The 129909-nt window shown below is 37.9% G+C and overlaps 3 protein-coding genes across 6 annotated transcripts; 1 reads left to right on the top strand and 2 right to left on the bottom strand.

Annotated features, from left to right (window-relative positions):
- Positions 1-10137: 10137 nt before the first annotated feature.
- YIPF7 (Yip1 domain family member 7) lies at positions 10138-25449 on the bottom strand. The gene is made up of 6 exons (XM_054633709.2): positions 25367-25449; positions 23793-23909; positions 22440-22606; positions 19949-20094; positions 15349-15530; positions 10138-11350 (listed from the first exon to the last, which is right to left on the bottom strand). Exons 2-6 carry the CDS (start codon positions 23906-23908, stop codon positions 11188-11190), a joined length of 774 nt encoding a protein of 257 aa, XP_054489684.1. The 5' UTR covers position 23909; positions 25367-25449; the 3' UTR covers positions 10138-11187.
- An 18594-nt stretch (positions 25450-44043) lies between these two features.
- On the top strand, positions 44044-67545 carry GUF1 (GTP binding elongation factor GUF1). Of its 2 annotated transcripts, XM_054632562.2 has the most exons (17): positions 44044-44295; positions 45475-45586; positions 46519-46667; positions 46873-46953; positions 47284-47361; positions 48188-48271; positions 48696-48760; positions 50535-50738; positions 52240-52379; positions 53520-53643; positions 54010-54142; positions 55470-55613; positions 56506-56639; positions 58507-58608; positions 60638-60757; positions 61643-61679; positions 62671-67545. In XM_054632562.2, exons 1-17 carry the CDS (start codon positions 44164-44166, stop codon positions 62806-62808), a joined length of 1977 nt encoding a protein of 658 aa, XP_054488537.2. In that variant the 5' UTR covers positions 44044-44163; the 3' UTR covers positions 62809-67545. The 2 variants fall into 2 exon arrangements, with proteins under 2 accessions (XP_054488537.2, XP_054488539.2); XM_054632564.2 differs by lacking the exons at positions 44044-44295; positions 45475-45586; positions 46519-46667; ... (2 more) ...; positions 48188-48271; positions 48696-48760 and adding an exon at positions 51083-51228 and having other exon boundaries at positions 50601-50738.
- Positions 66054-73745, bottom strand: GNPDA2 (glucosamine-6-phosphate deaminase 2). Of its 3 annotated transcripts, none has more exons than XM_077177572.1 (7): positions 73589-73744; positions 72013-72180; positions 71614-71711; positions 70958-71140; positions 70472-70656; positions 70204-70378; positions 66054-67068 (listed from the first exon to the last, which is right to left on the bottom strand). In XM_077177572.1, the coding sequence occupies exons 2-7, from the start codon at positions 72138-72140 to the stop codon at positions 67010-67012; spliced, it is 828 nt and encodes a 275-aa protein (XP_077033687.1). In that variant the 5' UTR covers positions 72141-72180; positions 73589-73744; the 3' UTR covers positions 66054-67009. The 3 variants fall into 3 exon arrangements, with proteins under 3 accessions (XP_077033687.1, XP_077033688.1, XP_054488541.1); XM_077177573.1 differs by adding an exon at positions 72599-72670 and having other exon boundaries at positions 70204-70656; positions 73589-73714; XM_054632566.2 differs by having other exon boundaries at positions 70204-70656; positions 73589-73745.
- Between the last annotated feature and the right edge of the window lie 56164 nt (positions 73746-129909).

Below are 129909 nucleotides of genomic sequence, written 5' to 3'. Positions count from 1 at the left end.
CCAGAAACAATGTCAAGGTGAAGCCAGCTTCAGTTTGATGATTGTAGAAATTCAGCATTGTGAGAAAGCTGTGAGGAAGCCTACAGCAGAGTCATAAGGAAAAGCATAGAAACATATAAAATCCTAAAGGAAACACTAGAAGTTGGAGGCCAGCATCTGGAGACTGGGAAAGAATGCCCAGCAGAAACTCATTGTGTGTCTCCTTGACATAGCCCAGGAGCTCACTGAAGCCCTTGGATATCTCTTACATCTGTTAGACAATGAAGGATTGCTTTATACCTTGAAACCAGATATATTTTGATCACAGCATCTCTTAGTGCATGTCTAATTGTGCCTGAACAGTATGACAGAGTTTCAAGAGCATCCTGAACCATCACCAGGATAAAAATCCTAAGGACTTGTCCCAGCCTATCTGCCAACCAGAATGATGAGCAAGTGAGAGACAAAAAGAGAGACAGATTTCTCTTTGTTCCTTGTGCATTTTTCCTAAAGTTTTAATAATATCAGGATATGTGCTGATATTGATTATACTTTATTTGGTGTACAATTTATCAACAGCTGAAATGCTATCCACCATCATTACCAGGACCTTACATATTCTCAGTTTTCATTGAGAACAACAAAAGCTCTACCATAATGCCAGTGAATCTACAGAAAGAGTTTCTATTGACTTGGATGGGGGATGGAGTAGTATCCAAATGAGGTAGAAAATTATTTTCTCTGTTTCCTGTTTATCAGAAATTAATCTGAAGAACAGCTGACTTTTAAAGAATAAATAATCTAAAATAATGAAAATAGTTTATTCGGCCTAATTGCTCTGATGATATAGAAGTATTCCAGCCCAGGATCTGACTAATTAGTGTGAAAAAATATTTCGGACTGGCTGAAAAATCTTCTTTCATTTTTCTTGCTATTAAATTTCAGTTCACATTCCTTAATAATGGAATGTAACTTTAGAAAACGCCCACTGCACGAGAAAAGGGATAAGCAAAATGATACAAACACCTCTGAGATTAAGGCATTGACCAAGTTCTCTGTGTTTGTATTTAAAAGTATAAAGAATGATGCAATTTCCTCTTCTCCATACTTGTAATTAACACTAAGCCATGCAATGTTCTTTCAGTGATACAAGTTAACCGAAATTTGAGACATAGCAGCTTAAGTCAGCTTTGTATTCCTAAAATTGAAAACAGCCCACCCTTGTCATTTGATTCTTTCTGGACATCTTACCTACTTGTGCCTATGCCTGCACCTAATTTGCATTCCACCAGTTATTTGTTTTTAAATGTCATGCAGTTAAGCATATCCTGGACATACTAAGGTAAAACAGCAAAACAATTTCTACTTCCTCAAAAATTTTATGTGTTGAGATCTAATTCTCCCTCAAACTTCCAGGACTAAGGTTGTATTGCTGTTCATTCAGATGGAATTGAAATTTGTATTTCTATTTTGAACAAATATGAAGACTTTTTAAAAAATAAGCTATCTGTGACAAAAACTTTACACCAGATCTATTAAAAAAAAAAACCAAAACATTCGTGCATCTATTTGCTAAAATGCAGTATGCCCTATCAAGGACAAAGAAGTTACCATAAATAGTCAGTAATAAACAGAATATCAAGAGCATATGATGGGTTGTGAAGAGTTACTGCTGACATGCACATTGGCTTGTCACACTGGACTGCAGAATATATAGTACTTGGTGGAGTTTACTGCAAAAATATTTCTGGAATGCATTGGACTAATTACACAGTAACAGACTGACCAAGAGAGTTAAAGGTATTTGACTGTTTAAAACATCACAGGCAATTTATAAAATGAAGCCTTTTACTGAGTTAGCTCACAACTAATGAACTAATATCTTCTTGAGGTCAAAGAAGCAATTTACTGAGCTCTATCTAATGGAGAACTGTGTGTTTAATCTAGTTCTGCCAGCCAGGCTGATTCTGCATAGCTGTCACCCATTCGTGTGGACAGTGATTGTGAGCTGAAAACTCAGGTAACATGCAGAACATAGTGAATTTTTTACAAGAAACTAGGACCCATCAGATATTGAGGATACTGAATGTCTGGGTAAGAGTCACTCAGTAGCCCAGACTCTGGATTTCAGCAGTACTGATTTTTGGTAGAGTCCTTTCTCTAGCAGTTGTTGTGAGATAGAGAAGCTAAATCTTCCTGAAATTAATCCTACCTGACAGTACAGTGGCCAAGGTACACAGGTGTGAGTGCTGGGTGTAGATCTGGCTCACAGACCTCTACTGCTCTGAGCTGCCTCACACAGGATGCATCCCTCATGCCAATAAACAGTGTAAATATCTCCCAGTCCTGCTGTAGTTTATGTCTCTCATATTTTAAAGGGACTCCTGAGACTCCTAAGCAAGGAATTGGAGCTGTCACATTTTCCCTACCCATCTTGGTCTTAAAACAGCTGTGTTTTCCACTCCTCTGGTTGCTCCTTGCAGGTTTTAATGAGGATCATCAAAGGAAAACACACACTCTCACTGAGGTCTTTTTTTTGCCCTCCCCACACAAGGGAGATGTGCTCATTGGGAAGGTGTGAGGTGTTTTACAGCAACAGGGAAAAGGCAGAGGAGAATATGGCAAGCAGGAGAGCATCTTGCTGGCTGGAGGCTGCCCATAAAGCTCCACTAGATTTTGTTATATTCCATCTTTTGTCATTAGGGCCACCCTATCTGATACTAAGTCCACTGTGTTTAAAGACTGGGGAATGTGCATATTGGGGACCATGTGTATGAGTGAAAAGAAAACTTGCTATTTTGGGAAAGGAGATTTCACCTGACTATTTTTGTGACTAATTCACTATAGGCTCACCATCTGAGGGCCTGATTTTTGTAAGAAAATTTTTAAGAAACTAAACTCTTCTCACAGCATGTTTATGAAATGTGAAAGTATCATTATTCTTGCTGAGAAGTCTCCGGGCCAGATGCTGACAGATGCCTGTACCTAAAGGAAATCAGCAGGATATGTCACTAAGCACCTTTAGGATTCAAAGCCCAAATGTCTGCCCAGGATGGAAAATCCAGTAAAGTGCCTGAGTTGAACCCATGTAGACTAAGTTTCAGCCCAGTGTATTAGACACAATTCCTTTTTTTTACATAAAAAGACCCAAATTTATCCCCTTAATTCCTTGAACTGCTTGAAAAATTTTGGTAAACATATGTAAACAATTTATGTAACAACTGATGCTGCAGCATCACATTGCCCAGTTCATTCAAATCTGAACACATGACATTGTATACATAGGGATTTGTAGGCACAAAGGATATTATTACTGTTGCCATGCATTGTATTTGCATTGTGATTTTCCTTAAATGTGCAGCATTGTTTTGTTAAGCAATCAGAATGCAAATACCACTGGCACAGCTAGAATACATTCAAGTGCCCAAGTACACAAAGAATGCAAACTGTGCAGTAAAGCACACAAAGCCCAACAAGCTCATTAGTACCATACTGCAGTGATTACAGAGCAAAGTGCCTTCTGAGGTGCAGTTGTCAGGCTATACTGAGGGAAGGCTTTGCAGTGTTTTAATGCAATGATATTTTTAATGCAATTGTGTGCTGCCACAGTAGTCATATTTCACCAGCATAAGCTGCTCTGGGAAAGAGGCACTATTCTCTGCTTGTACCTTGCCTAGGTATCATTCTTGATTAGCCATTAGGCACTGCATAATAGTCATGAGGATGAGGATAATTATTCTAAGGATAAGAATTATGATTGGCCAGACTAAAGCCCCAGCTACCTCTGTATCCCTTTTCTGATAAAAGTCAGGAGTATATTTTTAAGCAAAAAACATGAGAAAGCAGACATGCATAGAATGGTATGGCTTTGAGATTCCAGCAATCTGGAATAAGGATGTGAAAACTGGAACTAGACTCTGTGGGGATCCTCTAGTGGTTTGATTTGCTTCATGGTCTCTGTTGTAACTTAATGACTCAAAACCAGATAACCACAGCACACCTGCCTTCAACACCCCTGCCAGTATATCCAGTATATTCACATATATGAATACACACACACGCACACACAAAAAAACCACCACACACTGTCCTGTATATGCCACCTACCACTGAAAGATGGTGCAGGTCTTCAGTATAGTGATTTGAAAGGTCTACTGAGGTAAAGGTTAAAGTTTTAAAGGAAAGTCACCATGTGACTGTCATGGTGTCAGAAACCATGTCAACCCTTCTTTGAGAGAGAGGATGGACTAAATGTCCTCTTGGTGCTCTCTCCTGTGCTGATTTTTTTCATGAATCTATGATTGTTCAGCTGCTATAACAGCTAGAAAGTTCAGTTTTAATTAGTCTGAAATAGGAAAATGTCTTTCATTGTGCTTGAAAAAGTAACATACATAATGTTCCATCTGGTGGAACCAGATGAAGACCTGTAAAAGTTGTGATCATGTAAGGACCATAGCTCTTCAAGAAGCCCTAGCCATAGCCTAGGAATTGAACAGCCATACATACATCTTCTGGCCATGAGCAGCACAGAGAGAGGTGTAATTTATCTTAGCAAAAGCATCTCTACATTATTCACCAAACAAATGTTGTGGGTCTGGTGAATATTTCTGTGGAGCTTCTTTCTGCACTTTAGGGTATTCTTAGCAACTGACCTTAGCAACTGATCTGAGCTTCCTCCTTTGCAGCAGGACCCATGCAATTAATCAGACTGGTGTGCTGGAAAGAGAGAATTTAAGTATATAAGCAGGGATGGTGGTGAAGCTAACTGCAAAGTGCTCCATTAAACATATCACCTCAGTGTCTGCCCTCAGAAATTCATGTCTTCAGGGTGATCTTCTCTTTTGAGAAGTGGTCCTTTTTATAAGGCAGGAAGCATTAGGTATGCTCATATCTCAGTCAAAGAGTTTCCTACGCAGTGCCAACAGTTATTCAGCAGTACTCATTATGCAGGTGAGCTACATCACAGCGCTGCTACTCTGCAACACTCTGCAGATCTCTATGCACCATGTGCACAATGTCTGAAATATAAGCAAATTTATGCTGCACTCATCCTTTTTGTGGTTATTAGTGTCACTTAGTATCATCTTCCTCCAGCAAATTGACTCACCAAGCAAAATGCACAAGTGCACTTTAAAGCAGATCACATTATCACGCCTACTTCTTCTGGAAAGCCAAGTGTCATTACTACTTTTCACAAGGAATAACTGCCTAAACTGTTTCACATTCTGCAGTGCATCAACAGTGCTCTTCCTCCACTCAGTCTGCAGTTCAGAACAGTGATGGAACAGTAATGCATGTCTATCTCATTGTTCTACATGGAGAGATAAAATCTAGTGCTCACTTTATGCCTCTTTAAAAGTTAGGGTATTTGCTTCTGGAGTCTTTTCATCAAGATATGCAGTTGTATATCACCTCTAAGCCCCTGATCATATTTCAGGTGTCAACAAGGTATTTGCATTAAAATTACTCTGTTTACTCAAAAAGCGTATTAGAGGTTTCTCTCTCGACACTACTGACTAGATGACATATCGCAACTGCACAGTTAATTCCAAAGTATACACAATAAGGACTAACAGTGGCCAACTGCTGATAGGATTTTACTTCCAAAATATTTTCTAATTATTCACTAGCACTCTTCCTCTGTGTGTATTTTCTAGAAGGTAGATGGAGTATCAAAGAAATACAAGGGTGCAGACTGTTAAATGGTAAGATTATGACTAAAACCATGAACTTGGAACCACAAACCAGGAAATAAAATATCAGAAAGAAGAATTTTGGCTAAGAAACGGAATGAGAAGAGGTGCTAGGGGTCAAAATTGAGAACAACCAGCAATTTACTAAGCTGAAGAGCAAAGCCAGAGCCCAGTAAAACTCCCTGTTATACAATTAGAGCTGAGACGAGAAGCTGCCAGTGCTTGAGCTAGACAAACTATGGCCACTCAATTTCCAGAGATGAGGATAAAAAAAAATAGAAAATAACCAAAGGAATAAAGTTGTAGCCAGGGATTACGTTATGCAACCACACATTGAGAAAGCTTCTTAAGCTTGGTTGCTACAGCTGTGTCTACCCAGAATTTTATGTGGTTCACCAGCCTTCTGAGACCCTGCCTGTGGTAGCCTGGTGGTTTTTTGCACTTTGCTCAGCAGTGCTTGTCAAGAGCCATCAGGAAAACCATCAAAGTAGACACCTGAGCTCAGATCTCAGTGACTTTTGATGGGACTGACCGAACTCAGTGCTTTTAAAAACCCAGCCCTAGTTCTCTGCAAAGTGATGGCTTCCCACATGGTCTGTTATGCTTACAACTGCGAGTGTTTGGTGTTTTGTGACCTCCTCTCACTCATTATCACTCCACTTAATGTCATGGCAAAAGAAGGGTAATGATTCTTTTTTTTTTTTGCAATTGTAAATAAAATGCTGCCAGAGCAGAGGGTACGTGTTGGCCAAGGTCTTTATTATGCAACTATATGCAGATCACTGTGAATTGCATCGTCCATCTAGTTCAGTGATGCAGCACCAAGGTCACTGGGCAGTTTTAAGCTAATGATGCAACCAGAAGTCTAATAAATGTGCTCAGTAACCACAGCAAACGTAATGTCATTGTCGCAGATGTTATTCTTTCAAAAGCACTTGGCAAACAACTAAAACACAGCTCTTGTGTTTGCTTTGACCGCCTCTAAGAATGCACCATCAGGATTACTGAGAAGATGAGATTCTTTAAGAAGACAAGTCATGGCCTACAGCTACAGTATTGGTATTGCTCATAGCACTCTTGCAGTTTGCTTAAAATAAACAGGCAAGAGGATAACTGAACATGAATCAGTGAAATTTTGACAGAGAGGAGATTTTGGAAAAAAACATATCCATGAGTGATACCAACACAGGTAGAGATCAATTTCTTATTACAATGATCTAGGCAAGTCAACTTTAATTATGCAGTTGATTTTTGTAGCCATCATTATACGGTAACCAATTACATGCTGATCCAGTAGCCTTTTCTTATCTTTCAGGAAATACATTAACCAGTAACTGCATTGTGTCACCATGAGCTTTGTCATTATGTGCAGTGATTCCCCCAGGGCTTATCAAATGCTGCAATTGCTGTTTCTTTGGAAGGATATACATCATCTCCCAGGCTGGGTTCAACAGATGGTTGATATTATGCCCTGAAAAGTGGCAATCTACTGTTCAGGACTTGTTGCAGCTCCAGTGTCTTGCACCCTATCATATATATGTATATCTTTATTTTTACAAATGCCTATGGATATATATTCTTATGTACATCATGTATTCTTATCTGACAGGCACGAAGAAGCCCACAATGGTCTGATCACTAAATATGGTCTTGACAATAAGGGAGAAAAAGGAAATTTAAAAACAAGCACAATCTCTTGAATTCTTGCTTCATTTATAATAATAATTGATAGGAATAAAGATGAGTAATTCAGTGAATTTACTGTAAAATTCACTTAAGACCATTCAGTGAACAGAGAATGCCAATGTGTGAAGATGGCTGTTTAGCAAGGCACTGAAATAAAGTGGTGGCAAGAGAGGTCTAAGTCAAGACACAGAGCTGTCCTTTCTCAAATGACATAAACAACACAGTCATGAAATGAGGTCACAGTTTTGTATATAAGCCCTCTGTGGCTTTTGAGCTAAAAAACCTAGAAAAATATTACCCTTTGCTAATGGAGCTTTTTCACCAAGAAGAACAGCATGTGCCCAACTCAATGTGTCAGCAGCTTTCTGCCCTCAATTCAGCTTACCAACAGTTAAACCATTCAAGGTCATACTATAACCTATTAGAGATGACATGTGACAAGATGATTTTTGATAAAGAGTAGAACTTTGGTACTACAGAAGTGGCCAGGGACAGGAGGTCTCCGTATGCAACCTGACATTTTGTCAGCAGCTGCTAGTCAGATATAAAAACATTTTATTGCCCTTGCATATTCAGCCACATGCTATAGTTTCCTCTCACTCAGAATATGTTCACTTTCATACTCCCCTGCATTTAGCTGCAATAGAACAGCAGAATGTTTACATTACAGCAGAATGCTGTGTGCTTTTATCTAAGGGTGACCTTGAGTATGCCTGGCACACAAGAAGTGCAGTGGAAGGCAGGCAAACACTTTTCTCCTACACCTCTGCCATACTGTCTGTGTCCCTCACTTATATCACTCTTTGAATTTAAAGAAAGCACCTTCATAATGCCCATTTTTGTGAGCAAATGCACATTAAGAACATTTCATGTGCATGCTATGAAGAACATGAAACCTAAGACAGATGAGAAAACTTCAGTCTCCAAAACCAAAATTAGTTTTCCCTTTATGTTCTGAAGCTTATTTGTAAGTCTCATGAATGTTTTTAACTCTTTGGAGTGGGAAGTCTAAATTAAATCATCAGTATGTGACCCATTACTATTTTATAATCCTCTCTTTTGCAAATTGAAAGCAACAGTTTGCCAATCTTGTATTTAAACTTTCATGGAAAGATATGAGTAAGTTAATTATGAGGGCCCAAGCAAGAGAAAATACAAGAAAGCTACATGGTGTTAGGAAAGCCTGTCCAGACAGTCAGAACAAGAGCTTATTACTAAATATACATGTTTTAAACTGATCTTAGATCAAAATAACATTTTTTTTTTATGAACTAATAGTTTGTGCTAATGACCATAATATTTTTAGATTTAGGAAGTACACACAAGAATAACATGGTCAAAAGCACCACCATGGCTATGCTGACCTTCAGAAAGGAGAGCTGGATAATAATGAGGAATCTTGTTTCAAAGAAGTAGAAGGATATCTAAGACAGTTAAACCCTCTCAGTCAGCACAGAGACTCCTGAAGGACACCATACTGGGAGCACAGCACCAGCATGTACCACTTACTGGAAATCCCTTGGGAAAAAGGTAAAAGGGAATCGGCACAGAAAAACAGAAAAGCAAAGGAAGTTACTGGAATTAAGATTTTAACATTCAAAATTATGAAGATGTCTCTCAGAGAAGAAAAGGAAGAAGTTACAAATTCTAAGAAAATAAACATAAAACTATAATTGGACTACCATTTGCTTTGTAAATGTTGTGGCAAAATGTCAAGGTGTTCATTTTCCCCATAAGCAATTTGACTTGCCTATGGCATCAAAAGATGAATTGATGGCTCCATCCACTGCTTCCCCTGCCATTCATATCATGCAGATCAGTATGAGAATGAACATAAAGTGCTGCAGAATAGAGCCATTTTATACTTGTTTTAGACAGTAAGAATGATAATACGAAGTCTAGGAAAAAAAGGGATCTAAATGTTTCTAAACCATCTTTTCTGAACTCTACAACTCGTGCAGCCATATGAATCTGTCCCTATTCAGATAGGAGAATGCCATTAATGCATTGTAAGTCAAAGTGCCTGATTTTTATATCCATACCCTGCAGTCACTTGACACGTTTATCTGTGCCTTATTACTGTCAGATTTACTCCCTGATACAGCAGGGCCAAATTTATCATGTTTACAATTGCTGATGTTCCAAATTCACACAATTCCCACTCATATGCAACTAGATCCTGCCTAGTTATAGCCACAATTTGCTCCAGGGTCATGCCTCCAATTTGGCCACTCTGTTCCCATTTTCATTGCCTTGCAGTAAAGAAATGCATAAATGCAGCATTTTTTTCCATAAATGAGTTGTGATTTTTTTAAGGAATTAGCTAAGTATACATTATCTTTTGTTTACTTCTCATGACCTCTAGTCTGAACTAGTTCTGCTGGAATTCAGTAAAATGAATTCCAAAATGGCTAGCATAAGAGTTTTTAAAAAAATCCAAACCCAAACATGACAGCAATGAGAAATATTTTTACCAAAGGCTCTTGCAATTCAGAAAGAGAATCCCTAATTTGAGGACAAACTGATCATCTAATTTACCTCTGAACTGAAAAGGATTAGGAATACAATTACTTTTGTGTATTCTTGAACAGGTTTGCCATACTAAGCTTCTGCCTAAGTGCTTGCAGAATCAGGACCCTTTGTCCCAGAATCACTGGCCTGATGTCTAGGAAGAAAATATTTTTTAAACAATTCAACAAAGAATTCAAAACAATCAAATGAGGATAATCAAGATCATAAGAATATACATCAAGAAGAAAGGCACCATAAGACGCTGAAGAAATAATCTGGTACCATTTATTTCCCTCACATTTCCATTTATTTCATCCATTTACTTTTTCTAGCTCCTTCTACCTTCATTTTCTCTTCTACTTCGTACTTAGATTTTTTTATGTTGTGACTGCACTCATCTCCAATTCCTCTTGATGGCTTGATATTTCTAATACTATATTTTAAAATACCATCTTGTGCATTCTGTACTTTATTGCCATTATAGAAATGTTTGGTTCCCCTAAAACTAAAAACAGGAAATAAATTTTTGAGGGGCAGATGAAATGATGGAGATTTGTATTTTGCCTGTTCAAATACAGTTCTTTCAGGAGACATTTTTAGGGTTGCCTTTATTTTGTTTGGTGCTTTCCTGCAGTTACAGCAGGCAGTGGTTTAGTGAAAATTTTCAAATAAAACATTACTGTGCATTAAACACAGTATAATAATGTTTTGGACACCAGCACCTCTTAAAAATAAAAAAGAAAAAACAAGACAACATTCCTAGGTTCCCTCTGTTGTATCAGCCTGCTCCTGGCCAATTCTTCAATGTCACAAAACTGGGTCACTCAATCTTTTGTCACAGAAAAAACCTCAAATCCAAACATATAAATTCTGGACATTAATTAGTAATTATATAAGATGACAAGGTGGTTTTTTAAAACAAACAAATATGGATTTTCACCTGATTTACAATGTCCATTAAATATTTACATAATTGCATTCTAGTTACTCTCTAGCATATGTATTATATTATAAATACTCAGAACAGGATTTTTAATTTTAATTATAATTGATTTCTTTTTTTGCACTTTTACTACCTTCTCAATATAATTTCTTTTCTTTAAGCTGTAAGACTGTCAAAACACCATTATTTTAAGACTATCTACCTGTTAGCTTCATTTTTTATTTCATTATCAGCCATTGAGAAAAAAAACAGTAAATCAGAGAATCTAATTTTGTTAATGGAACTTAACTCTAGGCAATCTGAAAATAAGTAAATAAACCCTTGTCCCTCCAACAACCATAAACAGATTGTGAGAAGACTACCAGAAAATACCTCTCAGAAAACTGTCAGAAGTGCAAAAAGTCCATAAAGTAAAGCACATGGGTATGCAATCAGGAGCTGCTGTCCTTCCATAGCCAATGCAGACGTAAAAATTTTGGAGGCTGACAAACTGCACCATCCAATAATAAACAGAGCTAACACAGTTCCTGGGGTCCCCCTAGGAGAAAACAAAACAAAACAAAACAACACAAAAGAAACATGACAGAGTCCACACTAAATTGGACAGAGTCCATTACTAAATGTAGCATCAAATCTTACCAAACTTAAGTTCATGTCATTGATAGGTAACACCCAATGGAAGAACCAAGAACTAACTGACATAATCAAAGTCAAGCATGAGAGCAAATGAAAATTGTAACCACAAACAGAAAAAAATATGTTCAGCCTGGATAAAAGCGTCATCAGAAGTACTGCTAAGAGCACTGCACATTTAAAAATAAATCTGGGCCTCCAGCAGATGCAGCTGCTTAAGTTTAATATTAAATTTAGCCAAGTTTATAACACAGAGAACAGAATTTAAGGGTGCCTTAGACACTCAGGAGAGGCTCTGAAAGACTCACACCAGCTGGATGGGCAGAAAGGTCTCCCAGGAAAAAGCCTGACTGGCCTTTTAAAAAAGTGCGCACACTAAACATAAAGTAAGGAGTGGGAAAAGAACCACCAAGGAAAAAAATTTTGCTTATCTCGGCATCCTTCTCTGCACATTGAAAGGACTGTAAGTTTCCACCCTACCTCTTGGTGACAGCTGAGCCCATTTGAAGTTACACTCTGCTCCCTTCCAGGAGAAGGGAGACCTGGAGAACTGATGATTATGGGACTATGGTTAAAAGCCCGCTGAAATACTCCTGCAGATTACAGAGGGCTCACTATTAAACCCTGTGGGAACAAAATCTTGCCAATAAATAATGTTCCACATATGCTTTATTTGAACTCTATTTGCAGCCTGCTTCTGTAAAATGCATGAGATCATGTGCATAATACACTGCTGAAGCACATAATGAGATAGCTACTTTATACACTTTAGCTGTGTCAGTCTCAAGGACTTGGAGAAAGAATAAACCTCTGCCTCTTTCTAAAGGCCTTCCTGGCTCCTCACTCTTCCAAATCATCAGCATAACAGAAGCACAAGGGAAAAACTGACTGTGTATACATACTCAGGTAGGTCCTTTTACCAGAAATTATCTCCTCTAATATAATTATTGCAACTAAACCATGATGAATAAAGCTGTCCTTATGTAATTGACTTAGTTTACTTAATGCATTCACATCACATAAAATAGTTGATTTCTTAGCAATCCAGTCACCAGGCCAATAATGTACTTGGTGTTGCCAGCTCTTGGGCCTTTGAGGCAGGAAGGAAAGAATTGATTACATGGTGACTCAGCAACTCATTGCAACTTCAACAAGTTAAAAATAAAACATTAAAAACCATGTGATTTAATATCCTCAGTTTAAGTGTTTTTAAACCAATATAGTGGCATTTAGAGAAATTCCACTGGGCTTTGCAAAGTAAGTTGCTGGTCTCTCCTCCAAGAAGATGCTAAGTTGCTCACCTAAACAGTGAGCCAGAAATACAGAGTTGGCAGGGATGGCTCTTTGAGCAGGTAGGCTGGCAGAGGGATGGGCTGCAATAGGAACATACTGTGCAATGACAATTTTCAGCTAACATAATGACTCTTAGGGGGCTGTCACAATGCGGCACAATTTAGAGTTGTGGCTGCTCTGCCTTGCACTGAAGTCCAATGGCTTCTCATGGTTTGTTCCAGGACTGGCAGAGAGCAGGATGGAAAGGTGGCATAAAAATCATATGGGAATCAAGAGTACCTCTGTGCACTTACAAATTCAGTCCTCAGTCTAACAATGTGATACTGCTAAAATGAATGGTTTGGCAGAGAGCTTTCTGTCTGGCATGTCCATGAGGGTCAAATACTCTAGATGGGAGAAGGGCAAAAAGCACAAGTCATGCTTACAGTGGCCAAGACGACTGGGCCTGTACTGGTGTAAGATTGAGACAGAGGGACAAATGTGAGTGGACCCTTTCCACTTCTCTTTCTCTCACATCCTCACATCCTGCAGATGCTGTCACCAAATGGGTTCTCTGTATCAGCTGGGTGTAAGAATTGCTTTCTTCATGCTTACATTAACTTCCTTCCCTGTTTAGTTAAGGAAGAAGTTTTATCATCCTGTTTGGGTATTTGATATTAAAGAATTGTTGCTTTCTGCAGGAAAAAAGTCTATTGATATTTCTCCCAGAAAAACAACCTAATAGACTTGGGCTCACACATGAAAACAGTATAGATGGACACAAACAAATCTAGTTCCATGCAAATTTGAGTAAGAGAACTGGTATTCTCCTTGGTACTATTCAGCACTCCAAACGTTCCATATTTTACTTTATTTATTTACAGGGAAATAGCTAATCATGAAAATTGAAAATTATTAGATTACTATGTATCTTTGCCATAGATGAGTGCATTATCTTATGTATACTTTTGGTGAAAAAAAATCCAGATTGTTTCTTTGAACTTTGAAATAGAAGTAATGTTTTTATAAATATTTTTAAAAATCATAAATGTATTGCTCTTTCTTTTACCATTTAAAATATTTTTTAAAATTAAAAAAAATGAAATGTATGTTGGATTTTAAAGTTGCCACTTAATTTTAATAGCATGTTTGCAATAATTAACCTTGGTACTTGATATGCTCAAGCAGTTTCATAAACCAAATGAGAAAGGACTGCAGAACCCTGTCAATAGGTACTTAATGTTAGCAATTCATTTCAGAAATACCAGTTCGTTTTTGTCAAGGCTATCACATTTTAGTATTTATAGATCTTCAAAAGATGGGCTTTCTGTAAATTCACAGCATTTTACAAACGTGCAGTATCTGCCTGGGGATTCCATGTACAGAAAACAGTACCCTGCACAGTTGTAACAGCTGGTTTGGAATTCACCCCATCTGTCTTATGATTATGTATCTGCACATTTTATTAGGCTGGATTATTAAACAGGTTAATCAAGAAAATATGGGAAGTGCAGGAGAACAAAGAATAAACAGCTTCTTTAGTGTCATCATCCATCTTAGCAAAGACAGCTCAGAAACACTTTAATACATGGGATATAGTCAGGTTAAGCCATCATAGCTTCTCAGAAATATGCAACAAGAATTTTTTCCAAAAATTCATTCCACCATATAATTTCCTTAAAATATAAATAAATAAATAAATAAATAAATATGCACATATGTTAAATAAATATGCACATATGTAAGAACAATGCTTTTCCAAAGAAAACAAACATGGGCATTTTCTCGTTCATCAGCTGTTAGGTTCCATATGTTACAGACTAGAGAGTTAAAAATATGAGAGAACAAAAAAGACTAAGGAGGGAAACCATCATTAATAACATGTTAACAATAGACAAAAGCACTGCTCAAGGCCTTCAGGCAAGATCTGGAACTTGCTTGTACTTTGTGGTGTGCGAACAGGGAGTTCGCACATAAACACTGTGTTTCAAAGGGTTTCCTGAATGAGGAGAAATGAGAGGCTTGCCAAAAAGAATATGACTGAACAACCCCCCACATGTGCACAGATACATATATCACTACACATTTGGTTTTTCAAAGTATTCTGTTTTTTTCAGGCTTGCACTAGGCACAACTATACCTCAGAATATACAAGTCTACTTATATCTTGTCCGAATTCTCCACATCATTAAGGGTAACTTGGCTATTTCATTCTGTCCCACAGAAGTCAGTAGGAAAGGAGACAAAAAGATGGGAGGCCTGATGCTATGAACAAAAAAGAAGCAAAAGAACCAGCTATATAAACCCAAAGTTCAGCAATTGCTTTTAAAATTGATACCTGAATTTGGCTCTGCAAAACAAAAATCACATCTGAGGCTGCTGCAAAAATCAAAAGCATTCTCAGTCCAAATAGAAAGAAGTGGAATTGAAGACTCATCAAAATGAATGCATACAGCCCTCTCAAATACAGTCCAGTTTTGTCTGCTTCTACCTATATGTACAACCGAACTGGTGTTACAGTTTCAGAAACCAAAATTTACTATGCGACCACTTATAAAATGTTTTGCACAACAGCAGCCACCTGACTTCCTGTCCTTCCCAGGATTCCCATTGCCATAGGCCGGTACTTACTGCAGTGAGAAGAGAACTGCAGCAGAGGACAGGATGACCATGGGCAGCAGGCAGTAGCCCAGCACACTTGCAACACAGCCATGAGAGACTCCTGAGACGCTCATCAGGTTCAGCAGGGCATGCATGGCAAGGCACCCGATGGCACTCATCCCGTACACGTAGCCAAAATGAACTTTCCCTGCCTGGAATAAATAAGAGGAAGCATGAGCTGGCAGAAGTGAGCAGTGATCACTAAGTGCTAGCAGAAGACAGATTTAGGTTTAGGTTTGTTACTTCTTGTTGTTGACACTCTCTCTCTGCTTCACCTGCATCAGTTCAGTTGCAAACCACAGACGATACTTTTGAGTGATTTTTGCATAAAAATAATTCCAAGGTGCAATTGACAAAATGTGCTTGTTGCTAACTTAAAGTCACAAGGCTGATTGTGAGTCTTACTGTCATTGTGCTCTGAACACAACTGGAATTGGTTGGGAGATTTGGGAAAGTTTAACTGGCAACAAACTAAGAAGAAATTATGGAAAGCACATTTTAGTCATTAAAAATCAGTTTAGGCTCAGGAAATATCTTTTCAAGAAGTGTATATGGGGCTGTGAAAAAGTGTCCTAAGTAACATGATGACCCAGCTTACCTGATGTGCTTCACATTTTATAACAAACCTTCAGCTATAAACAGGTCTGCAAAAAATTGGGAATATTTTACTTAAATTATGGTGGTTTTCAGGGCAAAAGCGACTGCTTTTTCCCTTGACTACCATGAGAAGGATACATTTCTGTGCCTAGACCAACACAACATGTTCATTTCAACATAAAACTCAGTGGTAACTGTCAGCTTATGTTCTTTTTTTGTTCTAACAAATGAAAAAAAACCCCAGATTTTTTTCCCTTCTAGGTTTTATTCCTTTGCTTGAATTTATTGCCTGTGAAAGGTACCAGCCTGGCAGCCTGGAGCTTGATGTTTTCTAATTTATACACAAAGCTAGTAAAACAGGCAACTGTGGCCACAGCACCACCAATTCCTTCATCTCCTGCCATCATTTTGAAGGATCCCTCCAGGCATAAGGGCATTGTTCACTCCCCAAAATAAACCATCACAAAAGACTGTTAAATATGTTTTTGTCTCTCTTCAAGCTTCTAACAAATGAAATGTTGAAAGTTAGCTATGCAATACTGTCATTTTCACATCTGTACATGAGAAAAACATTCATAAATCAGAAATCCATTTTTTTTCTTGGAACTTTGAATCCTAATGATAGAATGCACCCGTGAAGGAGAAAGTTCAGACGTGGAACTTAACCATTAACTCAGAACCATGGGGGGCCACTATGCATCACCTTCCTGACACATAATAAGGTGTATGTACATACATAAAACACAAATGTGTTTGTTCATACACACACACACAAAATCTATATGTTGCACACACACCATATTATATATATATAGATATATATATATATATTGCATATGATAAACCACATAAGACTCAAAACTAATAGAAGGTCTCAGTTTCCTAATAATGCTGTGGCTTATGGTTGGATTCTCTTGTGATGGATTAGGTGGAAACATTGTTGAAGCTTTTATCATGTTTTGTGATACTTGCTAGTTTATCTCCCATGATGGCAAAGGAGGATTGAGAAGACCTCTGACTTTAATTATCCCTACATTTTAATGAAATATGGGGGAAATCAACTTTGATGACCCTTTTCTGACCTCTCTTTCTGTATCCATGCATGTGGAAACTGATCACTGGATGCCAGCAGTATTTGAGCTGGACAGACATAAAGCAGCACTATGGAGAAGGCCTGGTGATGACACAGCTTGGAAGTCCTGATGCTGCAGGTTGATGGCAGCTCACCAGCTCTCGTTGGAGAGCAGTTCATGAACATGAAAGGCAACCTGAGTTAATAAGACTTGACTTTACATCAGCACCATTATCCTGTCTGCACTCTGACCTGGCTCACTGCTGAGCTCTCCTCTGCTCCCAGTCCTCAAGGTTAAGTCAGGTACAGCCAGGTTGCCTCTATCCTTCCAGCATCCTGGCCTTTTCCCCATTTCTGTCTTCCACCATAAAGATTCATCTATTTCTGAAATCACATCATAAGAAATCTTCCTACTTAGGTACAGACTTCTTCTGCTGGCATGTGCATACTAGTGGTATAAAATAATCAGGGAAAATTGCTTGAACAAATAAAACTAATGATAACTAAATAAAACAGTACTAGATCAGATGATTATCAGCTAGAATTTCAGTCATTAAAGATATACAGTAAGTTTAACACTCACAATGGTTTGGGGCAGCCTTTGCTATACACCAATTCTGTCTCAAAACAAATGCATCAACTATAAGATATATTTTAGACTGTTTCAGTATATATGACTGTTCTACACAGCACTATTTATTTATTAGCTTAGTTTAAGATTTAAAAAATTCTTGAGCCAGAGATGAAGGAGAAACTAGCACCAGCAGCTAGCTGAGATCTCCAGTTGGTGAAATGTTGGATTTGTGGTGCAAAAGGAAAGGACAGAAGGAAAAAAAAACCAAAAAAACAGCTGAACATGTTGGTTCCGATTTTATTCTTACTTAACATATGTGAATATATTGACTCGCACACACGGGAATACTCCCTGTTCACAGTGATGTAAGCAAAACCAGAATCAGGCTTGATTAGTCTGACAGGCTTTGATGAATGGAAACAGCTAAATTTGTCCTGTGGAAGAAGCAAGGTTAGCAGAAAGTCAGACTTTGTGTTCTTGCTTGCATCTGCCTGGAGTGGGTACTACCACTGTTGGCTGGAGAGGATGGGGAAATCTGATTTCATTCAAATGACAGAGTAGAATGCAAAGCAGCTGAGACTTGGGCTTCTGCTAAATTTGGGGCTGCCATTGTTTCTCTATCTACAATGGAGCTGCCCTGTTTTACACTAACGTGAGGAGGAACAAGTCCTGCTGCCAGGCTAGCAGCCCTTTCCTCTTTTTCTCTGGAAGGACTGCTACCCTTTGAAGAATATCTTTGCATAATTTTCCATAGTTAAAAAGCTGAAACTAAAGAAAATGTATACATTGTTTTTAGAAACAAGCTCTCAACCAAATTACGTTTCTGGTGCTATCAGAAGATACTTATTTAAGTACAGAAGGATATCATAGTTTACACAGCTGAAGAGACACGTTAGTATTCAAATACATCTGAGATAAAATGGTAGCCTGAATTTCTAAGATAAACTTGAAGGCTTACTGCTGGGAAGTTATGGAACAAAAACACTAGATTGTGTCAGAGGTGTTCTGCTGCCCTAAAACTGGAGCATTGAAAATACTTGGTTTTCTAATGACACCTAAAATGCATAATATCTCAGCAAAAGTATGATAATTAAAGTAATTTATTTTAATAATAATAGTTTAATATTCATTATAGCTGTTGGCTATTCAGGGAGAAAAGTCAACAGGAAACATTTTTTCCATTCTTTCTTTTAGCTTTCCTTTCATTTTCTTGATTATAATTAATTCAACTTTCTCTTTTTACTACCCTCATACATTTAATTCTCCAGGTGGAAAATAGCCTGTCTTCTCTAGCTTCCCACCTTCTTTTCCTTTTATTCCCTTTCCTCCTGCCCTTCCACCCTTTTAAAAGATTTTTATTTTTATAGGAACATAAATAATAATACTACTTGCCATTTATATAGCAGTTTGCACATTCAAGGTACCGCACTGACATTACAAATTGAGTAAGAACTTTCAAGAATCTTCTGATTCAGCACTATTTGTCACAGAGGAAATGGAGAATTAGAGCCCTTTCCTCTCACCTCAGTTGCAGGGCAGTAAAGCCCTTCCCAGAATGGTCCCACCTTACTGCTGTCTGATGAATTGCTGTTGGCAGTCAGAGCTGTACTTCAGCAACACTGGAGAGCCCCTGTTGCCAGGGATATATAGATGAATTTGGAGTTCTGGACAGCCCTGTTAACTTTCCTCCTGTAGGAAAGCTACATTCATACAGAAGAAGGAGGTCAAATACAGGCTACTATATTTTGTTAAGCAGACAATACAGAACAAAGAATATAAAATAAGAACTAGCAAAATTTATAGGAAGGCATTGCAAGTTTAGGGGTTGGTGGAAAAAGACTGTTTCAATTTATTTTTTCTCTAATTATTCTAGTTGTATAAAGATTTTTTTTTAGTCTATCTGTCTCTGTACTCTCTAAAATAACATTGAAAGAATATAATTCCAAAAAGTAGCAAGAGTGTTAGAAAAACTGGGCTGGCCTGCTATTCCTTTTTATTCCCTCCTTTAAAACCTGTTCAGAGCCTTTCCAGATTATATATGGCACAGATCTGTCCTTTTGTTCATATTAAATCCCACCCTAAAAATGGTGTGGTCTCCTCTTTCCACTGGAAGTAATACATCACTTTACCTGTGTCACCTTTACATTACATTTAAATTTTAAGCAGGTGCTTTGAAAGTAGGAAGAATTTTTGACACATAATCCCAGAATAACTGGCAGCAAATGACTCTTTTTATGCTACTACATCTTCTGCAGTTTCACACTCATTATCACCTAGGCATGAGCTTGTTAGAAAAGAAATCCCTGAAGATTTATACGACATCCTACCATCAGCAACGTTGCTCCAAGGGCCAAACAGAAAACCATAGGTCCAGTGAGGTCTGTCTCATTCATAATGCTGCCATCTGCAGGCTTCATTGGGTTTAGAACTGTTAATGTTTTCTGCCATATATGCTCAAAATTGATCCCAAGTTCTGCAACAAGAAATTTCAGGATTTTGTTAATTGCTCACAAGAAAAGAACACTTTTACAAAACTCCATTAGACACCACAAAACTACAAACAAATGCTTCAGTGAAGATAATATTGTAGGATGACATTTTCTGTATTAGGAACATAATGTCCCTGCTATGTACTCAGTATATTTGAGAGTCAGCTTTCATTCTAAATTGGAATATTAATGTATTAAATCCGATTTTAGTCAGTGAAGCAAAAAATGGTCTCAGCATTTTTGAGTTAATATTTGTTTTTCCTATATATAAACCACACATATCTAATGCCACACTAACATAAATGTTGAAAAACACATTAACAATAACTGCAGAATTTAAGATACTCTGCAACACTGAGGACAGAGATATATGCTTTAATTCTGGAAAATCTGACAAGAAATGTGTCTTAAGTCTGAACTGCCAAAAGCACTTAAAAATGACATTTGTTCCTTCAAGGCAAGTTTATACTACTTTATACAGTGCTTTATAAGCTTGGGGGTTTGTAATGTGGTTGTTTTTTGTGGGTTTTTTGGGGTGGAGGGTATTTGCATTTAAAAAGTAATTAGTGAGACCCCAAGAAACAAAAGAATATTTTGTCCCATTAAAGGTGATGGGACTCCTGCCCTTAACTTTGCTGGGGCAAATCTTTATCTTATAACTTCTGGAGAAACACTTTAGCTTGCACAAGTAAGCATCTTCCCTGAGATTCTCCAGTAAGGGGAAAATTAGGTTCAGATCTGCTGCCAGAATGGCTGAGACTGACAATGAGTTAGATCTGTTAGGAAAACCAAGTCTTTACCTTGTTCCACCTCTCCATCATCTTGAGCTCAGTCAAAACATTGCATATATAAAGCTATTCTGCATTAAAATGTGTGGTTTTGTTCAGATTTATATGGTACACAGACAGGAATATCTCTAAAGCCTTGCAGATCACAAGCAGTTGGATTACAACATCCTTTTCCCAGGGTGAACCACATGGTGAGTTAAATGGTTGGGGGTTTTAGAGGTAGAGATCTAGCAGTTATCTATATCAAACAGAATGATCTTGCTGGCTTTAAGGCAGTCGTAGTCCCTTCTGAGTAGTAAAAATTCCAGCTGCCTTCCAGTATGCAAACTAGCAGGCTGAATATGCTCATTTTATATTATGCTGAAATAATTACAGACAAATTCTCCTTTTTTTTTTTTTCCTAATACAGCACAAGTATTTTAGTAGCAACAAAATCAGCCACTAGCATTAGAATGGTCAATCATCATAAAGAACGGCATTGCTCATATAGTTAAACGATCAACTAATTGAAACTGAAAGCAGCTTTCTCAATTCCTTCCCCACTGAAACAAGCGACTTAGCATCTGCAAACTGCTAAATCTATAACTAGATATGCAAAAGAGGATGATTATCCATCTTCATTAGTTATAGATTTTCCAATATGTATGGAGGAATAACACAAGAGTGGAAACAATTTTTGGAAATGTGAATGAATTCAAAACTATTGTTCTGCTGTCATCTAGCGGTGGCACAGTATATCTGCTCCAGGCCACAAGGTTGCAGGAAATCCAGGGCGAATTCGAAGGAGAAAATGCAGATTTGGCTGCCAGGAGTTTTGGCTGAAGCTCACAGGGTGAGGCTTGCCAGCTCTGCTGCAATTTCTCTAGTGAGTTCCATCCTCTAGCTGGCAGAGAAAAGTTAGAGGCACCCCCAGAAATCCTGCCTGTTATCTGTGGGATTTGTTTTGTTATAAATACATATTATAATATTGGCTTTTCACATATATTAAAATGGATTTTATATGTGCAATGTCAAAGTAACTTTGTTATAATGATATAGTTTTATTTATAGTTGTTAATTAAGCTAAGACATAGTAGTGAAATAGCTGATATACTTGTGTTAAAATACCTGCTTAGATGAGATAACATCCAACGAACATATGAAGAAAACACCTGCTACAGATATGCCATCTATCAGCACTCACCATCTGAAGACAGTGTGAGGCAGAGCCAAAACTGAAGATAATGATAAAAAAAGACTAAAAGCACAACCAAAGAATACACATGCTCTAAAAAGGCAAATCTGAAGAGGAGATATGCTAAACATGTAAACTAGTTTGAAGGAAAAGTTTACTATGAGTAAGAGTCCATGAATATGCAAGAGGCTGATGTAAGGGATAAGGTATTTAAAGGGGGTCCCCGAGGATAACAGTGTGCTCCTGGCTGAGTGCCCTGCTCCACCCGGCCCCAATAACCTTTGCTCTGTAGTCCTTGTCTCCTATTGTCCTTTATTAAACTTTTAAAATTTTCACAAGAGAGTGAAGGTGTTTTTCACAGTTTTACCTTCTAGCAAAGGGGGTTCCTCGTCAAATCCATCCACGTAACCAAGCTGAGAAGGAGCGCCGGGACTGCAGGCTGGCTGCAGAATGCTGCCCGAGTAGCTCTGCGGGGACAGCAGCATGTCCGATGGCACAAACGCCCCGCCTGCAGGCTGCTCTTCTGCCTGCCTCCTAGGACAAGGAGCAAAGCACAAACTCATCACTACACTGAGAAACGCCTGTTATAGATGGATAAATGGATAATGAGATGACTGGCTCTCGCAATTAAGGGATAATTATTGTGTGACTATTAAGAAAAGCTTTAGTGATGTATGGTTATGCTATTGCAGTTTAGATGTCCTCTGTTTTCTCCTTAGTTCCCTTTTCCCCCTGTATTGTTGCCATCAGACAGCTGGGGCTGTCTAGGACAGGTAAAAAAGAAGATGTGCACATGTGCCCCTTCCCCGGGGCAGTTGGGAATGGAAAAGCTTAGGGGCTTGCTTAGGGGGTGCGGCATGGCAACACCTGATCTCCAATCCAGTTACAAGAAAGCAGCAATCCCCCGATAAATGGCCAAGAAGAGCTGACTGACAGACTTTGGGAGGGGCCAGGGCTGGCTGATGCAACCCCCAGGGGTATCAAAGACTGAGCATCCATCTTGAAGATGAACCAGTGATGTGATATGCACAAGGGCAGTTCCCAGCACTGCAGCTTTTTCCTTATGTAGTCCTTTTGTTGTATTTTTGTTAAGGTTTAATAACCTTTTTAAATTTTCAAAGTGAGCAGTTGTTTCTCACATGTCTTAGAGCTATTCACCACGTTCCACCTACTTTTCAGCTATTTTCAGTGTGAGGAAGCTGGAATTTTTCTGGGTCCTGTGCTCGCTGTGGGTAATAGGAGCTGAGCTGTTGCCCGTGCCTTTGCAGCTCCCTCTCAAGCGGGCAGAGCTCCTTGCCAGGCCCCTGCACCCTCCACACCTATCCCACTCCCACACCCAGGCACTTGGGGCTTTTTTGCCCAGCAGCCTGGCCACATTCCTCAGACCCATACTGCTAATGAAAGAGCCATACATTTAAATTTTGTCCTTGAATCTCAGAAGAATCCTAAAGAATTTCCTGCAATATGCGGCCTAAATTTCACATTAATAACATGAAGCTCAGTTACTCCTGTCAGGTAAACAAGCTGTAACACCTCTACTAATAAAAGTAGCACAAAATCAAAGCCTTTAAAAAGAAAAATTCACTTATAAACATTCTGTTCTGCCTTTCTGAAAGTTTAGATGATGTCTTGAACTTCTTTCCTGCTGCTGCAAGCCCCAAAGCTGGCCCCAGAACCACCATCTGTTGGAGAGGGAAGCTGAAGCAACACCCACACTTACTTTCTGCTTTCACAGAGGTTTTTGTCTGAGCCATAGCTGTTGCAACCTTCTTCCTGGTCCTCTATGGTATAATTAGACTGGTAAAAGTCGATGTGAAACTGCTCAAAACTTGACATTCTGGGTAGAAAAAATGATTGCAAATATCATAAATAGCCTTTACAACAAGCCAAAATCTATGTTTTGAACTGCCCTAAACTTATATTAAAATAGCAAACTGTAAAGCCCCAAACTCAAGAGAATCTTTCTGTAGAAGCTCATGATAATTTGGAAGTGACAAAAAAAAGACCATTTAATTCCTTTAGCTGTAACAAGAGGAATTAATCTGCTTTTACTGGAAATTACAGTATATTAATTTAAAAGTGGTATATCAGACTTCCTATCTCAATATTGTTGCCAAAAATAATGCAATTTTGAAGGAAGATATATATCTACAAAATATTTTTTAAACAGTTCATTTTCCTACTTTTAATAAAAAAAAAAATTGACCATATCTCAATGTTTAAAAATTAAGGTTTTAGGAAGTACTTTGGATTTCAAAAACAATTACTATTTACAGTGTTTTGCGATATTATATATGACTGTCATAAAACAATAGGAAAAAACCCAGATTTGTTTACAAAATCTGTGATTTTTGTTCAAGGACACAGCTGGCACATCAGTGGTAGCAGAGGAACAGTCTCACAGGCCAGCAACATGACTGGTAAAAGACAGCATACTGGATGATTGAATTGGATCAATGATTGGATGATTCCTCAGTGAAAAGACATGCTAGAGCATATATTTCCTTCCTACTGCATGTGTTTCACCACTTGGCTAGCACTTAGGTAGTTAAGCCCTTAAAACCCACAGAGAAGTTACATAACCTGACTGGAATCCATAGCCATATCCAACTTACTTAGATTTTCATGTGAGATATTCATCTCTCCTAACATTTCACTTTTTTTTTCACTTTCGTCCTCATTTCCAACTTTCCAAATGCCATTGGCAAAATATGCTTTGGACCTCAGAGTTATTCTTAGAGTTATCTCAATATTTATCAAACACACTCTGCTTATGGGAAAGATCTTTGCAAATGTCTTTGTAAGATAAAAGTGATAAAGATTACTATTTCATCAGGGACCTTAAAATGCTGCATATTAGAATTTCTGATTTTTTTCCCATTATCAGTCTAATCTTTGGGGACCTATTTCCTTATTTTACCTAGAGTTCAAAGTAGAAATTGCTCTAATGTTATTTTCTTAACTCTTGATCAATTGTGCAGGTTTTCAAAATAATTTTTACATTTTAAATGTGAATTAATAGAAATTAATTTACCAAGCTATTTCCTGTGGCTTTATTTGGAATTGCACACCACTTAGGCATTCTTTTGATGAAGATTTCACACAGGGCATGTTTTAAGAAACTTTAGTTGGTAGCTCTACCTCAATAGTTCAATTCCAGTAAGTATTTAACGTCCTTTGCTGTCACTATACAGAATGAAATAATTGCTTAACCAGGCATGGTTAACTCTATGTAACCTAGATCAGAAAAGATACATTTATTTTCCAAAAGAATTTGGAGTTAAGGTTACTTACATTTTAAGATATTTGGTGAAAACTCCAGTCTGTTGAATTTACATGTTGAAGAAGACCTAAAATATCCTCTTGCTTCAACAGGGATGAGCTTAGTGCTATTTATAAGATTCTAAATTTGATATTTGAACAGATGCACATGAAGGAAAAAAACCTCACAACCTGTCAATATCAGGGCCAGCATTTAACAAGAGCTAACAACAATGGGCAGAGAAGGGTAGGAACCTTTGAAGAAAAATGAACAAAATCAACAAATATTGCTTCATATATTTCAACTCAATAATCTAGATTCCTTCTTAAGTAAGTATTTATGACGATCTTGGTGAAGCCCTCATTAGCTAAGCTGTTGGACATTAAAAAGGGTAATACTACCTGTTAAAGCAGAGGGCTGAATACACTTATTTGAGGGTGTGTTTCCAGCAGCCAGAGCCCTGGAATGGCTGTGGGATGCTCGCTGTGGGATGCTCCCTGTGGGATGCTCCCTGGGAACACTGTGGCAGAGGGAAGGAGGGAAGGAGGCTGAACGCCCTGCTGGGCCAAGTGCCTCTGCTGGTCCAGTGCCAGGGCCCTGTTCTCCAGGCACATCCCCCTGCCCCACTGCTCCTCCAGGGGCTCTCTCTGTTTGCAAAGCTGTCTCTTGAAGTGCAGTACCCACCACACCAGGATCAGTGCAAGGAACCTCTGTTCCATAGTCCTGGCTACTAGGAAACAGCAGCACAGGCTGGATTTTTAAATAGATTTTAAACTTCAAAGATGACTTTTCAATTTACACCTGCTTTTGTTTGACATACTTGACTAGCCACAAAAAAGGCTGCTTTTTTCACTTCTTTATTTATTGGGTAGTTTCCAAAAAAGCACTTGGGCTGTTAAATTTAAGGAATGCAACACTAAATTATATGTATTATCTGATAATAAATCTATGCCTCAGGTGCATATTCAATCCTGTGATGTTGAAGGCCAAATAATTCCATTTCATTAGCAGAACAATGATTAACTGGTAGTACGACTTACAATGTTATAGAAGAGTTATACCATAGCTGCATTTTAAAATAACTTAAAATGAAGTTTACCAAGTTTTTACTCAGTAAGTATGTCCTAGAAAGAATTCAGAAGTAAAGAATGAAAAGAAGAAAAATGTAACATTTGATTCTGAAAATTAAGGGTAATCTAACTACAGCAGTTATCACAGCTATTGTTAAGTCTCCCTCATGTTTTGCTATTTCTAGAGTACCAGTTCATGCAGCTACGTCCACCAAGGTGAAGTTTCATTTTCAACTCTTAGCAAACTGCTAACCTCTATAATGTCTGATCATCTCAGTTTAGATAAAATGGCTTCATCTTGTTTATACCGAATCCATGGGGTGATATGATACAGGATTATCTTCTGTCCCTCAGGAACGTAATTCAAAAATTTCTTTTTAGGAATGGAAAAATCCTGATTTGCCTGAGTTTTGCCTGTTTATTTAAACTATAAAAGTGATTTGATTACTTTTGCTACTTTCTGTTAGAAATACAAATATACATACATCTATACAAAAACTGGGAATAATTATCAGACAAAAAACTTCCCAGGAGGAAGTTTAAATAGGAAAAAATACAATGAATTGTATTGGAACATGGTCAAATAATACTTTAATAGGCATTTAATATACCACAGTTAGACAAGAAAGTTACCTGTAAATCAAAAAGAGAAAAAAATTGGAACTTAAAATTGAGCCATATATATTTCTCTCCTTATATAAAATTATTATATAACATATCATTATGATACATATTATACACAAACTATACACATATATTACATTAATATCCCTGTGGATATACATGTATAAATGGACACATACAATACAAAAATAGAAAATAATATTAGTTGGAAATGAGAAGTAGATGATCAAAAAAAAAAAAAAGAAGGTAAGTTTAAGTAGTTGACAGGAAAGTGACATGACTGATAGAAATAAGGACTGCCCAAGTGCACTAAAAGCAGACAAAATCATACTGCTACTGCCATGCTCCTATCAGATGTAAAAATAAAAGTATCAATAAAACAAAAAGACAGATGCATTTATTAGAAATGCTAAAATCACCATTTTAAAATTCTGTACCTAAAAGTTTTAGAAGAAATTGTTAAAACCTTTCTATTTTGTTGAGTAACAAAACAACAGGAAAGTTTGGGAAGATCAAAAATAAGTAAACATGCTATCTCGTAAAAGGCTAAATAAGATGCCTTGAGTAATTATAGGCCTATTCCCATGAGATTGATCCTAGCAAATTATGGGCTCAAATAATAACTAACTGCATTGATGAATCCAATCAACATGGGCTTTTGGAAATGAGCTCATTTCAAAGTGATTTATTTCCTAACAAGATTTGTAGTTGGGAAGGGTAACCACCGATGACCCGTATTTATACAAAGCCTTTTACTTTATTTTGGTTCAATAGATATGTAACCATCCCTGCTTAGTGTGACACCCATTACACTGATTAAATAAATGCTATCTGATGTGTCTCAAATGTAATTGGGAAAGAGGGGAGGATTTGCATTGATGCCTTATAGCACAGAAGCTTTCCAAAGATCACCTAGCAGACACTCAGGTATGTCACAGGTACCTGATGTTCAGTCCATCACTCAGAGACCACACTAGTCAAGGCTGTCACAGATGCATTAACATAAAGGAAAAATAAAGTATTGCACTTAAAGCCTTTAGAACAGAGTTTGAAGGTAACTTTACTTTCTTTGAATGGCAGGTACAGAGGATGCTAATAATCTACGGGGAAGATAGTTAGGATGAGGTCTAATCCTCAAAGATGAAAATGAGAATTTAAGCTGGGGGATACAAAAAAGATGAAGAAAATTAATGAAAAGTGTGAGAATTTCAAGAAGAAATTCAAAACTTTTCTTAAAGGTTAACTCCTAGGTCTTCATTTACCTACTTTTTTCCCGCTTTCCTGAAAAGGAAAATAGATGCAGTAAAAAGTGAAATGTCATCCCTTTTCATAAGTTTACATTTTCATTTTCAGGTTTTGTTTTTTATGAAATGGGATGATACTTCAACTTTTTAAAACTTTCAGGTGAGCATTTTTTGAAAAAAATAATAGAATGAATTGAGATTAAATGGGAAAAGATAGAAAAGACTATAGAACTCTGGCTTTAGACTCAGCTATGTAACCCTACATTTATTATTCAAAGTAAGCTGATGAGTATGGCAAATCCATTATAATAATTAGTCAAAATTTTATAGTTTTTTGAAATGTAAAAATTGATCTTATTAAGGATTAATTCAGCAAGCCTTAAGCTTAATTACTTACATTTACAGGCCCCATTAATAATTTCGTTAAATGGACATTATTAAAATGTGCTCCTAAAGAAGAGAGGAAAATTTAATTGCCAAGAAATATACCATTTACTATAAAATAGGGTGTTTTTTACCAAATTAATTACTTACATTATATAAAGTGGCTGCATAGTGAATTTTATGACTCTAACATAGCTATTGCAAGAGATAAATTCTTTCCTGTAACCGGTCTTCAGAGGGTGGATAAGATGCAAATAAAAAGAAAAGAGAAATCTGAAGCTATTAGTGTTTTCTTTTTTATGCATAACAAGTTTGCTAGACTTGAACAAACAAGTGAGAAGTTACAGGTTCCTGCATGAGTAATTGTACCTATCAATACCCATTACAAATCAAACACACGATTCTCCTGCTAGTCATTATTAGGAAAAGACAGTAAAACAGAGGGCATCATTATATCACTGCATGTATCTGTGATTCACTGACAAGCTGAATATTATAAGCAGTTCTAGCTGTGCTCCCTCAGAAAGTATGTGGAAGGGTGGTGACATGCTGAGAGAAGAGCAGGGGAGGTGTGTGTGGAACAGGCTCCATCTAACAACAACCAGGTCAGGTCCTTGGGCTGGAGAAGCAATCCTTAATAGGGGCTCATGAAACTGTGTGACAGGGACTGCTGGGTAGGGAAAAGCTGGGGCCTCTTTCTTCTGTAAAACAAACAAAATTCAAAAGGTGTTCAAAACTAGGAAAAAAAAGGTTCATGAGTGACAGACGGCTGGAAAGCCATGTCAAAGAAAGTTATGCATGTTAAATATCTCTATGGATCTGGAACAGGTCCATGAAAGTTAAAACAACCAAGAATTACTGAATGCATAAAAACACTATGCAGCTCAAGAACCAATAAACAAGAATTCATGATCATCCTTGTGTATTCAATCATTGTCATTGTTAAACAGGGAGTTCCTTTTTTGACTTACATGACCATTCAAATGCTTTATGTTTGTGAAGGAGGAAAGCAACACATAAGATTACAGATTAAAATCCAACAGGGAAGAAACTCACTGCAGAAGACCATAACATTTTTAATTCTCCATGGGCTGAATTTGCTCACTTCCAACAATTACCAAAACACTGCTTTGTATGACTTCTGTGATACCTTTCCTTCAAACTCTGCTTCTACTTCTGATTGGAGTCCTTGTTCTCCTACCTCTGTTGTGAGTTAGCTGACTTCCAGTTTCCGATTCATAATATATATCTTCTCCATCCAGACTTTTTTCTATCAGAAGCACAAAAAAAACCAAAACCAAAACCAAACCAACAAACCAATGAACAAAACCACCAAAAAAAAATCCCCTTCAGATGAAGCTTTTTTTTTCATGTATGAATCACACACAGGAGCTGGTTCCCAGCTTAATTCTCTAGTGTCTAATAAGCATGAGTGATGTTTTTATCTTTTGCTTAGTGTAGGTACCAACAAAATTTCTTACCTCCTAGTAGCTGCCCATTGTCATGATATTTGTAGAAACCTTATAAGCATTAAGAGCTCTCTCTCTCTGTTCAACATATTCAAAAGTACCCAACAAATTCAAAATTGTTGTGGAGAATGCCAAAACAGGTAGATAAGAAGCATGGTGCAGCAATACTTTGTCCTTAAGAAATAAAGGTTTGTATGAATTTGAAAGATAGCAATAAATAAATAAATCTCACTTCATTAATTTTTCCTTTTTTATTTTCTTGTATCCTTTCTGTTGTTTCACTCTAGCACAGTTTCTTTCAAATCTTCCTTTTCTTGGGGACAATCAATACATAGAGGCATATAAATTACAATATATATTTACAAGTACAATAGGTATGTACATGAACTCAATTTGAAAAAAATTACAATTAAGGATATAGAATAGAAAACTTATTTCTTGAGGTAAACTTGTTTGAAGTGCAAGTATCTAATTATATTGGCTTGCATTAAATAAATTTTCAGGAATACTGAACCAATAGTCAATGTACAAAAAAATGCAATTTTTAAAATATTTTGTTGTTGTGGTAGGGCTTTTGCTCAATAGAACGTGAATGGTCTTATGCAGGAAGGAGGTATCATCACTGGTAAACTGAAAATGGAGTTTGGCAGCCTTACTAACTATTTATTTAAACAATCACAATAAAGATATTCAGCATTTCAAAAATGTGTTGCACATCTGCTTTTCATGGGCCTCTTGAAGTAACAAAACTGCAATACTGAATCCTGCATAGGCATAGTTATTATTCCCAAATTGAGCTAGGAACAGCAGATATGGCAATATTTAAGAAAAAAAGTTTCTTCTCTGTGGAGGTCATGAAGCTCCTAAGGGCAACTGTAATTATTTCTTTAGAATAAGCAGATACAGACTGTGTAAGCTATAAAGGTTTCAAAAGTGCAGTTACAGCACTTTGTGTCAATAATCTATGGATCACAAATTGCCTAAGGGGAATGTTAACTCCATAAAGTGAGTTTTACTTTTTTGGAAAAGCATATAAATGAATTTGGCATCCTTAAAGGGCTTCTCAGGCAAAATTTCAGCTTCTTGTCTGTGCCCAGAGTAATTATGTATATAGCAATACAGCCGTGCTTGGAACCAGATGAAGAGCAGAAAAAAGATGCTGGCGATTTGTAAAATTTGCAGTAGACCTGTCAATATATTTGCTATTTTGTATGATTTTACATATGTAGTGGTCTCATAGGACAGAAATGTTAAACTAAGAGAAGGCCATAGATTAAAAGCCTTTGTTGCCTGTTTCTATTTTGCTCTGACAGAAGGGGAGGAAAGGGAAGAGGAAATAAATCCAAATCTTGGAAATAAAACTAAATCACCAGCTAAGCATTTACTTTTAATTAAACTGGGCATCCTGATGAATTTCTATTTGGCTGAATATATTTTGACCTTGCCCAGACATCAGACAGATCCCACACAGATCCCACACAGATCCCACCTGCTACTAATAGAAAGGAAGGGGCTGGAGGCACAGGGTCTGTTCCCTTGAGTGGCCAAATCTGTTGTGGCAGGCAGAATCTTCCTGGGCCCAGCCTAGTTTGAACAGGAAAAAGATACATGAGCCACATTTGTTTAGAAGCAAATTCCACACACTCAATGCCAAAATGGAGAGGCAGGGATCCCTGAGCCCAGGATTCATCCTAGCCAAGGTCATCCAGGGTGCAGGCTTGTTATGACACAGAGTATACACTCAGTTGTAATCCAAGCAAGGGATTAGTGCCACAGTCCACACTGTGATTAAAGACCTTATATAAAGACCTTGCTGCTTATAAATTTGCAAAGTCTTAAGTATCTGGGATGAGACTCCCCATATGTTTTATTTTCAAGGTGAACTAAATTCAGTGAAAAAAATGCTCACTGTTTTCTGAGAATCATTTTAGAAGTAACTAAAAAAATATGGTTATGAAATTAAAAGCATTTGATCAGGAATGAAAATGAATGAGCAGTATAATTCAAATTACATTTGTACATAGGATTTCACTCCTAATGTTTTCAGACTTCATTTCCTTAGCCTAGGTTTTATGTGTTGTTACTCTATATCACAGTAGCCATTGTAAGACAGATAGAGAAGACATAGTAAGACAGATAGAGAAAGAAGAAGAAATTTACTGGCTAAAAGCCAACCTCAGACATTCCACCAACAGGGAGCCAAGGTAATTGTCTTCTTCTCAACATAAAAAGATTGTCAGTGGAATAAATAAAAGAAAATAAATACAACTATAGTTGTAGAAACTTGAGAGTCAAAATTCAGAAAGGAAAATTGTTTTCAAAAATGCTTATTAATTTTTTTAATTGCTCTCTACTGTTATCTTTATTTTAACATGAAGATAAGTAAAGAGAAAAAAATTAAAAAACAGTTCTGCTGAGATAACTAAGAAAGGAAAAAATGTAAATGTTGATAAGATTTACTAAAGTGCTTGCTGCATTCCACTTTACTCCTTTTAAAACTCCTTTCTGAAAGATAAAAAGGAAAAGACACTCATATATTTTACTATTAAACAATTCTTATTTATTGATACAGAATGAAGAAGTATCCAGAAATATATAATGTAATTTTCAAACAGGGACATTAATTTATTGCGCTGGACAAGTCATAGAATATAGATACTGCTAGCTCACAGGAAACTTATATAGACCAAAAAGTTAAGTACATGATTCAGAAGGTGTGTATTCTTCTATTGTCATTGAAAATAAAAAGCAAGAATACAATTATCATTCACAAGATAGTGTGTTTTGAAAATCAAATCCTCAAAGCTGTGCTTTTGGAATACCTTTAATACATATGTCCAATATGAACAGTCCCTTCTCTTCTGCTCAAAAATATTTTCTTCACTTGCAACTCTTTTCAGGCAATAACCATCAAAAAGATTTTAATTGTCTCTTCTCTACAGCTGGATGGATCTAGTTTTCTAATACAGCCAACTTAATGAGAGAGAAAAGCAATTAAAATTGGGATTAATGACCTTGGCCTGATCTATGTCTGGAGGGAACTGAATCACAGCAAGGTACATGGATTGTGTTCCTCTAGACATGGTTCACATGGCTAAATAAATTCTGTTGTCATCCTCAGGACTGTCCTGGTCATTGGGACCTCATTTTTAAACAACAAAGTGCTAAACTATCTTTTCTGTTTCCAAAACTAAGCTCTTAAGAAGAGATGGCATACCAATGGAATTAAAGAGGATATAACAAATGTCAAAAAAAAAGATGAAAAGTATGGAGGCTGGAATTCTTCATGCTGGAAAAAAGGACAGGAGAGACATGATGGAGAGCAAGAGGAATGCACTGGAGGCCTTGGCCAGGCCTGTGTGTTTCCAGCACCTCCTGCTTCGGCTGCTGAAGGAAAAATACTGTTCTGGGCAAAGCATTCATCTCACCCAGAAGGGCATTTCTTATGTTCTTACTGATTTCTAGAGTTGTAAGTTATCCTAAAGTATACATTTAATCAATGGAAAGATGGAGGTGAGTCGAGTCTAAAGAGTTTTGGAAAGTCTTTTTCTATTATACATATGCAGAAATTCCAGTGAGGCCATTTTTTTATGGATAATGAAATTAGCCATATTAAGCTCTATATACTGTCTTTGATTTTTTTCAAATTTAAGGAAGGCTGGTGTTCCAATCAACCTCCATCCTTCTGCTACCCCTGTACAGTGTATTGCAAAGTATGCATTGGGCTGCCAGGGGTGACCAGTGCTTCCTTGAGAGAAAAACCTAGCAGCTCCCAGTCCACTAAAGTGCTGAGAAGTGTGATATGGCTGTAAGGGCAGCTGGGATGGTGGGAGGTTGATGAGGAAACATGGCTTTTGCCCTAGGCAAGCCCATCAGATATGGGTTCTGCAGGGGGCAACTACATTGCTGAGTACACAGGCCATGCAGTCACAGGCCGGCTAGCTTTCCTTTTTCTAGAAAACCGGAAAAATTTAACATTTTTTAATGTGCTTTGTCTATTTTGTAAATGTCTTTTATCTTTTTGGAAAATTTATTTTCTAAATATCTTAATTTTCTTGTTCCTACACTCTCGAGTTCCTACATTTAGTCAGAAACTTCTTGAAGCTGGCTGCACTAAACCAAAGACTAGTTTTAAGAAAATGTTATTTCTTTGCTAGGCTGTCATGGGGAAGTACTGAGTCCCTGAGACACCCATACTAGGGAAGCAGAAGGACTGCAGTATTGTATTTCCACAAATATTCCCAGTTAATGCAATTGTTTTATAATTACTAAATGCAAAAAAAGGTTAAACCTCAGGCAGAAGATGGGCAGGAGAATTGAATGGATCCAACCATCGAAGAGGAAAGACCTGTGGGTGGGAGAAAAAGGGAGACACAGACATACATTATGCCATAGCATGCCACACTTCCTGTGGCACACAAGACATTCTGTTACAGCATTTGTGCTGACTTTGGTCAGGGAACTCATAAAATGAGGACAGATAGCAGACATCTGCCTTGGAAGGAAGCCAAATGGACAACATACTGCAGCAGACAGAGACTGACTTATTTACAGCAACAACAAAGGAAATACCTATTTCCTTGAAGAGCTTGGAAGCAGGATTTGCTCAGACTTCAAACAAATCAGGCCAAAAGGCCTAGGTCTCAAAGAAAACGAAAAGATGCCAACTGCTCAACAGGCTGGAGTCGTTCAGAAACTGTCTTTTGAAGGTGGAGCTGGACCAGGGCCACTTCACAGGATTGCTGTCAATATAAACTCTAAATACACAAGTTCATGGAAACAGGGGGAGTAAGGTCCCCTTTTTTTTTTTTTTTTTTTTCTTTTTAATGGGCATTCCAAATTAAATAGTTAGAACTAATGTTTTTCTGACTATCAAAGTGAGTGGTTACTAGGTTTTCCTCTTCTTGATGTTAGGTTTGTCCTTCTGCAAGGAGACCTGCCTGTCTTGCATGACATCTCAAGGACAAGTAATAATGCAAATGAACTATTTTCTCTGTAGACTCTCACCCTTCATAACCTTATTCTTTTAGTGCCATGGGAAAGGAGCGATAGGAATAGGTAAAATGGATTGATCAACACATCACTGAGCAGACCTCTGGCATCCTGAAAATGTGTCTCCAGGCCTTGTATATAATAGGCAAGGCATACAGCATATTACAGTTTAGCAGCAATCTTTATTCTCACTGAAGCAGAGGTAATTAAAATCACCACATGTACAGAGGCACTTGCAATTTAATATCAAAGGCAAACTTGGGACACATATACCCCACACCCCTCCTTGCTCCAGATTTAGTATGAAATAAGACAAAAATGTGGAAATAATTATCACTTTGATGCTGCAGGTGCTGCACTGCTCAAAACATCTATAACTAGTAGGTACTCATTTTCATGTACTGCTGGTAGCTGAAAGATATTGCTGCTTCACTAATTTAACCTCTCTGTCTGAATGAAGCTGTATTTTTTAACAAAAGTCTTTATTTTCATACATACAGCATTGTTTCAATTGTTTGCTTAAATAATTTTTTTTGCTGATTTCTAATTATCATTGAATCACTTGATTTTAGGCATCTATTGTGATGATATAGATGTAAAATAGGTTTCATACAAAGAACTGAATATTTTTCAGGTTAGCTCACAGTTAAGTGACATGAGTGACTTAAGTTTGTTAAAAATCCCCATGAGAAAGCAGAATCAGAGCCACTAATCTGGGAAAATTCAGGTCCATTGAAAGTAATCTAGAAAAGTAATGCACTTCCTCCACCTTGGTAGATGATAAATAAAATAAATGAACTATGAAAAAGATAAAGAGCATTTTTTTAATGTTTATGAGCCCCATTCTTAAAAATGTTGCTATTATTTTTTAAAAGTTTAAGCAGCATATTTATTAAATTGTTAAAAAACCACTTGTGATAGACCAAGGCACATTTTTACACTGTACAAACCAGTTATCCGTGCACAGAAAATCAATCTTTTATAGTTACAAGCCAATCTTTTGCCTTTCCTATCTCTGTTTACTCATGCCTAATTACAGAATGTCTCTTGCTGTATTCCTATTAAATATTAACACATAAATAATGGCTGTACTATAGAAATAGCACAACATTAACTGAAACAGAACATATTTAACAAAGGGAAAGAGCAGAAATGGTTCAATACTAAATAAGCTACAAAACTTTGGTCCGTATCATATAGAAGGAAGAAAATACAAGGTAAATATAATATTCAGTTAACTCTTTTGTCATTTACCTAGTCAAGACCTCCTAAAGCATAACAATCTCACAATTACTCATGCACCTGCTAGGATTTTTAACTCGTTTTCTTTCACTATACCTTACAACTATTAATGGCTTTTTAAAAACAAAAAAAGGTGTAAAGACAATGTTTTCATGAGGCATTTTAAGATGTTCTAGAAAAGTACTTTGCTGACCTTCATCTACTTACACTAACAGAAGGCAGAACTACGATGTTAATCAAACTATCTTCTTCACCATGAATCAATTATTAGTGGCCCACATGGCAAATCTGGGTTCATTAATTCTGTCAATACCACTTATGTTTTACAGGGGGGGAAAGGAAATGGCTTTGGGGGAAACAAAAACTATTTTCATACCTTTCTGGAAATGACTGGGAAATGAACAAATGCAGAGTAGCATTCTACAGCTGGGATTCCTTGGAGAATGGCTAAGGCTTGGCTGCCTTGACATGACAACTCCAAAACTCTGATTTTTTGTTTTGAGAGAATAAGACAACTGTTAACATTTTAAAACAAAGCAACTTGCTTTGTTTTAAAAAAGGAAAGGACGAAAGTATGGGCCTAGGAGACAGAGCTCCAGCTACAGTCTAGAACAGCAGCAATAGCAGTGCCCAAAGAGCCCCAGAGCACTCAGCAAAGACAGAGGCCACACTGGTTCAACAAACCATTAATCTTAGAAGGGAGGAAGAGGTATAAGAAAAAAATAAACAAGAAATGAAAGAAGGTGTAAGGTGGCAATAATTACTGTAAATAAGGAGATGAGAACTACAGATTTTTGGTAAGAGAGTTCTTTAGGAAATTTAAAGATGATTCATTGCCAACTCTAATATTTTCAGAGAACAAAATCCATTCCTCAGGAGAAAAAAACCTCCAATCATATTTATGCATTGGGGGTGATTCACCTTTTAGAAGAAAAATAATGCTTATATTATTAATAGAGAACACTTTTTTTTGGTCAAAATCCTATCCAGCAACCTTTATATATGTAGTCACACAGTAAGGAGGGTTTAATTTGTTATTCTAATAGCAATACTAGAAAACATTGTGTGGTTCAATTTTAAAATAGCTGTATCCAGATAATTTGCATACAAAACTTTTAATACTGCCTGACAAGCTCTGTGAACCATTAACATGGCTTTCCAGCAACTCTTGAAATGCTGTCAGTTCAAGAACAGTGACAGAGAGGAAATGTGTTTAAGTTTTTAAAGAGGGCAATTACAGACCTGTCAGCTAGATGCCAATCATATGCAAAATAATGGAACGGATGCTACAGGACTATAATCAAGAATTAAAGAAGGATATCATAATTAATGCCAGTCAACTTGGATTTGTGAAAAATATACTGCATCAAAATAATTTTTTTTCTTGTTTAAAATAAGGTTACAAGTTAAGTTGACAGTGGTGGTAAATAACACTCTCAATACAAAATATGTAGGTTTCTAGTTGGCATGTAACTTTAATAACATGCTAATTTTTATTATAAAATTGCAATAAAGCTTTTAAACTGAACATCAAATGGATTGGTGTATTTGCTAGGTCTCAAAGGTTTGGTTTGAGGAAATGGTCATCATGTACGTGTGTGTCTAGTGGAAGTCTAGGAGAGCTTTTCCTTGCTTATAAACATTTTAACAATTCTGTTTATTATTTCTAGGAAAGTAAATTCTAATTCAATTTAAAATAACACAAAGATTGAGGATTATTTAGATAATGAGAAGCATAAATCACTGATACAAAGCAATCTGAATTGTACTGTAGGGTAGGCATTATCAGACCTGGTATGTGATGGGCCCAAACGTAGTTACCCCTCTAGGTACAAAGTGGTTTCTGCTTCTATGGCAGCAGCATCAGCTTCAGAAATTTTGTGGCAGCACAATTACCCTTTAACACATAAATAGTTTAATAATGAGGAAGGGAAAGCTATGCTACTAGCCTTTTCTCATTAAAAAATCATTAATAGAGAACAATGCAAATGTGATAGGGAAATTGATTAACCGGGAAATAAAGGAAAATAATAAAAGAAATGTAATTCCTTCAATCAAATCCTTAGGGAACTTAGTCTGGCTTACAAATACCTTAAGGGGGGGGCTACTAATCAGGTAAAAACTTGTAGAAAAGAGAATCTTTCCAGCTGGTCTTTTCAGTCCTGGCAACAGGACATTGAGTAATTCAGAATAGATATAATTCCACTTTTAAAGATCTAAAACTAGGCAGCTGTTAGAGTAATCATCCAATAAAAAATATTCTGCATCACTTACAGCCTTCTGTATCAAGACTCTTTAGTTTTATTAGTAATTGTATTATAGTGGAAGAATTAAATCCAGAAAGTGCTAGAAACTCTTATTAAGTGCATGAAAGACCTTTTTTCCCTTCTGTCTAGATACATATGATGCTTTTTTGAATATTTTGAAATGCCTAGAATGAACTTTGGATGAGTTCAATTTACTTCATTAACTTTATGCTTTTTCTGTTCAGAATGATCTAATATATTCCTTATGAAGTATCCTCTAAGATTTAGAACATTCTCAATAAAACAAACTGGATAATAGAAGGGTGAAAATACATTTTAAAATGCTACATTTCCATGAAAAAGCTACTTCACTAGAAATAAAAAAAAAACCAACATTTTTCTCAACATATAGTTTGTTAAAGCAATGAAATCATAGAATAGTTTGGTTTGGAAGGGACCTTTAAAAATCATCTACTCCAAGCCTCCTACAATGAGCAGTGACATCTTCAACTAGATCTGGTTGCTCAGAGCCTTGTTGAACCTGATGTTGAATGTTTCCAAGGATGGGGCATTTACCATCTCTCCAACTGGCCTGTTCCAGTGTTTCACCACCCTCACTGTTAAAAACTTCTAATCTGTGTTAGCCCTCTTTGAATTTAACATCATTACCCTGATAAAAAGAAGTTTGTTTCCCCATCTTTCAGTCTCTGTCAGAGACTGAAATATTATAGCTTATGACCTAAGCATTTTCATGAAAGACTTTTGCCTATTATAGCAGAACTGTGTTAGAAAAGCTGCAGAGATGACCACCACACCCTGAATGGGGCTCTGAGAGGCCCTACACTGTTCACTAAGGATGATAAGATAAAGTAATAACTCAGGATGGGGACATTCTCAACCTTGTATCAACAGGGATGAACCTATTAAATACGTTCAAACTGTTTTGTAAACACAAATCAAGCTAATATGAACCCATCTAGTATTCATTAAGCCTTCCAAGAAAATCTTAAAATAGGCAATTTTCCATTAGACTGGTAAACATATGCAAAGATCTGTATACCAAGAATATAATATAGGGGATAATAAGGGAAAGAAACTTTCTTAATCACTTCTTATTAAAAATACATATAAATCATGAGCCCAAGGAAGTTAACAGAATATAATTCTAAAATATTGTCTTTCTGGTAAGTGGACTATAGAAAATACATGTCTTAAATGAAAGAAGTTTCCAATATAAAGAAAAAGTAGCGATTTTTCTCTTATGTATTTAATTATATAGGCTATGGCCTAGAAACATGCAGTTTGTAATTATTTATAGAAACAAGGAAAAATGCATTCTTTTTATTAGACAGACACAATAATCTCAGATACTTTTTTTCACAGACTAAAATACTGCCATTTTCCTCAGTTTCTGCTGTGACTTCTGAAGATTAGAGTGGAAGATACTAACTACTTTTTCTGCTTTATTTTAAGGCAAGAAGTATACACGCATCTGCTACTTTTGTCAGCTTGGCTACAACAGAAATATTTGGCCATCAGCATCATGAAGTGCCAAGAAATAAAAGATTAAACTGCATTTCCAAGCACAATTGGAGAGAAGAACTTGATATATTGCAGCAATGTGACAAGTCAGTGTCAAGGAACAGCTCCAAAATGGAAATTTGTCCTAAGAGGCAAAATATTAACTCCAGTCACTGCTGGCCCTTTGTCCATCATTGCTTTGGTTAAGAAAGGTGTAGAGCAGATACAACAGCAAGTATGGATATTGCACAGGGCACTTTTTGATGACAAAAAAAGAGGAAGAAAAGGATAAGGGAAGAAAGATAAAGGATTTGCTAGATTTTGTCCTCCCAAGAACAAGGGCCTGTCAGACTCAAATACTGTGGAGAGCTTTGTGGACAGTTGGCTAGCTGAGAAAGGTCACGTCGACATAATACTGTTGGTTAAGTTAGAAGGAGACAAGTCTAGGATTCAGCAGTCAGTGTCCAACCACTGACAAGGACATTGTGCCCTTGGTGCAAAAACTGGATAGAGGAGAGGATCTTTTGCCAAAAATATGAGGATAGTTTCAGCAGAATAACCACAAGAATGTAGAAGTAGTAACAAAATAACCATAAGAATATAGAAGTAGGCGTGGTTGACCGATAAGTAATTAACCAATAATGAGCTCAGCTTTGCAGTATGTATAAGCTTCATTAACACCAATGTAAATATGTGTGAACTATCAATAAAGTTCGAGACTTGCTGATCACTCATATTGAGTGCCGCATTTCTTCCGCCAATTTCCCACAAAATACCCTGAGGAAAACTGAGTGACTACTCCAGCTAAAAAACTGGCAGACCAGGTTAGTTAATTAAGGTGTCTGTTCAGGCACCTCACTCTGCCACATAGACATTTATTTAGAAGACCAATGTTAGTGACCTGTCCTGTAATATGTTTAGTTTGAGACTTCAGGTGTTTTCCTGGGTAAACTTTGTCCTTTTAATTCAGGTCATTACTGTGCCATATCAAGTCTTTGAATTTGGCTTAGGAGAATGTATTTTACAGATGGTGAAATTTCTGCCAATGTTATCTTTTAGGTAGTAATCCCCTTTTAGCATCTGCTGGCAGCAGTGCTTCCAGTGAGAAGAAAGGCTTTTGTCCCAGCCATTGCATTTGCACAGTAAGTAGTTGTGTGAAATAGAAATCTGTTCTGTTACAGAAATCCTCACCAATGAAATAAAGAAACAATCTCTCTCTCTTTTTTTTTTTTTTTTACTTACAGCTATTGAATGTTGCTTTGTTCTTATTTCTGCATTTCCACAATCTCACAGTGCTATCAAAGATTGCTTCCAAATGATTGAGTAGCAAATGGTGCAGTCTCTGCTGTGTTTCACAGATACCACCGATTACGGATCTGTTTGGCCTTCTGCACGCATATGTATCTTACATTATCAAATCCTAGTTGCATTTTATCAGCTCATACCTCACTACCAAGGAAATGCTTCTTTACCTTTTGTATTACTCATTGTGTTAGGGTGTGCTATTTCACCCTGTGTGACTGTCACAGAAGTTTAGCAGATAACTCTGATCCCTGCCTGGGTAAATGCTTAATTTTGCAATATTTTCACTTTATGGGAAAACACAATTCCTGTTAAAACTCAGGCTATAAAACCATGTCATTTAGGGAGCATATTTGTTTCTATTGAACACAACTGCCAGGAAATAATACATAACACTAACTGGTTTGCATTTATGGCAATTACATTGTGTCTTCAACTTAAATGTTATTGATAGGACATTCAAAACCTGCAGTCAAGTGTAGTTGAAACAAGATACTTGGGAATCAGACGTGCTTGTATTTTGTTTTCACCTTTTCAGTCAGGAATCTGTAAGCATCTGAATTTACCATTTATATGGTTGGCTCCAGTATTAGTGAAGGCAGCTAGTGACAGGTACATTTAATTTATCCTCATTACAACAAATGGCTTTTGATGTTCAGGAAATGTGTGCATCCATCCATCATATTTTGACATGTAAATGATCACTTGAAAATTAATATTTCTTGCTTCTGGCTTGCTGTCACATAAATACTTTAATATTTATTATTCTGATGAAGTGCACATCGTTCTATAGTATTTCCAGTGAATGTGTTCCAGTGCATATACAGCTCAAATTGATCAAAAATCTTAATATTTAATTAATATATTTATCTGAGCTGAAAAGTGAAAATAAAGACAGATGACTGTAATTTTTCTATGCTCTATCCTAGCTTATGATGGACCTCCAATCTGAAATTCTAGTTAATATATTTTGTTCATATGATTAGGAGTCATGCTTGAAATGCAGTCCTATCCCAGTTTTTCTTCATCTATCTCAGAACTCTAAAATATTGCAAATAGCTTTACACTAAGGGCTGCTGTCTCACAGCATGGACCAGCAGTCATTCCACAGCTGTTCACTCGATGACAATAGGACAAGTTCCAGGATGAAGATGCAGCACATGAGCTCATTGAGTTACTCCAGCACAGCTCCTTGAATCCAGCCAGCTGAGTGTGCATGTGGTGCAAACACAAGCCTTTGTTCTCTAAGGTGTAGATATGGAGCGCAAGTGCAACCTATTTGATTTGAATTATGCTGTTTTTCAGTTATTTTTGAGGCTACATGATTTTGCATGTCCCTACACACATCCTGGTAGTGTGAACATGTGGCTTAGCTACCCCTGCTGCTGTTCTGAAATTGCTGAAATCTGCCATCTGTATAAATTGCTCAGTGCAAGAGAGTGCTCTCTCTTTAATACAGTATTTAAACATATTAGTTTAATTCCAGCTAATAGAACACTTTCTTAGATTTTTTTTTGATATTCATGTACCTTAGGACAGTGAAGACATTTACCCCTTTAGGAATGACAGTATTGCTGTGTATTGGTGCTCTCTGCTATTGCACACAGGTAAGCCAATACCTACAGTACACCAAACTTAATCTGTGTGTAGCAGGGAGAATGTTTTCCTCCAAATACAGTTCCTATGCTCATATGCCTGCTCTGGATCATGGCTTTGGATTCTTGGTTCCTGTTGCATTCATTCACCATTCAAGGACATACTTCTCCTTCTCTATACATTTTCATGAATTGCCAAAGGACTCTCTTTGTCCATTACTACCCAAATTCCATGGGATCAGCAGTGAACTACATTAACAAATTCATTACTGCACAATCCTAAGTCATTTTACATGGAATTCCTGCTGTCTGCACTACCTATCCCTTTTATGCAGCCTTTTCAGACCAAATCCTTCTAAGTTAAAAAGGAGTAAAAATTTTATACTCATATCCTGAAATTAAACCTCCTTTAAATGATTTTGCCCTCAAAATTTACTTGCTTTATTTGGCACATGCCTAGGATGTGAATCTGATTAACTATTTGAAGCTTTCTTAGCTAAGTAGCCCGCTGGCATTGAAAAAATATTTTGAAAAAAAATTCTGAAATATTTTACATAGCTACAGTTGAAATCTTAATTAGACTGAGCAAAAGAGAAAGGAGGAGCCAATATATGTGAACAGAACAGCGACCCTTGCCTGCACGTTTTTCCCAGGTCTGTGAAACCTTAATGCAAAAATTTCAAGAAAAAACAGCGGAACACGCGGTCACTAATAAATGCCAAATTAAGAATGATACAAGCTAGGAAAGTATCTGGAAGACCCGCAAAGACTGTGATGAAGAGTAACACACAGAAATCGCGTCTGAGAATACAACACTCTTCTGCTTCCAGAATTTAACAAAGCTCAGCTTTGACGGCCACACCAGCCATATGCCAGCAGAGCGGCCGGCATGGCATGCAATAAACCCCTCGCCCACAGAGCAGCAATTCGCAGCAGCCCCATCCCTCGGTCCCACCGAGTGCCCCGGCACCGCTTCCGCCGCGTCACAGCGCGGCCGCCGCCGCCTCCCGTCCCGTCCCGCCCCGTCCCTTCCGGGCCGCTGCGCCCGCCCTGCGCGGCGCGCCCGGCCCGGCCTGAGGGTACCGGCCCCGGCGGGCTGGGCTGAGCTGGGCTGAGCTGGGCTGAGCTGCTGCCCGCGCCATGGCCCTCGCCGGCAGGGCGGCGCTGCGCTGGGGGGCACGGCTGCCGAGCCCCGGCCCCGCCGCCGCCCCGCTCTGCCGCCAGGCCTGGCTGCCCGCGGCGTGCGGGCGGCCCTACAGCTCCCGCGGCAAGGTGAGTCCGCGGCAGCCCTATAGCTCCCGCGGCAAGGTGAGTCCGCGGCAGCCCTATAGCTCCCGCGGCAAGGTGAGTCTGCGGGCGGCCCTACGGCCCCTGGCCCAGGCCGGCTGCTGCCAGACCCCTGGGCTCGCCGCACTGACAGGCGGCCCACGCTGGCGTCCAGGAGTGAGACGGATGCGTTACTGCTTGGTAGAACTGCCTTGCTATGGTGTAGGGCTTGACATGTTTCAGTGATCTCGGTTCTAGGGACGGGTTAACAGAGCTTGGAGAGAACGATGTTAGTAGTGGGCACAAAGAAGGCAGAATTCACGGCCCAGAAGGACAGAGCTCCCAGGATAAGGAAAGAACTAACACAGTCAGCTCAGCAAGTGTGCTGAAATAGGCTCTGGCTGGGGAAAAAGGTACTTCTGGCAGGGGAAGATCACGACCATAGACCCGAGAAACCCACCGACTCAAGAGAAACAGACCATGCTGGCTAACTAGCATAAGTGAGGGAATCATTTAACCAATAGAATACCAATTAAAAGAACTATGTAACTTTTAGGCAGTCGATAATAATGTCTTTGTTTGCTAAAATGTATAAATAGTATGACGTTTTGATAATTGTTTGCTGGCTTTGTGGATTTTCCACCAAGTGCCCCTTTCTGCACAGAACTGTAAATAAATAAAATACTTTGACTTTTGTGTGTGGATTGGCACCTTCCACACTGTAGCATCCTTTTTCACTGTCTGCTTGCTCCTTGTGATAAAATTACTACTCGCTGAGTCTCTAGGTAATGGCTCTGTATTCCTATCATGCTTGTGAAGAATGATGTCCTTAATGGCCCCCTGAATCCAGTTTTCTTAATCCTGAAGTTTAGTAGTTTCACCAATGTGAAACTAAAACAAAATTTTCCAGCTCCCTATGTACATAGGAGCATAGTACCTTTTGCATACTTTCCAGCATAGCTCATAATTGTTCAGTGATAAAAGAATACATGTGTCTGTATGACTCAAGTGAAATGCTGACATTTTAAAAAATGGTGACAATTCAAGCTTTTGTATCTCTGTTCAACCTGTACTACTTCTAGAGGAAAAAATGTTAAAATAATTAATTTGTTTTTTTAAAGGCCAGGTCATATGCTATATAGAGACTGTAACCTTGATTTATGAAAAGAAATTCCTGTTTTTCAGGAAGAAATAGATATGTCAACATATCCTGTTGAAAGCATTAGAAACTTCAGTATTATAGCTCATGTAGATCATGGCAAAAGTACACTAGCAGACAGATTGCTGGAAATTACAGGTAAGCATTCTCATTTTATGCTACCTTTTCTTGACATGGAAGGTGGCATCTTAAGTTTGTGTACTGTTGATTATACTAAAATTTCTAATATTTTTGCTCTCCTAGTGTTGCTTGGGTTTTTAAGCTCTCAGTTGTGTAGTGTTACGGATATATGGACTTTATGGTTGAGATCTGCCTACACGTAGGCATAAAGAAGTGTGTAATTCATTTAAAGGAGTACATATTTTGGAAAGAGACTGAAAAGAAGTTTGAAGATGTTCCTTGTTTCAACATCTTCCTTGTTGAAGATGTATCTCCTGTCACTCTAACCAGTCATCCATTAGAACAGTACATGTTAAGTTTATGATGTTTACTGCCTGTGGTTGATGTGGACAGAAGGGGTGGGACTGTCATGACCTGGGAGTTCTGGACTCGCATTTAAGGGTGAATGAAACAAAACCAGGGAGAGAAACTTCTGATCAAAGTTATTTTTTATGATTACCTCCCATGTATCATCACCATGAGCATTTTTGCCTGATGCCTGTGATGGAATGGGATTTTGAATTTAGGTCTGTCACTCTATGCTAATGCTCATCTGGCTCTTGAGATTGAGTTTAGAGCTGTGGGCCACTCTTCCTCAGTGATAGGAGGGGAAGTTTCCTTAAGTATCAAAATTATTTACAATTCAAGGGAATTTTTCCTTCTTCTTAATCTCTTAGATGATATTTTTTATCCTGCTTATTCAGGTTAGTATTTTATGTAACTTTATTGTGTAAACTTTATTTGACAAATGTAAAGAATTGATGCACTCTTTTGTTTTTGATTGAAAATCTTTGTTTAGCTTAATTATATGGGAAAGCTTCATTTGCTCTTGGTTAACTTTTGGTTAATGGCATTTTCAAGATTTATGTAGTAAATTAGGTAATAAAGCTTTTTTTTTTCCTTATTTTTAGGTACAATTTCTAAAACTGACCGTAATAAACAAGTGCTGGATAAACTTCAAGTGGAACGTGAAAGAGGAATTACAGTTAAAGCCCAATCTGCATCTCTCTTTTACAGTCATGAAGGAATAAACTACCTCTTAAATCTTATTGACACACCAGTAAGTTAAATATAAACAGTGTTGAAATCACACAAATCTAAATGTCCTTATAGTTAAAAGTAGGAGATTTCTGGCTTCCTGTGTTTATTCAATACCTCTTTTATAAGAATGTGAACTTCATTATACAAATATACAAGTGAAAACAATGTAGTACAGAAATCTTTGCAAAAATACCTGAAATTGTAAACATCTTTTTTCTCCATAGGGCCACGTAGATTTCAGCTATGAAGTATCACGGTCACTATCTGCTTGTCAAGGTGTCATACTTGTAGTGGATGCAAATGAGGTGTAGTACTTAATTCTTGGTTTTTATTTAGTATTTCAGGATTTCCTTTAGCTAGAGGGAAACTAGGTTGTGGGATTTTGTTTTGTTTTTCTGGCAGTGTTTCTGCCCCTGGGCTATTGCCATGAAAGTATTACATTGCAGAAAAATAGTAGTGGGATTTTAAAGCAGTTGCATATAATCAATCACCTTTTATTTATCCATCTCCTAAATGAAAGAGTTGATAGAATAGCTATGTAATCTTAAATTGTATTGTATGCCTAAAAATACTCCCCAAAACCACACCGAAACTGAGGAGATTTCTGTGTTAAACTTTACAATGTTATTTTCTAGGGTATTCAGGCTCAGACAGTGGCAAACTTCTATCTTGCCTTTGAAGCGCAGCTTTCAATAATTCCTGTCATAAATAAGGTAATAAAGTTATTAGCATTTTTTATTAAATACTTGGGTTGTTTAAATGTGTATAATGCTGATCAGAAATGTAACCTCAAAGAGAAGTAAAGAAAGTGATTTATTATAATATTTATAGGATTTAGATTTAACATTACTAGGAATTTGCTGTATTTGCTGTCTGTGTAAAATTTTACAATTTAACTGCTGTGAAATTTTTAATTTCATGAAATACATTTAGGTATTTAAAAATGTAGCACTTAAGGACATGATTAGTAGTGGACTTTGCAGTGCTGGGTTTATGGCTGGAATTGGTGATGTTAAAAGTTCATTAATATTGAGGAAATGACATGACTAGGAGCTCAATATTTAAAAAGTGGAGTCTTAATTTTAGAGGAATTTTAAGTGTTACTTTTTATACAATTTTGAGAGCTGTGTTATTGGAATCACAAGATTAATTACTGCTCAGCTTATGTTAATTTCTTTTTGTAGATTTATTTTGTACTTAATATGTAATCCTGTAAACAGTGTAGGTAGCTCTTAATGATTTCAAATTACCTTGTAAACTAAAGATTTTTACCAACTCTTGGACAAAGGTGTTTTCCCTAATGAAACAAGCCAAAATGAGACTGGTTATGGACAGGATCCTTCCCAAAATCAAGGAAGGAAGACTTTATAAAATGAATATTGATCTTTTCCTGAAGATGGACAGTGTTTACTCATAAATACATAAAAGTTCTTTGCTGTACTTTGCTGTTTTTTGTACTTTCTACTGTACTTTTTGTACAGTACTGGATGATGTGGCAGATCTGGTTTCTTGTATATTTAGCAGTTTGTTGTTTTACAGATTGACTTGAAAAATGCAGACCCTGAAAGAGTTGAAAAACAAATTGAGAAGCTGTTTGATATCCCTACAGATGAATGCATAAGGGTAAGATCTCTGAGTTTTATAACATGCCTGATAATATAACTTTGTAACTAACATGTGACATGTGCATGTTGTAAATTAAGAGAGTGCTATCTGTCTCCCTGTTCTTGTCTGACTTAAGAATTTCTTTAAATTTTGTCTCCTGTAAGAGTGGAGAAAATAACTCTCAGCTAAAAATTCTAGTATTTTTTCAGGATTAGAAACCAGGATTTTAAATTATTTCTCACTGTCAATCCATAAATGATTTTCGTTTCTGTCATAAAGATAATTGCCATTCAGTAGAGACAGTATTTCTTAGTCATAGCATTCTAGAGTGTCCTTTTGAGTGCTTTTATGAGTACCACCCAAACTGTCTAAGTTAACATGACACTATTTAATTAATAAGTGTAAGATGTGTCTTATAAAGTTGTTGTTGGATTTGTTTTAGATTTCTGCTAAACAAGGAACAAATGTTGAAAAAGTTCTTCAAAAGGTCATTGAGAAGATCCCACCGTAAGTCTGTATTTAATTATGTGTCTAATTAACCTTTAAAAGTAATTTGGAGATCATGAGTTGTATTTATACGGTATTGGCAGTAGTTTTACACTTAATATGCATCTAATTAAAAAAAACATTTTATAGATAGATGTAGGAGAAACAGAAGGAAAATAGTGACTTGTTCTTAAACGGGAGAGGTGAATTAGTCAGCAGCGAGGCTGAAAAGCAGAGGGACATTTTTTTCACCTCTGTCTTTACCAGCACTGTTAGGCTTTAGGCCTGGGGAGCAAAAAATGCAGGTTGATGCACAGACCCACTCAGCAAAGAAGGAGTTGGTATGTGAACTGTTACAGGAGCCTGACCCCTGTGCATCTATTGGCCCTGATAGTATCCACCTGAGGATTGTAGGAGAACTGGCTGTGTCTGTGCAAAGCTGCTCTTTGTAATCTTTGAGAAGCCCTGGAAATCAGGGGACATCCCAGAAGACTGGAAGAATGCTAATGTTGAATTTACTAGAAGAACTTAAAGGAGGATCCAGGAATTTATAGGCCCATTAGTCTTACTGCAGTCCCTGGAAATGGTATGGAACAAATCCTCCTGGGGGTATGACAAGTCAGATGAAGTGATTGGGAAAAGCGAGCAGGGGTTCACCAAGGGTGTATTGTGCTTGACAAACCTGATCACCTTCTACAGCAGAGTAACCTGCTGTGTAGTGTGAGTGGTGGACAGTGGCTACCTGGGTTTCTCTCTACCTGGATCTTAAAGGTTTTTGATAAGGTTTCTCACAGACTCCTGGAGAAACCACTGTGTTACAGTCTGGAGTGGTCTGTGTCATGGGAACTGTCTGACAGGCTGCACCCAGCGGGTGGTGGTAAATAGTTCCTTTTCAGACTGGCCACAAGTAGGGTCTGTCAGGGTTCCACATTGGGTTCAATGCTGTTTCTTATCATTACAAGTGATCTGGAAGTTGGGATGTGTACCCTAGTGAATTTTGCCAGTGATACCAAACTGAGAGGGGAAGTAGACACTTCAGAAAGGGGGAGCAACTTTGCAGGAAGTCCTAGATAGGCTGGAAGAGTGGGCTAAAAAGAACTCTATGAAATTCAACAGAGGCAAAGGACAACACAGGCTGGAATCTACCTAGCTGGGGAGCAGCTCTGTGGAAATGGACCCAGAGGTCTTTGGGGACAACAAAGTCAATGTGAGTGAAGTGTTCTGCTGCAGCAAAGAAAGACAACAGCATGCTGGGTTGCCTTGGGACATCAAGGACAGGGACATCAACAGCAGAGATGAAGTCATTATCCCACTCTGCTCAGTGGTGGTCAGTCCACACCTGGAATACTGTGTTTGGTTTTTGTCACTTCTGTGTGGAAAATATGGACCAGCTGAAGAAGGGCCACAGAGATGATTGAAAGACTGGGCAGTCTGCCCTTTGAGGAAAGCTTGAGAAAAAAGGATATGTTCAGCCTTGGAAAAAGAAGGTTTAAGGGAGACCTTTTGCTGTGTCCTGGTATTTAAACAGTAGCTACAAAGAGCCATTGGAATAATCTCTTCAGGAAAGTGGTGAATTCCACAACATTGGATACTCTCTGGTTTGTTTGGGCAGGCTGCTAGGCCATTTGTTAAGCCAAGAATGTTTTTGCCAAGAAAAGTTGGATCAGGTGATACTGGAAATCCCTTCCATCCTAGTGTGATTCTGTGAAAGTGTTTGGGGTGGGCATGCTTGCTCATTCAATAGTGAATAAAAACACACTGCATAATACATTGTTCTAATTTATTTTGGTGACAGACCCCAATGTAATACTGCTGATCCACTGAAAGCCTTAGTATTTGACTCTACCTTTGACCACTACCGAGGTGTCATAGCTAACATTGCGCTCTTTGGTGGGGAGATTGCAAAGGGACAGAAAATTGTGTCTGCACACACTAAGAAAAGATATGAAGTTCATGAAGTTGGAATTCTGACTCCAAATGAACAGCCAACACATAAGCTGTAAGTAAAAACTTCTTACAGTGGAAAAAATAATATATTGGGCTAAGCTACAGTGTCCTGCATTTCTGTTTGATTTTTGCTTTGAGAGGTAAAAACTGGGAGATGTCTAGGTTTTTGTTCTTGTTCTTTGGTGGTGGGTTTTTTTAATAATTACTATTTGCAATTTAGTCCTCTGTGTCATTTTTTATTTTGAGCATGCTGAAGCAGAAGGTTTTAGGGAGTGCTTTTGGGGCATTGCTGTGGGAGGAATCCATTATCTTCTGTAGTACATGGAACATCTGGACAGCTAAGTGTTTAAAGGCTAGTGTTCGATATTCTTATTCAGCTGTCCAATTTATTTCTAGGAACTGCCCTGTTTGAGAGTGGAAGGGAATGGGGCTTCATCTTAGTTATTGCTGCAGCATATTTTGAGGGTGGAAAACTTAAAATCCATGAATGCAACAGCTTCCAGAAACTGGCTTCTCAATGGCAGCAGTGGGAAGAAAATCAGGTACTTAGAATCAGTGGAGAAGTTTTACCAGTGTGCATCCAAATACACATTAATGACTTTACTGGGGTCATTTTCAGGTTACATTACTGTGTCTGCTGGGTTGAACCTAGCCAGCAGTCCAGCCAGCCCCCTGCTCACTCCCCAACCCTAGCAAGATGAGAACTGAGGAGGTACCTGTGGATTGAGATAAAGGCAGTTTAATAAATGAAGGAGAAAAAAAAGAAATAAAAACAAATGATGCAAAGACAGTCCATTATTCGCCACCTCCCACAAGCAGATTGATGTCCTGCTAGTCTACAAGTAAAATCCTTGGAAAGACTACACTTCTTTTGTATTGCTAAGCATGATATTTTGTGGTATGGAATGCCCTTTTGGCCAATTTGGGTCTGTTGTCCTGGCTGTGTCACCTCCCAGTCTCTTGCATACCCTCAGTCTTCTTGCTGGAGCACAGTGAGAAACCCAGAGGGCTTGCTCAGCAACACCTAAACATTGGTATGTTATCAACACTTGTTTAAGTCACAATTCCAAAACACAGCTCCATACTAGGCTGCTTTGAAGAAAGTTACTCCATCCCAGCCAAAACCAGTACACTATGTTTTACTCAATATTTACCATGTATTCCCCTCCTATTAGCATAATGTGCTGATGGAGAGCGTTTGTCTAGTTTCATCCTAGTGGTATATGAAACTTGCTGTGCTGGCAGCTGGGTACTGTTCTGGTTTCTTTCTTAGGAGCTTCTCAAGGGTCTAGCTCCAGCTTTTAAACTGAGAGCATCACAGTATTCAAAATCCAGGATCATAAATGTACTGTTCAGCTGTAACAGAAAAAGAGCTAGTTGAGACTGTTCACAACTCAGAGATGAAACAACTTAAATCTCACTTCTGGACTTTGGATATGGGCTTTTTAGGGGGTGATTTATTTGAATTTCTGGCTGGGCTAAATCAAGTAGGAAAATAGTAGAAATACTGCTAATGCCAACAATCATGTCCATATAATAACAATTTTATTTAGCTATGCAGGACAGGTGGGGTACCTGATTGCTGGAATGAAAGAAGTAACGGAAGCCCAAATAGGAGACACACTGTTTTTGTATAAACAGCCAGTGGAGCCTTTGCCTGGCTTTAAGTCAGCGAAGCCAATGGTTTTTGCAGGTGAGGAGTAAATCAATATAAAGAGGAGTTACTTTTTTCCATTGACAAGAGTAAGAGCTGTTAGAGCTTTTAAAAGAAAACTGTATATTAAGAGTAGGGATAATCAGAATTTTAGCTGAGGTGCATCACTTACGTAGATTTGTGTTTTCTCCCTGTGACTTAGCAGGATTAGTAATAAATGCTGACTGGTTTTGCATGAATACAACACAAACATGATTATTGTTTCTTATGCCAGTAAACTCTTAATAGCTGGAAAAAAAGGGTTAAAATTAAAAAAAAATAGAGGGAATTATTCATCTTGATAATCAGGTTTCTGTAATTATTGTGTTGGTTTTTCTTCTTTTAAAATTTAGCAGCTGTTTCATTTTTGTTAAAGATGGTAAACTGCCAGAACTAATACGCAGAACGATCCTGTAAAATATTTCACTCTTTGAGCTTGAATAATTCTATTGAGCTGTTGTCACTAGCTTCAGTAACTACTACAAATGCTACAGAAGGTGGCTTTAGAAAAAATTCTGTAAATAATTTTCTAGACCTGTTGTGAAGGAGTGTGTAGAACTCACTCGAACTGTCTCATGGAGACTTAGGCATGTGGATGATGTTTTTGTATATGTGTGTTGCATCTTGATGTAGATGACATTTTCTGAGCATACAAGGATGTGAAAAGTGATACAGTAGAATCTATTTCAGGCAGTAGTTATACAAATAGCTGTTTTTATTAATTTCAAAGGAATAGAGAAATATTTGCAACTTAGAAATGATGCTTTTTATTTTTCACTCACTCTTAGCTTTGAGAGAACATCTCAGTGAAGTCTATACACTTACACTGCAAAACAGTGGTTATACTCAATCGTGAATCTTCCATAAATGTGAAGGATTAGAGGAGTACAGTGATCCTACCATTATGGTTTAGATGTTAATTCTTGAGGTAATCTAAAACATTTTAATGTTTTGACTAATTTTTTTTTTTTGAGGAATAAAGAATCCTTATGGTGTTTTTCACATTTAAAAACTGATGGAGCAGAAAGTAACTATTCCTGATTTTATTACTCTGTTAACTGTAAGTGGCATATTTGAAAGCCAGGTACACAGTAGCTAAAGCTCTCTGTCACATCACTTCTATTTAATATATTTTGACAGGAATGTATCCAATAGATCAAACAGAATATAATAATCTCAAAAGTGCTTTGGAAAGGCTGACATTGAATGACTCCAGTGTAACTGTTCATCGTGACAGTAGCCTTGCCTTAGGAGCCGGATGGAGGTGAGGTTTCTGTGCTGCTTTCATTTTTTAAACTGTTCATAAGTTAAGAATGCATGATTAAATGAACTGAAGGTAGAATTAAGCTTAATTCAAAATTGTAAGCTGTAATTCAAATAAATGATAAAGATCATTAATTTCATTTGATTTTCTTACATTCTCTGCACAGAGAATGAAAATTTTTTTGATCAATAGTTTTTGTTCTCCAAGACTTTTTCAACTGTATGATTATTTGGTCCCTTGAAGGTTGTTTGCTTTGCCTGGTACTGCCATACTAGCACTGTAAACATGCTGGAGGGTGAAAAAGATCACTGTGAAATTCCAGGGGGATACACAAATACTTTTACCAACAGGGTATTTTTTTTCCAGATTGGGTTTCCTTGGTCTTCTACATATGGAAGTCTTTAATCAGCGTTTGGAGCAAGAGTATAACATGTCTGTTATTTTGACTGCACCTACAGTTCCATATAAAGCTGTTCTTTCCTCAGCAAAGTTGATAAAGGTATGTTAAATTCATAAAAAAAATTATGTAAATATAATAAACATCTAGAGTCTCTTTTTAAACGTAGGCTAGTACTGTATTTTATAGCAAGCATTAGAAACACCAGTATATTATTAAATAGTTTTTAATTTTTTAAGGATGTTAACTGCTCTTTCCTGTTTCATTTCAAGCACTCTCTCTTTATGTCTTATACTTTTCCTTGAAAATGGGAGTATAGGACACATACCTTGCTGTATTCTTTTAAGTGCTTACTGACTGAACTGCATTAAAAGCAGGTGAAATAATCTCCCAGGCTTTATCCATCAGAAAACATGAACGTTTCTAGGAATAGCTTGTGATGATACTGTAGGTTGGTAAGGGGCTGGTGAAAGTGAATTTTTTTTATCACAATTAAATGGGCCTGTGCTGACTTCATTAAATTGGGTGTAAATAGAATTACTGTGTTTGAGTTTTAGAAAGAGGTAGACTTAGAGCACCTGCTGACAGAGGAGGCTGCAATTGACTGGCTGATTATCCTGCAAATTACTAAAAACTTGTATAAGAAAGGTTTCTGTACTTGCAAGGTGTGAGGCATAAACCTTTTATCTCTCTGGTTGTTTTGGTTTCTTACTCAGGCAGTATAGCAGCTAGGAATGAAGTAGTTGACACCTTTAGTGTGTGATTCTGGACTGCTGATGTGGGATTATTTTCAAACAATGCTGTAAGTTTGGTCCCTGTCAGTGGACAGGGAGGAGAGGGAAGTTGCATTTACACAATAAGCAGCATAACCTTCCTTTTACCTTGGAAGGGTAACTCCAGCCCTTACTGGGATGTTGGACTGGAAAAAGTAGGTAATGAAAGCACTTACACAGGAATCAAAAACTTCATTTCTAAGTCCACTTCAGCATGTGAGGGAGCCAAAGTTCTACTTAGGGGAGAAAGTCCCCACCACTGAACTATAAAATATTTAGAGCAGGTCTTCTGTTGAAGCTGTGTAATAGTAACTTAGAGGATCAGGATGAAGTAAGAAAGAAGATCCTCAATTTACAGGGGAGAGAGAGACCTGGAAAGATGGATAGGAAGGCATTTTGTATTTCTGTCATTTCCCAAGTCAAAAGCTAATTTCTGCATAATGATATTTAAGGATGTGCTGATATCAGACTTCTATATGTTTTATAAAAATCTCTTCTAAAATCTTCCTTGGTTTAAACTTGGGTTGCATAATGCACCAATGTTTTCAGGCAATTGAAACATTTTTTAGCATTTTTTCAATGCTATATTTGTCTCCTTTGCTGTTCATTTTACTTACTAATAAATTACAATATCTGGTTTATTTGTTTGTTTTCAGGAGTATGGAAAAGACCAGATTACTATTATCAACCCTGCTCAGTTTCCTGATAAATTTTCAGTATCAGAATATTTGGAGCCAACTGTTCTTGGTACTATTGTAACACCTCATGAATATATTGGGAAAATAATTACCTTGTGCCAGGTTGGTGTATAGTTTTAATTTTTTCCTTTGCATGATTAAGCTCTTCACCTCATACTTAAAGTGAAGACACAAGATAGTATGATAGTAGATATTACTACTTAAATAGTATCTTTGAAGTAATTATTTGGTACTTTTGAAAGATAAAATAATTTTAAACGTTTTATTTCTAAAATTCTGAACTACAGAATCCATAAATGGAAAAGTTAATGATGAAGTTCAGTGACAACAAAGTGCTTGGTCTGTACTAGACTAATTCATAGCTAGTTCTGTTCTTCTGAATGAATGGAGTCTGCAGCAGGGAAATAAGATTAATTTTTTTTTTAGAAGTATATTCATGGGAATACAACTTCTGCCAACACTTCTGACTATGTGTCCATTTACTTTTTTCAGTACTTCACTGAAAGTAAATTTAGGATAGCGATGGCCAAATTTGCCTAACTGTATTTGGAATACTTCTAATTGAAAATCTTTTAACTGCCATGCATATTATATTTATATTATTTCTTCACAATATTTTTCTTAGCTTTTAACATTCCAAAATGCATAATACAAAGCAGTACAGTGAAGAATAAGATCTATTGAAAAGAATTTCTAAAATAACTTTAAGAACACCCTTCTGGGAGGAAAGAAGATGAGCCTGCAAGTCCTACAGTGGCAGCAATAAGCAGAAGCTGTTAAGGATTTCAGAAATTCAGCATTAGTTATAACCACTTCATTTGTTACAGTGCTGAAGTTTTTCCTGGGACTTCAGCAAACTACCAATGAGAAAGTTATTTTGGGTCTTAAGTACAGGAATTCTCTTATGTAGCTTGATTGCTGTTCATTTTAATTTGCTTTGTATTTTTTTGGTAGAAAATTTCAAGGGAAACTGAAACAATTTTTATTTGTCTAGGATCGTAGGGCAGTCCAGAAAGATCTGTTGTACATTGATGAAAACAGGGTTATGCTAAAATACCTCTTTCCACTGAATGAAATTGTGGTGGATTTTTATGATGCTCTTAAGTCTCTGTCTTCTGGCTATGCAAGGTAACTACCTCCTCTGTTCCCCCTTCTCCTCCTCCCACCCTGGACCCTGAAGGGGGGTGGTATGGTAAAAAAAGGCCTGAGGAACAGCTGTGGAGGGCAGAAGTAAAGAATATTCCTTTCTGGTGCTGCTGCAAATCTAGTCTCTCTTCATCTTGATTGGATTAGATTCACTGTGAAAATGTATGGAAATAAGTCTGAAAAACATGAAAAGTGTGTCACTATCTAATAATCATTGTTTTTGGCAATGAGTGTATTTTTCAAGGGCGCCCCCTGGAGTGGCACTGGTTCATCTATATGAGTAAGACCTAAATGGTCTGTCCTTGTCTGAAGTGACACTGTACAATTTTTTTCAATGGAATCACTGAAACTGTACTACTTACTGTATGAACTGTCTTTTGGTGGAAAAAGGAAAATAACATCGATTATTTAAAGCCAGTAAAAACAATGTGGTATTTAAAACAAACAGTACTTACTTTATATACATGTTTTATTTTGTGAAAAAAGAAAATCGTGTATTTTGAGACAAATTTGCTGTTGTGGGTGGCTGCTGTGAATTCAGAGTCTAGTACAGTGCTCAGATGTTTGTGAAGAGCCTTTGTGAGTTTAATGGAAGGGAAGATCTTGCATGGCGATGAGCTTGTGCCCCTGGAGGCTCAACGGCTCTCACAAACCTGGTACATTGAGATGTCATTAATAGGATATTAATGACACAATAGGAACTGGTATACCTACTTACATTATTTATTTTACAAACATAAAAATGAATTTTATTGAAGGGCTGAATTTGCTTTGAGTTAATGTTTTCTTTAATTATGTCTTAAAAATGTAAGTAAAACATGTCTTGCCCGGGTTTATATATGCAGCAAAAACATAAACAAAAGTGGAGAGGCAAGATAGAAGAAACAGAGGGATGGAAATTTTGAATTTCCTCTCTGGATCTAGCTCCCCCACTACATAAAACCTAAACTGTTTATCAAGAACCTATCTCATTAGCAGAATTATGTTGGGTTTCCTTTGATTTGGGGATGATTGCCAATGATGTTGTATTATCTTATTTATTTATTAGTTTTTATTTCCTAATTGACACTTTAGTACAGCTTGTGTATGTAGTGCTCTCAGTAATCATATTTCTGTAATATGGATCCATTCACCTATCTGTGGTTATTAAGCCAACTAAGATAGAAGTACTTTGAAATAATCTCAAAGGATTTTTCCTCCCCCTTTTCTGATATTTCAGATTTGACCCCATTACAGTGATAGTGATTATCCTCCACAATTATACACACAAGATCCATCTATCTATCTATCTATCTATCTATCTATCTATCTATCTATCTATCTATCTAATCTAATCTAATCTATCTGTCTGTTGCATACATCACCTCTGCATCTCTTCTATTTTTAAGAATTTTTGCAAACTAACAGACAGTAAGGCCTACACCTACCAAAGATAGTTGCCAGGTTTGGAGACAAAGTGAAAAACTTAGTTGTCAGAGTTGGTGACAATAGGGGTCACATAAAAAGTTTGTCAAATGAGAAGATGAAAAGAAGACAGTCCTGGATTGGTGTTTGATTCCTGTGACATTCAGGACATTAAGTGTTCAAAAGCTGTGTTGAAGGGTTCTTTAAGACTGCATCAAGCATGTAGATTTCTAATTGCTCATTAGATTGGAAAGACATCCACGAAGTCAAGATGACCTCTTTCTGCATTGGAGGGGACATCACCTGTGGTACATTTCTAGTGTGAAGAAGTACTGAGAGACTACTAAAAACTGTGCTCCCATTATATTAAAAAGTTCAAGTATTTTATTAAGAAATATGACTATAAAATCATTACTAATTTTTGAACTGCTTTTATTTTTTTTAGTTTTGATTATGAAGATGCAGGTTACCAATCAGCAGACCTAATCAAAATGGATATTCTTCTAAATGGAAATCCAGTTGAAGAACTCGCAACTATCATACACAAGTAGGTTTACTGGATTCCTTATTCAAAAGGAATAACAATGAAAACATTGTCTATTAATAGGTCTTGATGATCTTAAGGTCTTTAGTGACCTAAATGATTATATGATTCTAAATGACTCTAGGTATATGTGTTACTCTTAATATGAAAAATGTGTATGAGCATTGAAAATTTTTCCATCTGACCACCTTCATTACCACTGAAAAAGAGAAGTATTTTGTAGTATGAAAATTAGGAAATAATAATAGCAATTTTTTTATTTCTCCTTCTCAGCTTAAGTACTGGATATCATATTTTTGTGGAAAATGTAGGGCAGAGAGAAAGAAATGCAAAATGCCAATCTTCTAAAGGGCTGGAAAAATTTAAGTGCAGACCAGTCTAGGAGATGCCAGATGAGTAATTTATGATGCTTTATACTGACAAAAAATGATTTTGTTCTCCCACTAATTCCTGTTCCATAGAAGTTTGTTGTTACCTTGTTTCCAGACAGAGTACCAGGAGAATGTACATATTTACTGGATGCAATTACCTCAGAATTTTTTTGCTAAAATGATTCAATTTCTATGAGCATTTCAGGCATTAGAGGTGAGAATAATGCCTTTCCTGTTTCCAGCCTGTGCCCTATCTTCTCACAAGGTTTTTACAAGGTTCCCTTCTGTAACTTCAGCATCCCTTTCCAATAATGCCTACTTTTGTGGGTTGTTTAGTTTTCCTTCTTAAAATACTTGTAGTGGCTAAATATTTGTATATTTTCATATTTTTTTACATAACTGCAATCTTGAAATCCTTAAAATTCTGTAACTCCAGAAAGGTGACCTAGGAGAATAAACCCCTTGCCTTGTTCAAAAGCATCATGGGGCTGAAGGGGAGTAACTGTCTTGCATTCAATTGCTAGTTAATGCATTTCTCATTAGCATGCAGTGTTTAGCAGTCTACCTGAAAAGATGCAAAATGGAGTGGGACACCTTGCAAAAGTTAGTTATTGCTTTAACATGTATTTTTTGATCAATTTAGCCCATACCCTGAACTGTTTTACTCACTAAAACGAACTGTTTTTATTCACTAAAACTGTTTTACTCACTTTACTTTCTTTTGGGTTTAGATTTCAGTTGTTTGGTTTTTTTTAAACTCATAGTTGCAGTCATTTTGCTCTTGCTGCAGGTGTTTTCAGTCTTCCCACTGTAAAAACTGCATCTGTAAGAATTATGCTGAATAACATTTATAGAGAAAGCAGTACAGAGATTACTGCAAGCTTGGTATTAAGATAGTCATCAATTGTTCTTCCTGTAGAAGTAAATATATGTACCTCTTAAAACTGTAATGCTCAAAGAACATGACTCAAGTACTTCATGTTTAAATGTTTGCTCTATACAGGTGGCAAGGAGTCACATTGCCACTACCTGAAAACATGTATGTTGGTAAAAATATCTGCTAAATACGGATATTTTTATACAGATAGACCCATTTCTTTCTAACAGCTTATGAAAGTATCTGTTAGTAGCTTCTTTAGACCTTTTGTTGTTTTCTCTTTCCAAAACCTGAAGCATATGCAGATCTTGAATACAGTTAGATAATTTTTATTAGCAGATGACAAGAGTATGTTAATTTATTTTTTTCTTGTGATATAAAACCAGACTTTTAAAACATTCTGTAATGTGTGTATTTTGACCACTTGGGCCTACGATCAATGAAAATTCTCCTTGACCTAGTTTAAAATTTTGGCAGTATTCAAATGTCTTCATTCAAATGTCTTCAAATTCAAGCTGTGGCAGTATTCAAAATGTCTTCATTTGTGATGGATAATCAGGGTGTTTTTTATAAATACTTGATATGATGTTATATACTGAGGCTAATACAGTCTTAGCACCTGTTAGTATGAAACAGGTGACATACAGAGACCACTTATTAGATGTAAAATTTGATCTGATCAGCTTATCTTCTGAGTTAAGAAGAGGAAAACCTCTACTAAAATCCTTCAATCAAACAATTTGATTAATGTATCAATTTTTAGTGTTGCTGACCTTTTTTTCAGCGATAAAGCCTATGCTGCTGGTAAACTCCTGTGTGAACGTTTAAAAGAGACTATTCCTAGACAGTTGTTTGAAATAGCCATCCAGGCTGCCATTGGCAAGAAAATCATTGCAAGAGAAACGTAAGTGAAGCCCTTCTGTTCCCCTTCTTTTTTTTCTGTCTGTATTTTAAGATATGTAAAATACAGACTTGTGAAGTCTTACCTAGTTTTATACTTTACAGGACTTTGATTTCACTATAAAGTTGTATTTTTCTTGATATATGCTACTTGAAGAAAAAAACCCACATTTGAGCAGTGACTATTGACTTAACATTTTGAATTAAATTTATACAAAGAAATTGTATTTCTATCTTAGATTGCTTGGGGTCAGAATTGCACTTAGTGGATAAAGTGTAACTTCCAACACAAGTGTCCACTTCCTCTGGCAGTAGAAAAAGTTTCTTACTACTGAAAAAATTAGCTAGTTGTGGAATACTTTGCTGTGAGAGTCAGCAAAAAAATAGCTGATTTGTGCTGTTCCAAAGGAAATACGTTTCAGTGAACACAAAAACATTGTCCAAGCACATGCTTCTTTAAAGCAAACCATTTCCTGGATGTTGTGTTTCTCATTTTTCTGTTGCTGATTAAATAGGATTTAAGTAGTGGTAAAATAATTAAAGGTCAGAATTTGGGCAGAAGTGCTGTAAGAATTTGTTTATACGTGTATATACACAGGAATGTAATGCTTCCTGTGAGTCATAGCAGAAATTCCAGATAAAAAGCCAAGATTGTGATTTCTTTATGTACATATTATATGTCCTAAGTGATGTTTCTAGAATTGAAAACTGTGAATTTCATCTTCTATTTAAAGCTTCATATTTTGTATACAAAACCTGTAAATGTTATGATGACAAAGCATCTTACAAAATTAGGAGAAAAACAAATAACATTTTAACAACTCAAGTTCTTAGCTTCACATGCAGATGTTCTAATATATTAAGCTATATGTGTTATTTTATTTTGCAGGCTGAAGCCTTACAGAAAAAATGTTGTGGCAAAATGTGTAGGTATTTTTTTTCTCCATATTTCTGACATTTGTATACGTTAGAATCCTGCTAAGATGATATCCCCATCTCTTCCTAGAAACCCAGCAAAGATATATTCTACTTGTGCCTCCTAAGTGTCTGTGGAATTCTAACAGATACTTTTAAATTTTTATTTTAAAATCCAACTCTTGTAACACGTTGCTGCAGCTTGAAGAATGGATCAGATAAAGTAATGGCATTTTCAGTCACACACTTTGAGTGTGTCTGTTTCATCATCTCATCATTTTCTAACAGTGTATGTGTGTGTACACAGGCATATAAGTAACTTTATATTTTCTAAATTGGTTTTCAGATGAAAGAAGGAAATATAAATGGGCTTCTTTTGAGACTTGATTGTTATTAAACTTCTATTTAGGTTTGCAGTAATACATTGTAATAAAGCTTTAAATGTCAATAGTTGACTATGGCCAAGATTCAACAAAACTGTTGGAAAACTGTGAGGCCTCTTACTTAGCTTGGTTTTAACTCTCTGAATTGAACATACTGGAAAATATTAAACAAGTATCCCTTTCTCACAACTGCAGTAGAATTCTGCTAAGCACAGCTGTGGGATGGTGACTGTTCAGCACTGTACAAGGTTTAGGTCATTTTTCTAGATGTAAGCACCTAATGCTAGTCAAGATGCCACAGTGTATCTGAGCTGGTATCCTGCTGCTATTCCAAGGGGATTTGGATCTAATGTGTTGTCTAGTGTCAGCCAGGCTTACAGCAATGTATATATTTAGGTGACAGAATTCAACAGTCAGTTGTCCAAATTAATGTGATTATTTTCCTGCTTGTTCTTTTTAACTAGTGTCATTTAGACCAAACTATTTGGAGTATAAAGTAATATTTTTGTCAAAATATAACCAGGCTTTCTGACTATTTTTAAACCATTGAGTTTTGTGTGGCTGGAATGTACTGTAGCTGCAGTTATAATTTATGCTTAGTAATTTTTTTTTTCCACAGTATGGTGGCGACATTACAAGAAGAATGAAGCTTTTAAGAAGGCAAGCAGAAGGCAAGAGGTTGATGAGAAAAATTGGCAATGTTGAGGTTCCAAGAGATGCTTTTATACGTGTTCTAAAGAGAGAAACTGACAAATAGAGATCAGTGAAATCTGATCTTCCAGATCATGTCAGCTTTTTGCAGACAGTAGCAAAGTGAGCTAATACAGGATTTATCACTGTGAAAGGGAACATACATGACTTCAAATGGAATGAATTTGGTATGTGTGGGAAGATGAATTGACTTAAAAATGTACATATATTTGTAGATTATAATGAAATTAAAGTTACTTGACTGCATCCAAAAGTTCACATTATATTTTCATTTTATTCCACTGTTTTCATACTTTTAGCACTTAAAATGAACATAATTTTGGGGTTTTTTTTGCATTGCAAGTCTCTATATATAGAGAGGAACCATATGGCAAAAAGATTATAAAAATAATTTAAAGGTATGTATAGACAAACAATGCTGTGTTGGTTTGTTTTTTTTCTTTTAAAGTTTGAACTGCTGACACAAAAGTATCAAGTTGTTTCCTGTTTCATTTTCTCCAACGTTGCTGTTGTCAGGAAATCGTAATGCTGGGAAACCACATCAGATGAAAAAAAATCAAAACTCTTTAAATTTACCATGCTGTTTATTTTAAACCAGTTGAAGTGTGTAAATTTACCATTAGTTCAGCCTAGCTGTGCTCATCTCCAGGGAAATGGTAAGTTTTCATATATTAAAACACAGGATCTGTAACTATTCCACTAGTAAGACCAATTCAGGCCTTAAAAAAATTATTTAACATGAAGGTTTGGTTATAACAATATCTTGGTGTAGTTGGTGAAGTTTTATTTATATTGTTTACATACTAAAGTTTGTCAGTGCATGCCCAGTTAAATGCTGCAGTGTAGTGTGCATAACACATAACATGAAGTGTTACTTTTGGAAGTGTACACAAGGCATTTATAAATATAAGTTAATGACCCTACTATATACTGTATTTACAACTGTTTACCCACCTCCAAAAACTTTTAAACTGCGTTAATTTTTTTGATCTTCAGGGACTAGTTTTGCTCTTCACAAATCTTAATTTCTTGTTATTAAATATTTATTAGAGAACAAATTGCTAGTCGTACCTACTAAAGTACTCAGTCACCAGGAAAGTCTGCCCTTAAATTTAGGCTTGTACCTACACTTTAATCATAAAGTTGTTTTATTTCAGCCTGTGTACAAGGAGGAATTGGGAAAATCTTTGGAGGGATGGAATGGAACAGGACATGTGCCCTTTCAACCTGTATTAGTTTCAGGGTGTAGAAAAAGGGGAGAGGGAATTCTGATACGTTAATGGTTTGTTGGGGCTTTTTTCTGTTTGGTTGTGGTTGCTCAGGTTTTGGGGTTTTTTTTTTTTTATTTGAAGCTGTTTCAGGTGCACTGAAAAACCAAAGATCTGGATGTGAACAAGGTATCTGCACCTTTAATAAAGGTACCTAAGCTGCTGCTACTGACCCTGAAGAAAGGAAGGATGCTGTGGATAAAGGCTCTCTAACACATTTATGATTCCTCCCCTATAAAAGCTAGCATTTAAGGAACTACAGCTGCAGGGATACATGCTAGGAGCAAAGGAGCTAAAATGAACTCCTTGAACCAGACCTATAGGCAGTGATTCTGTACTGAGGAATAGGCAGAAACTGAAGGTGAGCTAGAGATTGTCCAAACAGTAAATTATAACCTTGCTGAGTGACAGAGACATCAAGTGTATGTTACCTAATTAAATGAGTTACATAGATGGATAGAGCTGCCTTGAGAATCTGTTTTAGCTTTACTATAGTCACATGAGGCAGAAAAAAAATACAAATTATAGTCTTAATTCTGAGATGACTTGTACATATATCAGTTTTCAAAACAAGAACTTTAAATTAACTGGTCAGTACCTGTAAAGTACATGAGGTATTAGTTTTTGACACAAATGTACCTGATTCTATCTAGTTACTTTTTGATTCCCCCTTTCCTTTGGAAAGACCTTAAAATGAGAAAAAGAATAAAATGGTAACCTTGATGTGCTAGGCTAACTTAGAATTTACTTTTAAGGACTCCTGAACTTGAAAATGCTTGCTTTGCCATTACTGCAGAGTAATGGGTTAACTCTTATGCAACTTAAAGGGTTGACTGGACCACTAAAGTAGTGGACAAGTTTGGAAGGTACTCTCCTGAAGAAATGATATTTCATAAAATGATTGGAAGTATCTTAAGGAATGAAATAACAGAAACAGTGTGGTAGTACTTAAAAAATTTCATAATATAGCACTCAAAATTTTTAAAAAATAGTGTAACAAGAGAAACAAGCTGGAGAACAACAAGAGCTGTGCATTAAAAGAGGCAATAGTCCCAGACCCAAGGACAGACAGGTTCTGCTGTACTGGTATTTAAACTGGCCTGTGTTTTACAGAAGGTCGAGTAGTTAAAAAGGGAGGAAATATATTAATTCTGTGATCTGGCACATCTTGAGAACACAGAGGGCTTTAGTGAGTAAGGGTGCCAAGGGAGGCACATGACTGAAAGGTGTGCTGGAATAAAGAACAAGAATATTGTTTCAATAGCATTCTCCATTTTGGCACATGAAGGATAATGATCATCAAGATGAAACCTGTTTCAATTCCATTAATACTAACCTAAATTAATTACTACTTTTAGTTTCATGCTTTTGTAATATAATTGTTTGTAAATTTGCTTAGCTGTAAAGGCTAATGGCAAACCTAACACTGCATTTTGAGTCATACATTACCTGTAACAGCATTCTTCTGAAAGGCAGTCTTTTCAACTTTTTTCCCCACAATGTTGCATTATGCTTCAAAAATACATGTGCATAAACTGAGCCTTAAAGCTGAAAACCTGTTTTAAATATGTGGATGTTCAATGTACTGTTGAGAATTGAAACACTAGGCCTGGCTTCCTACACTGCTGTAGACAGATTCTTCCATGCTTTTGTAATTCCTCAGAATCAGAGAACAGTCCAGTTTTGAAAGGACTCTGTAAGACCATTTATGAGAAAGGTGAGCCTAGATGAGTCTAGAAAAGTCACCTAGATGAAAGGTGAGCCTCCCACATCCCTGGGGAGATAATGTGATTTTGTAATAAAGACTACATGCCTGTCATTTGGGTGAAAAGTTGAATTGTTGAAGTTGTGCTTATAGTTGTACTTTCTTGCAGGGAGTATTTTCAACAAGGGCTTTCCCAAAAAAAGTCTTCATCAGTAAACTCTTATCTTTCTCCTCTGGTGCCTAATCACTCCCTGAAATTCTGAACTATTTAATCATGACAATTTATATTAGAAATGAAACAATTTTGAAACTAAGAGATTTATATTTAAGTTTTACTTATATTCAAAGTAGGAAATAACATTCCTTGTAACAGCTCAATGTTTATAATGATACAATGAAAAAGTGATTACCAGTTGGCTTTAAATGATCATTTGCAGACGTTATAGTCCTGTAAATTAAGCTCTTTTCAGGCATTTAATTGTAACATCAGTTTTATAATTGACCAGGTACCTCCAGGAAGGAACGTTGAGATATTTTCCTTATGTATAAAGCTTGATTACCAAAAATATAAAATCCTAAAGTAATTTGAAGTACATGAGAGGAAAAAGTGCTGTTGTAGAAGTTTAATATTTTTATCCATGGAGCAAGTTGTAACTTTGAAGAATTTGGTGCATTTTTAGGCACTGTTTTTATATCTTCATTTGCCCGAAATATAAAGCAGGACTTGAGATGCCCAAAAACTGTTTAAGACAAATTTAAGGCAACCAAGTGCAAAAGCTCAATATACATTAGATATATGTAAACAGAACATTTCATAGTAGAAATTGTACAACTATTACAAGTCCATAGTAATAGCAAAGGCCAAAACCATTCTGCCTAGAGACACAAATGCAAAATGTAGTTACTCTAACCAAGCCAAAAATTAAGAATTCTGGGAAATGAAGTGTCATCTTCTCTAATAGGAGGCAGATGCAATACATTGCTGTGCTGGAGTAAGTGCTCTGCTTTTCCCTTCTCTACATAATGTGCAGTCTCTCCCAAGTTTGTTCTGTTCCATTTAGTGATGTACCAACAGTGGAGCTCCAAATGTTAAAGCAAAATGCACAACACAGCAAACAGATGGAATGTGAATGTACAGATATTGGACCTTTTAAAAATACAGTACCTAGGATTTCCCATTTTAAACAGTTTTCAGCATATTGCATAGCAGTGAACTCATCTGCTACCTAAAAATGTTGCTGCTGACCCACATGGAGTTCCTCTTCAGTCTTCTTTCAGTTTTCTTTCATACTGTACAGTGGGTCCACAAGCTTATTGTGCACATGCATTAAACCTTGGGGGGAAAGCAACAATGCCAGCTTTACATTAGTTATACTTTGATAAAATGTTCTTCTATCCACGTTTTTATTTGGAATTTGCTTCAAAGTACACATTTTAAATAATTCATTGACGAGAACAAAAATGGCTATGTAAAGTAGTTCAGAGTCAGAGACAGCAGATATATATTCCTGTATCACTTGCATACTAATGACATATTCAGTATGAGCTGAGCAGGGACCAGACAGTTCTCTAATAACAGGGACTACTTCCAAATGAAATGAATATATCTTTTGTGTATTAAAAACTGTGTAACAGCAATGTAATTCCCTCACCCCACAATGTGCCATAAAAATTAGATCCACACATAGTGAGACTTTGACAGCTTGAGTTCTTTTGAAATGTTCTAGCATTGTGGTAATACTGTTTTTGTAATAATCATGTACTTGTGGTCCTAGACAGGCAAAATCAAATTAAATTATCCAGACTCTTAGTGCAGACTCAATTTCAGCAGTCCAGCTGTTTTCTGTTGTAGCTGGGCTTTTTCTTGTCATATACAAGTCCTTCATAGCTATGATTAGGGGGATAATTTTTTTACTCTTCAACTACTTTAATTCTAATAAATGCTGTAGTGCAATTAAATAAAAAGATGCTTCCTTCTTAACTTTGCTATAACTTAATAAAAATGTTACCTACATCTAGGTATGTGTGACATGGGATCACTGGCCAGTTTTGCCTCATTTCACCTTGAGAACTAATAACAGTAATGATCAGTGTTCACAATCCACAAAGTAAAAGTCCATTTTAGTATTGAACTAAAGACTGAATTTCTAAAATTAAAATATGCAACACTAAAAGTAATTTTCTTAAAAATGATGAAAGAAATCTCACATTACTGCATATTTATTATCTATGGTAAAGAATATTCAAATACCTTTGCTACATGATGCAGCTGGTGGCAGCCTAAGTGCCACTGCAGCAACATGAAGTTTGAGTTAACTATACAATCTAAGGTCATTACTGTAGGTGACCATAAAAAAAGGCATCTTATGCAGCATCTATTACTAATCACTATGTGATTATTTAATATAAAATACAGATGTTAGATCAAGTGTAATATTTTTTTCAGTTTAACAGTGACAAGAACTTAAGTATACATTTGACATAAAAGCTGTTTGTCCAAAAAGAGTAACAGCTGCATACACTATGTAAACTAGAAACATGTTTTGAGCTTTAAAACATTTAACTTCCTACCAATATTTTCCTCTTCTAAAAAGGGGAAATGAAATAATTACCCATTTCCTAGATGCATGAAAAATGGTTACAAAGTATAGCTTCTGTCATACTTAATGAAGAATATTTAAATCCTGTTAGTCAAAGTGTTACAGGAAAAACAGTGAGAGACAAAAGATTTTTTTAAAGAAATGCACCAGACTTGGTAGATGCCAAAAAAATTATTTCAAAGGAAAGTCCCACTCGATATTCAAGTATGCTTTGAATAAACAGATTTCTGCACACAGTTTTAAGAGGAGCATGTGTAAGTATGGAAAAAATTATCCTGAACTAACTTATAGGCAGATAAATCAGTAAATTCAAAATTCATTTTCTGTTTCATTCTTCAAGAAAGTTGCAAGTAAGACCATAAGCACACTTGATAATTTTAGTCTATTACAGGTTTTGAGAAAGTTAGAAAAAATGGAATAGGTTAATCTATTTACCAGCCAGTGTGGTACTTGATTATAAAACAAAAAAAAAAAAAAGCAGCTTCATATTGAAAGTTTTAAGTGGTGAAAAATCTCCACAAATCACTTCTATAAATAGCAGTACTAATAACTACATAGCTTCCCTAAGAAGTCTAACCTGAAGATCAAGTTTCAGAAATAATTCCAAATTTGACCCACACTGACTTCTCCATCTTACAAGGGGAAAAGAATCTTACTGATTGCAGAGCAGGTAAAATTAATTAAGTTTAAAGTAAACCATCTTTTTAAAGTTCTATTGCTGTGTATTACAGGGTAATTATGTACAGTGACACAATAGCACACATTCATAAATTGTAGCCCTTGATGTTTTTTAAAGCAATATTCAGTGTAATTTATATTTAGTGATTCTACATTAGGTTTGTATTTCCCAAGCAAAGCCTCTGTTTATATAAAATACAGGATAATGTTTAAAACTTATCCAAGCAGTTAGAGAAGTTTATCTCTGAAAACAACAGTAAGTGCTGTCTAGCAATGTGATACAAGAAAAGACTAACCCTCCCTCCTACCCCACAAATACATAGCAGAGAACAGCATACTGAAAAATTCAAAATCAACAAGCTGGCCACAAGAGGTATCAGTATAAATATCATAGAGGTGTACAAACTGCAATCCAATACATATATGAGCACTGGTAATATAATGCTCTAAAAATGAATTTAATAAATTACAATCTCGATCTCTGATACCTCAGCTACTACAGGTACCCATGCTAGTGAGAACAACAACTGAGTCACACAATTGCATGTGCTGTGCTAGTGCAGTCAGGAGAAAACTACTTTTCTCAGCTTCTACTGTCTCAGTCAAACAGAATTCAGTCTAGGAAGTCTCAATTACTATCAAATATCCTGACTTACTTTAAGTTTGCCGTAATATACCTACTACAAATATGTAAAACACACGGTAAAAGGGTGCAATGTTTTCAAAGGCAGTATAGATTGTTATGCTAATTGCACGTGAAAAATGTTCTCAGGTGGCTTCAAAGTCTGTATTGCAGTTTACTAGACATCACATTACAGCAAAAGCAGCATGGAAATGTTTCAGGATTAATAAATGTATTAAGATTTTTTTAAGCTAAACTTTCTAGTAAACTTAAGACCGGTATTCTGGAACACCAGATTACTGCTGTTTAAAGTTAAAGATTACTAAAATATTGTTTAAACTGGAAGCAAAGGAAATACTCTTCCCAAGTATATTGTCTGGAATGTAGGTAGCACAAGTTATGCCTCCTGGCAATTTTCCAAACACAAGAAATAAGTTAATATTTATATTTTGACTATATAGCATTATACATTAGTGACTGCAAAGTGTTGGAAGGCTCAAATTTAAATCAGTATAATTTCAAAGCTGTCGGTTTTGGATAAACATGTGACCTCTGATTCAGTGCTCACCTTTAAAGTACTTCACAGTTTTAACTCTTAGTTCTAAAGTAGCATCTTCATCACACACAAAGATAGTGCGAGGGTGTTGCTGGAAAGCAGAAACTGTCCACATATGATTGACTCCTTCTTCAATTGCTTTGTACAATGCAAAAGCCTTGTGTGCACCTGTTATAAGAATCATCACCTGCAAAACAAAGGTCTCTTTACTTTTAATCCCAGTATCAATACCAACTAATCTTGAAAACACACATGCAACTAGAACTAAATGAGTTCTTACTTCTCTAGCATCCATCACTGTACCCACACCAACTGTTAGCGCCATAGTTGGTACTTTAGATAAGTCTCCATCAAAGTATTTAGCATTTGCCAAAATGGTGTCCATTGCTAAAGTCTTTAATCTTGTTCTTGAAGACAAACTCGATCCGGGTTCATTGAATGCAATGTGGCCATCTGGACCAATGCCTTTTCAAAGTTAAAAAAAATAAATCATTCCAGACCTGAGAGTCAACACATAACCTCAAACATTGTAAATTAATAAAAAAGGGGGCTCATCCTTTCCTTTTGCTTCCCCATTTTCAATAAGTCATTAGAAACTTGGACACCAACCATTCTCTTTTGAAATTTATACTGATTCTTTGTTAGTCACAGAACTTTCTTACACAATAATTGAAAAATTTGTGCTTTAGTCAAGTTATGAAAATAGTGACTAAAGAATTGGTTTATGTGCTTGAATTGTAACTAACCACAGAGCATTTCCTCATACCTCCAACAAACAGATCAATCCCCCCTGCTTCTTCAATTTTCTTTTCAAATGCATCACATTCCGCCTGTAAGTCTGGTGCATTCCCATCAAGGATATGAGCATTATTCGGATCTATGTCAATATGCTTAAAGAAGTTATTCCACATATAGGAGTGATAGCTCTCTGGATGATTTCTGGGAAGCCCTGAAATGATTTATAGGGAAATTACCATATGACAAGATTTAACCAAACAGCCTTAATTTTAGTCTGTGTGTAACAGATGTAGGGCATGCAAGGCAAACCTGAGTCAAATAAATCTTTCAAATAAAGATCTGAAACTACATCAAGAAGAAAGGTTTCCTGTTGGCACGTACAAGGTGACTGGTTTACATTCCCTCCACATACATCTTATCCCAGAGTGTAAAGTCTTCAACAGAAATGCAGTCCCAACATTACATGACAACATAATTCTACAGAAGTACTGTGAAACACTGGATTTAGCCTGGTGTTTATTTTTGCATTTTTGTAGATCAAGGAACAGAAAAATGCTGGGACACCAGTCTAATATACGAATACAAATATACTAGACTAACCTGGTACTTTGACAAAATATTTAATAGTTTTTATAAGGAGAAAAAAACCAGTACAGTATGTTCTCAAATAATAGCACATCTTACCTACATACTCATCCATGTTGAAAGTCTTTACGTATTTGAAAGAGAGATCTCCATTTTTGTGATATTCTATCAGCTTTCTGTAGCATCCCAAAGGTGTACTTCCTGTTAAATAAAAGTTTTTCTACTGTTCTGTGTATCTGCACATTTTCAGTGTATTTAAATGTCTTCACAGTCAAATTTTGTTACAGTGCTTTTCAACATACAAGCAATATGCTGTTTCTCATTTAGTATTTATCAGTTTCTCAAACTATCACAACTTTTCACAAAAAATCAAATGAATATTTTAAAAAAAGTTAGAATATTACCAAAAATACTTATGTTCTTTTAAATACTGTATCTGCTACCAGTGATACAAACATTGTTCCAGGCTTAGTTATTTTCAAAGACATTGAATAAAACTTGCCTGTTGGTAGACCAAGGGTGAAATATCTTCCTTGACTTGGCTTGAACTGGATAATACGATTACAGATGTACTTGGCTGCCCATTCACTAGCCTGATCATAATCTTCAAGAATTACTAGCCTCATTATGGCAGTGAAGAACTTGTATGATAAAACAAACTTAAACCTGGAGAAAATGTTGAAGTTTTAAAAATAAGCACCACATAAGTAGTTGCAAAACTCTTAGATTACAGAGGAGATAAAAAAATCATCTTCCATACCAATGACTTGCATTAGCATAACACACTCTTGCAGACCTAGTTCAAGCTGGACAATCAAGAGAAAAGCTACAGAATCCAAATGATAGATTACAGTCAAAATATTTATTAAAATACACAGACTAATTTAAAGCAATTAATAGGAAAAAGCTAAAACAAGATGAGAGCAAGCCATTTTGAACTTCAGTATTTTCGTCATTACCATCAGAAAAGAGGAAATACTTATATACCAAGATTAATTCCTGTTTCTTATGACCAGCTGAATGCCTACAACTTCAAAAACAAGACCCAGAGTAATCCCATGTTTCTATAATCAAAATACCTAACTGGGACTAAATTATTAAAGCTCCTTTCACTCCCATTCTAGCTCCTTAACAATGCTCCAGTAAGTTTATTAATCTGCAAAAAAAAAAAGCGTTAAAGCATTAGAGATATTTGAAATGTTTACAATTCACAGGAAAAAATATGGTATCACATTTTTTCTTTGCCACATAAATTTAAACAGAAATTTAAAAAGCTTTGAGTGCAATTTTATCAACTTTTAAGATGAATATCCAGAAAACAAGCTTGGTTGCTAGAAGTATACAAGCATCTCTTGCATTTAAGTGAAACTCATTTTTCCATGAATTTCTGCTTAACAGAGTCTGGTAGTTATCCAGGAAGACTGAGGCTCTTTCCCCAGTTTGGGATGAGTTGCTCATCCTTTCCAGGTCTAGGTGTGCTCGGCATTAGACTGAACACAACACAGTTGTCAGAAGCCTACGGCCACCGGTGTGACAGACCACACTAATTTAGCTGACCCCAAATGAGCGGCTAATTTCAAAACAAATATGAATTAAAGTACTTAACCATGTTTGTCCCACTAAAGAAGGAAGAAAGTGATGATCATCACCGTGTGCTGCCTGTGCTGCTCCATCTCCCTGGACAGCTGAGCCGTGACAAGTCAAACTCACCTTTGCCGAGGAAACACTATTCGCACACACCCAAGAATTAACACACATCCCCAAGAAGGAACAGCATGCCAACAGGAACAGACTACGCGGCTTTAGGCCGGTTTCATAAAATCCCAGCAATTTTACGCTGGAACACGGGGATGCTCTCAAGAGCAGGGACCCACGGACAGCAGCAGAACCACAGCGAATTTTTGGCTAAGGACACTTTTTTTTGGGTTTTTTTTGGCGATGGTGGGGAGGGAGGGGTGATAAACCTACACTGGCAGAGACCTGCAGCCGGAGCGCCGCCGGCACAGCAGCCCCGGGCCCCCGCGGCCTCCCCTTCCCCGGCCGGCCACGGCGCGCCCTGCCCGGCCCCGCTCACCCGGGACAGCCCGCGGCGGCCACGAGTGGCACCAGGACCAGGACGAGATGAAGGAGGAGGAGGACGAGGAGGAGGAGGACGGGAACCGCCGCCCGCCCCGCAGCTCCCGCCCCGCCGCCTCCAGCGGAACCCGCCCCGCGACCCGGAAGCGGCGGCGGGGACGGGAAATGGGCTCCTTCCCCCGCGGGCATTTCCGGGCCGGTGCGGAGCCAGGGACAGAACGCTCGGCCCAGCGGTCCGGGAGCTGCCGGAGGCTTCGGGCGTTCCAGCCTGGAGTATGGCTGTGCTCGAGAGCTCCTCTCGCAGCCCCTCTGCTGCGGAGCACATTGAGATCTTAATGGAAAAAAGGTTCCCCTGTAGCCTAAAAGTTTGCGTGATGCAGCTGCAAAAGCTGTGTCTAGTTACTGGGAAAAATTAATGAGGTGAGGCATCAACGTCTTGGTGAATCACAGCTGACCCTAAGCCGGCAGTGCCCTTGTGAGCAGGAAAGGCAGTGGAATCCTGTGGGTGCATTCCTGGGGGAACACTGTGGCCAGCAGGCCGGGAGGGTGATCCTGCCCCTGCACTCTGCCCGGTGAGGCCGCCTCTGGAACGCCATGTGCAGTTCTGGGCTCCTCAGGGCAGCAAAGGCAAGGAACTACTGCAGAGGGTCCAGTGGAGGCCACAAGGATGATGTCTCATCATCTCATCTCTCTTGAACAGAGACTGCAGGAGCTGGGCCTGTTCTCCTCTGCAGAGGAGAAAAGAGGGAGGGTCTCATCAGTGCATATAAATATCTCAAACGCAGGTGCTGCCAGACCCTTTTTGGCCGTGCCCAGCAATAGGACGAGGAGTAATGGGCATCAAGTAAAACAAGAAGTTCCACCTTGACATGAACTTCTTTACCTTGAGAGTGGCAGAGCCCTGGAACAGGCTGCCCAGGGAGGTCATGGAGTTTCTGTCTCTGGAGATGAAAAACCCACTTGGACACATTCCTGTGTCACCTGCTCCAGGTGACCCTTGCCTCAGCAGGGCAGTTGGACCAGATAATCTCCAGAGGTCCCTTTCAACCCTAACAATTCTGTGATTTGCTTTTTGCTTTAAAAGCAGTCAAGTAATTCCACAGCCTTAGCTAAACTGTAATTAAGCAGGTAATCTAACAGATAGATCTTGATATGTGGAAAGGGCTAACAGTCTGAAAGGGTGGTGCTTCAAACTGGAGTGAGGAAACTGGATTAGGGCATGAGCAAGCAACATAATTCTGAATATATGTGTATGCACATACCTGTAGGGTTCACTGAGACCTTACCATAATACAAGACCAGGATAAATCTGTTTACTGGGTAGGGGCATAATTGTCTGAGGAAAAAAATGATTGAATGATAAAACAGGAAGCTAATAAAGGGGAGTGTGTATTTGAAAAAAAAATAAATCTGGGGTCATACATGAGCATAATGATGCACTTTTTTGGCAAGACTGTGTTTAATTCAGGTTGTTAGAGCATGATGCTAATAATGCCAAGGTTTTAATGTGGGTTTGATCCCCATGTAGGTCATTCATTTAAGACCCATCTTTGCAGGTCCCTTCCAACTCAGTATATTCTGTGATTCCATGAGCCTGTCTAGCAAGGTTTAGAATGAGAAATTGTATTTCTCTTTCAAGGTATTGAGAAATACTTTGCCAAGGGCATGAAAGATGTGTTTGCAAGCTTGTGAGGGAAAATATGTCTTTCTGAGGTCTCTGGGGCTTAGCAGGCAATCAATAAAAATATCTTTTGTTTCAAAACCAGTTCATTTGTATTTAACTTTCTAATATAAACAGTTATAATTCATGCATGTTCTTCTGATAAGTCTTTATCTCAGAAATTTTACCAGGTACTAAAGAATAGTGTTTTGCACCATTTCTTGAGTGATGCTCTGAGCCTTTGCTGCTCTCATTTTTTCAGAGTATACTTGCAGATTCTATGTAAGAATATAAGTTTTGTCTCTAGATTTCAATTCTTTTTTTTTTTTCCTACCTCTGTGGACCATGTGTAACACCCCAGAGGTAAACTACTGCATACAGCAGACTAGTTAACACATTTCTCTGGTATTACTACACACCTAGGTACCTACAAGGCCGAAATCTCACCCCTCCCCCAAAAGCTTTGTTGGTTTCCACAACTTGAAAATTCTCTTTTTTTTTTTCATCACTACAGAAGAACTCTTAAAATTCAGGCAATAGTCTCCTCCTTGTTGCATATTCTCCAGGAAGTCTGAGAATATATGATGTACTGTTCCACACTCAGTGGAAGTTGTCCTTTTTCCCACTGCCCCTAAATTTGGAACAGCAGCTTGTCTGTTGCCTTTTAGCAAACTTCACAATGCTATCAACTGCTTCTATGAGATAGAAAAAATTCCCTGTCTTATGTAAACATATTCAATTCTTACTCTCATTGTTTGTATGCTAATACCTAGGGGATGATTTTCCAAGTCATTCATCAGAATTTCCTGTCTAATTAATAGCAGATGAAAAATGCTCTGTATGCAGTGAATGTTGTAGCTAACGATTACTAGTTATGATGCTGCTAAAAAAAATCTTAGTCCCTTATTATGTTTCACTGAGTAGCAAAACAAGAGATTTCAAAGTCTCACATTTATTATAAATATCTTTTGGTTTTGGAAACAGTCTTTCTGTGATTTTTAAAATTTTATTTTCTAAATGGCCCCTTCTTTTAAGTATTAATTAATTTACTCTACGCCTGGTGATCTGATTTGTACACATCTGCTATGATCAGATCTCCTTTTTAAAACCTGTGTTTAAGTAACTATGAATTTAAACTGGATGTACTTCAGTAGTACCAAACTACATTGACTTTTACCTGAGGAGGACCACCTCAATTTCAGGTGAACCCAGACTTTTAAGAAGATACTCTGTTCCTTCAGATTCCCTCTGATTTAGTTGGAAGAACAAAGGATCCTGCACAAAGCTGGGACCTGTGAAGGAAAATTACACATATGGATATTGACATGTAGAAAGGACTCTGAGAACAAAACAAAAAGGTTGCAATGAAAATACTTGCCAAGGCATTAAATATAGAGGTCTCTATATTTAATGAAGAAACATGTAATTGCTGAAAACACTTTTAAAAAAAAGACTCACTCTGAATGAAACACTTCTATTGAGTCTGGCTGAGGTGGGATAATTTTCCCTATAATTTCTCACAGTGCTGTGCTTTGTATTAGTAGCTAGAAGGATGTCAGTAACACTCCAGTGTTTTGGCTGCTGCTGAGTAGCCCTCCACAGCATCAAGGCTGTCTGTCCAACATTCCCCCTGGCCAGGAGGCTGGAGTTGGCAAGATCTTGGGAGGGGACACAGCCAGGAAAGTTGATCCCCTGACCAGAGGATATTCCATAACATATCTGCTCTGATACAACATTTAAGAGAAGGCTGGAGAAGGAAGGGTGTGGGGAGGAGAGAGCCAGGTATTTTTTTATTAACAAATGTGTTATTTGTCTGCCTTCTAAAGCAACTGGTACACACACTGAAGCCCTGCTTCCTGGGAAATAGTTGGATATCACCTGCTAATGGGAAGTAGAGAATAAATCTTGTGTTTTCATTTGCTTCCATGCACAGCCGTTTTTTTATCGAACTGCCTTTATCTTGATCCATGAGGATTTTGTCCATCTTATTTTCTCCCACTGTCTCCTGCTTAGAAGGGGAGTGATAGGGTGACTTGGTCAGCACCTGGTGTCCAGCCAGGGTCAACTCACCAAAATTCTGCTGTGTAAAGCCTGTGCAATCAAGCATAAGGATACAAAATAACAGCAGCTGAGACCTTTTAGGGGGTGGTAACTGTGTGGGGAGAAGGGGAAAAACTGCAGTGAAGATTTGTTTTTCCTAATTTTCAGAACTCTGAAAGAATGTAAAGACATTGGTTGTTACCCTGGTGCTTCATTTAATGCCACAGGGTCAATAGTCTGCTGTTTTCCTGCCATTAAAGCAGACTGAATTTCTGCTAATTTAATTTCTCTTCTGGACATAAGCTTGAGGGGACCAAATCCACTTGGCAGCTTTGCTTAGTTCTCACAAAGACTGAAGATAGTTTCACATGTGCATTACATCCCTGTACTTGTCACAGCTTTCTTCAAAACTTCACTGGTTAGATCTCACCACATTTCTGTCAGCTGAGGCGTACGTGGCATGTGATGTCTTTTGGGTTATGCTATATGCAACCAGCCCAGGGAAACCATTTTCCAGTGAAATAGGAAACATGAAATTCTGTGATGCTAGGACTGTGTCAGCAGATTCACAAATGAAGCACCTAGCTAATATTTAGCACCATCTTAATTTTCATAGGCAAGGCTTTGAGTCAGTTTGTGAAGCTCTGCACAGTAACAGATCCGTACTCTATGCTTTTGTTTTCTGGTTTTGTTCTTGCGATGTGTTGGTGCTTCCTACATGGATTCTGGTGGAGTCTGTACCAATACATTCAGCTGGTTCTGAATGTAAGAGTTGGTTACTACAGAGTAAACAGTAGAGGTGATGAGAAGAGTATTTATTGTACGATCACCCTGTTACCTTTTTGCTGGTGGACTCTTCAGTTCTTCTGAGGGTAGGGGTTCAGTGTGGGAGTTTGCTACTTGGTACTGCTTCATTTTGCCATGTAGAGAGATCTGATGCTGATTGTTTTCCTGTGTGCTGAAGTACCATGCTATTTCTCCACAAGTCTCTCTGCCAGAACAAGCAGGCAGAGTGCCTGCTGCATTCCCTCCAGATCCGATCTTTCCCTTTTACTGATGTGCCAGCTGTGTCACAAGTATGGGTGCACTGATTGATGGTTGGCTGTGCCCCTGCAGTGTGGAGCATTCTTGATGTATGCAGGGGTGGTGAGAGAAATTTCTGATAGTGCTCTCAGCTGCTGTTAAAGCCTGTTCCTTTCAGAGTACACAGTTTAGACTGGGCACAGAAATACACAGGATGTGTTTAATGCTCCATGCTACTCCAGACGTGGAGATGGGAAAGAGGTTCCCTGGTTTTGCAGCCAAGCCATTCTATGCCAATCACCTGAGTGCTTAGGCATGTTTCTGGATATATGTTATTTGTGAGTATCAAAAAACTTTGGGAGTCCTTAGTGGTCGTGTAAATATTCTCATTTGACTATGTTTGTGCAAAACTAAACCAGGATTTAAAGTTTCATGCTAGGTATTCACAGATGCTGGAAGCTAACTAGAGTAGTCAGTAAGTGTCAATAAGTGGTTTTTTTAGTACTTGAAAAGAATGTTGCATCCCATTTAAGATTGTTGCATTTTTGTGCAATGGACTTTGTCTTTTGCATCTTTTTTTTAATAAAAGCTTGGAGAGATCGGTTATAAAGTGTAGTGGTCCCAGTTGTGGGTTTCTCTGGGTCTGGATTGAAGGCACTTGAGACGGTAGTTCATGTTCGGACTCAAGTGTTTATTATTTCTTAACAGTAAAACAGTCTCACTACTGTGAGTTCAGCAGCTTTTCATCAGAAGGCAGAAAATGGCTAACAATCTCTTGTTACAAGGTCTTTTAAGACTAAACTATCCAATTAAGAAAGGACACTTAGATTATTTTCCCTTTTAACCCATTAAATGATCCCAAAGAGCCTGCAATGTGGACTTTTCTGCCCAATTACAAAATGCCACCCAAACCCATGAAGAAGAAGGAAGAAGAAGCATGAAGAAGAAACCCAGGACAAGGACACCCTGTGCCCTCCATCTTGCTTCCATCCACAACATACTAAAAATCCCAAAACCTAAATTTCTCACCAAGTGATACACCTACACTACTCTCTATAATCTATTTCACACTTTTGTGGATTCTAGTCTATCTTGAAGTCTAGGAAACTTTCTCCATGAATGACAGTCAAAGTCAGTCCTCCCCTGGGGGTCAGGGCACCCCAGAGCAGACAGAGAAATATTCCCGGTGGCCTGGGTTTCCACAATAAAGCATATTCAAAAAATGTAATTTGGACCTATTATCAGTGTATTGAGTAAACGTTTTAAATATCAGCTTTGTCTTTGGTTTTTTTTACCTTTTTTTACTCCCCAGGTGCCGCTGTTTGGGCAGGGTGACGGCTGGGGCTGCCCGGCGCGGGGCAATGGCGCGGTGCGGCCGCCAGGTGGCAGCAGCGGCCCGCGCCCGGAGATCCCTGGAATTCCCGCGACTCCTGGCTCTGGCCGCCGCCTGCCTGCCTTCCGACAGCTGCCGTCAAACACACAGAATCGCCTTCTGACTCCTTGAAAACATAAATAAATTTGTATCTATATCTATGTAAAAGACTCCAGTAAAGTGGGATTCATACATTGTTTCTTTACAACTGATTTCTTTCACACCCATGGAAATTTATTTTTGGGAACTCTGCTGGTGTCCTCTGTCGTGGGGGCCATGCTCTCTCTCTAGGCTGAGGCGTGGCTCGAGCAGATCAGAGATATATTTACACCTAGCTTGGAGAATGTACAGCGAACTGCTGCTGGGTGTTTGTCCGGACTCACTTGGTGTTTTCTGTGCTACCATTTTAACTAGAGACTTTTTCAGTCTACACACACTTGTCTGCAGCAGCCCACTATCGAGTCGAGTTTAGAAAATGGTTATCACACCGTGCAGCTGCTGAGGTGTGCGTCCTGCCTGGGTCACTTTCCCGAAAGGGAAGATAATGCTTCTTGCCCAGCCTGGGGATGTTACAAAAGAACTGAGAAAACAGAGAAGGCTTAAACACATTCCTCTCCCAGAAGAATTCCTTTTTTTTTTTTTTTTTTGTAATCCCGAAGAACAAGAGCAGCTGCCTGTAACTAGAGAGTGGGCTGTTCTCTGCTGACTGCACCATTTGAGGTGGTCGAGTATGTATCTGTCTCAGAGACAAAACAGCTGATCTCCAGGTGACTCCCATTACAAACCCTTTTTCTCTTTTAGTGCATATCTGACTGCTTTTTTGGTGTGATTTTTGTGCTTATATGAGGAGTTAGAGATCTCCTATAGACGCAGGTGTGTTGCTGTTCCCACCATTCTACCCCTGTCCTGGAACCAGTCAAAATTTCCCTCAAACTTTGGCACTGGAAAGCACTCATCATTCTCATAAACTTTTTAGTATAATTTTGAGCTTTGAGAGAGATAAATTGTAACAAAGTTAAATAGTCCCTTTAGAAATGTATTTATATGTCTTAAAACTACCTTAGCTTTGTCAGTTATGTGATAAAATGTGGGATGAGAGACTATTTGGACATGACAAAGCCTCAGTCAGTTTGGTATATTTTATTGTACCAAACTAATGGTTTGGCATATATATACATGTATGTGTAGATATATATGTGTGTGTGTGAGAGTGTAAAACAGTTTGTTATTTTATTTGACTTGTCAGATCTCTGTGGCCACCTCTCAAGCCAAGAGGATGGTGATCAGCAGCAGAGGAGGTGTAAGACCTGAGGCCAGATTTGTCCCTGGCTCTCTAACATTGTATGCTGTATTTCTTTAACAAGGTCTGTGTAGAGTCAGGCTTTCCAAATACATATTCCTTTTTTAAGATCTAAAAATATACAAGATGCAACCCATTTACTTCAAAACCTATAAAATCTATTCATACTCTATAGGTGGATAATACTGGCACAGAATTTATAATTCACCTCAAGATTAGTACAGTTTGTGAAAGGAAATACATTTTTGGTTGACATTACCTTTGGTTTTAACTGTTGTTTATAGCAGATACTCAGGCAAGCTTGAAACTGTGCCAGGATCTGACTTAGGCAAGCAGAGCAGGCAGAAAGTATCCATCACTCTGGCATCTCCTGCACCTTCCAGGGGCACAGGGGGACAAATAAAATAGCCACAAGGCAGAAAAAGTTGGAAAACACAGGAAAATATTTAGGATGGCTACTGTTTGCTGAGCTTTCCTGACACTTGGAGTTGCACCTGCAGACGATTTGGCAAAAGGAGTAACCTCTCTCCCTGTGGGCTGGGATGTGAGGGTGGCACAGGTGATCCAACTCACCTGAGCAGGGACTTAGGGTGTCACTGCTCTTTGGTTAAGGGTTTGCACATAAGGCTTTAAGAGTTTGCCTCTCCATGTTCAGTGTGCCATCCTTAAATATCACACTCTTTCCACCTTCCTCTCATGGTCTTTCCCTGCTGAGGCTTTACAGTGCTTGATGTCTTCTCTGGCAGGAAGGATGGGGCCTCTCCCAGTCTTGGTTTGAATGATGTAGACAGAAGCTAAAGACAGTTTTTAGTGAGTAATTGCCTAGCTACATATAAAACTAGTCTTTTTCATAGGCAATGTTTATGACAATGGCTCATTTCAGTTAACTTGTATGTTATCAGCGATACGAATGTTTACCTGTTAGTGGAAAACATGTACTTTGTGCTGAGCTCCTTTCAGAAGCTTCACATTGGTGTCTGCCTGTGTGCAGTGGGACAGCAGCCAGTATGTGGGGAGCTGTTTTCTTCAGGCTGCCCTAGCACTCCCCCAGGATGTTTAGATAATGCAGAAAACAGGCCACATATTTCCTGCTGCAGCTTTGGCTTTCCCTAGGGGAGAAGGAGTACTCTGAGAGAGTACAGAGTATACTCTGGGAGCTGGGATGACCAGGGGCTTTGTGAAATGTTTGAAGACCCAGGCCTGACTTGTGATGCAATGTAAGGCTGTGGTAAAACTCACTGCTATGTTGATCTCACCACAGGGGTTTTTACCTTGGCAGGACAGGGGGCTCTGCTTGTGGCCATAATGTTGAATAGAAAATAAGGTGGGGCAGGCTCAGGACAGGTCTTAACATGTGGCAGACAGGCCTGTATTGATTATTTGCATAAGAATATTTGTCATTTTCAAGATATTTTCCTTTTTTCACCTATGCAGAACAGAGATGTGAATTTTAAAGGGAGCACATTTGTGAGTGATAGTAGCAAAAGCTTTCAGAAACATTTCTTGGCTTCTTTTGCTTTAAAATTCAATAAATTAAAAAGAAGTCTTCCAGTACAAATAATCTCTAAGTGTTATTAGCCTTAATCCTAGAATGACTGTCCTCCTGCAATAGCAATAAGATTTTGTTTCTAATTGCTTGTTGTCACATCTCCACCTCTCTACTTTTCATACTTCTGGTAAGGTTAAAAAGCCTCAGCAGGAAATAAAAAAGCATTTTAATGCTGCAATATGTTTGTGACTCCATGAGGCAGATGAAAGCAGGGCTTGAATATGAATGACTGCTGCAAATTGTGATTTTTAGGTGGTGTCTGATTTGTGGCCGGACCTGTTGGAACTTGCACACGGCACCTTGGGCTGCTTGCACTCTGAAATTCAGTCTCATGCCTGTGTTGTTACAACTGACATCTGTTTCAGTAACCTGCAGCCAATGTTCCCCATGAGTTCCTGTAATTGCTGCTGGCAACTGACACAGCCAGATTATGTCTAGGAGTAGGTGCTCCTGCTGGTTTCAATTTAGGCAAGGCATGAATCCACAAACAAGAAGCCACAAATGGATGGAAGGAGTCAGCTCATAATTGATTCACTGATGTGTGGTGGGGGTGTACTGAGAAAAAATCACATAGATGGTTTTTTGCATACAGATGGCCTCTTGCCTACTTCTTTATTTATTCTGGAGATACTTCAAATGCTCTTTGACTAAGGGACAGTTGCCTCCATCCTTTTAGCTACTTCTAATTCAAAAACTAGTAACACCCACTATGCTAAATTTCTCTTCTCATCGTAGAAACTACTGGGCTAGATGGATCTTTGCTTTGATCCATTACAGTTCTTCTTGTATTCTTATAAAACATTCAACTATAAAATTAAATCTAATTATAAATATTATTATATAAATATTGTATTTTGTGATATAGCATTTATGTGATTCTATAAAGTTAAAATTTAATTAGGAAATTAAAATTTGGTTGTCTTAGAGTTTATCTGCAGATGAAGAACATTCCTGACACAGAAGAAACCAGCTGAGAAGAACATACTGTTGGTTAATGCCATGGAAAAGCAGTGGAAACTGGAAATACAAAGAAATCTGAGAGAACCTAAGAGAAAAGTGAAGATGGGCTTGTGGGAGAGAACCACTCGAGAGATACAGAAAAGGTGATACAGAGGAAAAGTATGGTTTTACTGCCTCCAAAACACAGAACCCATTCTGCATGAGTTGGGTTTCATTTCTATGCACAGTGGTCCAAAACAATTTTGTGTCTGTGTTTAAGTTACTCTTTGCAGGTATTCAGATGTGCACATGCATTTAATTTGCAAACTCTTTTACCTGTACAAGTTTAATTGTGCTTCTTGAACTAGCCCATCTCATTTAAATGAATTTCCCAAAAAAAAATCCTCTTTTTCCAGTTCACCCTTCTGTTTCCCCATCAAAGTCCAAAATGCAGTGATTTCCTTTCCTTGCCCAATTCCCAGATTAAATGCCTCATACCTGCACCTCTCTCCAAATTCATAGGGCAGCTGGTCTGCGTGGTTTTTAGGGCAGTGGGTGTATGGTTCAGCTAGAGGCAATGGATTGGACAAGAGACACTCCAAATTTGAAACTCCTCACCTGAGTGAGTCCCAACTGCTGACCTACCTATCCTAGTAAAGCAATGGATTTAGGGCAAGCAACATCTAAACAGTTACATATTTCACTGCATAGTTCTGAGGTTGTTCTGAAAAGCACTCCCTTTCTTGCATATCTCCTAGGCTGGGAGACAATAAACTTTTGTTTTGGAAATTCCTCTGATGATCATCCAGTGCATAGGATCAAAAAGATATGTTATGCTGTGCTATTTAGGCATGTAAGTTTATTTGGACAGTAATTGTGAAGTAAAATTCTGATTCAGAGAAAGGATTGTCAAATCATTTGTAATTTATTTTGCCTACATTTTGAGTTTATCTGCATTGTTTTAATGGAAATAAACAGAAAAAAACCAAACAAGGAGATGTTGCTGCTTTTTACCCTTTTTTTTTCTTCCTTTCAGCCTAATTATTGTTATTTGGGAAGATTTTGATTTTTTTTTCTTTTTTTTGTAGTGAAAAAAAATTACTTGTGCATCATATTTTTCTGATTTCTTAATTCTGCCACTTGAAGACCTGAAATATGTTCCATGAAAGATCATTTTACTCACAGAATCATAGGATCATTAAGGTTAGAAAAGACCTCTAAGATCATCAAGTCCAAATATTAACTTGACACTGTCAAGTCCACCACAAACCATGCTTCTAAGCACCACATCTGTGTGGTTTTTGAATACTTTTAGGGGTGGTGATTTCACCACTTTCCTGGGAAGCCTGTTTCAATGCTTGGAAACCCTTCAATGAAAAAAGTTTTCCTGATATCTAATCTGAACTTGCCTTGGCAAAACTTGAGCCTGGATTCTCATCACTTTTTACCTTGGAGTAACCTCCTTTTAGGTAGTTGTAGAACATGATAAGGTCCCCTCTGAGCCTCCTTTTCTCCAGGCTCAACAACCCCCCCTCCCTCAGCAACTCCTTGTATGACTTATGTTCCAGGACTTCAGCACTTCAACATCCCTCTCACAGAGAGGGGCCCAGAGCTGAGCACAGGCTTTGAGATGTGACCCCCACCAGTGTCTGGGGGCCACCACTGCCCTCATCCTGCTGGCCACACTATTTCTGATACAGGCCAGGTGCCATTGGCCTTCTTGGCCACTTGAGCACAGCAAACTCATGTTAAGCCAGCTGTTGACCAGCATTTCCAGGTCCTTTTCTGCTGAGCAGCTTTACAGCTACTCTTCCCCAAGTCAGTGGTGCTGCAGGCGGTTGTGGCTGAAATGCAGGGCTTGGCACTTCACCTTGTTGAGCCTCATACAATTGGCTTCAGCCCATCAGTCCAGCCTGTCCAGATCCCTCTGTAGACCCTCCCTACCTTCCAGAAGATCAACACTCCCACCCATTTTGGTGTCATCTGAAAACTGACTGAGGATGCCCTTGAGACTCTCATCCAGATCATCAATAAAGATATTGAGCAGGACTGGCCCCCAACACTGAGCCCTGGGGAACATCTCTCATGATTAGCTGCCAGCTGGATGTAACTTCATTCACCACCAGCTCTGGCCCAGCCATCCAGACAGTTTTTACCCAGTGAACAATGCACCCATCAAAGCCACCAGCACTTTCTCCAGGAGAATGCTGTGGGAAATGGTGTCAGAGGGTTTACTAAAGTCCAGGTAGACAGCATCTACAGCCTTTGCCTACCCACTCAGCATGTCACCTTATCATAGCAGGTTGATCAAGCAGAACCTGCCTTTCACAAACTCATGCTGGCTGGGCCTGATCCACTGGTTGTCTTGTATGTGCTGTGTGATCTCCTGTAGCCTCTTACAGCAGTCAGCTGCTGTTTCCTGACACTTGCATGGAAGGAACTTTTTGAAAACTTCTCCTCAAAATCTGTCTTTCTTTCCCTCTTCTTATCTGTCTAACTCTTCAGCTAGTAAGGTGCAATACCATGTAATACCTATCAAACCAAAGACATTTGATTGACCATCTGAGGGTGCATGGTGTTTTATGCTGAACTGAAACACCTCCATCATTTCTTCAGGAGTTTAAAGGCTTCAGGGAGCACATGTATTTGCATACAGGAGGAAAACATTCTTTGGCATCAGATGTGCAATGTACTATACTGTCAAGAACTAGGATTAAAGGGTTTGCCCTACCATCTGTCAGACTGTCATTTTCAATAAGTGCTGTGTCACTGTGATATTACTATGGCAGTGTCTCTGTATCTATGTATTATCACAGTAAAAGTACATTTGTACACATCATCCTAGGAGGATATTTCTGAAGTAAAAAGGTAAGGTGTGGCAATAAAAAAAGAGTGAGGTTTGTGAGGTGTTTTTTGTTTGTTTGTTTTTATTTTTTCACATCTGTTGGAGAGAAAAACAGAGAATTTCTGTGGAAGCCAAATACTGGACAATGAGGAAAAAAACTTTCTTCTTGACCCAATAACATATCATACACAATATGTCACAGTCATTTGAGACCATCACATGTAATACAATTGATCCAAGCCTTGGCCTTTTTTTTGTGTTTACCTGTGCTCCTAGCTGGGAAGGCCACAGCCCAGTGAAAACAGGCACGTATTCACACACAGCTGTTCCTGCTGCTTTGCAGGTAGGAAGGCAAAAGCATTCCAGACACTCTCTTGCTGGAGGGTTATTTCTCATGGGAACTTACTCAGACTCCTTGAAGACATGGGAAAGTTCACATTGTTGTTTTTGGCTGTTGGAGATGCAGCAGAAATACTAAGATAAGATATTTAATTGATAAAGTAGGGTTTTTTTTGCATTGGAAAATGTCAAGAAGAAAATTACAGAGGCTGTTGTGGGTAGTTCTTCTCAAACTGTCCAGTGATCTGTGCAAGGCAGTTGAGGATTTTCACCGAGACTTGACCCACATCTCTGTCTCCCAGTAACACACATGGTCTGGGATAATCTCTTAAAAATATCCTATGCTCTCCTTTCTACAGCTGTGTAAAATTAAAGCACCTTTATCAGCAATAATCCCTTTGTTGTTGGTCTCAAAAGTAGCCAGGTGGGCTTTTCTGTGTGTTAGTGCTGGTCAAGAGTCCTTCAACAATGCAAAATGCAGACAGATGTGTGCACAGCAAACTGGACACCTAGGAGGTGTGCCTTGTGAATGCTGACATTCTGGTTCAAGCCTGAAAATGCACACCAAGACATTAGAAGCTGTGCCTGAGAACCAAGGCAAGAATTCGAGAGATTTACATGTTGTTTTTGAGAATATAGGGGCTTTGGTTCTCCTAAAATGCTTTTTCTATCTACAAATTTCTGTGCAATCTCAGGGTATGAAAGCTACATGTTTCTCTTTCAGAGATTTTTTTTAGTCCACTGCTTTCTTCTGCCAGTGCTAGCTTACATAACTTGCAGCATGATAAGGATCCCTTCACAGACAACAGCAACCCAAGCATGAAATCAAGATCTTTTGTTCATGTTTAAAGGAAGAGCTTGTTTTTCTTCTTTTGTGATTGTATTGGGCTGTCCTTTTTCTTCTGGTGTCATTGAAGTTAGGCAATCATAATACAGTTGCATAATATATGAGATGAAACACTTGTATAGTCATTAATAAAATTACTAAATTGTTGACAGTTCTGCTACTGTCTCTGCCAATTACCTCATTTCCATTCTAGGAACAAATTTGGACCACTTTGGGCTAAATGAGACATTCTGGAAAACATGGTGGTAGGTCTTTGTGCCAGAAGAGCACAGCAGTCTGTAAAACACTGCAGGTGCTACAGGTGAGCAGCAAGAGGAAAAGTGCTTGCTGGTACCTTCAGAGGCAAAACATGGATCAAGGTTTCCCACATTTTGGATCAGGAGGAAAGATTCCAATATCTGTTATTTTATTATAAAATACAGACAAATCAATTCTTTGTGTTTAGTTTTATTTCCAGGGAATAGTTCAGGGCATGAATCAGTCTATAGGGAATCAGCAAGTCATTAAAAAACACTAGTCTTTAAGAGAGCATTTAATCCATTACTCAGCTTCAATTGTAGCCATATCTTTCCAGGCTGTTTCTTGTCTAAACTGTTTTTTAAAACCTTCTCTGGTGGTTATTTCATAGTCTCCTCCAGTGCTCAATTATCCTTGCTATTGTAATGTCTGTTCTGATGTCTAACCTAAATTTCCAGCTTGTGTAATTTGATACAATTACATTTGCTTCTTATGCAGAGGTCATGGCATCAAGGATTCCTTTTGTCATTGCAGATGCCTTTCTTCTTTTTGAAGACCACTCTGGTGTTTTGTCTCTGTTCCCCCATCCCTAGACAAAACAGCCCAGAGTCTTTCAGTCTTGATAGATCTTTTTTCTCCTTGCTTCTGTGTAAGACAAGAAAGCAGCTTGCTTTTCCCATTTTTCTGGCTAACTGCATGTTCAGAATATTAATCACATTTCACCTTTTCTGTTCAATAATCATTTGGTATGATTTTCTGAGTGGGTCTGAAACCCATCTAACAAAGACAGGATAGAGGCAGAAACTGCTCAAAAGTCTGTTGTTCTATTTCTAGAGTCCCATACTGTTGTTATCAGATTTGTAGAGTCCCATACCTCCTTGGTGCACTCTTACAGCTGCAAATCTTCACAGCACAGACTCCTTCTTCTGCATGTTGCTCTCTCTCAGGTCAGGGCTCCTCCAAGGCTCTCCCTGACAGGCTAACCCACCCTCTTTTATCCCAGTCATCTTCATTGGTCACAGCTGCAGCCCAATTAAGGACATCACAGCTGCAGCCCATCAAAGGCAACCAGGACCTCCCAGGGCAAAGCCTATATACAGATATTCAAGTACAATACATTTCCTCTATTTCCCCCTTTTCTTTTACTTACAGAACCAGGTTTTACATACAATACTTCAAGTACAACACCCGTATTTCCCCATGACTCACAGGCCATGTACAACGCACATAGCTCCTTGCTCAAAGGCCATACTCTTTCACAGCTCCTTGACCCAAAGGCTATGTTCTCTCGCAGCTCTTGGCTGTCTTATTTTCTACCAACTATCATGTCAGGGTCACCAATTGTTGTTGTTCTATTTCTAGAGTCCCATACTGTTGTTATCAGATTTGTAAAGTCCATACCTCCTTGGTGCATTCTTATAGCTGCAGATCTTCACAGCACAGACTCCTTCTTCTGCATGTTGTTCTTTTTCAGTTCAGGGCTCCTTCAAGGCTCTCCCTGACTGGCTAACCCACCCCCTTTTATCCCAGTTATCTTCCTTGGTCACAGCTGCAGCCCAATTAAGGACATCACAGCTGCAGCCCATCAAGGACAACTGGGACCTCCCGGGGCAAAGCCTCTATACAGATATTCAAATACAATACATTTCCTCTACTATAAAGGTCATAGTAAAAGAAAGTAGAACATACAAGCTTTGGATGTGGGGTTTAGTTTAACATCTAAGAAGGAGCTGTGTGTGAAATGAAAAGTGCATGGGATATCTCAGAGGGAGGTAACTACAGCCTCAGCACTCAGGTCCTCTTCCCCATCTCTCCCCTGTCTTCTGTGAGAGCCATTCTGGTTCTTGCAACATTTCTGCAAGAGAGTTATGATTTAACTACAGAAAGTTACAGCCACACAATTACTTGCAAATCTCTTATAAAGAATAGGAGAAATGTAAGGATTTTGACCTTGTGATGAAAACCACAATGTTTTTTCTTCTTCTCCATCTGATGAAGAGTTAATAAGTGTACATCAGAAAGACAAAAAAGCCAGAAGGGGGAAGGAAGGGAAAGAAGATTTAGTGCCACTTCCTGACACAAAGACTTTTCTGTGAGTGCCAAATAGATAGGAAAGTTGTTTTTCCAATCTTTGTAACAGCAAGTGTCAGTGCAAGTGTGTTTAAGTTGGAGCCTTCAAAGCATTCGATTTCTCTAATTTTGGTGAAAACACAGAATAGAAGGAAATGATTCAGGATATCTACAAAGCTAGGGAAAGTAATGGGTGAAACTCAGATAAGATGAAATCACTCTTTCTCACCGTCAAAAAAGGAAGCAGAACCCATTTCCAGGTCTTTCCACTTCACTAGCAGTGAAGATGAGGATGATCATGACTGAGTGCTGAGAAGATGGAACATGTTTTATTTCTACACAGATATAGCAAAGAGTGCCTTTTCATCAACTGTGTTGTTCTGAAAGGCAGAGAGCTGAGGTTTCTGAAGGAAGCCTTTGCTATTTAGTTAAGTCCTATGCTAACAAAACTGCATTGAACTGATTTTAAGATCTATCTAGAAATAAGCAAATTCTATTATATAGATAGAAATGAATCGTACTTGAAAACTTAAAATGCGAATTACCTGTACATATTGGAGAACTGGTCAGGGATTTGCTCTGAAACACAAAATTAGTAGACCAAAAAGAAAGCAATATGTGCCAGTTTTTTTCTACAAATCCCTTTCTCTCAGCTTGCATATCTAAATAAACAAGTTGAAGAATTAACTCTTCTGTGCCCTAGAAATTATGAATGCAACCTGCACCGGATGAAACTTCTGCTCCTTCTGATATATATACTTCAACTTTTACTTCTAGTGGAGTCCTTTCTGTTTAAAAGCAATCAAAAAATCCAATATTTAAAGTAAGAGTAGTGTACTAAACAGTTGGCAGTGTGTCACAGAGGGTGCATTAGACAGTGGAATGACCTGTGTTCAGTTATGTGAGAATTGTTTTGGTCTGGAGACTTTATGCTCTCCTTACACATTTTTCAGCAATGGAGTGTGTGTCAGCAGCTGCCCTGGGTGCACACCATGTGTTTGCAAGTCACAAGCAATGCAGAGCAGTCATCTGTGTGCCTTGCTCAGAGGCAGGCACCCTCTGACTCATGTCTCTCCAGCCAGAGCTTATTTTTCTTTCTGGTGTGTTCTGCAGTCTGTTCAGTCTCTTGAGCATTAGGAAAACTCACCTTTGGTGTCTTCCTCACTTTGATCTTACTGTGTAGATGTTTAATTTCTCCCATGTGCTTAGGACAGTGCTGTGATTAGAGAGTAATCCTCAAGACTCAGAACTCTGTTTTAGGAGCACTGGCAAGAGTTTTTAATCAAGTGTCATGAATAATATTATGGCTTTTTGCACACTTGTGTCTTGGAATGAGGACTCCATATGGTTTGAATATATGGCCATACAGCTTGGTTAATCTCATGTGAACTGAAAAATCTGGGCCAGAACTTCCAGTCTGTGCAATGCTTAGGGCAGGAGGTGGGGAGCATCAGCTCCAGAATTCAGGATGAGGGGGCAGTACAAGCTGTCATCAGGACAGTCTGCTTCATGGCAGCACCTGCATATCCCCTCCCGTGCTGGATGATGAGGCTCTATTTGGCCAGTGGCAGATGGAAGTTTTTACAGAATTGTTTACAGCAATTTGACAGTGTCTCTCCATCATGATCCTGCAAGGGGCAGGGAGCTACCCGATGATCATTGAGGTGTCAATGGACTGGGACTTTTGACAAGGGTGTGTAATGATACAACAAGGGGTAGTGGCTTTAAAATGAAAGAGAGTAGGTTTAGATTAGGTATTAGGAAGAAAATCTTTACTGCGAGGTTGCTGAGATGCTGAAACAGGTTTCAGATGTCTGGGAGATGTCATTCTGCTACAAGAATATGTATATTTAAATCTCAAAATAGAAATTGCTCAATTTGCTCTTTTTCATTTTTTTTCAGCTCTCAGCCACAGCAATCTAACACATCTTTGCATGTAGAGGTGGATAATATTACAGTTTAAAAGTAGTGATTTCTTTAGTAATACCTTCCTTACTTGCTTCACTTAATGCCATCTGTAAGCTGTGCCACTAATTCCCCTTAGAGAACCTATTTGCATGGCCAACTGCTTTTTGAAATGTAACTTACAGGGATCAGTGAGTGACTGACACACATATACAAAGATAATAAAACCCTATGAATATAAATTACTGGTTTATCCATGATTTTTGTCTGAGGCACTGTTTCATTCTATATTACAGAAGCATTAAAGAAACTGCACATCCATGTTACAAACCTTTTGGTGACCAGCCTAGTTTAAGAAGTTCCAAAGCCTTTTTCATCATCACTTCTGAGCAGGTATCATCTCTCTCAATTGGGCTGATTCAACTCTTTGATTGTGTCCAGGCTGCTAAATGATCAATTTAGAAAGTAAAAAAAAAAAAAATCATTACTCATTCCTGGCTCACCCAACCTGTATTATTTTGCTCTTTCAACAAAGTTTCATTAACAGTACTGCCAGAGTATCATTCCCATAAAAGTGATAAATCTTCTGTGTAAGTCAGGAATGAGTGATGGGGATAAAAGGTCTTACCCTGTGTCTAATGCTAAGAAAATAATAAAATGGAGCTTGAGTTTCAGTGTGGAAATTGTGCTTAAAAGGTATACTTTAGGTATATGTTTATTAGGTCTGCTTCAGAAAAGAGCCCTGGTACTCTGCAGATTTACATTACATCAGTAAAAACAAGAGACCTTGAATACTTGAAAGAAATAATCCCAAGATATGTGGGCACAGACATGAGTCCAGGCCTGACTTGGTGCTCAGAGCAGCTGCAAGCAGTGTGATCTCAGTGCTGTCTTCCCCTCTCTACTGAGAAAAGCACTGAGAAAAAAAAAAAGCAGGGCTGACATGGAGCCTGCCTGCCTGCTGTCATGGGGCAGTTTGGACAGCATCTGCTGGGCCATCTCCCATCCTCCTGCCTGCCACAGGGGAGGACAGGGAGCTGGGCAGTGGCTGCAGCTGAGGGGCAGCAGCTGCTTGCAGGGAGGGTGGGTACCCAATGCAGAAACTGATTTAGTGCTCAGGTCCAGTCTCCTCAGCTGCCAGGCTCAGATAATCTTAAAGTCCTTCTTCAAGTAGGACTTCTAAAGCAGTAGGGTCATAAATGACAGAGAAAAATGGAGAACTATAAATGTATGGAGTAACAGAGTATTCACAAATTCAGAGTTGAGAAATCAGATTAGTTGTTCACAGAATTTCTGCCTAGCAGTTCTACTTAAGGTCACATATCAGAATATAATGACTATGTAACATGGACAGGCAAACCCATTAAATTTGAAGCACTTGTATTTAAACTGGGAGTTGTACAAGGAGGAAGGTTTGGCACACAGTGCAAGAAATGTGCAAAGAAAAATTTCTGCCTAATCATAGACCAGCAAAATTATTATTGCCTGGTACTTTACAAAATGATGCAACCTTATTTTAGAAACTGAAAGTGAAAAAGTGCTTTGGCATCTAGAAGATAATTTTTTTCCTTATTTTCTATCAATCAAATGATCCACAGAAACTGTATAATCCTAAATTTGTTGGTCCTCTTCATTTTAGGCCTAAAATTGCATTAAGCTGTGGCTGTCTTGAGTAGCTAAGCTCCCACGTACTGATTAAATCTTATGGAATTTGCATGTGGGGTTATGTAATATAAATGCCTACAAACATCTTATTAGGGATTATGATCAGAAAATTACTCATGAAACTGATACATGCTTCTTTAGTTTTAACAGCAGCCAGACAAACAGTGATTTTAGAGATCCATTTTTCCTGCCTGCTACAGTACCTTCTGCAGTACCCACTCAGTCTTTCTGAAGGCAGAAAACCTCAATTCTCCAGGTCTGTAATAAAAGGGGCCCAAATTATACTCCCAAGGTTACTTCTCTGGTTTTCCCTCCCTGGCTATGTTGGCTGAATACATTCAATATAAATAGACATTTAAAGTCTCCCATATGCTACTTGAGTGAAATACTAAAAATGGTATTGTACCACTAGTTTTTTGAGTATCACACATGTATGGCCCTGCTTCCTCTGTCACAAGTATTATGTGACACCTGAGGCTTTTCTTATTCACAGTATTGCAGGCTAGCATTTTTTTTTAGTTCTCTAGACTTCTAGAAAAACTGTCACTACTCAAGAATTCCTTTACCAGATGAAGTGAGAAGGCAATGACTTCTTTTTCTTCCCTGCAGTCTTAAATTTATTTACATAGTTTACTTCTGATAGCATCATCATTAAAAAATGTGAGGTATGGCAAGAAAAATCTATGGGTTTTTTTAAATGGTTTGTTAGAAAAGAGTAAGCTGCTGAATTCTGACCAATGCACAGTAGGGGAACATGTACTTTTTTATGTCAGCAGAATGAGAGATTCCAATTTGTGCTGTCCCCATTCCAGGCTTGTGTGAATCTTGTAACAGCCCTCTGCTCTTGCAGAGTCACAGAACGGGTCAGGCTGGGAGGGACCACAGAGGTCATCAGGTCCAAGCCTCTGCTCAGGCAGGGTCATCCCAGAGCACAGGGCACAGGATTGTGTCCAGACAGTTCCTGAATATCACCAGTGAGGGAGACCCCACAGCCTCTCTGGGCAACCTGTTCCAGTGCTCAGTCACCGGCACAGTAAAGAAGTTCTTCCTTATACTCGGGTGGAACTTCCAGGGCATCAGTTTCTGTCCATTGCCTCTTTTCTATTGCTTGGCAGCACTGAGAAGAGCCTGTACCCATCCTCTGACATCCTCTTTTCAGATAGTTGTGCATATTGATGAGGTCCTCTCTGAATTTTCCAGACTGCAGGGCCAGTTCCCTCAACCTTTCCTTGTCAGAGATGCTGGAGCTACAGAAGATTCCATCAAGACAGAGACACACTTGTATCTGGACTTCAGTTTGCAAAATGAGATAGTTCACATCCCTCTAGTTCTTTGCAATTCAAGATTGAAAAAATGTGACATACAAAGGGAGAGTGGAACATCAAATTTATTAAGCAATGTAATCCTAAGTATTGAGATATTACCAAAAAGTAAACTTTCAAGGCCTAGTAATGTATGTATTGATACAATTAAGATGGAATTGTTTTAGAATATTTTTATAGATGCATATGTGTGTCAAACAATGACTTATTTCTATTTCTATCACCTTTCTATTTTGAGACAAGTACTGATTTTGTGGATGGCTCTAATTCTGGTTTTAGTTCTTTTTCTTTAGTCAGTATAGTGTATCTTTTAAAACTGAGCAGGCATGTTGTTATGCCAGTTGGCAGGGAAAGAAATCAGATCACTTGAAAAGTCATGCCAAATCTCTGAAGGAAGAGTAATCTGAGAAGTCATAAAACATAGAAGAAGGGGTTGCATGGCTTTCCCTTGCATGGGCTTTCTCTAGCACTGCTAAGCATGTGAATGATTAGCTTATTATTGATCGCCACAGAGAAATGGTTTAGAAATTTATATCCTTTAATAATGCATTTTTTTAAAAGCAAAACTTGTTTCTTTTTTTTTAAGTTCATACAAGATCTACACTCCTACATCGATTGGTTGTATATGAACAATCCTGAATATCAATTCAGTTGTTTAGAGCAAGAGTTCAGATGGTGTTTAGAAGAAGACAATATGTCTTTCCTTAGTCTTTCAGTGCCAATATTTTTATTGCCATTCATAGTCCAGCAATGTGTGCTTTTAATTTAGCTGGTACATCTACTATAGCCTGTGAAATAAGAAATTACTATGCCCATTAGAGGCATTGAAAAATGAAGCACTCAATGCCACTGATTTGCTTCCTGGATTTTCAACTCAACAGATTAGATTTATTGAGACAGAACTATCTTTTTTTTTTTTTATGTGATGGCTTGAATAAATGATGTGACATGACATGGTTCACCTCCCAATGGCAACAGTTAAGCAAAGCTGATGCTGTCTCATATGCAGTACTTGGAACAGATGCACATGGTGTCTGTTCCTGACTGTTGGCTACACAATATGAGACAGTTGTTGCTTGGCAGCACTTAGAAATTGTTTGACAGATAATGGATTGTAAGAACTTGGTCTCTGTAGAGCAAGAGGGCTTGGAGGTTATTCTTACTGTCAAATTACTGCAGGTTTAAAAAAAGCTTGCTACAGCAAATCATTTAGCCTTTCCACACAACAAAAAAAGGGATGGTTGAAGAAGTGGAAGGAGATTAACTTGCACTAAATCTGATCCTATTAAGATGTATTTAGATTGCTAAATTCTCAAGATTTTTGTAAAGGACAAACCATGCCAAAAGAAATCACACTATTGCTGTGTTCGGAAGCATTACATTTTAAATTATGTAGGTTCTACTGCTTTTTTCCTAAATCACAGATAAAAATAATGGACAGCTTGGTGCCCAGCATTCTTTGCTCTGTTCTATTGGAGCACATAAATTGAGAATTGCTTGAGTGGCCATGTTAACTTTTAAAAAACAAATAAACAGAAGACCCAGACTCTGAAGTTCCTGTTTTTATGTGAATAATTACATTGTTTCAGTCAAATTACATTGTTTGGGTTAAATTAAATTAATTTTTTGGGATTGTAAAGGGGCAGTTTGCTCCACATCATTAGTGTTAGAAGACCCATATAGAAATTGCCATGGGATCACATACAGATGTGATGTGCAGATGTATTTATCTGTCTTTATTTCACCTGTTGCTGGGCTTATGTGTGTGCCTGGCAATCCTGAGCTTTTTATCTCATCTGCCAGCATAGGAGAGCCAACAATCAGGAAAAAGGGGGGATGAGCAGGGTGTGCCACTGGGAAGTTGGTAGGCAGGCTGTGATCCCTGCTGGGATTCCAGTCCTGACCAGCACTCTAAGGTCAGGAGGGAAAATTGCCCTTTCCAGTCTTACTAGAATATCTTGTATACTGAAAAACCAACAGAAAACAGAAATCCTTTGTCATTAAGGTTGGTTTTGTGCTGCACAAGTATTTTTCAACTAGCATTGCAGCTGAGCTGGTGAGTCTGAATGTCTCAGCCTTGAAGGATGACTGTTGGAGAACTGAAAATGTGTGAGCTCAGGGTCATCCTAACCTGATTTTACTGCACGTGGGTGTGCCCTTTATTGTGCTGTCAAGGGCAGAGCATTCACAAGTCTCTCTCACAGCCACATCCAACAGGGAAATGTATCTCTCCTGAGTATTTGACTGAATGGGGGTAATGTGGATAATGTAGCTCTGCCCTTGAAAAACCAGCCTGCAGCCTGCTGTCCAAAGGTGATTTGGACATTCAGAACCCTGCTGCTGACTAGTTAGTATCAGCTTTCCGCATCATAATTGTCTTCTTGCAAACAGGTTAAACCCCCTCCCGCCAAAAAAACCCCAAAACCTGCATATAGTGATGACACTGCTAATTCATTTCTACAGAAAAGGTTAGAGAAAAACTGACCAATCATAGCTTAACCACCTCAGCACATAAAGCTGTACACAAAGGCATAGTTCAGACTATGACAGAGACAGGTCAGTGTCTGGAAGAGAGAATGACCTTGCTTGTTTAAGGATTTATAACATACCTCAATTCCTTGAGACCTTTTCTGCAACCGAGGACAGCTCACAGTGCTGACACATTTCTTTTAGTACTAGAGAATTAACTGCACAATCATACTTGTTCTGAGAAATGGAAAATGCTCTGGAGGAACCGAATGGGCACTTGAAAAAATGTGAATTTTTTTTGGAAAGGAATGTCATCATCACTCTGTAGAGCACCTTTCATCTTAGTATTGCCAGCAATAAACAGAGAAACAAATCTTCTGAAAATGCTCATCTGAAAATGCTGATGCTTCTGAGAAGATCATCTAGACAGACATTTTCTTCCTCACTGTATGGCAAGAGATTGCAGCATATGGAAATGTATCATCAGACAACTACCTCAAATGCCAATCTCCTTCTTTCCTCCTTCATAAGGCATCAGTTCCAAATAACTAACAGAATTGTTAGTTATTATCCTGGAAACTGTGAAGTGTGAAACCACCTGGATGAACCCCCTCATTGATCTCTGACACATGATCAGTCTTCTTACAATGAGGACAAAAAGATTTATGCAATTTTTGCAAAAGCTGGATGATGCATGGAGCTCTTTGCTAGACTGATCACTGCCTTTTGGAATACAGGCTATCCATCATGTGCCCAGACTGCCATCTGTCAGGGAGGTTGATGTCAGCAAATTCAAAAAGGGGCTGGTACATAGTGTAGCTTTGAGGGTGGTGTTGGTGAGAAACCGGGCAAAAGATTTTGGTCTGTCTGATTCTGCAGTTGTGCCCTAAACACTCATACTGATTCATCACCAGTAAAGAAGAGGTCAAGTATATCCTTTACACACTTGCTCTAATACTGTAGCCACTGTATTTTTCACTGCTCCATTAAAAACCCATGAAGAGAAATTTTACAAGACCTTCTATACTCTGATTTCATAAGGCTTCAAAAGAAGGATTTGACTAAAGAGAGTCAAATACATCTAAGATAAAACCCACATTTTCTTTTATTTCTAACTTCATGGCATTACAAATAAATCCCTTTGCTGTGCTTGAAGTGAGACTTACATTTTACTGTCCTCAGTACAGAGCTACCCAGGCATTCCTCATGCACCCAGAAGATGTTACTGCTAATGCAGCTGAGCAGAAACCCTTCTCAGCCACAGCGTTGCAAAAGAAGATCTAGCTGTAAAGAAGAAGTGATGTTTCCACTGATTTTATTTTCTTTTATTGTTTACTCAAATTTTCAGTAAATTACAATGCTCTCCAGGTTTGGATGTTTCTATTGCACCCATATAAAAGTCATAAGGTAAAAGTCATATTTCACAAGACAACTATTATGACATCTTGTTTATCTGCACTTAGAAACTGGAAGGCTCAGATCAGCCTGTTATGCTGTCCAAACATTTATTTTGCAGACATAGCTATTAGAGCTCCCTGACCTCCTCCTAAAATACACCAACCCCCTCCCATTGCTTGGAAGGCAACTTTAGATACAGATATTAGCAAGGGAAATCATTGGAGAGCACTATGTTTAAGCAAACAGCAAGAAAAGGTACCTCAGGAAAAGCTCAGTAAACCTTCTCTAATGATTAGAAATTTTTGTCCTCAGTCAAACAAGAGGCAAGCCTAACACTGAGCTCACTCTCAATCAATGTGTCATCTTCTCCACAGCTGTGCCTGCACACAAAAAATAGATGCCTTTTCCTCGTTTTGGGACTGGGGAAAAGCCCTGACCTCAGACCCAGGCAGCAGCAGGGCTTGGCAGAGTTGGGAAGCTGTGAAACACCCACCAGCCCTGGTCACTGCTTCAGCTGGACAAGCACCAAAGCCATGGCAGGGATCGCACCATTCACAGCTTCCCAACTCTGCTTCTGTCCTTGCTGAAAGGTACCACCTGTGCCAGCTCTGGAGTGAACCATTAATGCTGGGAAAGGGGAGAAGGAATAGAGGCTGAGGGTGGTCTTTCTGACCTGTTGCCTGAAGCAACTGCCCACTTACCAGAAGCAAGTCCTGCTCATTTTTTGAGGCCAATCTGTGCTCAGGTAACAGAGTGGACAGTCAGCAGAAGTGATTATTGATATTACTCTGAAGAAATTACTTTTCAATGGGGTGACAATGAGGTGATTGATATTTAAATAGAGAGTATCTGGATTATTTCCACGAAGCTCTCTCAGAATGAGAGAGAAATTAATAACAAGGCAGGTGTGGAAGTCAAATATGTTACAGTTAATTGATGTCTGTTTTGACAGGATCATATTCTAAAGCTCTTCTAATAAACTTTGAAATGTCAGGAAATTTTACAATTTTAAGCAGAAAACACCATTTCCTATGCTAGAGGCAATTGAGTTAAAGTAAAATTTAATTAGAGGCATGTGAGTAAGAAGATATTAGAATGATGAAACACCCAGGTTAGAAGAAACCTCAAAAAATCATCCATTCTAACTTCTGTGGGCAAGGGAATCTAGATCATTATCTAGCACCCAGTCCAGTTGAAAATCTCTGTTGATGGAGACTCTGCCACGTCCCTGGGGAAGTTGTTCTAGTGAATAGTTGTTCTAACTGTAAAAATCTCTTTGTTATATCAAAATGAAACTTCTCCTGAGGTTGGGTGTAGATACATGAACAATAAGAAGAAAAGCTGAATAAAGCTGTTGTACATAGCAGCAGAATATGTTCAATAATCCTTAGTTTGGGGAGTAGATCTTTTAAAGTTAACTTAGGGTCTATTGAGTTCTTCACAGCGACACAGCAGGGTATTTGTACCTCAAAAGCCATTTGTGCATTTCTCTACACACCTCCATGAACTTTTACATATTGCTGGTAATATGCTGGTAGTTTATCTAATTGCTGTCTTTGGGTCTCTCTGAAGTTTACTCCATATCTCTGCTGACTGGTTTGTATCAACTCTCTGCTTGGTCCCACTTCCCAGGATGTGAAAAAAAAAGTCATTCAGGCTTATGAGGAAAAATAAAGGCTTATGGCCTGCTCTTTGCAGGCTCATGCTGTTGCTGTTTATTTAGCAGTTGTCTGTCTTGTGTTTTGAGATTCATTCCCTTATCACTGGTTCTGTTCCTTTTGCCAGTACTGATGTCAAACGAAGTGATAATGTTCTAGGCTTTGCCCATCTTCATTACAGAGTGATGCCCTATTTGCCCTCTCGGTTGTTTTGTTTCTAATTAATTTTAGATAAATATGTGCTAAACGTACCTTTGCTTGTCTGACAGCTCTAAAAAACCTAGCAGAGGTGTGACCTTGCTGCCTTGTGATGCATCATCTTGAGCAGAGGAAAGGTACACGGGTCTGAGGGGTAAGCATTCCCTTTCAGGGGATGCTGGCTCCCCAGCAGGTCAGCGAGCATCCTTGGACACAATCCTTACTCCATTTATTTTACAAGCATAGATATAAAATCCTTTCACCTTAAAACATAGTGGCCAAACTGAAACCTGGATGCTGGCAAGGCACCCAAGCCCTTTGCCATATGCCATGCTCCTGAAAGGCACATTTTCTATATTTTGTTTTGCTTAAAACAATGTCCCAAATGGGCCCCAGAGGGCACCTGGGGGTTCAGTCTGGATTTTGTGTTGTATGTGCTCCAGCCTGCAGTTATATATTGCCAGCAGTCAGTTACTTGTATTCATATTGGGAAAGATGTGGAAGAAACTAGCAAGCACTTTAGAATAATCAAATTCACCACCAGCTGGCAAAATGATGGAAAGAAAATCCATCTTAAAATTTAGCCTCTTATATTTACTTCTGTGTATTAGCAATCTTCTGAAAGTATATCCTCAAAAACATCAAACTCAACACAAGATGAAAATCACAGTTACCATTAGCAACAAATAAAACAGATGACATATCTTGAAAACTTCAAGCTTGTTAAAAAGAATCTTCAGAAGCTTACTAGCATCTGTATTTCACTCCTTAACAATTTGTACATTGAACAAATACTGTGCTTTACAGTGGTGGTTGTATTTTATCTGAGAATTGAGCTGTCAGATTAAATTTCCTCTTAATTCCACACTGACAGCATTTTCCTTCTTTCTAATTGCCACCATGAAAAATTAACTCTTTTCTTTTTCTCACCTTTGTTTTATATTTATAGCTTCATCACCTTCCTCCCCTGCAATTTTCTTTCTCATTCATTTACTTCATTTATTTATGTCTCAGCATTATTCCCCTTCTGTGTCAAATTGCTTCTTCATTCCAGGTACTTTTTGTCAAAACATAATGTCTCCCAGTAGGAAACTGCATTAAGCTGAAGAGTTTGTGCTGCTTTATGATAACTCAGATAAATATCTGAAAGAATTAATAATTGTATCCAACCCAGAGTACTGTTTATCTGTCTTCCTCAGGCACAGTCAAACTGTCTGGGATAAAGATATTGCTCATAGATTAGAATTAGGGATGTGTTTTGTAAGTCTTCATTGAACTTCATCTTTTGATACCTGGAAAAAAAATTTCAGTCAGTTGCATTTTGTTTTATGGGGCATTCACATATTTGTGAAATAAATTTATTTTCTCACAGATGTGACTGATGGTAACAGCAAGAACCAAGTTTACTGGATTTAAGTCTTTACCACCTCTGGAGTAAATGCATGATTACTGCTCACTCTAGAGTCTTTCTGGTCCAGAGGAAGAAGACAAGTGGGCATTTGAACTAGTACTGTTCTTTAAGAGCCAGAAAATATTATTTAGAGAAGAACCACAGATTGACTAGTAGAAAAGTAGAAATAACCCTCCTATTTTCTTAATAGTACTGGACTTAACATTGCAGAGGGATATTAATAAAATATTGAAAAACATGCTGTATAAATCCTCCTAATTTTTTGATCAGAGCTTACTGATTTTTTTTATAGCCTATTTAAGTCATAAAGTACTGGTGACAGATTGGCATGACCCATGCACATATACCTGCAGATCTTTTTACCCAATCAACAGAAGAGCTACAGAGAAGTTGAGCAGTACCAAGAGAGATGGTTGCCTTCACAGAAGACGTACAGTGAACTGGCCATCTTTGAAAGAGGTACCTATTAGATAAGGGTATTTTGTTTGGAATGCATGTCTTTTAAACTCATTAGACTTTAAAACAGAATATGAAAAGCGGAAGAAACAGAAATGAGCCACAATGAGCTGGGCTGCATCATATTGGTTGCTTTAGATTGTAAATACCTCAGGTGATTATCCATTGTTACTTTTCCGAAGACCATCTGTACAACACTACTACCAACATTTAACATCTTCACAAGAATACTCTGTTTCAGAAGTTGTGTCTTCTGCACTAAGATGTTTCACCTTGGTGTGAAAGTCAGTGGGTTGGATTCTGAGGTCAAGAAGCAAATGTCACCTGCAAAGTACACGTCCACTGTTCCTATCAAAAGAATGTACCTGGTTTGATCTATTGCTTACAATCCTCCAAGTTTGAAATTAAGGCTAAGGCAGGCCATCAGCTAGATATTACAAAGTGATTGCTATATGCACTATATGCACTGCATTTCAACTCCATGGTATCAAAATTACAATTTTTATTTTGGCTTTTCTCCAAGCCTTTCCAATATGCCTTTCATTTCCTTTGCTTCCTACCAGTAACATAGGCCATCTGTTTTCCCAGTGAAAGTTGAAGAGCCAATATATGAAAAGCACAAGCTCCTTTTAAAATAACTTTCCCACTGTTTTGTATTCATGTAATTTCATAATGATCAGATTCTGGTTCTTGTTGCTCTTCCTTAGTGCAGGCAAGATTTGTTAGCTATCGAGGGTGTTGTTGTTAAGTAAATGTTGTTTGAGGTTTTCCCTTCAAATGCAGCTCTCTTAGAAGACATCAGTTGGAACAATCTGGTGTTCTTTCATGAAGGTTTTCTCTCTGGTTTGAAAGTGACATATGTGTAGGATGAAAATTACATATTTCTCCAAGAGGAGATGCTATTTTTGGCTATCGCGATCTGTACATTCTGTTCATGTTCCATAAAAGATGAATGTAAAAGGCTTTTCTTTCTATTTTTGAAGTTCTTGGAGAAGGTCTGCTCTATTCACTCTGATATTACAGAAAGAAATTCTGTCCCAAAAATGTATTAAAAGTAACATGGAGCAGATTATGTTGTGCAAGAGAAATAATAGATATATCCCAGCTGGGTCCTCGTTCTCTTTTAATTTTCATTTACTTTCATCCGATCAATTTTTTGCAGCTCTGTCTGGTAGCTGATACAGTGCATCAGGGAAATTACAGCTGATTTCTAAAACCTGTTTCATGGAAAGCATTGAATGAAACTAAAGACTCAGCACAGAAGTGACAGAAAGAGATAACTTTCCTGCTCCCTCATCTATAAAGGCTGTACTGCAAATCACTATAAATGCTTCCTTCCTTAATTACTGAAATGTTAGGGATATTGCTTAAATAATCACATTGAAAGCAGGGGATTAGGAAAGAATTTTTTCTCAAGTTTTTGATATAACCAGCAAAACCTTAAAAATTCCCAAACTCATAAAAAAGAGATTAAATACTTTCGAAGGCTCTTGTATCAGATCTTGTGCCCAGAGGTACAATTACTCTTATAAAGATGTTGATGGTAATTTCACTTTCATATACATATAGAAAGGGTTAGCTAATCTGTGGAGAGATGTGTGGTGATAATCTCTGTGCCAGCTGTGAGAAATTAAAGAAAATTAATCTGAAAAATGCATTCTCATTCTCTCTGACTTCTGAAGTGTAAGTTAACCACAGACCTAGGTTTCATATTTTTTAAAGATGAAAATAAGAACCTCATTTCAGTAAAATAGATGACACTGCTTATGAAGGAGATGTAAAATTCAGATAATCAGAGTAAAAGATTCCTCTTCTCAGTTTTTCCTGTATTTCACACTTTCCCCAGTAAAGCAAAGCAAGAATTTGGAATAAGGTTTCTCCAGTGCTAGTTAATCAGTTTCAAAATGGTAGTCATACAGAATTTTTTACTGTTGCTATATATTGTAGCAGTAGGTATCCTAAATAGCATGATTTGACTTATTATAGGATACAGACAACATGTGAATAATTAACCTTTAATGCCAGAAAAAATGTTAATAATACCATCCATTACATAAGAGATTTTTGCCTCTGGTTTCCAGCTTAGACCAGTATTCATGCAACAGGGAAAAAATATTCAAGATTGAATGAAATTAACCAAACTCATAGGCAGGTTTTTTAAAATATAGAATTATAGGCCTAATGGATAAAGTGAACAAAAAAAAATGCTTTTCATGGAGAGCTACAGGACCTTCATCAAACCTCAGGGAACAGCAGGCTGTAATACTGCTTCTCAACACCATCTGTTCTTTGGGTTTGAAATGGTTTATGGGAATTGTTCATGTTTTCCTGTTGACAACTTCAGCAGTGTGTGCTCAGGAAACAAATGAAAGTCTAAGCAAATACACACTACCACTAAAATTTACTCTCCTGAGAAAATTATAAAATAAGTTGAATTTAGAAGCCTATATCAATAAAATGTTATTCACTTCAGTATATAAACACATTGAAAAGAAGATACTAGTCATCCTTGCTTCAATCTCACCAGGGAATTTGGGTAGATATTCAAAGTATTCACTTAAATTGTTTTAATATTACTGAAAAAATTACATCAATCTTCATGGGAATAAGATTGAGCCTACACTGAGTACTTCTTACTATCTCTGCTCCTTCTCATATTTCTTGAAATTCTTGTCTAAAAAATATATTGTCCCACATCATCCACTTACATGATACTGAGCTCTGCAGTACTTTTTAAACAAGTTTTTTATGCTGTTTGAGGATGATTTTGCATTCAGAACTACTGTTTTCAGTCTTGGGTGCTATTTTCTTACCTCAGGTTTGGAGCATGCCATTTCATTTTCATGTATTCCATGCCACTGGTATATAGGCAGGTCTCTCATGAGATGTTAGGTAGCAACAGGGCTTTGTAGGAAAGAGTGATTTTGTTGGGGATTATAGTATTCAATTTCCCATCCTCAATCTCTGCCTATCAGGGAAGAAGTGCTGAGCAGTTGGATCTGGCCAGATGATGGCAATTCCAGTGAGGATCCACTTATGAAGTTTCAGAATTCACACTTGTTTAGTGACAGATCAAAAGGCTTACAATAACTATCACCAAGCTCAATACACCTGTCCTTTGGAAATAAAACTGCAGCTTCTTGGGTCCTGAGCCTCAAATCAACTTCCAGAAGTGTTTGCTCCATCTTCAACCTGGTTACCAAGGCATGAAACACCTGCCTTTGATTCCTTGCTGTAGTGCACTCATAATGCATCCCAACCTCTGTTCTTTCCAACTGAGGCAGTGAACAAATCAGAATGAGCTTCCCATACTGTCAGCAGATTGTCAGTCACTTGGCTGAAGGATTCGTAGCTTGGAGTTCTGCTGAACCCTGTGTTTATGATGATTTTTGGTGAAACTCCTACATCTACTTTGAAATTATAATGATTGCAGTTGAATTTGGTTAACAAAACACATTAATAAAGCCTTGGTTTTGTTCTAACTCAAGGCAAATCTTACCCAAATCAGTAAATGTTTTCTTTATGAAAGTTAAGACCATAGTAAAATAACCACTTGTTGTCCCATGGAAACTGTAGAAGACAGTTTCTCAGTGAACTGGGAGATGAAGAGGCTGCATTTATCTTTCAGGCTCCTCAGAGAGCTAGGAGGATGCAGCTAATGGCATAGTGGCAGCATGCTGCAGTCCTTATGAAGAGGTTGATCATTATCCACCATTTAATTTTACATCCAAACTTGCCAAGATCTACAATTAAGATCTTATTTTTCTAGCAAATCCAACATGTGATCTGTGTACATTTCTCTCCTAAGTCAATAACTTAATGAAAAGGACTATGATCCACTTAATATTTTATTATTATTCCAGAGTTTTGTTGCTTTTCCCATTGTTTCCATAAGCTGGATCAATGCCAGCCTTGCCCAGCTCCTTTACAAAGATTTAAATTCTGCTTTAGTCCCTCACTTCCATCACCCACTTCATTGTTTCTTCATTTCTGCATCTCTCTCATCATGTCTTTTTTTCTTGCATCTATTTCAGTTTTTTACTCAGCTATTGTGAAAAGAATACCCAGGGGCAATAAAAGAAAGCATTGAGAAAATTGAACAAAATAAATAATATGCTAATTATCAATGGATGTTATAATATGTATATAACCATTATTATATAATCTAAATATGATCAAAATAACTACCTGTGGTGGTTTGACAGGAAATGTGTTTTTTGGGATGCTGTGTTTTTGGCCAATGGATATTCAGACTTTAATATTGGCATTTAACCTGGCCATTGGGACATGGACACGCCTCTGAGAACAGGGGGTTAAAAGCAGAGCTCTCCGCTGGGAGGGCCCTTTTGGGTTTCCGGCGGGAAAGAGTTTGGGTCTCTGCCCCGGCCCAGCTGCTGGCTGGGCAGGGGGAGGGGAAAGCCATGTGGCCGGGAGAGGTAGGCCTGAGCCCGGGGGTGGAAGGGTGGAAGAGAGAGAGAGAGAGAGAGACACCGGGAGCCATCGGGCAGCCCCCCCTGAGAGACAGAGAGAGAGAGAGAAAGAGAGAGCCGCTGCCTGAGACTGTAACCTTGAAGCTTGATAAACGTGGGCCTGTGCCGGCAGCACGGCTGGGACGGAGAAGAGGGGGGGTTCAGCCGGCCGCTTGTAGGAGCTTTTAACCCCTTTTTGGAAAATGAGAACTTTACAGAACATTGACCTTTCCTAGAAGATAGAGTGGAAGATGAGGAAGGAATGTGCAAGTGTGAGAGAGGTCTGGGCAAGCGAGAGATAGTAGAAGAGTAGAGAAGAATCCTAGTGGGAAGAGATGATGGAGTAGCTTTTGCTGGACTCTTTTTGTATAGCCATGGACAGAACCATGTTCCTTGTGATACAGAGACTGCATTCTAGGGGGAGGCAATGGCTTCAGAACCAAGAGGGTTCAGTGTTGATGCCCCTCGGCCCCAGGGGGTGAAAAAATATGGGGGGGACAGGTGTCCCAAAGGAGAGATTGTGGGGACAGGTGTCCCAAAGGAGAGACTGTGCCTTTTTGGATCGGGACAGAGCATCCTTAAAAGACAACCTTAGAAGCAGTTCTGGTCCGTGTTCAGTGGTGAGAGCACTGGACATGAAAAGGAAGAGGTCACGATGGCAGATGTACTCCGGGCAGTGCCACGAGTGACACAGGAACACACGAGGCTTCAGCTGTGTTTCCAGGGGAAGCCTATGGCACAAGAAGGACTCCTCTCCTCTTGATGAACTGAGGATTGATTGTTTGAAGGGTGGTGCTGGACCGAGAGTTGGTGATTTGAGAAACAAATGTATTGTGTTGGAAATTTGGTGGGGGGAGGAGGAAATGCATTTGTGAGGTTTTAATTTTCCCTGTGTGTGTGTTCCTTTTTATCTGTAGTTGTAGAGTAGTTAATAAAGTTCTGGTTCTTTTTTTTTTCCCCCTAAGTAGGAGCCTGCTTTGCTTATTCCTGGTCACATCTCACAGCAGAAACCAGGGAGAAAGTATCTTCATGGGGGCACTGGCATTGTGCCAGTGTTAAACCATGACACTACCTAAATCATGTAGCCATATAAGAGAGAAACAACATGATTAATAGGAAACTACCAGTTTCCATCAATATTCTAAGTATGTCCAATTCTATAAAACATTAATTTAAAAAACTTTCTGTATGGAGTAAGAACTTGGTACATAGAAAGACTGTAGTATCATACCCGGGTAAAATACAATTGCAAAGTGCTTAGAAAATATGAAGTACTTTTGTAAGCATAACTATTTTTCAAGAAGTAGTAATCTCCTGGAATAGATTGATGGAATTTCATTGTATTGATAGAGATCGATTCTTCGGTGAACATCACAGATTCAAATCCTGCTTGATTTCAGTGGTAGAGATTATTTAATGCATTCCTACTTTACTTCAGTATGAACTTCCTACCAATAACAAATAATTTTTAATCATGCTAGGTAGTTTTTCTTAAACTTCAAATTCTTTGTGTTTATTCAAAGCATAAAGTCTGAGGAGAGCACATATTTTCATAACAGGCTTTTATATAGTGGCAGATGATACTCATATTTCCAGAGCATCAAATGTAACAGCTTGGTTCTATTTAATCATCTGGCTTTTTTTGTTTCATTTCACATTGAGTTGTAATTGCACATTAGGAAAAAATTATAAAAATCTGACGTAATTTCCCAGTAAAAACAAATTATTTACAGAAGAAACACAAAACTAAATATTTGACAGATACAAATATGCATTAATTGTATGAAATATCATTTTTGCTGTTCAGCAACTGCCCCAGTCTATATAATCAGTTCACAAGGATCTGGGTTAGCAGCTTAGAAGCTGAGCAGCAGCATGTCTTTTTGCCCTTCCCAGTACTTGGAAAAAATTTTCCATTAGTATCTGCTGCTCCTTTCTGGATGCCTGTGTTAATCATATTTCTTATTTCCTTGTTACAATAGCAAGAACTTCTGTGAGGTGGGATGAAATAAATAGGAAAATATGAAACATATTTCTCAATGTGAGAAGATTCTAGTGTCAGTAGTTACTGAAATATAACCTGAAACATCTTCAAACGCCTGATACCAACCTTATGCAATTGAAGAATGCAGAAAGAAATGTGTTTAAGTAACCATCCAACATCCAGTAAAGCTTTAAAAATGAAAAAGGCATTCAGTCTAATTCTGATTTCAGTCTGAATTTAGCATGGCTCAATTCCTTAAATTTCTCAGCATATTTCCATTAAACAGGAAACACCTGTAACAAGGCTCTTCACCATGTTGCAGTCTAATTCAAATAGAAATCACGTAATAAGTTTAGTACTCAGAACGCTTGCTACCTTAAAACATATTCCTTTGAGACACTTTTACACTAAGCTTTCCTACATCTTCAAAAGACTGTGAATAAAGCCATGGCTCTTTCAAGAGCTTTACTATTCCCTGAGATAAAAGTGGAAAATGCATAAATTGTTCTTTGTGAAAACAGGATGACAAATTTCACAACTTACCACCTAAATCAGCTCTGTTTGGATGTGCAATTCAGTTGTACATCCTGCACAAAGAACACATGCATTTTTCACAGATTTTGTTGGGTGATCTTGGTCAAAACCAGAATGGTCTTAAAAATAATGAATCCTAATTTTTCTGCCATTCTTTTAAGAGTTCTGATGTTCAAAACTGTCCCAAATTCAGCAAAGTATTTACATTCCTAAGTCCTGGCCTGTGGACAAAGCCAATGACTAGTGATGGATATTTCAGAGGTGTCTTTCCATGCTTTTTTCTTCTCTCAGTGATAATAGGATAACTTTGTGTAGGAGATCCAGCAGGGCAGGTGTCTCGTTAGTTTTCCATTTGCTGGACTCAACTGACTAGGAAATAATTTTGCAAATTAATTGCACCTCTTAGCACCCTTAAGATTTTTGACAGAACAAGACATCAATGGCCCCCTTCAGCAATTCAGAAAATGTTGAACTGGAGAAAAATGCTAGAAGAGACCATCCCTAGAATCAAAGAATAGCATGGAGCCAGGCAAAAGGTGGAAGAATTAGGATCTAATGCCAGTAATTGTAATAAATGCAAGTTTAGAGATAGACTCAATTGGACTTCCAAGCTTTCTCTCTAGAGGACATGGCTGGAACATCAGTTCCTGGATGTGAACTGCCTAGGTAGGAACAAGTTCTGTGCTCAATCACCCATAGGCATTCCAGCAGTTCCCAGGGGACAGTTGTGCAGTCAGCAACCCTTGCACCTGGTCTGCAATTCAGCCTTCATATAAACAAATGTTGCTTCACAATCCTGCCTTTTAAAAGCAAAAACTAAATATTCCACTCATCATTTTTAAAACCAGCAATAAATGCAGAGCATTGCTGCTTCTCTTTTGGGGGAAAAACCTCAACCACCCAAGCACAAAATATCCCACAAAACATAATGTTTCATATTATTTGCTAGCGTACTGAATACACAAAGGTAAAATGCAGTCCACAAGATGACAGGGATAAAGGGTAGGACTCATTTTGCATCCTACCGTTTTTGTGTGTGGAGTCAGACTGCAGTATGCAGAAAACTTCTTGGTTAGATGCATGTATTGAAATCAAATAACAAGCAGAGAATGTGTATAAACAGTTAAGACTTTTAATTAATGAAAATAAGGTTTGGGAACTGGAGAAGAATTAATTTCTCGGGTGGCTTAGCATCTATTCTTTATATTCTCTAATTAAATTTTTAGAGTATATCCAATGCTTCTTGCTTCTTTGGCTTTTCATTTTGCCATTAATAAATAATTTAAACATGGTACAACATGTCAGCTTTACTGATCCTCTCAGATGTTCTGTGCATCTGAAAATATTTGGATTTGTATTGGAACCGTATCCCAGGAACAAAAGCCCATTATTTATATCTGTGTAGCTGCATATATTACATGCTGCACTAATCACAGAGCATTGTTATTTAAGTGATAGCCATATATCTTCATTCTCCAACCATGGACTAGACATTTGAAAGCTATCACTGCAGTTTAATGTGATTCTGCATAGCAAGGAAGGGCTTTTGTGTCTTCTGGCTCTTTGCTTACCTGTTGGGGCTCCCACTCCAGCTGCCAGAATCCCCACTCTTCCAGCAGTTGCTCATTTCAGCTGCTCACTGCCTTCTGTCTTCTCTCATCCTTTCCAAAGCATGGGAGTTGTTTTCTGAACATTGTTTTTTGGAAATTTTTAATGAATTTCCATAGTTCTTATATGTTTTTCATAGTGTCTGTTGCTTATGTTTTTCCTCAGAAGATAAAGACTGCACTTTAAAGTTGTGTAAGCTCTCTGTTTCAGGCTGTTTGCTGCAGACAGGGACTGACAGCCCAAGAACTGGACAGAAGACAGAGACACAGATATATGTTCCACGTGACATGTGTCTGTCCAGACCCTATGCATGCTGTCCAAGTCAAAATGATCAGCTCAGAGTTACAATAATTTCTAGAAAAAAAAATATTTTTAGACCCTGGCATAAAATAATACACTTTAAAAAAAAGCAAAATATTTTTGGTGTGGAAATATTGAAATCAGATAACCAAATACGCCATCAAGATTGGTTGTAAATGTTAGAAAGTGCTCCATGACTAATTCTTTCTGGATGTTTCTAGAGGTTTTAATTTCTTTTTTAGTCATGTTTTTGTATTTAGTAGGGACCCAACTGCTAAACTGTTTCAGCACAGCATTTGCCTTAGCAAAGTGACAGTGGCTATGATAGATGTGAAGAAGAAAAATAATGCTGTGTTAATTAACAGAAGAAAGAAAAAAAAAAAAAAGGTTAAGCATAACCACTGCCTTCTGTTAAGAGAAAAACATGCTGTGTGATACAGCACAGCTTTGAAGCACTGAAGCACTGAACCAAGTCAATCAATATCTTCATTAGGAAGAACAAGCAAGCCAGTAAAAATCAGTATTTCACCATCTTCCTTGTCTTCCCCTGCTCCTCAAAGCTCTGTAAGACAAACCTGCTTGCCTGGAGTTGTAGCAGAGATATATAGGAGCACTGAGATTTCTAATCTGTTTCTAGAATACATTTATTTGTTTCTAGAATGTATTTATTTGTTTTCTTAGTATTTTGTGGAAGTTTATTTTCCTCTGTTCACCAGACCTGAGGATCTGAGGCACTAGTAAATTCAGAAACAAGGTGTGAGAGTAGGGCTTCAAAGTGGTGTGAATTATGTTGCTTTTTCACTGTTTTAGCTATTTCAATTTTCAGCAAAGTGCCATCTGTTACTTGAAATCATATGAAGCCTACTACAAGGGAAAATTCAGAGGCTTTCCATCCACTGTGTCAGAGTAGCTGCCTTTGGAACCTTAAAAACTGCAACAATAAAAGTTTGAGTTTTAATATTGTTCCTTATAGTATTTCACCTTTTTTAAATGTGAGGTGATTTTTGATTTCCTGGATTTTGTTTGAAAATACTTTAATTTACCCTACTCATTCTGCCTCTAACACCTACTAATCTATGTTGAACTGTTAAAAGTATATTTCCTGTGTTAAAAAAGCACATGGAAGTCTAAAATTATTCCTTAAAATATTTTTACTATACCAAATAAAATAGAATAATGAGAGGCAATAGTACATGACATTGGCCATTACTCCTAAAGATACTGAATAAGAGTGAAATACTTCACATTATCATGATTAATTTATATCATAACAGAAATATTATTGGAATATCATGTCATCAACTCCAATAATGCCATAGATTCACTATTGCTTATATCACATACTTGGATTCAGGAATCTGAGAGTATTTATTATTTATTTGGTTGCAGTCCAGTCATGGTTGTGGTTTGGTGAATGCTGCCATAAATCACTGCTATTAGTTTTTATTTCACATAGCCAAATGGATTTTGCTATCCTCCTGCCATTAGTATTATTCCTATGGAAAATTATTTATGGCTTTAGCAAAACTGAAATTTTAGAGCTTTTAATACAGTCTTCACAATATATATTCCTGGTAATTTAAATATTAAAAAACTATTTATAAAGCAAATGTATGCGATTCTTATCCACAGGGAGAACGTGTTATAATTAATTTTTATTCTTTTTTTGCCTTGACAACCTAAACTTGATTGCTTAGTATCAATTCTAATTATTGGAGAAAGATGACAGATTCAGGATAGAGAAGAGAAGGAAGGAGCCAAAAGCAAAAGGCTATTCCCAGGATAAAGAAGCCATCAAAATGCTAATAAGCCCTGTTCCAAAATGATATTATTGTTTCCTTTTTTAGCTTTATTTATGAACACAAACATCTGAAGCAATGGTCCATCTGCACAGACTAAAAGCTCTGTGTCCAAAATGTGCATTGCTTCAGAACCTACAGAGAATAAAAAGCCCTGCTCAGTTACTCAGCTGTCAGAAAATAATACTGGAGTGAAAATTAACAAAAGTCTCTAGAAATCTAAGTTTTAGGTAGAAAACATGCTTTGTATGTTCTGATCCATCTAGAAAGGAGACAAGTGATTCTCTTTATGATATCAGTCTTGTTGATGTTCCAACATGGGTAATTAGTAACCTAATGTGAACTTCTAGGAGTTCTCAGAAGGAAAGAGAATTGTCTGATTTACCTGATTATTTGACCAAGAGGTTGGGCTATATTTTGGAAGAAGAGAATGGAATCTCTGCAAATTCTTGATGTATCATCACAGCACTTAAAAATTGCAAGGGAAACAGGAAAAAGGAATGTATAAGGCAAGAAAGAAAAACAAAATCATAAATAACCCAAACTCAAGGAAAATCAGGAAAGGATAACTCTCACGTGAATACAGGACTGAGTTGAAAGAGGACTTCTAACTCTTGCCTCAAGGAACGTTCCTTTAACTTTGGTTGCAGAGCTAAAAAGGCAGCAAGGTAGTCTCACTTGTTTGTCACAGTGGCAAGCTCACAGCAGAAGCAGAACCAACAGTCTGAGTCTTATTTGTTCGTTATACAGGTCAATTTAACATGCATTTATCCACAAAAATCTTTAAAATAAGGGAAAAATAACTAACTGTACAAATTATTATTTTGAGAGATATCTTAATGAAAAATAGTTTTCCACATTTGTATAGGAAAAGAGGGCAAATTCAACACCCTCTTGGAAGACATATTTTCCTTAAAGTGCCAATAGAGGAGTGTGACTGCGGTCACAAGGGTTTTCAGGATGAAGAAGAGACGAGAATGTTGACTCCATGATCAGAAGGCTTGATTTATTATTTTATGATATATGTTACATTAAGACTATACTAAAAAGCAATAGAAAGGAAAAGGTTTCTTCAGCAGCTAGCTAAGCTAAGAATAGAAAAGAATGAATAACAAAGATCTGTGTCTCAGACAGAGCAAGAGCCAGCTCTGCCATGAGTGGTCAGCAAATCCAAACATCCACAGGAGACCAATCACAGGTCTACCTGTTGCATTCCACAGCAGCAGATAACCATTGTTTACTTTTGGTTGCTGAAACTGCAGCTTCTCACAAGGAAAAATCCTAAGAAAGGATTTTTCATGAAAGATGTCTGCGACAGAGGAGGTTTAATTTTTGGGATTTTTTAAACATTTAACAGAATAAATAAAACTGGTACATGGGAATAGGGAGATGTGAGCAGGTGTACATGTGTGTTACTTTGTTTGTAGGTAAGTCACTTAAGCAGACTTTGTGTATTCTTAGAAAGGGACAGAGACATTTAGCTGAAGTGAGCCAAGCATGAACCATGCATCATATAGACATGATATACCTCAAAGAATAATTAGCATGGGTATATGTATGCATAGGTTATAGATAACCTGCTTATAAGCAGTCCTGCCTTATGTTTGTGGTGGGCAGGCATGACAGATTTCACTACTTAAAGCAGCATTATGGAAATGTTTCAACAACTTGATCTTAGTCTAAGGCAAGAAAAAAAGATAACAGATTTTTTTAAAATAGTAAGCCTATGATAATGAAAAACAGTTTCTGCAACACAATTTATCTTCAATGTATTTGTTACATTGAGAAAAAGCAAAGTTCCCTTCAAGTTGTTAACATCTCTAGAATTGATGAAAATAAATTCAGTTTTAATGTTTAAGGGCATAATTCCTTCACAAAAAACCCCAAACAAAACAACTAGTAACCATACCATAATGAATGCTTCCAAAAATTAAATTTCCTCTTTGATTAAGTTTGGCATATCTCTTTTAAAGAAAGTATTTATTTTTATTTCTTGCTATCTTCTTTCACCTCCATATTTTTTTGCTACATGTATATATAGATATGTATGTGTATTGAACTATTTATTCTGCTATTTATGTGCCCACAACCTCAACCATTGCTGTTACTCTCTGGTAACTGCGTGTCATTTGAAACTGGGCAAGACATTGAAGCAGAAGGGCTTTGACAACTTGTTTTATTTTTTTTTATTTTGCATGTGTCTCTTTCTTTTTACTTTCAAAATATCAGCCAGTGACATTTTTCATTTGTTGATTCAAAGGGTGAGTTGTCAGAGTTGGAATAAGATGTATGGAGCTTACAGTTGACAATGGCACAGTTGAGAGCCTCTGGGTAAGAATCAAGAGACAAACAGATAATGTGGATGTCATTGTGGGAGTCTTCCATAGACCTCCTAGCCAGGATGATGACACCGAGGAATTATTCTTTGAGGAACTAAGGGAGGCTTCCAAGTCAACTGCCTTTGTCTCATGGGGGACCTCAGTTTGCCAGAAATTACCTGGGACCATCACACAGCTGGTAGAGCCCAGGCCAGAAGATTCTTAAAAACCTTGGATGAGAACTTCACTTCAAGGGAGCCGACTCGGACAGATGCCCTCCTTGATCTACTGCTTGTCAAGAGAGGATCTGGTGAGCCAAGTAACGACTGCGGCCGTCTGCGCCACAGTGATCATGAAATGATTCAGTTTAAAATCTCTGTTGACAGGAGGAGAAGGAAAACCTCAACTCTGGAAATAAGGAGAGCAGACTTCAGGGTGCTCAGGCAATTAGGGAGTAAGGTCCCGGTCCTTTTGCAGGTACTGGGGTCCATCAGTGCTGGTTGCTTTATAAACATCTCCTCCTAAAGGCACAGGAGCAGCCACTTCCTAAATGTTGGAAGTCAAGTAGACAAGGGATCTTCTCTTAAAAATAATGCTAAAGAGGGAGGTCTATGCCCAGTGGAAGCAAGGACAGGTAACATAGGAAGAATACAGAGAATCTGCTTGCCACTGTAGGGAGAAAATTTGTGTAGCTAAAGCTCAGCTGGAGTTGAAGCTAATCAGAATTATATGGGACCATAGAAAGATTGTTTTGAAATCTATTAATGGCAAAAGGCAGTGTAAAAATAACATGGGCACGTTAAAGGATGAGAATGGTCACCTCACAAACAGGGACAAGGCAGAAGTGTTTAACACATTCTTTGCCTGTCTTCAACACAGATGGCAGACCAAGGGGGTCTCAGTGCCCTGAGCTGGAGCACCATGACTACAAGAACAAACAACTCCAAGTCAACTCTGAAACTGTGGGGGATCTGCTACCCAACTGGATCCCTACTAATCTATGGGCCTGATGAGATCACAAAACCTCTTTTGGTAAGTTTTGAGTGGTTTTGGGAATCCAGAGAGGTCTCAGCTGACTGGAAGCTGGTGACTGTTGTCCCAGTTTGGAAGGAGGGTGAGAAGGAGGACACTGAAAGCACAGGAAAAGGGCAGGGCAACCATGTTCCTGATCAACAGAACATTAAGGTCTATAGTCTCCTGCTTACCTCTGACACATGAAAAATATAGAGGAAGAGCAAAACTTAGAGGAAGTGACAATCCTCTTTTGTTAAAGAAAATAGCACTGTGAGGTGAGGCATAAGTGACTATTTAGCATATTGACTACAAGGAAACAAAGATACACAAGAGAACTCCAGCAATGCTCTCTGGACAATGATGAAACCACATGCAAAATTCTGTTTCTGCAGCTTTTCAATTTCTTCTTGTTTGTCTGTTAGGACAGCATTTTGTGTACTTCTCCCTCCAGGTTGTTCTGTGCAGACCCTGAATTTCTTGCGTTTACTCCTACATCATCCCCAAGCTGTAGAAATTAATATGAAGTGCTCCGAAAAGCAGATTCTCAGAACAGCTTGGGATTACCAGTACCAGCTGAACCACAGGACTGGGCTGTGAAAAGAGGCTGTGTAAGTTGCAGGGGAGAATGTATTAACAGGCCAAAACTGAAAACAGCATTTGCATGGTGCCAGAGCCATCAGGCTTGGAAACACATACAGCCTATAACTTGTATTTAACATAGATAATTGACTGTCCTTGCATGGACCTCTGCAGGAACTTAACACCCTCATTTAAATAAACTGAACAATAAAGTATATATTATCCAGTTAAAAGAAAACCCAACAAAACAGCGTGGGGACTCACACCCCTCTACAGATGTTTGCCTCTCTGGAGAGCTGTCAACCTTACTTCTGAAGGAATTACTAAACATGATGAATTCTGGATGAATTCTTTTCAGATGAAAACACCTGGTTCTCTGTTCACTTTAGAAACTCCCAAGGCAAAGCGTGTTCCAGCCAGTCCATCCAATGGAACTTGGCATTGTGTCACATCACATTCTGATAAAGTATATATCCTTTGAAATGAAGTAGTTATTTTCTGCTTTTTTTACCCATTCCTGTTTAACCAAGAATTACTGGGAGAGCTAACAAACAGTGGAGAAACTTAAAAACCTTATTTTAAAGCCAAACTGTTGTATGCAGCCTACTTAGATTTTATATAGGGATTTTGAAAGCAGAAGAATTTGAGTTTTATTGCAGGAAAAAGTGTCTATCCTATTTAGACTGCAGACCTGTAGTGGAGCTATCACCGTGCTTTGAGAGTTCCTTATTCTTACAGCATTTTTTGCAGTGCATGTCTTCAATTTTGTCATGCATCTACATATTCAGGTCCTGTTTATCCCCATTTTGATCCCTTTTGGAGGATGAAATGTCCTCTGTATCACCCTATCTGTCCTGTGACTGAATGTAATGCAGTTAGACCAAAATTATCTTCAGATACTTCATTTCCATTTACTAAACACATCTTACAAGGGAGACCACAAACCTCTTTGGGTTTCCTGTCTTCCAGCTGAATGCATCTTTGTCACTAAGTATGTTTAAGCAATGGTTTTACTGCAATAGCCCCAAAGTACAAAGAATAAAAAATATCACTGTGAGGTGCTTAGTTAGCTATTGAGACAATGGAGATCAATACGAGACAGCTGCCTGCTGCACTTATTCCAGCTGAGCAGACCCTTTTTGTCTGAGGTTCCAGAGAAATTGCAGATTGCTCAGCCAGTGACTGATGCTCCTGAAGTCAATTATTTACTGGTAATAAATGACACTGATATTTTTAGTCTCTTGCTATTAATTGTGGAAACAAGAAGAGTGCATCTCCTTCCTTAAAATAAAGTAAAAAAAGGACTTCTCTTCAACAGCAGCTGACTAACAACAAAGATTGTATTTCATGCCCAATAAGAGGATATAGGAGCAGACACATCTTTCAGGCCTGTTTCTTCCTTCCCAGTAAGGGTGCTAATAGGGAGACTTTTTTGCAAGTGTTCCTATAGCCTTTGTAAAATGCATTGTGGGAGAGAACATTTTCAAGGCTTATCTTGCTTGAAAGTGCTTTCCAACGTCTGTATTAAGAGTAACTTGGAATTATTTGATGAAGCACTGTTTGAGATCTAGTCTTCAAGTGCAGACTTACCCCCAGCAGGGCTGAGTATTGTTATAGACCATTGTCCCTTAAAGTGGAATCTCAAATTGTCACATGGCTACTCTCAAAGCTGCCTTTCTGTTGCTGCTTCCAGGTGATGGAGAGAATTTTTTCTGATGTCATACTCTAAAGAACTGAGGTGCACAGTTCTTTATGCTCTCCACAATTAAGATTATAGAATTCTATAATGGTGAGTGTTGGAAGGGACCTTAAAGGTCACCTTGTTCTGACCCCACCCTGCCATGGGCAGGGACACCTTTCAGTGGACCAGATTGCTCAGAATCCCATCCAGCTTGGTTTTGGATAATTCCAGGACTGGGTATCCACCACTTTTTCAGGCAGCCTGTTCCAGTGCCTCACCAATGAAATGAACTGCCAGCCTTCCTGGCTGCTGTCCTTCATGAAGACATTTGTAAGGGTAATGTTTTGCTCAGATGGCCAGTCAGAGGAAGTCCTGCTGATAAAAGGAAGAGGGACAGCTTGTCTCAGTATAGGCATAGGGGAATCATGAAACTGCTCAGCATTATGAAGACTGAAGTGCAACTGGAAGAATTCTGAAGAATTAGAAGATAAATGGACTGAAATGCTCAGAGAAGAAAAAGTCCCTTAGGGCCAGACAGCAGCTGAGTGTGGAAGGTTGCAAAGTCCATGCAAGACTGATTTTAAATTCCCAGCTGCAGTTCCATTTTGTGTCTGGTCCTTAGAATCTCTCATTTTTTCTTGCCTTTAAAAGGATGTAGATCAAATCAGTAGAAGTTAAAAAAGCTGAATTTCACTCTAGCCTGTTACCTTTTAGGATTTTCAGAATTATTTGGACTTTTAAACAATATTTTTGTAAAGTGTTGCCATCAGTGATAGCTGTACTGAGATAGATCCCTGTGCTTTTATTCCAGATTGATATTAAAAGTTTTATGTATTAGCTCAAAAATATTTATGAATTCTCCTTTGGCCTACTTAGTCTCTTTTTACTAAATGTACTGTGCCCTGCAGCTTTAATAATATACTTTCACCTAAACTGAATACATATGAGCAAAAAATTATATTATCATGTAAATGCATCAGTAATTAGATTCTTAACTCCATCTCCCTGTCTCTCTTCACTGTGTAATGGGAGTGATTTTTTGTATGTGTATATTTGAATGACTTCTTTGTTACTTAAGTTGTATTTTTCATTCTAAGTAGGTTTTCTGGTTATTATACCTTTTGGAATATATTGTTAGCAGAAAAATGAGCCCATTCAACAGGATGAGTAGTGACAGAAAAAAGAAAGACTGATAACAGGGTAACTTTGCCTCTGTCATCATCTGCAAAACCTGAAAAACAGTATTTCCCTACTTTTCAGTTGTGCATGCAAACATTGTAAGGATTAGCACATGCTCAGATGTTATGGTGATTATCAGTAAAGAGAAATATGCAAACAAAATGTGTGATGTCACAAAACCAAATAACTTATTGCAGAAAATGATTGCATACATTGATTCCCTGTGTGTTAAACAATACATTTTTTATGCACACAATTTTTGAAGGCAACAATGCAAATTAAAACCAAATCAATGGGGAGAAGCTGGGCCTAGGGAGTTTGCAGGGAGTTTTTTCTTTAAATTTTTTTTCACACTGCTGATTGCTTTATATATATATATATGTATGTATTTTAATTAACAATTACTTTAAAAAAATCCTTCACATATTCATTTTGTGTCCTAAGAGTGCTTACTTTGTGTAAAAGTGACAAGCTCCTAGGAAGAAATTATCTGTGGCACTGTTATATAAATTCAGCTAACCTGCTGAGACATTTTATTCTCATAAGACACTGGAAAACTCCACTTTAGCTATTACCTCTGACAATGATTCTTTGAGCAATCTAAATCACTCATTTGTGACAAATTGGCATAGCCAGCAGGATCCTAAATCAGGATTCAAAACATTGTATGGCAAATTATTATATAATTTAAGTGTGTTAAAAATAGAATCAAGTTCTAGTAACTGAAGTGTTTAAAATAACAAGTAAGTCACCACAAGAAGAAAACACAGTCCTTCTAGATTTAACATTTGTGTTTCTGCACTAACAAGATTACAAAAGTATTTTTTATCCTGTGTGATCCATAAGAACTGGTATATTTTTATATGTTGCAGAAATTACCCTTAGCTAGTGGTGTGCAAAGAAAAGGGTTTTTTTACTGCTTAGTCTGACAATTTTTTTTCCACATCAGCCTTCACAGCTGCTCCAGGTACTTCAGTTTTTCAGATGATGTGTCTGATCATGGCAATTCAGCCTAATCCAAATATGTATCAGTCATGCAAGCAGATTGTTCTTTATTAAGGTTCACACAAAAGAGCTCTGTCTAGGAGTAGCATGATGAACAGAAAGTCATCAAGACTGAATGGTATTTTTTTTTCAGACCATTACTGAGAAAACTCTGGAGGAAATTCAGGCTAAGTCTTTGTTTCCCTCAATGATATTAGGATAGTTGCTCTTACACACCACGAGAGGGGAAGGGAAGTTCTTTGATAGACAAATGGTGCCTCAGCAAATTGAACATGAAAAATAACTGGCAAGGAAGGAAATGGCAAAAGTAGAAAGCAGAGAGCAGATTAGCACTTAGCACAGGGAAGAAGAAAAGGGAGGACCTATACATGGCTAGTAGCAAAATTAAAGGGTAAAGAAAATAACTCAAATTTCTACCCAAGACTGTGTAGGCATGTTTCCTATTTCCTACTAGAGCAGGATTCTTGTGTATCCATCTGTTAAAATGCTAGGAAATAATGAAAGCAATTTTCTTGCTGAGTTCTATTATTAATCTGAATTCAGATTAATCATGCTCAGCTAGGAGATCATCTCCTATCAGCCTTTTCATCTCATCCAAGCTCTTAGTGACTTGTGTCTTGTGCAGTGCTCCAGACCAGTTTTGTTTTCTGTCACTCATGCACTGTCTTCTCATCAGTGAATCACAGTGAAACCTACTCAGATCTATTTGAGGCATGGTTGGAGATGTGAATGGTGCAAAACTACATACACTCAGTACAGTGTAGGTTGTGTTTTTCATCCTCTGCTGCCACCATCACAAATGGTGGATAATGGTGTGATTAAGCCACTTGAGCTTTGGCCCAGTTTCCCAACTCAAAGGTGTCACAGGTCTCTATGCTTCTGTCTTTAGCTATGCAGGAATCATCCATTTTTCTCCTTCTCTTATAGCCATAAAATACTTACCTGTTTCTCTACCACTTTCTCTCCTTTTTCTCTTTTTTTGCTTAATTTTTTTTCATCCTGGAAGATAGAAGCTGCCCTTGAATGAACTTTCAACTCATTATTTACAGGAGCACCCAGCTGCTTTTCTCTATCACAATAATTTTGTTCTAACTAAGGCTCTTCAATCTGTGTGTGGAAGTATTTCTCTGTCCTTCAGGAAGAACAATTTTACCTGTTTCTCTGTTGACCATTAGTGTCTTTGAAACATATATTTACACACATATGCAAAGAAAGCAAGCAATCCTTACTTACAAAAACTGCAGAGTGCTAACTTATTGTCAGTATCACTCGCCTGAAAACATGCTGCTTCACCCAGAGACTGACTGTTTTGTCAACCTTTTGCTAAGGGTCCTGACTTTTCAGTTTCTGTGTAGGTAACTCATTTAAAGATGTTTATTACGAGACTTTTGAATCAAAAGGCCACGAGATGGCGGCAGAGGATAAATAGTAGAAATAGTCCAGTCCATTTTGCAAGTGATGGTCTTTGAGTACTATTCTGGTATTAAACAGCTCCATTTTCTGTTTTTTTCATAATAGTCTTGTGTTCTTGATTTATGATTACAAGTTATTGCAAACTTATTCTAACAAATTTTTTTTCTAATAGGGGTAGAAATAATTTTTCCCTGCTATCTATCTTGAAACATCATTGTAGATTTATGTCCTTATTTTAATCAACTTATGCCATTTTGTTTTGGTTTGGTTTTTTTTCCTCCCCCACTGTGTTTGCTACTGTCAGGGAGAGACACAAAACACGGACCTGAAGATATGCCAGTGGACACCAGGAATGAGACAAGATTTTCATGGTTTCACTGAAGTCTATAAAACTTCGGATTCTTAAATTATAGAAGGTCATGTTTATCTCATCTCTTCCCTTCACTTTTTTTTTTCTCTCTTACTCAAGTCTTCAGTGTAAGATATGCATTTGGTGTGCCCTTTATTTAAGGACTGGTCCTTCAAACCCATTTTGTGTGAAGTAGCTTCCTTGGAGAGCAGCAGAGACAGGAGGCTTTCAGGCAGGGGAGAATTTTTGTGTGTGGAGCCCTCTCCTGTGAGCTGCTCTCTGCACACTCTCAGGCAGCATCACTCCCTTGCCAAAACTCGTGTGAATACCGACACCAAGCTTGTAATTATCCTCAAGCCCTTCTTTCTAGTAACCATCTGCCAGTGGCACTTTACAAAGCTTTGCAGCACAGATACTTGGAAAAACAGCTTGTGTGTTTGGAGACTTTGAGGAGGCACAAGGTGCTTCTGTCTGCTCCCTCCATGCAGACTGTGCTATGTTCTGTGACTCCTCACTGCAAGCTCCAGCTGCTTTGTCTGCATTTCACCCCCAAAAGGGATGATGTGCTTACTGCTAAGTTAAAATGCATTAAATATGCCACTAGTATCTTTCCATGTTGGCATTTACAGTAGTTGCCATGGGAATGTCAAATCATGTAAATGGGTGAAGAGGCAGCTCACAAAACAGTGTAGATTAGAGATGTGGCCCACAGCATTAAAAACATGTACAAACTGTCTTCTGTACATAACCACACCATCTTCTGTCACTAAGAGGCTTCAGGAAAATAAATTTATACTTCTCTAGACCTGTTTTATAAATGAGCATCTTAAATAAATAAAGCATTTAACTGTGATGAGTAATCTCAGTTCTTTAATAAAGGATGGAGTTATGCTAATTGAACAGCAAAGTTGTTTGTCAGGGCTGACAGATATCTGCATACTTCATTTATTCCATTAATTCATTTTCTGCAGCATATAATTACAATCCTTTGCACAAGTGACAGAATCACAGATAGCATTTCAGTGCTGAGCTATATATCTATTTTGTTATGATCAGTGAAGTATAGCAGTTATATCATTTTTATCAGGAGCATGCTGAGGAAAACCAAAGGAGAATTCTAATGATTATGGACTTGTAAATCTTCAATTATTCATAAAGCAGCTTATGGACAGACATGAATTTATTTTAAATTAATATGTTTTTTTCCTTTTGTTAGTTCTCAGGAATTAAAATTCAGAGAAAGACTGGCAATAGGAAGTATTAGAGGCATTAAACTCAGTAATTCTTTAGCAGTAAGGGAGATAGAACATCTTTGTAAAGAATGTAATTATGGATAAGGTATAACTGGAATTTTTTATTATACCATGGAAAAAATTAAGTTAAATTCCACACATATTGACTAACACTTTTAGTTTCAGTTTGTTTTTTCTCATCTCTAAAATGTTGTTTATTTCATATTGAAATTGTTCTCTTACATATGAATAATCTAAATTAGAGCAGCTGAGTAGATGTCCCCCTCGCCCTAATCACAGAATGTTCTTTCTCACATTCTGTAAACAAGCTCTGTTTTACAATATTCTGCAATAGTTACTGTAAAATAGGACTTTGTTTCAGATAGGATGGGATTCATTCTTAACATAGAAACTGAACATCATCTGTAGGTATCTTTCTATTAATTGTGTGGGCAAATCCACCAGAGGAAGGAATTAAACAGTGGCTGAGCTTGGTACGAGGGGCATAGCATGTCCTTTGCCTGTACATTTTGATTTCAGTAAAAGATTACATGAGTTTAGCCTGAATTTTTGTGGTGTAGGTATGATCAGATTTATATAGGTAAATTAAATGTAAAACTCATCAGCCTCAGGCATCAGATCTTCTAATAATAAGAATCAGGTATTTTGTCCTGGAGAATGCAAAAGTCTTATTTTTGCCAGATGATAAGTATTTTCTAGAATTCCTCAACAGAACAACTCATTTCAGACAAAAAAGAAGTTCATTGTTACCAATTTTTATTAATGTCTAAAAGTCTGTAGTCAAATTGAACTGATACCTTCAGATTAAAATATACTTTTAAATAAAGAAATGAGATTTTTATGATAAAAATCATACACTATGTCACAACTGCCCAATCATTTTCTAGATATGAATCACTTATAAATTTCAGATAAAAAAGTGTACCATATTTTCTATGCATCTAATATTATAATAACTGACTTAATTGGTATTTGGACAAGAATACTGTGTCTAGTGGAGCTAGGTGAGTGTCTTCAGCATGCATAGAAAACACCCTCTGTGTCAAGATTTGGAATAATTTTATTTTAGAACCAGTGGTGGAATTTCCAATATTTTATATTTTTTGTGACCTCTCATGAAGAATTTCAAATGTCTGCTCATTACATAACTCATATACAACATGAGCTGGCCTCTTCTGTGTCAGACTGTAAGACAGGAAAAATATTTCTTGCTGTTTGTTCTCCTCAGAGTATCAGTAAAATGACTTTTAGATTCTGCATTTGAAGGCAAAAGACTGAACTGAGGGTATTTTTAATACAAATTGGCCAAATGCACAGCACTGCTGAAAAAATTACGCTCCATTTCACGTTTTGGAGGTATTTTGGAGGTATTTAAATCTGTGAGCAACTTTTAAACATGAACTGAAAACAGAAAATTGGAGGTTATGATCACTGACTCTGACTAGTTTTTTACCATGAGTGAATCAGTTAGTTTCTTTGTGTTTTTTTTTTAAATTGAGCTATATAATGAATAAATAATACTAACAGTACAATTTCATAGTAAGTTATGAGCTGTAACCTATTATGAAATTACATAGCATGTTATGAATGATTTTGAAGATATACAATGATTTCAGAACTTTTATGCACTTAATTATCCTTAGAAAATGTATTGAGGTGGGGTACATATTTTCTCATTTTGTAATGAAGTAATTAAAGAAATCTCAGTGTTTATCATGAAACACTCAATTATTAATCATTAGGAAATTAAGACTTGTATAATATTAAAACTTGTGCTATTAGCCTTCTATAAGGACATTTTACTCTTTTAATCTGAATGACTTACAAGAGGCTGCTGTGGGTATTCTTCAGCAGAAATCATCTAATGGTTTGCATGGCAAACAGATGTGAAATAAGTTCTCAGCCATATCTTTCTGGGTTCTGCCTTAACGTGGCAAAGAGTACTTTTTGAGGAAACCTCAAACAGATGAAAAAACTCATCAGAACCTCCTACTTAATTTTAAACAATACAATTAAAATTAGAAAATTCTCCTTGCTAAATTATCAAATAAAAAAAAAATAGAATAGTTGGAGGTGCGCTTGCAAACATAATTTTGTGTATTTCCTGTGTATTGTAATTAATGTTGATTGGATAGAACAATGAAATATCTTGAGTTTACATAACTTCAAATGCTAAAAATAGCACATGGAAAAACCTTCCCAAGTTCTTTATCTTCAGTTATGCATATATTACATAGAAATACACAATAAATGCCATCAATAGACATTTTGCACTGTGCACAGATGTTCTTGCAGTTTTAATAGTTTTGTTACTAATTACATTACACTTGGGTACCAATTCAGTGAAATTTGTTTTAGAATAAGAGTTCTCAATTACACAGGCAAAATAACATTCATGCTTCACTGGAACTGAAAGGCTAGGGAAAATATAAAATGTTCACAGGATCAACGGCAAAATTTATTTTACACAGTTAATTTAAATTGATTTTACTGCAGTATGTTAGACTATTTTCTGGTGGCTAATATCAAAAGGAACAGATAGCCATATGACAAGATATAGACTATAGGCACTGCTTTTTTTCCTGCTAGCAAGTGGCACAGATGTCTTGAGGAGCACCAGTTGTTAATAAACACTGCAATTTTATTTTTGTTTTAATTACTCAAGAAATAAGAAGCTTCTGAAATCTGCAGATAATGAACAAGCTACATTCATTTTAGTGACCCTCTCTAGATATATTTTGGGTGAGACTAAAAAGCAAAGTGCTTTTGAAATCTTAAGCATGTGTGCAGCTTCCTCTGTTGTGATATGATAATTCATAAAATTAGACATGTTCTTAAATTCTCTAGTGGCTTGGGCCTGCATGTTGCGATCTCCTCTGGTGAACAGCTTAAGGCTACAGAAAATCATCAAAGAAATTACAAAATGAGCAGAATTTCTATTACTTTGATCAGGGAATAATAGGGGAAACCAGAATGAGAGCTGTAACGTTTATTTGAAGTAGTGGGAGGACAACTGTAGATTATGTGCATTACATATTTATTGCTAATGTTTTTCTCAGCTATGTTTATTTGAATTTTCATTTTACATGCGTTTTTGTTATTCACAGGAACTTCAGGAAAAAGGTTTGTGTGACACAATATCTCCTCAGATTCTAAATGTAATTTATTCTTTGAAAATGTTACAATTTCAACCGCACTTCTTAATTAAGCCTTTGTATGTTACTACAAATATGTGGAAGGATAGAACATAAGAGAATAGTGCAGAAGGTAATCTCACCCCTGAGGAGTTGCAGCTGTACTAATCACCAAAGATTAGGAACAGGCCTGCCTTAATAGACCACAGCTGTGTCCAATAAGAAGACGAGTGCTACAAAAGAGTGAGTTAGGTAGTTGAGGAGAGAGCTGGAATTTGTTGGCTGTGCTGTGAAGAAGAAGAAGGAGTCAGTGCTGTGAGGAGATGCCCATGAGAAATCACTGAGAAGGTATGGGAGCTTTGCAATATAAATACTAGAAAAGACATTTTCCATGTATTTGAAGCCTTTAAAAATAGACATTCCTTGATTATAGTAATAAAATTTGAAGAATATTTAATTTTAAATATTACATATTTAATAAGTAAATTGAAATTTTGGTTAGAAAAAGGGAGATGAATCAGGAGGTGAGAGGATGGGACCCTTCAACATGAATCTTCATTTTCATGAACTTGTCAAACTTCTTCCTTCCTGCCTGCCTCATGTGATGTTCTCTAGGGCTGATGCCAGCTGGAACCTCTCTGTCCCCCGTGACACAGAGCTACAGCCCAAGGAAAGGGACAGGAATACACAGCAGAGCAGTGAATCTGATGTCAGCTTGCCCTTAGGTCAGATGAGGCTGCTTTGGAAGCAGCAGTGTCAGCAGAGGTGCTGAGGTGGCCTGAGCTGGCCACCAAGCTTACTCCTGTCTGCTTACTCCCCTCCTCCTTGGGGAGTGGGACAGAAGTGAAGAAAGATCAGGAGCAAGAGAATTCATGTGAAACTCCATTCCTTTGCTCCAGACTCCTGTCCTTGCCCATTGCTGTCACTATATGTCACACTCCTTTCAGTGAGGCAGCAACCTTACCGGGTAGATATCGCAGATATTTTTCCTCCTGATGAAGGAGAGGAATGATGAAGAGGACTCCATTGATATCAGAAGGCTAATTAATTACTTTACTATACTATATTATTCTATATTATATTACATTACATCTAAACTGTATCTGCCAAGCACTCAACTGCACAGCATCTCGTGACTGTCATCTGACAGTCCTGACATGCACACACGGATTCAATTGGTCAGTGACTCAAAACACACCAGAATCCAGTTATCAATTCTCTTCAGGTTAACAATCTTTCACCATGCATTCCACTTGTGAACAACACAGGAGTAGCAAATGAGATAAGAATTGTTTTCTCTTTCTCTGAGGTTCAGAGAATGTGAAACCCAGAAATATTCTTAGGAAGAATTGTGCCTTGCTTTTCTCTGTGAAGAGCAATGTGGGGGCAGGTAGGGCTGTCAGGGTTGCCAAGAGGACAAAGGTTCCTTTCTGCCCCTCCTTCCTCATGCTTTTCCCCTTCTCCAGTGCGGTGTCTCCATGGGCTGCAGAGATTATCCACTGTGCCATGACCTCCTCCTGGAGGTGCCAGCAGCTTGGCTGAGGGCTGAGCTGTGCATGACAATGGCTCCTTTGGAGCCAGCTGGAGCTGTCTGGAACCAGCTGTGTCCAGCGCAGGGCAGCCCCTGGCCTCTCCCCAGCCACACCTGCAGCCCACATTCTGCTGCTGCTGCTGTCCTGAAACGTGCCTCAGACACTGGAGATACGGGCAGAGCAGCCAGGATCTCAGCAACTTTCACTCTGCAAAAAGTCTAAAATGCTTTGCAAAAAATAAATCCTTGATTCATTTCCTGACTCAAAGTATGTGGGATTAATCATAGTATCTCCATCTCAAAACACATTTGACATTTGTTGTGCTGTAGATGATACACAGTGTTTGGACAAAGTTTTCATGGTTTTTTTTTAACCGTGGCTCATATTAGGAGGCTTTTTTGTCCTCTTTTTCCCCTGTCTTCATCCTGCAGTGTGTCTGACTGGTGAGACTCCTCTGCCTGTGCCCCTTGTCTTCTCTCAGACTTCAGCTGTCATGAAGCAGTGAGGAATCAGAGGCACAGCTGCAGGAGGCGTGGGAAGGGCTGATTTACAGCCATCACTGTTACTGTCCTTTAAGGGGGTTGAATATTTTCCAGGACATTATATAAATTGGAATTTTTGACATTCAAAGCATCAATAACTACTGCAGAATTTAGATACATTAATAACTGGCATGCTACCAGCTCTAAAATTGCTTATTAGTTTGGTCTAATTGTTTTATAGTATGAATTCTGGGAATGTAATCCAGGAATAAAAGTGGTGAATAAGATACCTGGGAGAGGTGGTGCCATTGTGCAAGTGCTTTTGATGACAGTGCATGCTATGTAATTTTTGTCACTTATGAAAGTGAGTCCTACAAGTATAATATATACTCATGGAAAAAGCAACACTGAAAAATGTAGGTTTGTTGAAGTGCAATAGTGAGTTGCTTGCTCTAAGCTGATAGTGAGTTGTTCACTTAGTCTTGAGGCAGTTACTTAGTCCATACAGACCCATCCTGTCTGATTTTGATCTGTTTAAACATTGACCCACTAAACTTTTTGCCTGGGCTCAGATATCTGCTGGGACTTCCCACAGGAGCTGCGGAGGGGCACCAAAATCCCTTTTCATAAAGGAGTTTGGAAGATTTGACTTTGGGAATTGAGGAACAGCTGTTTGGTACTGCTGCAGTGAAAAGCTGTCCTGTCTTCATAAACATCAGAATGCAAATAATAAACCAACATACAGATTAATAGATGTCACAGGCATGAGATGAGCAGCTAATTTCATGCCCTATGTATTAGCATAATTAGTTGTGATTTATTACAGGAGTCAAACCCAAAGCTCTTTCACTGTGCAGTAAAATAGTGTTCACTGTCTAAAAGAGAGTCTGCCTAAGGTGCTGATATTAAATACCCACAGCAGCAGTAGGTGCTCCTTCATTGGCTGTGCAGCAGGGATTGGTTTGTAACCTTGGCTTTGACAT

The sequence above is a fragment of the Agelaius phoeniceus genome, chromosome 4 (genome assembly GCF_051311805.1).
Source record: "Agelaius phoeniceus isolate bAgePho1 chromosome 4, bAgePho1.hap1, whole genome shotgun sequence".
Lineage (NCBI taxonomy): Eukaryota > Metazoa > Chordata > Aves > Passeriformes > Icteridae > Agelaius > Agelaius phoeniceus.
Note: the sequence above shows the minus strand (reverse complement) of the source record. Positions and strands in the feature narration are given on the sequence as shown.

Bases quoted from the DNA above. Each gene is read 5' to 3' on its own strand.
- YIPF7 (XM_054633709.2), bottom strand. From the start codon at position 23,908: ATGTCAAGTTTTGAGCAGTTTCACATCGACTTTTACCAGTCTAATTAT. The intron at 20,095-22,439 runs GTAAAACTGTGA...TTCTTGTTGCAG, and splicing joins GGAACCCCCTTTGCTAGAAG to AACTTGGGATCAATTTTGAG. The intron at 15,531-19,948 runs GTAGGATGTCGT...TATTTATTCCAG, and splicing joins TTGGAGCAACGTTGCTGATG to GCAGGGAAAGTTCATTTTGG.
- GUF1 (XM_054632562.2), top strand. From the start codon at position 44,164: ATGGCCCTCGCCGGCAGGGCGGCGCTGCGCTGGGGGGCACGGCTGCCG. The intron at 46,668-46,872 runs GTAAGTTAAATA...TTTTCTCCATAG, and splicing joins TAAATCTTATTGACACACCA to GGCCACGTAGATTTCAGCTA. The intron at 61,680-62,670 runs GTAGGTATTTTT...TTTTTTCCACAG, and splicing joins AAAATGTTGTGGCAAAATGT to TATGGTGGCGACATTACAAG.
- GNPDA2 (XM_054632566.2), bottom strand. From the start codon at position 72,140: ATGAGGCTAGTAATTCTTGAAGATTATGATCAGGCTAGTGAATGGGCA. The intron at 71,712-72,012 runs GTTTTATTCAAT...TTTAACAGGAAG, and splicing joins CTTGGTCTACCAACAGGCAA to TACACCTTTGGGATGCTACA. The intron at 67,069-70,203 runs GTGAGCACTGAA...TTTCCCCCCAAG, and splicing joins AACTGTGAAGTACTTTAAAG to GTTTAATGCATGTGCACAAT.